At 38.7% G+C, this 144,179-nt stretch overlaps 4 protein-coding genes, 1 long non-coding RNA gene and 1 pseudogene across 9 annotated transcripts in view; 2 read left to right on the top strand and 4 right to left on the bottom strand.

Annotated features, from left to right (window-relative positions):
- SPC25 (SPC25 component of NDC80 kinetochore complex) overlaps positions 1-5,965 on the bottom strand; it is a 10,269-nt gene extending 4,304 nt beyond the window's left edge. Inside the window, exons 1-5 of the mRNA XM_082689248.1 lie at positions 5,853-5,965; positions 4,874-5,026; positions 4,720-4,785; positions 1,821-1,967; positions 1,266-1,370 (exon numbers count right to left, since the gene is read on the bottom strand). Of these exons, the coding sequence (XP_082545374.1) occupies positions 1,266-1,370; positions 1,821-1,967; positions 4,720-4,785; positions 4,874-5,012 (457 nt within the window). The 5' untranslated portion in view covers positions 5,013-5,026; positions 5,853-5,965. The remainder of the gene's footprint in view (positions 1-1,265; positions 1,371-1,820; positions 1,968-4,719; positions 4,786-4,873; positions 5,027-5,852) is intronic.
- A 12,847-nt stretch (positions 5,966-18,812) lies between these two features.
- Positions 18,813-26,626, top strand: G6PC2 (glucose-6-phosphatase catalytic subunit 2). 2 transcript variants are annotated; one of them, XM_082690100.1, is made up of 5 exons: positions 18,813-19,092; positions 19,656-19,765; positions 22,066-22,180; positions 24,179-24,294; positions 25,073-26,626. In XM_082690100.1, the coding sequence occupies exons 1-5, from the start codon at positions 18,875-18,877 to the stop codon at positions 25,582-25,584; spliced, it is 1,071 nt and encodes a 356-aa protein (XP_082546226.1). In that variant the 5' UTR covers positions 18,813-18,874; the 3' UTR covers positions 25,585-26,626. The 2 variants fall into 2 exon arrangements, with proteins under 2 accessions (XP_082546226.1, XP_082546227.1); XM_082690101.1 differs by having other exon boundaries at positions 18,833-19,092; positions 22,050-22,180.
- Positions 26,627-36,768: 10,142 nt separating this feature from the next.
- Positions 36,769-134,162, bottom strand: ABCB11 (ATP binding cassette subfamily B member 11). 3 transcript variants are annotated; one of them, XM_082689244.1, is made up of 28 exons: positions 133,667-134,162; positions 124,534-124,630; positions 115,406-115,427; positions 112,952-113,003; positions 111,506-111,744; positions 97,874-97,961; positions 96,606-96,739; positions 94,757-94,928; positions 91,847-91,971; positions 89,236-89,410; positions 83,538-83,651; positions 81,046-81,156; positions 78,751-78,876; positions 77,139-77,342; positions 75,052-75,222; positions 74,336-74,537; positions 73,184-73,259; positions 69,525-69,627; positions 62,771-62,935; positions 57,813-57,917; positions 57,564-57,725; positions 51,281-51,484; positions 49,645-49,886; positions 47,110-47,266; positions 45,789-45,986; positions 42,142-42,348; positions 40,044-40,190; positions 36,769-39,200 (listed from the first exon to the last, which is right to left on the bottom strand). In XM_082689244.1, the coding sequence occupies exons 2-28, from the start codon at positions 124,607-124,609 to the stop codon at positions 39,000-39,002; spliced, it is 3,978 nt and encodes a 1,325-aa protein (XP_082545370.1). In that variant the 5' UTR covers positions 124,610-124,630; positions 133,667-134,162; the 3' UTR covers positions 36,769-38,999. The 3 variants fall into 3 exon arrangements, with proteins under 3 accessions (XP_082545370.1, XP_082545372.1, XP_082545371.1); XM_082689246.1 differs by lacking the exon at positions 124,534-124,630 and having other exon boundaries at positions 111,506-111,772; positions 133,667-134,161; XM_082689245.1 differs by lacking the exon at positions 124,534-124,630 and having other exon boundaries at positions 133,667-134,161.
- On the bottom strand, positions 54,099-54,442 carry LOC309843644 (large ribosomal subunit protein eL43). Its single transcript, XM_082689247.1, has one exon. It carries the CDS (start codon positions 54,407-54,409, stop codon positions 54,131-54,133), a length of 279 nt encoding a protein of 92 aa, XP_082545373.1. The 5' UTR covers positions 54,410-54,442; the 3' UTR covers positions 54,099-54,130.
- Positions 90,656-91,213, top strand: LOC309843643 (U6 snRNA-associated Sm-like protein LSm3 pseudogene; annotated as a pseudogene). The gene has a single exon. The product of its transcript is annotated as a U6 snRNA-associated Sm-like protein LSm3 pseudogene (transcript).
- Positions 134,163-138,204: 4,042 nt separating the features above from the next.
- Positions 138,205-140,914, bottom strand: LOC309843751. Its single transcript, XR_014300325.1, has 3 exons — positions 140,730-140,914; positions 140,507-140,571; positions 138,205-138,684 (listed from the first exon to the last, which is right to left on the bottom strand). It is a non-coding gene; the product is annotated as an uncharacterized lncRNA (long non-coding RNA).
- Between the last annotated feature and the right edge of the window lie 3,265 nt (positions 140,915-144,179).

Genomic DNA, 144,179 nt, shown 5'->3' with positions numbered 1-144,179 from the left:
CCAAAGAAATGTATTTAAAAATAAATGCTCCAATATTTTCTAGTCAACTGCCAAAAAATCAAACACAAACAGACTTTAAAAACTACAACTCTGACAAGAAGACAATGAAGTGGGTACTCTATACATTGTAGAGAGTTGTGCACAAAAGAATTAATATGGCAGGCCTAATGCTGTTATCATTAAGACTCTTAAAAAGGCCTGCTTGCAAGATGGTCGTTGGCTAGTGTGTTGCCCACTGCCCCCCAACCACCCCAGGTTTGAAGAGTCACTAGGAAGACTCATAGGACTCTCCACAGGGTCATACTCAGGGCTATGATTTATTACAGTGAAAGGCTATGGCAAAATCAGCAAAGGGAAAAACATAATATGAGGTGAAGTCCAGGGAAAACCAGCACAAGCTACACGAGTCTCTGATGGGCTTCCCTGGTAGACAACGCTTTACAGGTATTGTCACATTCAGTGCTAAAGGAATTAAGCGCAGTGATTCTGTACTTGATCTTAACTCTGCTGGGTTAAGATTCTTAAAAAATTATGCCTGAAAAAGTGTTTCTTTTAGACTTTGCCCCAGTGCCTTTTTGGGGCTGTTTTTTTTTTTTTTTTTTTTTTTTTGTATCCTCTTGGCAATAAATCTGAGCCATGAATAGGACTATATGCAGAGCCCTATAAGTCCTTCTAGGGAATCACCAAACCAGACGGTGATCTTGGGGACTGCTAACACAATGAACAGTGCTATAAACTGGCATGTACACTACATACAACAGCTATTAAAATATTTACATGCTTTAACCCAATAATGCTTCTCTGGGAATTCCATGGAAATTATACAAAAGAAATGGAGAAGTCTATATTCATTGTAGTACTTCTAAAACTGAAACACAGGCAGAATCCAAATATTAAGTTAGAAACAAACCTGTATTAAATGAGATAAAAGACTGGCTAAATTAAGACACATTAGTGGAATGAATTATTATACCACAATTTTAAAATTACCATAGGAAGGCTATAGCAACTGGAAAAATGCTAATCATACAATACCAGTAAGAACAAGGAACAATCATGCCAAATATACATTTATTAAAATACCGGATGATAAATAACCAAGGCATCAGTAATGATGTTAAGATGATGAAAAATTTTTTAATTCTTTCCTATTTTCTAAAAAGTTAATAATGCTGTCATTATTTTCTTTGACAGCATTTTTAAAATTCTCTACTTAAGATATACCTTTCTAATCTCTTATGTTTTACTTACATTAATATACATACCATAAATTTTACGAATTTCTAGTCCAAGTCGATCTTTATATAAATCTGCAGATTTCTGTAGTCTTTTCAACCTCTCTTCATTAGCTTTGTTAGCAGCAGAAATAGCTAAGATTAAAAAAAAAAATACATATATTTGAATATGAAATTTTTTTAGACAAAGAGACTTTACAGCATAAAGAATGTGCCTAATGGTTCCTGGCAGAGAATGTGTGATCAATAACTCTGTTACATGAATTATACTATGCCTTCTCCAGACAAATCTTATTTAGTGAAACTGTCTCCCATTCTGCTTAATTAAGCTCCCATATCAATTGCATTATGGTTCTAGTTTTAAGAGAAATCAAAAGGACCTTTAAGTAAAACAAGAGAAAATAAAGCCCACTTAGCTAACTTCACACGGCTTCCTTGCCGAAATGAGTAGCTGGCTATGCCCGCAAGATATGTTACCCATTTTTAGTAACGAACTGGAGTGAAGGCAGACATACAGAATTGTGAACCATCATCACTCTGAAATTTAGGTTAATATTTTAAATATGCGTACAACTGGAAACTTACTTTCCTTCTTCTTAGCATATTCCTCCTTAAGATCCTGAATATTTGAGGTCAGTACTTCCAGTTCTTGCTTTTTGTCTTTTATTCTAGCAATCAACCTTAACAAGTTATCTTTTTTTTCTTGAATGACGCTATTCTGCCTGCAGATTTCTGTAAGAAGCACAAAATGTTAGTTAGAATATATATAGTTTGCTCTCCAACATCTATCACAGATAAGGAATACTGACTTTATCATAAGATCAATAATGTTTTAATTGATAAGTGCTTCCTAATGGTTCAAAAATTATAAAAACAGAAAGAAAAAAAATCCTATTCTTTTCTATTTGCATTTGAAAATAAAAGACCCTTGCAGCTTTGCTCTTCAAATAAGTATATAAAGTATAAGTATATAAAAACAACCAAAATCTGGACAATGCTTTTACACAGCACTTTGAAGAAACAGTTCATTCTAATGTTATATTAATGATTTTGGAAGATACCAGAAAAGCAGAAAGAAGTGTCAGAGGAGAGGGAGGGAGACAGAGAGGAAGGAAGGATGAAAACTCATTTACATTGATAATAAACAAAACATCCAGGAATAATCTAGATCAAGAAGTATGTAGGCCCCATAAGAAAAAAAGGGCAAAACCTGTCTGAGACATGTATTTGATTTGACCTGGATATATGGAAAGACATTTTATGCTTCTAATTATGCTTCTAAAGATGTCAATATTTCTCAAATTCATTTTTTTTTAAGATTTTTATTTATTTACTTGACAGACAGAGATCACAAGTAGGCAGAGAGGCAGGCAGAGAGAGCAAGGGAAGCAGGCTCCCCGCTGAGCAGAGAGCCCGATGTGGGGCTCGATCCCAGGACCCTGGAATCATGACCCAAGCCGAAGGCAGAGGCTTAACCCACTGAGTCACCCAGGCGCCCTCCAAATTCATTTCTATATTTAATGCAGTCCCAATGGAATTTGGAGGGAAGGGAAAGGGAAGATCTAGAAAAGTATTATAAAATTTATCTGACGAATACACAGGTGAGAATAGTTAAGGAAATATGGTAAGAAAAATAATGAGGATAGAGACCTGTCCTATTAAATTTAACATCTGTGATATCGGCACTTTTAATACAATAGTGGGGTACCAGCTGAAGAAATGACATACAGTTTAAACAAAAACAGCATTCCCAAACAAACACTGGTGGATTTAAGAAATTAATATGAAAAATGAAATATAAAATCAAGTGGTAGATGGTTCCCCAAACTGTGCTGAAATTCAAAATAAATTCCATATTTATTAAATATTTAAATATAAAATGAATTCTTGCAAAAAGACGGTATCCGAATAAAAGTTAGTTCTATGGGGAAAAAGATCTTTTGGGGGCACCTGGGTGGCTCAGCTGTTAAGCATCTGCCTTCGGCTCAGGTCATGATCCCAGGGTCTTGAGATCGAGCTCCACATTCAGCTCCCTTCTCAGTAGGAAGCCTATTCTCCCTCTCCCACTCCCCTACTTGTTTCCTCTCTCGCTGTAGATTTAGATTTTTAAAATCTAAAAAAAAAAAAAAAAGAGAGATAAAGAAAGATCTTTTTATTCAAAGGCAAAAAGAAATCAAAGAGAAAGACATACACTAGCTACATAAAAGTTAATAAATGGGCAAAAAAAACTTACATTTGATTCAAATAAGCATAAAACTCTACTATATGCTAGGAACTTTGTTCAACACCTTATATTTCTATAAATTTACTTCAATTTCACTATAATACATTTTGAAGGTCTAATTTAAAAGAGGAAAAAGCAGTTGGCTGACTTGCTTAAACCTTTATGTGCTAGGATACAATATATAGTAAGACAAAGATTCAAACTCAGGACTTGATTTCAAAGACCATGCTTTGAGCACTAAATATTCTCCCCCAATTGTTCTTAATCTAAAGAAGACGCAAATATAAATTCCTAAGACAAAAACAGACAAAGGAATAAATAGAAGAAATGTAGACTGCAGATGGTTAATAAATATGAAAGACAATTTAATCTAAATAGTAATCCCAGAAATGCAAATAAAGCAATGACATACCAATTTTCATTTATTACAATGTTTACAAAAATAATAGCTAGTGTTGAGAAGAATGCAAAATATTGGAGTTCTTGTGGCATATTTTTGACATTGCAAAACGAGTCTTTTTTTTTAAATTTTTTATTATTTTTTATTTTTTAATTTTTTTTTGCAAAACGAGTCTTAAGAATATTCATGTCCTTTGATTAGTTATTTCATTTTTACAAGTAACCTTAAGAAAACAAGATATGTGAAAGTATTTATACACAAAGAATTGTTTTCAGTATTATTTGTAATGGTGAAAAACTGAAAACATCCTAAATGGCTAATAGATAAGGCAGCTTAGAAAGTAAACACAGGTAAAAGGCCAGCATATAGCCTACCACGGCAAGAGCAACAGGAAAAATATGGAGAAAAACAGTCAAGAGTACTAACCCTACCTCCAAAGAACTGAGGAACTCCAGCTTTTCAAACCCTAGCCTATGATTTCCAATGGGAAAACAAATTCATTTTTCAAATAACTGGCATTTACACATCAGCACAGATAAATCTCAGAAGCATACTGTTGAATTAAAAAAAGGAACAAAATACACACAAAAATGCCATTTATATAACATTCAAAAACACAATATGTGTTTTGTGTCCTATAATACTATATAATGTTACCTTCTGGAAGGTGTGAGAAGAGAAAAGTAGATGTGCAAAGTTCTATTCCTTAAGCTGAGTTGTAGGTACACAAATGTTTATTAGTTTTATATATGTGTGTGTATAACACACACACACACACCCACAATACATTGTTTTACTGGTATGAGGGATTGCATAAAGAAGTTCAATCTAAAAAAAAATCTCTGTGAACTATAGCTTACGATTTTGATACTCCAAAAACATCTCAACCATTCGTTCTTCTTCCTTTAATTTCACAGACAGCTTTTCTGAAAGAGAAGTTGGAATTGAAGTTTTAATTCAGCTGAAAAAACTAAAAAGCAACAAAACAGCATGTTACAAGTTAACCTCCGTTACCTGCACATGCTTTGATGGAGTCTTTGTAGGTATCTCTCAGTCCCACCATCTGACAGGAAGTGTCACTGACACTGCTTTTGAATTTATTCCAAAACTCATTTATGCTTTTATCAAACAGTGCGAGTTCGTCCTCTATCATTTTGGGAGAAAATGCTACAAAACAAATAGAACATCGTATTTCTTATGAGTTACTGAAATCAAACCAGGCTCATCTTCTAATCCATCCTATTTTGGCAGTGTGACCTTTGCTAGAAAACAGTTAGCAGCTTACTTTTAACTCTAGATATTCCCGGGCAGATCAAGCCACCTGGGCTCAAGCACGGTTAAAACTCAAGATTCCAGGAAGGACATCTTCACCTCCTAGGGATCCGTCAGTAGTGTAACTGCACAAGACACTCGCACAGCTCTATGACCTTGGGGAAATGATTCTGACCCCGTTTTCTCACAAGGAACATTGGTAACTTCTACCCAACTCTGAGCATTTGAATTCCGGCCTGCATGGCCAGGTCCCACACGGACGGCCCCCTCTCCTAGGAGAAGACCCCACAGGAACCCGGCCTCTCCCTCCCACTAAGGTCAGGAAAAGGAGCGCTCAACAGGCGACGGGAGTGGGAGTTTAGTGGGCTTGGTCCAGGAAAGGTGCAAGTCAGCCGCACTCTCTGCGCCTGAGGGGCCCCTTTTGTAAAACAAGGTCCGGTAAGGCGGCAAGCTCCCCCCGTTTTCTGTATCGCTAAAACTCTCCCCCAAACCTAAAACCTTCCCGGACGGGCCACAAATCTCTCGTTGGCTGAAACCCGGAACCTTTCGGCCTCACCGCCGCCCACCCCGACGAGTCAACAAACCGAGCATTTCACAGACCTCCTTCCCGAAAATAAATCCCGCCCAGAAACCCACTTTCCCTTAGAGCGACAGGCGGATCCCGAAGCCCTAGATCCCACCTCCCTCATCTTCTCCAGGATGTCTGAGCCCCGCCACCTACCCACAAAAGACCCGAACCAATTCGAGAAAAACCGAGTTTCCAGAACCAAGTCCGGCAGCCGCGCTGACTTTAGTATTTCAAATCTTAGGGCGCCTTGCTCCTCCCGCCCCCGGGGCGTCCATTCGCCTTTGGATTGGCTGATAGCTACGCTTTTCATGAAGGGATTGGTTGATCTAGACCTCCGGTATTCTCGCGAAAGGATAGGGGAGAGTGCATTCTGGGATTTGTAGTTTTTTTCCTGAGACACAGCGGACTCTCTGCTCTGCTTGGTAAAATACTGATTAATAGCTCCCGGAGGGACTTCCCCCAGCACAAGGCATTCATCATTTTCAAATAAAGCCTTCTGCAACAAATATAAGTATTGAACTTTAATCGAAGTCTGTTGCCAAATACATTCCCCTTTCTTTAATATTCCCTGTAGCTCAGAGTTAATTTAAAATAAAATAAATAAATAAATAAAGCTAGGGGCGCCTGGGTGGCTCAGTGGGTTAAAGCCTCTGCCTTCCGCTCAGGTCATGATCCCAGGTGGGATGCAGCCCAGCATCTGGCTCTCCGCTCAGCGGGGAGCCTGCTTCCCTTCCTCTCTCTCTGCCTGCCTCTATGCCTACTTGTGATCTCTATCTGTCAAATAAATAAATAGTCTTTAAAAAAAAATAAAGCTAATAAAAATACCATTGCTTAATCTGTCTCATCATTTAATAACTTTTCATTGGGAAGTGATTGGAACATTACTGTTTGTTGGCTTCTAATATGAACATTTCTTTTTTTTTTTTTTAAGATTTTATTTATTTATTTGACAGACAGAGATCACAAGTAGGCAGAGAGGCAGGCAGAGAGAGAGGAGGAAGCAGGCTCCCCGCTGAGCAGAGAGCCTGATGGGAAGCTCGATCCTAGGACCCTGGGATCATGATCTGAAGGCAGAGGCTTAACCCACTGAGCCACCCAGGCGACCCTAACACACCCTAACATGAACATTTCTTAAGTCTCTGGTTTTGACCATGTGAAACAGAAACAAAGCGCAGTACCTAGTACTGGTATTACTTGCCCCGGCAGAAACTCAATGACACAAAACTCTTTATTGACAAGTTTCTTGGTATCTATACTCTCTGATAGTCTGTGTTGCAGATAAAAGTGAAAAGAAGCAGGGAAGCCAGAAGTAATTCAAGATTTTTAAACTGTGATATTTGTAAGATAGTGATGCTGTTGGCAGAATGGAAATCGTCTTCGTGATTGTTTTGGTGTGCTGGGGGAGGGGTGATGCAGGGAGGCAGAGGCAGGAGAGGATATTGTTGGGAGATCCAAGTGTTAATATCCCTTAGGCATGTTACTTCTTTAGTTAATTCAACAGTGGCCAACTGCTCCAACTCTGTAGTAAGACTGCCTGAGTTTGAAATCCAGGCTCCATCATTTACTAAGTTTGATGTTGAGTAAGTTGCTTGGCCTATAGGACCTTAGTTTCCTCATCTGTAAAGTGAAGGTAACAATAATAATACCTTCTTCCTCCATATACCAAATCTGAAGACTAAAAGACTTAATAAATGTAAATACCTTAGAAGAGGTCCCTCTAAGTACTCAAAATGGTTTCTTGTTTTTATGATTTTATATCCCACCTATTTCCTATGCAATAGACTGTCATATTAAAACACATATTCTTTCTTAGAACAAAATCCAAGTTGGTAAAGAAATAAGAGAAATTCTTGCAATTGAATGCTCACTTTAGCTAAGGCAATGCATATGGCTCCCATTTCAAGAAAATCACACTACTTGTTGAATTCTGACCTTAAGGAAAGATTCATTCTGCTATGTCTGGAAAAGTATAGAATATATTCCTTCCACTCAATCCAAGTTGAATTAGCTAGTTAGGTGTGGTTATTTAGCATTATCCATTTAATAATTTGCCAATATTGCCCAAATATAACAACTTCAGTTTCAATATAATGGATACTAAACTTCAAACAGTAGCCTGAAAACATTTTTAGTAATTTCTTTAAGCCATTACTAGTTCAAGATAATAAATTATTTCCCCAGCTTGGAATAATGTTTGGATCATCTCTTTAATGCATTCCTGATAGAATCTAGTAAAATACAACTGATCTATGAGCAAAATGGAAAAAAAGTTTATTAGCAAGACTGTGAGATATTCACCACTGACACAAGGCTACAACTATATCTCTTAGACAAAGATGAACATTTTCCAGCTGATTCATTTTTCTGCCTTCTTTAGCGGATTACTCCTGCTAAGTTGACTCCAATTATTACTGGGGGGAAACATCCAGATAGGCCTCAGAATAGATTCTTATGGTTTACAGAAGATCTCTTCTTTTCTACTCTTCCAGCTTCTCTAACAATATTTTGGAAGTCCTACTAGAATGATACATTGCCATCTTGCAGAACTTCAAACTGGAAGGAGCTAGAACTCTAAGAAAATCATCTACGATGTTCCTTGAAGACCAGAAAGAGGCACAAACTATTCAACTGGAATTTTCTAAAGAGGATGAACAAGATATAGGGAAGCTGTACTGGTCATGAACTCCAAGTAAATGAAATTGATTCACTATTTGCATCCTTCTTAATAAAGCTGAGGATGAAATAAAAAATAGGAAAAGAACACAGAAGAAATACACTTTAAAGAATGAAAATATAAATGGCTTGTATAATGGAATTAAAATTATGATTTTCATCTCTGACCATGGTGTGTTTGTGAAAATACAGAAATGATTATAGGCTGAAAGGTCTTTACTACTATTTTCTTTCATTATCATTAAGGATTCAAACACCAACAATAAAACATAGGTGTAAGTAACGTGCTCAGGGGTTCCTGATATTGGGTACTCTATCCCAAGCGCTAATTAAAACCAACAAAATCAGGACAAATCATTTTCAACATTTAACACATCACAACATAAGTCAGCTTCCATCCTAGGGACTATTATTAATAATCTAAAACATACAGTTTGCTGTAATAGCTCCTTTCATTTCACAGATATTTATCCAAGGACTTCTAATTTCTCATCATATTTATCTTAAACCAAAATTGTATCTATTGGCATCTCAGAACTTGAGCTGAATAAATAATTGTACTCATTTCTAGGGTTTTCACTGATCCAGATTAGTGAATATAGTACTTAACAAGATTCATGGAGAGGTGCCAACTGGACCTCCAGCTTGATGAATTATGTACGGGACCTTGGACTGGAGCAGTGGCTTTCCCACTGATGTGCAGACTTTAAGGCAGCCCCTGGGTGTCCATTGTCTTTTGTTCTTTCTCAGGGCTCATCCCCAACCAAGGAATGAAGGAGAAACTTCTGTGTCATTTGTCAAAATGTTCCTCTCTAGAAGAAAAGGTGAATGGTTTCTCTCTATTCCACCAATCATAGCTAGAAACAATCAATTTTTTCTTTCTGCTCTGCACAGCTTCCTTGGCTTTAAAAAGAGAAAAGCAGAAGCTCCCGCATCACAACTCCATACAACACCACCATCATCACTATCATCATACATACCTGCCTTTCATTTCAACCCAGCCAGGAGCTTTGGGATGTCTATATGTGCCCATGTATTGAGAGGGGCACTATAATCCCTGGGATATATGGTCTGTAACCCACGGCAAGGGGTCGGGGGGGTGGTTTAGGGAGTAAGAAGTAGGCACCTATTTCCTGTCTGGGTGTTTCTGAGCCATGGTTATAGGAGCCTTGGTCAGACTGACTGAAAACTCCATTGCTCCTTCCCTGAAAACTTGATTCTCTCTCCAATGGATGAAGGATCAAGGGGTACAAGAAGAAAGATAAGTGCCCTCTCTGGCACATATCTTTGCTGAGTAGATACTTTCCATCTTGGGGGCAAAACTTAGGAACTCCAAGTAAATGAAATTGATTTACTATTCACTATATTGATTCATTATTAAAATGATACCAAGCAATGTTATGGTTAAGATTAAAAATGTTCCACTTTCCTGGATATTAAGTATCCCTTTATGACATATACATTTATACTGAACTCCCCAAATCTAGCTAGTACTTGTACTTGCAATATCCATTCATTGAGAAAATTAAAAGTGATAAAAAGTTCCTATGAGTTCTTTGGGAGAGGAAAGTTCTTTGAGCAGATTCCAGGTTAAGAACAGGTAATAGAAAATGCTTGAATTCTAAAGACTCTTGAACAAAAACATTAAATTCTCTAGATCTCTAAATGGCCTATGTCAGGAGTGATGGGAAAAGATGATTCAAGAAAATGTCCCTTAGGGTAATTGCTATGATCAAAGCACAGTATATCCAAAGTGGAGTCAACCTTCAGTGTCAGATTTCACCTGGAGGCTTTCATTTCCTCCCTAAAATTTAAAAAAGGGCTAGGGCCTTCAGCATGATGGAGTAAAGAAGTCACCAAATCCTTTCCCCAAAAAGCAACTACAAAACTGGACAAAAATATCAAAAACAACCATTTCAATGTCCTGGAAATAACTCAAAAGCTTACAAGGAACCAAGAAGCATTTACTCCTGAAAAAATACTCAAAAACAATTATTTTGAGTATTAAAAATACTCAAGAACATTAAGTCAGAGACAAAAGGCTACATATTATATAACTCCCATTGCATAAAATATCCTTTGCGTAAAGTAGCCAAATAAGGCAAATCCACAGAGACAGTTCAGTCTTTTCTTTGAGCTGGGAGTGGAAGTAAATATTAACTGCATGAGGGCCTAAGGGAACATTCCACAGAGATGGAGACATTCTAAACTGGTTTGTGGTGATGGTTGCAAAACTCCATAAATTTACTAGAAATAACTGAATTATATATTTACAATGGTGAATTTTATGATATATAAATTATCCCTCACATTGTTCATTTATACCTCAAAATCATTAAATTAAAAAATATGGACATCAGCACTTCAAAGAAAAGAAAGTGTACACTTTCCAAATACACAAAGACATTCTATATAGTAATAAAGATTCTAATGTACAGTAAAATTTGGGAATACATACAGTAGGTATTCTTTGGGCCATCTATAAATAGGAACCCAGGTGAAAAGTGTCTTTCCCACAAAGATGTTATAAAATGGCTGGGTCAAGAATGCTTCTTTAAGATGGAGAAAATATAAGGTACCTGGGTGGCTCAGTGGGTTAAGATGGAGAAAATTATATATAATGTTTATCTAAGGAAAAAGTAATATGCTTATGTTTGAAGAGAATAGAAGAATAAATAATCAGGAAAAACCTAAACCCCAGGAAAAACCTAAATGAATCAGAGTGAGAAAGTTTTAGAAAGAACTGAAATTATTCAACTACTGGAATTAACTGAAAAGAGGGCAAACTGTATTATGAAGAAAATGAATAGTACGGCCCAATGGGCCATTCTGTTGGGTCCTTCGGTGATCCAAGGGAAAGTTCATGATCATTTCTAGAGAAGAATGAACAATGAGACAAGTGGAGGGGTACCTAGGAGATCAAAAACTGGGTCACTTAAAATACTGTCATCATGGAATGCTAGTATTCCTGGAATCCTAGCTGGAATGGAAGTAATTATTTTCTAAAAGTCACTAAGGTCTCCACTCAGTCTGAAGTAAATCCATTTTACATTACATTCAAATACAATGCAAGTTATTTTACACCAGGCGGATGAGTTTGTTGTGAAAGGATAATGACCATGCACAAAGACATAAAGGTCAATACCTCCAAAATATGGTTTTGTTTACTACAACTGCACCAGCAACACAAGCTAAAGTCATATACCTCTGAATGATGTTGAGTTGCAGAGAGCACTATACCTTAGAGATGAATGGTTCAGTTTATGATAAGAATATATCTTGTGGTTATATATTTGGCATGTAGAGCAAATTAAAAAAATTCTAGCTTCTGTCCTACAGGTTGCAATCTAAGTAAAATAGGCAGGATTTTCTGCCAATCAAAACCCCAGGAAAAACCTAAATGAATCAGAGTGAGAAAGTTTTGGAAAGAACTGAAATTATTCAACTACTGGAATTAGCTGAAAAGAGGGCAAGAGTCCAGAGTTTTGAGACTGGCTATAGTATGAAAAGATTTTTAAAAAGTCATTAAGAGGAAGGAAGTCATTCAGACAAGCAAATCATCGTAGGCAGATTGGAGTACTGAAGATAACTCTGAAGAAACAGGAAATGAAAAGATCCAGGGTGTAGGCACCATGGAAATTAGATGGGATTCCAGTGAACCTTATGCTGTACTTACCTCACTTGGGTCAGAGATTCTAGTAAGAATCTTGTGAAAGCTGTGGCCTTCTTCCAAGTAATGTGCACATGCACTAATATTTTGCATACCATTTCAGAAAGTTTGATGATGTCAAATTTGGGTCTTGGCCTCATGGTCAAAGAGATTCAGCTAATATTAGAACCAAATCACACACTCTTAAAATTTTCTTCCACTCAGAAGTGCTTTAACCTGGCACGGCAGAGCTCTAGTCCTTGAACAGAACATGGAAGAATTAAATGGAGAGTCCTACCACAGTGGGAAGAAAAGGTCTTGATCCTGAAAAGCTCGTATTTGTGCCATTTTCCTAAGACTCTCATTATGAGGTGGACTTCTGGCTTGATTCTAGGATGTAGCGGTGAAACATTCAGATTTGGTTCTGCTGTCTTGAAGTTATCTTTGCTCTCAGGGTACAGGGGAAGGTTGAAGTTTGTGACCAATTCAAAGACTGAACTCGAGTAAGTGTTTAGCATAAAAAAGAGAGAGGATGGATTTAGCAAGAGAAAGATGGATAGAGGGAAGGGGAGAGAAAGGAAGGAGAAAGAAAAGGAAGTAAGAGAGGAAGAGGCAGAGATGTCAGAGCTCAAAGGAGAAGTAAGAATATTGGAGTGTTAAGACTGAATGTTATCACTTTGCCCTACTTCTACTCTGTTCAAGAATCTCATGACAAGAGGTCAACTCCGCTTTTACAAACTATTTGGCAAAGTAAGAACGACGAATGTTAATTAGAGCTAATATTTTGAGTGTTTCCTTGGGCCTTAATAAAGGCGGGTAGGGAGAATGGAAAGGAGGTTCCAAAGAAGGGAAACAAAAACACACCAAATCTGCATCCACAGGGAAGAAGAGGAATAGTACAGACCTCAAATAAGGGAGCCAAGGAAAAATGCCCTGGAGTAGAAGTTGCGAAAGTAGTATAAGAGAGGGTCAGCTACACACAGGACACACAAGAGGGGTATGACACCCTGTATCATCACTCCTCATTCGTTCAGAGACAAATTAAGATGGAGTTTCTGTAATTTTATGTGTATAACAACCCCATAAGAAGCTTACTAAAATGTGCAGTTTTGGACCTCCATCCCGAAGAGTCTGTTTCCATAGTCTGGAAAGGGCCTGGGGATCTATATGCTGTGGCAGGAAACAGGTGGTCCACAGACCACACTTTGAGAAAGTCAACCTCAAAAGGTGAAGGATAGAGGTAGATAGATCTACCCTTTTTTGGATCTTGGGCTGCATAGCTTAAAGGTGGGTTTGTTCCATCATTTGGTGAACCAATTTGGGACAGACCTTAATCTTAACAACTTTAACTTTGAAATAACTCAGTATATGAGGCAGACTCTGTTAAAAACTCTATGTGAAGATTATTAGTAGCAAAAAAGAACCAATTCCCTGCCTTTCTTTCTTGCTGTGACCCACATGGGATAAGTAAGTATTGGAGAGTATCCTTAACCCAAGCCATACCAACTCTGATGGCAGCTGAGTTTTATATTATTTTTTATATTTTTATATTAAAATTTTATATTAACTGTTCTTTAAATTTAATTTAGTTTTATAATTATGTAAAATATTTGCATGGTTTCAAAGTCAAGTCTAGAAAATAAATGTATTTAAAGAAGTCTGGCTTTTCTCATTCTCTTCACTCTATCCCCTTCTTTTCTTTGTGGAGAACATTTTATGATTATTTATTCTTCTATTCTCTTCAAACATAAGCATATTACTTTTTCCTTAGATAAACATTATATATAATTTTCTCCATCTTAACCCACTGAGCCACCCAGGTACCCTCTATTTTCTCCATCTTAAAGAAGCATTCTTGACCCAGCCATTTTATAACATCTTTGTGGGAAAAATGCATTTGAGTTTCAACTGACTGAATAACAAACCTTTTTTAAGTCTCTCTATATAAGCTAGCACTCATATAAAGTTCTATTTGATAATTTATTCATTAATTCAAGAGATATTTATTGAATAATGAGAAAAGGCCCAGGTGCAGGTCCTGGTTTTGTGAGAGGTAAAGCTCTTTTAATATCAGGGCCTCTCTTTAATAAAAAAAGAATATAAAACTATTAATATGCTGTACAACTCCCAGCAGCTCCCAGCAATAACCTGCCATAGTAGGGGTGCATGTAAGCTTCCTGGGAAATCAACCCCAGCATGGGCTTATGCTGGGGGTCTATGCTGGTGGCTAGTACACAAAGCAAAACATGATCCCTTATTTTATGGAGCTTGTGCTATGGTGCTGGAAAGAGAGATTCAACACATAAGCTCAAATCAAATATACAATTACAAACTGTAAGTCAATCCCTGGTATGCGCTGAATTTCATCCCCCAACATTTGTATACTGAAGTCCTAACCCCTAGTACTTCATGATGCGACTATGGAGATAGTTAAAGAGTTAATGAAAGTAAAGTGAGGTCATTAGGATGGAACCTAACCCGGTATGACTGGTGGACATCCCAACAGAAGGATGACCATGTGAAGACGCAGAAAGAAAATGGCCACCTACAAGCCAAGGAGAGAGACTTCAGAAGAAGCTATTCCGGTGGACACCTGTTTAAGACTTGCCGCTTCCAGAACTGTGATAAAATAAATTTCTGTTGTTTAAACCATCCAGTTGTGTGCTTTCTGGGTCTGTCCCAATGGACTAATATAATCCCTTAAAAGGAAAGAGTGTTTGAGAGAAAGCACTGTCAAAGGAATGGCAAGGATACTAGTAAGAGATGGTATCTCTAAGGAAGTACATATAAGATGAGATATGAAAAGACTGAAAATGATGAACTCCAGGGAATAAAAAGACTTAACAGATCTTGTTAAAAGGCAAAAGAAATCAAGGTGCTTTTACTTCAGTTAATTATACCACAGTCTATAGAACTAGATAGTCCTCAGGAGATGATCGGTCTCTCTAAATTAACTATCCTAGATGAAAAATTAACATGCAGCTGAATTCATCATGGTCCACAGACTCTGAGGCACTGAATGAGCATGAAGTTGAATTTTTAATTGTAAGACAAAATGTATTTGAAATCATTCACACCTTGGTTTAGGGACAAGAAGAAAATGAATACGATGAAATATGTAACTTAAACACTTCTCAGAAAAAGAATAAAGAGGAGTTATGTCCTTCCTCATGGCTCATTAAAGAGATTATGGGAATTATAGAACCTGAATATGCAAAACAAAAAGAACAGAAGCATAGACTCTGATTAGTCAAGGCTAATGACTCACACAGAGTAGTGCATACCTGAAAAATTCATTTATCTTTGGTAAGTAAGTCTATGCTTTTTTTGACTCAATGAATAAAAAGAATTATAGAATTATAGGATACACAAGGGATTCCCTTATTTCGTGGGATGCCACAGAAACTACTTCTAATGCATATTTATTCAATTTGTTTTGTGACAGACTGAATTTTCGAATGGACAATGGCCAGACCAAATATGGCAAGAGAATTCTGACCCAAGACCTCTGAAGCAATCTTCCCAGAATGGTCAGGATTTGGTCAATGACTGCTACCTTCCCTGTTTTTTGCCCCAGCTTCTTATTCAGGACCAACCAGTGAAAGCTAAGTAGGCTCCCCAAACCAATCACATGAAGTACGCAGCTTCTAGTTAACTTATCTCCAGCTTGCCTGTGCCAACAACCTCTAATCAGAGCATACCTGAGGCCTTCTTTAGTCCCACTATCCAATAAAACTTTTCTACTCCCTGCCTGCTTCTGAATCTTTGTCATTTGCAAGTAATGGTAGCTGACTCTTGCAAACTCAGAATAAATAGCCTCTGTCTGTTCTCATTTGAGTGGCTTTCCTTATTTGCATACTTGTCTGTCCCAGAGAAGATGTCTGCTGGGTTGCCAGGCTGTCATCAGAGGATGGGAATAAGCTGTGAGGTGTGCATCTGAGTGCTACTTGATACTTCCTTCAGAGAAGATGTCAGAGACTGGGAAGCTAACAGTAGCCCCTGAATCCCCATAACAACAGTGTCTCTGCTGTCCAATGACAGGATAAGCCATCCGAGAGAAGTTCAAAGTGGTGATTGTATCTATGAAGTTCTCCTTGTGCTCTGGCAGCTGGCCAGATGTGCTTCTGTGTCAACCAATCTTCTCTCAGGACTACACAGAAAAGCTTCACAGAACGATGATACCAGTGAATTATGGGGTCTGGGTAGTTGAAAACATTTGAAACAAACTGGTCATAACATTAGTTTGTATTCATTTTACCATTGTTTAAAATCTCACCAATGTCGGCATTGAACCCCAAGACAGAGCCTAGACTAAGAAGAAGCATTGGTCTGGAAATAAAATTTAGTCTTTAAACAGAGCTCCTACACGAAAGAAATGACCCACGCCGGGTTGCTAACACATTTTTCCATCACTAAAATGAGGATTACTGAACTATTGTAAAGTTAAAAGTGGATAATAGGAGGGAGTATTTTTGAAAGCAAATAATTGGAAGAGCATGAATGCAAGGCTTCTAAACCAAAACAGAGTTTTCAGCACATTTGATTTTATCCCAACACATAAATCATTCAGATCAGATGAGTGGGAAGACCAAGGGTGTAATTCTGGGCCACCTGGGGGAAAAGCAAAACTCTGCCTGTGCAGAGAGCCAGGGCTGGCTGACTTCTTCCTGGTTCTCCTCCCACTGAAATGATCAGAATGATAAAGGAGACTGGTAAGTTTCTCACTGGGAATAGAGATCAATATTCATTTCCTGGTAGCCATTTAAAGTTACTTTCTGGGGGGCACCTGGGTGCTCAGTTGGTTAAGTGGCTGCCTCTGGCTCAGGTCATGATCTCAGGGTCCTGGGATGGAGTCTTACGTCAGGCTCCACACTCAACAGGGAGTCTGCCTCTCCCTTTCCTCTGCCTTTGTCCCTCCTCCCCCCTGCTCATGCTCCCTTGTCCTCTCTCTCTCATATAAATAAAATAAGATAACAAAATAAAATAAGAAAATAAATCTACTTTCTGAAAAATGACCTGGTGCCACTCGCCATCCCACTTTGACTGTCAAACCAGAGTTCTCACCCACAGAAACCATTTTATTTTAACTTCCTTCCAGATGAGTACCCCAAAAAACTAGGTGAGGGAGGCTGCCCTCAGTATGCCCTCCTTTATGAGGCATGCATTTCAGAAAGCTGTCACCATTGTTTTACCTCTTCTTGACCACAGTATCAAGATTGTATACAACTGTTACCAGCTTTATACATCTCTCAATAGATTAGGGTTTCTTTCATTCTAGATTCTCTGAAGTCTTTACATCAGCCGGTGTGAAAACTGAGTGGAACAGGAAGATCCTGTTACTTACAGTAATTTACACATTCAACGTCATTGAAGCTTCTTTCAGGTTGCCTTTGGACAGGGGGAGGAGCTTAAGGCTGAAAGGAGAACAGACAATGAATACATTTCTTTATAATAACGCTTCTCAACCCCAGCTGCACATTGGAATCACTTGGAAGGTATTTTTTAAATTACCAGTGCTTGGGTCCCATCACCAGAAACTTAATTTGTCTGGGGTAGGACAAAGATACACCATTAAAAAAAAAAAAAATCCAAAAAGATTTTAATGGGCAGTCAAAGCATTTTCTCCAGGGGTGGCAACAGAGACTAGGAAAGTGCTTATGGACATTGGATTCCCATGACGATGGTGCTGTTAAATGATAGGGCAGGACACGATGAGAAATCCACGGGGCTGTTCGCAACCTGTGAAGAAAGTTCCTCATAAAGAGACCATGATGAGAGAAGACAAGGATGTGAATGGGAGGAGAACAAACACTTGACCTACCTTCCCCCTCCGCCACTGCGTGGGACTTCATTGCTTTTCAGGGACCCTTGAAGCCTTGCACACTTGGTCCTCTAACTTCAACACCTCACTGCTGACTTGGACCCTGGGTCTCTCTGAGCTGCCCTTCTGTTTATTCTCAATCTACATGCTTGTTTGGGTGCTTCTCTCCTATTTCTGCTGAACGCTCTGTTTTCAACAAACTACTTTCCTGATCGGTGAAAAGCGTTTTAAAGCTGATTTTTGTCTTCCTGTCACGCGAGTGAGTCCCTGGTATTCTCAAGTGTATTCTCTTGTCCATAAAAATATGACTCATTCCTAACACAGTTCTATTACCCAAGTGACCTCTGTGTCTTCATTCCTGCCTTTCAGTCAAAAAAAAAAAATAGGTTTCCTGGCAGATTTCATATATTTCATGTATTTCCTTCTCTGTTCCATATATGTCATGTCATTCTCTCTGCTAATAAAGAAATATCAAAATATTTTTATTTGAAAGTCTGCATTCAGAAAATAACCTGTCATATCGCATACATTTTTCATGCCCAGATGTTTACTCATCCGTTTTCCTCAAAGACCCAATAAAATAGTCAAAAAGCCACAGTCTATTTTAAATTAAAATGCATGGCTTTAAGGGCTATTTGACATGCAGTAATTATTTGTGTAGTCTTCTAGCCAAGCATAGAAATTGCCAATGTCTCTGCCCTTGAAGGAAATGAAGTGTGCAAAAAATTTCAAGCAAACATGAGCCAACTGTGCACACAAAAGGAAGGCTGCATAAGAAATTCACTGTGTCTCTACCTAAATTTCCCCTCGACTTGCCACAGATCAGCATGTACTTCATCTTTTTTGGCACCAGTTAAAATCATCAACAGATGAGCTTTCCGGCAGAGGAGGGCTGACGTGCCCTCTCACAGATGGTCAGCATCACATGTTGTGGTAATGGCCAGACCGCCATGAGCATAGCATATAAAAACAGTGGCACTCAGGGCAGTTCAGCTCCAATTGCTCTGTGTTTAGAACGGATTCTCTTTCAAGATGGATTTCCTTCATAGGAATGGAGTGCTTGCTATTCAGCATTTGCAGAAAGACTATCGAGCTTACTACAATTTTCTAAATTTTATGTCCAATGTTGGCGATCCCCGGAATATCTTTTCTATTTATTTTCCACTTTGGTTTCAACTTAATCAGACAGTTGGAACTAAGATGGTATGGGTGGCAGTCATTGGGGATTGGTTCAATCTTATTTTTAAATGGTAAGCCTTCTATTTGTTTTATTTTGCGTAAAGCTTGTTCTTAAATTTGTAGCTTTGGCTTAATGATCACATTTCAGATGTGTGTGGTTTTACTTGGAAAATCTTTCAAACATGGCAGTTAATTTGAAACACCTATTCATAAATCGAACTTACAGAAAGCATAGAAATGTATACTTTATCTGACTTATCAGTAAATTCCAAACCCTGTAAAACATATGCTGTGATTAAATAAGAAGTTAATTAAATGAGCTTCTTAATCTTAATGAAAATCTTAATGAAAAGATTGATAATTCTAGGAACCACTTGGATATCCCCAGTCTAAGAATCCAAAGCATCCACAGAAGTTTCCCTACAAGGAAAAAAGTCCCTCTTTTTACTGGAGACTAGGATGCCAAAAACTCCCTCTATAATAAGAGACATACCAGAACCCAAAGTCTCTTAATCATGAGCTTTCCCTGTCAACCCTCTGTTTGACTCATTTTTATAGGAGAGATCACTATTCCCAGTTAAGCAATAGTTGTGTGTTTAAATGTGTATGCATATTTATATTTCTTTAAATACAGGATATTGTTTGGTCATCGGCCTTACTGGTGGGTCCAAGAAACTCAGATTTACCCAAATCACTCGAGTCCGTGCCTTGAACAGTTCCCCACTACATGTGAAACAGGTCCAGGTAAGCAATTACTGCAGCCTCGAGTTACTAAAGATATTCCAACAGAGAGTCATGATGTGTGGTTATCACCTACCTGCTATATGATATTATATAGGGTATTAAAGAAAATGTCATGAGTGAGGATGCTAAAAGTTCATAAGCATAAAAATTGCCAATGAAAAGGCAAGAAGTTTTATGAATGACCATTCTGTTATATGTAAAAGGGTAAATCAGGGACTACTTTTCAAATGATTTTATATTTTGCATTTATTTCTTGGAAGACTGTAATGGTTTGATTCTAAAACAAACAAAAACAGTTAGCTAGAAGAAATTCCCAAAGAACTGTATTAAAATCCTAGAAATGTTGATTTATCTGTGGCTGAGCAACTTTCAAAGTTATTATGGATCTTCTGAGAGTGTCATGAATGAGGTAAGAACTTCCTGTTTTACTATTGCCAGTAGACATTGTTCCTAATCTTAGAATTTTTTTCTTTCAAACGTCTTTTTCTTTTTTTCTTGCTTATATAACATATAAGTAGACTCCTCGGGCCACTTCCTTTTATAAGTTAAGATTCTGTATGAGTGTGAAATCTATACTATGAAAGTTGATAAGATTATGAAAATGTTTTAAAATACATATATATGTATGAAAATTTATTTTCATACTTTAATTTCTGAGACTTTAATTTATGAGAATGTGTGATATTCTCATAATTTATATATGTATATATTTATATAATTTCATACATATATACATATTTCATACACATATACATATAATTTCATACATATATACATATATATAATATATATGTATGAAAATTTATTTTATTTTTTTTTAAGATTTTATTTATTTATTTTATATAGAGAGATCACAAGTAGACAGAGAGGTAGGCAGAGAGAGAGAGAGAGAGGGAAGCAGGCTCCCTGCTGAGCAAAGAGCCCAATGCGGGACTCGATCCCAGGACCCTGAGATCATGACCTGAGCCGAAGGCAGTGGCTTAACCCACTGAGCCACCAGGCGCCCCTGAATATTTATTTTCATACTTTAATTTGTGAGACTTTAATTTATGAGAATATGTGATGATGTACCTTAGCACAGTTTGTTACATAGCAAAAAATTCTTGCCATTTGACATCTTGAAACAAATATTTAATATACTGAATATGTAAGTTCCTAATGAATTCTCTGAATTTATTTCTTTCTTGCTCCCATAAAACTATACACCCATCTGTTATATTATTTATCTCACCATACTATAATTAATTCTTCACATATATTTGGCTCCCCTAATAAGCTGTTCCATTAGGACAGGGGTGCTGTGTATTTTATCTTTGTGAAACCACTGTGGGATGGATGGATGTATAGATGGATGGATGGATGGATGGATAACATTTGAGACAACTGAAATGCTACTTTGGTTTATCCCAGCACTTCCCAGGATCTTCTACCTCATAAGACATTTTGTGGAGAAAAAAAAGAGAGAAAGAGATTGTATTCTATCTTCACTCCCTAAAGATTTACAACTCACGTAAGGATATAATAGGCTCTGAAAAATCCTGTATAAGATATAACTTTAAAAGAACTTGGTCTATAAGGAATAGGTTGTCCTTGTTTAATGTAATATTTTTCCAAAACAGAGTGGTGCTTAATATGAATAGATCTCCACTTGGTAATAACTCATGGCAAGCATCAAAGCAAATTATTATTATTATTTTTTTTAAATCAAGCAGCATAGGAAAGACATTCTGGAAATAGAAAGGCTGCCAGGCTTCTGGCAGGATTGATGCCCTTTACAGCTTCCCTCATCCATTTAACGACAAAGACACCTGTCTCAGTGGCCAGGCACAAGGTAGGCCCAGAGGTAGCCGCTAGAACATGGCAGTCCTTTGTAAGTCGGTTGGTAAAGCAGATCATAGTAATGATACCTTTCAGATGTCTGACTTTCCAGCCTGAGGAAAATGAACTGATTCAGGGTCCAATGCAAGTACTTTAATTTTCTCATCAATCAAAAATAGGCATGAAAGACATGGAGGGCTGGGGCAGATTTGGTGCAACAGCCCATGTTCTTAATTAGCCTTGAACATTTTGATTTCTGGCATTGTGATGAACTTGAAAAAATCTGAAAAAATGTTTCTTGAAAGTGTTTCGAGGCTCCATTTGACTCGATTTCTTTTATTTCTACCTATTTCTAAACATTACATGTAGCCTGTGGTTTTTTCCCCGAGTTCTGTGTCACTTTCATGGCTAATATTCTACTATTTCTGATACCAATACTCTATTAACCACCGTTCAAATGGATTAGCACTTTGTTGTTGCAGGAAGCCCATCTGGCCATGCAATGGGCTCATCGTGTGTCTGGTACGTCATGATAACAGCTGCCCTGGGCCACACTGTCGGTCGGATGGACAAGTCGTTGACCATGTACCTGTACAGGTCAGCCTTGCTCAAGTTTCTGCGCCACTGGAATGTGCAAACAGAAAGTCTTGAATACAGAAAGCCTTTTAAAAATTTACTTTGGCATATTTTTAGTTGTTGAAATGTGCTTATTCTCTTCAATCATAGCCAAAAAGCAAGATGGATAGAAAGTTAATAGTTTGCTTTAAGATAATGCCCTCGTTAGCTCAGAGCTATTGCCACATTATAAAGTTGGAAATGTTTAATTGATTAATGACTCGCCAGAAGTGCCTTTAGGTTTCCATAACACAATAATCATTTTGGTAGCTCATAAATAAGTCATCTAAAATTATATAAGGAAGTATTTTTGCATGCATATTCCCTCTTCTAAGATTAACGAGAAGTTTGGGACTCATAATTCCCCTTGAATGTATCGGCTTAGAAAAATTATGTTTCCTTCTTTGAATAGCCAATGTTTTTGACATCAATAACATATATTCTAGCTTTAAAGACTATACAGCCTTTTTAATTAAAAGCTTTCTAAAGGCAAACTTAAATGTGAATCTTAGTAGACTTAATGTTAGTAGAATCATAGTGTTTAGAGAGACCCGGAATTTTAATATTAGATTATTCATAATTCTTATAGGAATTGGGATATTTCCTTCTCTTTTCTCCTGAAGTACTTAACTATCATTAAAACAATTCTGAGCACCACTTTAATCATACATTATTAGGCTACCAAGATAAGATTTGTCAGTTAATTTCTTAAAAAATTCTATAACATATACCATTACATTAAAGTTCTTCTAAAATTTAAAAAAAAAAAACATTTCCAAGATCCATCACATATTCTACTTTTTAGAGTAGTATTGGACAATATAAGAAACCACCAAGAAATCTGGATATTTTCTAAGTTTATTCTAATGAGACCACAACCTATACACCTTAATATGTTTGTTATCCAACCCCAAACAGCAAGTCAGAAACTATAATTTAAAGAAATTAATATTTTCTATCTATGGACAGGTTTTCAAAAGAGAATCTAAATAAGCCTCACCTTTTCCCTGTAGTGCATTTCTTCCGCAATCTTCCAGACCTTGAGAAATGTTTGTTTCTTTTTTTTTTTTTTAATTCTATAATTCCCTTTTGGTTTTTATAACTGCAACATTTCATTTCTTCCATCAATATTTATTGAGTGCCTACTCCTTATCTTAATACAACCAAATCCCTGTTTGTCCTTCTCCCATAAGGATAACTTCTGTTTACTACCTCTTGGAAAGTCTCATTTCTTTCTATTTCTTAGTTTTTCAATAACCAGTTTGGTCCAGTTATCAGGAACAAACATTCAGCAGCAGACCTCCAAGCATTCTTATAACTGAATATTGCTAAATCTTTATTAAAATTATGAGCTTGGACTACAGTATTTTTGAAAATTTTTTGAAAATTGCTGCTTCTAATCAAAAGTATATAATGTCTAAGTCAACTTCCTAGTCTCATTTTCTATATGTCAAAAAAAAAAAAGAATTGGGACTTGAGCATCTGTAAAATAAAGCCCAATGAAAATTTGCCCTTGATGAAATGCTTGTATTATATTCATCAGAGTAGTAGCTGCCTCTCCAGTGAGTTTTCTTGAGACAGAAAAGAGGAAACACATACAACAGAGAGTAAAAATGTAAATGATCCACTCTAGGTCATTCTAGATATTAGTAATTCCCCCAAATTTGAATTGCCCATACTCCATTAAAATAATTATCAGGTTGTCAAATTAGCTTCCTTTTATTTCACTTATTAAAATCTCAGGATATTGCACTGGTTAAGCTTAATGCATTGGTATATGTAGAAACCTCTGTTAAAGCTTTTCAAATCCTACGGAGCACATGAAAACATTCTGGGGGAAAAAAACCGACTCTAGAATCATAACGTTATGTCACAGTTAGATGGATTCCTCTGAGAAAGATCATCTGGTGTCACCCCCTGCGTTTTACAAGTGATACAATTTCTTTGCTTTTTATGTTTTTATGTATTCTTTCATCGTAGACTGACCTGGTCGTTTCTTTGGAGTCTATTTTGGTTGATTCAAATCAGTGTCTGCATCTCCAGAGTATTCATAGCAACACATTTTCCTCATCAAGTTATTCTTGGAGTATTTGGTGGTAAATATAATTACTTACCTTGAGTTGCGTCATTGGAAAGCTTTAGTGTCATTTGTTTTATGTCATCAGATTCTCCCTGGTAGTCGGTACCCTGGTCTCAGGTAACTCTGTCAAACTACTGATACCAAATGCTGCCCTGGGAGCATAAGCCGTTCAGTACACCTCTCAAATCCTCCATGTACATGATGTGCATGGTCTCATTCGGTGAGATTGGGTTCTCTGAAGTGTGGCTAGCACCATGTCCAACTCCCAAGCTATCAGCCCAGACAGGGGGCTTGTGTCTTGGTTTGAGAGACTTCATAATGGCCCTCCAGGCTGTACGCCATGCCACTCTATTCGATACACCTGAAGTGATTATTACATGACCAGGGACTTCATTGAGCAGCTGCTTTGAATTCTTGAAGCAGCAACCTTCTCCATGATTGAGTTTCCACCATTCAACCCCACACACCTTTCAAAGGTTCTCTAGATAATTGGCTTTGGCAATTAAAATATTAATTGCAAGCACCTAAGATCAGTGCTCTGCCTATCAAGTGTTTGCCACCCAGTGCCGCAGACTCCTGAAAGATTCACTTGTGCTAACATGGATGGTGTAAAGAGCATGGGGCAGGTATTTTAGCTATTGCCTAGGGAAAGGGCTTTGGAAAATGAATAGGGTCTAGACGTCTAAAAGGCTTTGATCATGAACATGATGGCGAATTCTTTAATACAGAGAGGAATGATTCCCGAGGGGCTCAAGGGCACATGGTGGTCTTCAGTGTCTCTTTCTAATCCCCAGGCATGCTTGTGGCGGAGGCCTTTGAACACACCCCAGGCATCCAAACCGCCAGCCTGAGCACCTATCTGAAGACCAGCCTCTTCCTTTTTCTGTTTGCCCTTGGCTTTTACCTGCTTCTCAGACTGCTTGACATTGACCTGCTGTGGTCTCTGCCCATAGCCAAGAAATGGTGTGCCAACCCTGACTGGATCCACATTGACACCACGCCTTTCGCTGGACTCGTGAGGAATCTTGGGGTGCTCTTTGGCTTGGGCTTTGCGATCAACTCAGAGATGTTCCTTAGGAGCTGCCGAGGGGAAAACGGCTACAAGCTGAGCTTCCGGCTGCTCTGTGCCGTGGCCTCATTGATCACACTGCAGCTCTACCATTTCATCAAGATCCCCACTCATGCAGAGCATTTATTTTACATCCTGTCTTTCTGTAAAAGTGCATCAATCCCACTGACTGTGGTCGCTCTGATTCCCTACTGTATTCATGTGTTAATGAAACCGAGTGAAAAGAAGATTAATTAGAGCTGTGCAGGGGCTTAGTGCTCTGTGGTCCCAGCATGACGCTCCTCCACCATCTTACAGCAGAACCATAGAGCAGTGGCAGGCAGGAGGCTTCCAGAGATCACAAAATGGCGGACACAGGCCCCATGGCCCATCCCATCATACTTAAGCTTAGTTTGGTCTCAGTGTGGTCTCCCCCACACCCCCATTTTAAATTAGTTGCCCACCAGAATATTTGACATAAATATTATTGTCTGGTTTGAAAACCAGAATATTTGACACAAAATTCTGAATTTCTATATATTTTTTGACACATCAGACAATATGACACCTCAGGGTCTGCATTCCCACCTATAAACAATCTACCATTGTTGACCAATTGCCCCAGTAAGAAGCAGCATTCTCCATTTTCTCACAGTCCCAACAAGAGCCTCAGTGTCATTTACCTTCATCATAGGAAGGTCAGGCCACTTATGGCTCCTGTGGGCATTTTAGTGGGAGCCCCCATCAAATCCAATCCCCTTAGTTTTCAGATAAGGAGAGGGAGTTTCATCCTGTTGTGAAAACACTGGCTGTTGTCACACCATTTTCAGAACAGGAAGTAGAACCTCGAGTTTTCTCATGTGTATTTCCATCATGTGTTTTTGTTTCTTCATTTTTAAAAAGTAAAAATCTGTTAAGAGTGAATCCTTCTGTGATGATTGCCATGTAAATTAGTTGTTTTTCCAGAAATGTCATTAAAATTCCACATCCTGTTTGACTTACCCCATGCAGGGTGCTGATGGGGCCAGTCATGGCTCTAGATTTGGCTACATATCCAGGGGAAACAGGTCAAGTTACTATCTGGACTTGAGCTTCTGCTTAAGTTCTGGTATCTGTTTTACAGTAGCACTTTCTAGTATTTCAATAAACGTTGCTGAAGACCCTCTGCTTAGAACATTATTTACCAGTCTTTCAAAGCCAAGGAAATCAAGTGCTTTCCTCAAGGTCATGCTCCAACCCAAGAAAAACATTATTGGTTTAATCTTTATGATTATGGAACTGTGATGAAAATCTATAGCTTTACTTTAAAAAATTATTATTGAAAGAATATTAATATTATACTAGAATTTCTCAAAAAAGAGTTTTTCTTTGCTTCTTTCTTCTTATTGGATCTCATAATTCTGGGCTTTAAGTCAATAATTATGTTATTTCAATCAAGTACATTTTGAGTCAGATTTTGCTACAGATCCTAGTTACCTATAGTCCACCACAATGTTTTATGTAACTTTTCTCAAGAATATCAGTACATGAATTATTTTAGATGATGATATATTAAATCATCCATAAATATTGAAAACATAACAGCTGAAGCACGTATTATTTGGCAAAATATTCGTTGAGGATAACAAAACCTCTAAATATCAAAGTAATTATTGTTTCCTTTCTAAATGTATTTTTAAAGTATATGCTGTTGCTTTTATAAGATATACATAGCAGCTTTATCGTTAAAGGTAATCAAACTTGGTTTCAGTGGTCAGGTGATTCCTAAGCAAGAAGCTTAGGGATGACGAAAGATTATCTTAAGAATGAATTGTCTCATGTTGATGGGACATTTGGGGAAAGGAGAAAAGAACGTTCTTAAGGTGGTGACCCTTGGTCATTGGTTCAAGTCCGCCCCAATTGTCCTCAGAAATTCACTTCAATCCTTTAACACTTTACGATGCTTTTGTCTCATCTCATATTCTTCTGCGCTTGTCAGAGAGCTCATTCCTCTCTGGGATCCCTTTTCCAAAGCTTTATTTGAGATTAGTAATGTCAGTTTGGAGGAATCCTCCATCTCAACAGAGACTCAGACTGCTGTCACCAAGCATGAAAAAACTGTGGCATTAACAGTCGAGGGATTTGCTCCAATATTGACTCCACTGTGTAGCCCTCCTCGGTTCCCAGAGAGAAGTTCTCTTCAGCCACACATAGTGAGTGCTATCTGTTGGGTGACATGTGATCTTCGGAAGGGGAATACGATGAGATGTGGGTTTATTTTCTATAATTAATCCCCAACAATTCCACCCCATCTGCCATAAAGCCTGAAAGTCCCCCTGTGATTAGATTTCCCTTTTTACTCTAGTTCATGTCTCCCGGAGGGATCCATCTGGTGGCAAATTGCTTTTGCAGTAGAAACTGCTTAGGCAGCAAGAGGAACAGCTTCTCACAGCCTTACAGAAAATGCCTCCCTTTAATAATGATGGAAAAACTCTTGTGCTTCCAATTTATTTGCCAAACATAAGTGGAATTGAGCTTGTTTGACTCACTGTTAATATATCCATATACTCAAAACGTCTACACATCTACATATTCAGGAGAAAAATGTCAATATCATGAGCTTTCAGGATAAGAACATCAAGACAGGCGACTTGAGAAACTGTCCAAACATATATTTGAAAAGAAAAGCAAAGAAATTGATTATTGCCTATACAAGCTCTCACGATGAGTGTTGAATCCCTTTCCTCTGACAACCTATTGATTGGACATCTACCTTACAAGTTTAAACTGGTGACCTCTCTAGACCTATTTCAGTATAACAGAAAGAAGATTTTTAAAATTACATTATAAGATGCCCTTGAAAGTTATATGTCTGAATGCTTTACACGTATTTACAATCTATAAATAAATTCAAGATCAAATTGGTACATACGCATACCAAAAACCTTGACATAAGAGAAACTCAAAGACTTGCTCATCTCTTAAGTATTACGAAACTATATATTCTAGCTCTCTTTAACAAAATTTACAATGATGGAAATGTTCTATACCTGTGCTGTCTAACACGATGGCCACTAGCCACATTGGCTCTTGAGTTCCTGAAATGCAGCTAATGCAACTGAGGAACTGAATTTTAAAATTTTATTTACTTTAAATCACTTTGAATCTTTAAAGTCATGTGTGTCTCGTGGTTCCTGAATTGAATAGCACAGATCAAGTTGCATAGTGCTTCTTCCTGAGGGGGAAAAAAAAAAAGGTATTTTTAAATCTTTTTTTTTTTTTTTTTAAGATTTTATTTATTTATTTGACAGAGAGAGATCACAAGTAGATGGAGAGGCAGGCAGAGAGAGAGAGAGGAGGAAGCAGGCTCCCTGCTGAGCAGAGAGCCCGATGCGGGACTCGATCCCAGGACCCTGAGATCATGACCTGAGCCGAAGGCAGCAGCTTAACCCACTGAGCCACCCAGGCGCCCAAAAAAGGTATTTTTATATTGTCACCTGTCCACAATCCTGTGTGTGAGACAGCATGAATGGTACTAACTAACTCCTTATTTTATTGCTCATATAACATGGACAAGGTGTGTTCCCTCCAGCCCTGAGATCTTTAATTAACCCCTGGAAGTTTATTTTCCAGATGAAACTAATAATAGTTACTGTTAACAAGGTATGTATGGTGATAGAAAAATCCCATTGTGAACTTTACATATTAAAAAAAAAAAATTAGCCTGTGTGGTAACTGAACATTTCCGAGGCTGGAAGGACTAGAGTGTGCCTACAGAAAGTGAACGGTAGACTCTGCTGCATTTCCCCGGGAGACCCCTGCAGATCTAAGAGGCTCTCTGTGCACAGCCTCCTTCTCTCTCCCTCTGGCCTGCGAGCTCAGACCACCTGGTCTTTCTGGACCCTTAGCTCTCTGTTGCCTCAGATCCAGGGCTCTAGGCTCCCTCTCCCTGCACTGTGTCCTAGAACCCTCGAAAGGCCACAAAGTTGGGTACAGTTTTCCCTCATGACCACATTCTGGAAGTTAGGATGACCTTCTGACCAAGTTTTCCTGCTTGTCTGGGGCTCCTGCACCTGTACGCTGCACACCAGTACTTCCGTGCATATTCAGAAACTGGTCAAAAAAGGATCCCTAGTGTCCAATTGTCCCTGCAGATTTTGCCCTACTTACATGACTGTTCTGACCACACTGGGAATTGCAAATAGTCTCTGGATGAATATGTGGACCTAAGAGCTGTCAAGAAACCAAGATAGTGTTTTAAATTTTTCCTCCTTCCCTACCTTCAATGCTTTCGGATGGCGATTTCACACTGAAACTAGTGTGGTGCTACATGTTAATTAAAAAAAGAAAAAAAAAAGACTTCTTTTTTTCTTGAAAAGAATTGTTAGCAGCAGGAGAGGTGTACAAGAAGCAACAATTCCAGAAACTTCTGCCAAATGACAGCGACTTATGGGAAAACAAGAATTAGAAGTGCTTCATTTTAGCTGTGCAAAGGACGAGAGCAGTCTCCGTCAAATTTGGGGGTGGTTTGGGGTGGAGTACGAGTTACAGTTCTTGTTAGTCTTTGATGGAGATCACAGTAATGACTTGGGAGGAATTACATCTCGTTTCTTTGGCAGCACAGAAGTGATTGCTCTCCAGGAGGGAGAAAATTCAAAGATTGAGGTTATGAAGGCGAGCATAAAGCTGATTAATTATTTTCTGTTTTGAATTTTTAAATTTCTTAGGATTTTTTTTTTCTTCTAACATTTTGCCATGTGATACTGAAAAGGAATCTGTCTTCAGCTCAGAAACCGTGGTATTTCCCCAAAGAGATGCCAGGACGGGGAAAGGTAATGAGAGAAGAGCGGCAGCTGTCGTCCTCCAGGGTGGGGTTTGGGGCACAGATCAGGGCCCACCAAGAGGATCTTTCGCTCAAGGAGCAGCACCTGAGCCTGTGTCCAGGGCTGGCTCAGGTGAAGCAGAACCCACTTCCCTGGGACAATCTGTATATTCTGCAGGAGCAGCAGGCCATATGTGTGTCTGGAAAAGAAAGACAGAACTCATTAAGATGAAGAGCGTCCTTCCTCTGCTAGCTGTCACCTGCCTGTGCACATCATTGGGTCAATCACACTCTAACTTCTGTTCAAAGAACTGACTTTTTCCTCGTTCACTGTGTGTCTTATGAACAGCCGTGGCCAGATTGCCATCCTTGCTCACACATTCTGCCATTAATGGAGGGTTTTCTAAAGGTGGCCGCTGTATATACATGTCACTGCCTTTCCTAGACACCACCCTTGCCTTCAAGCTCAATAATTCCACGTTAAAACATCTGGTCCTTGAGATTTCTTTTTCTACAGAATGATTACAAACTCTACCTTTTTTTAGATTTTTTGAATGAAAGCAATGGTAGAGATGTTGCTATCTTTCTAATGAAGCTTGCATTGACTTAACAAAGGGAAAATAAGTATTCTTGTTTGACTTTGTGAGACTTTATTGTGCATCTTATTCTCTTAGCATTGAAATGTTGATGCCTTCCCTGCTCCTGCTGGCCAATCAAGAGGCAGTGTCACATATCCCCATGTGGATCCCAAAGGGGATCAGATCGTAGAGGGGGAGGTGCTAGAAAATTCTAGGACAGATAGATGTATGAAAGACTTTGAGGAGTTTGATAGCAAGCTCCCTGGACTGGAGCCTGCATTCTAGTCTAGTCTAGTGGGTTTCTAGATCTGACCACTGTGATGCTGGGTGGTCAGTTAATGTTGGAGGTCTCGGTTGAGTAATTTCTCAAGTGAGTAAAATGAGCTTAGAATGAAAGGTCCATGCATTCCACCTCTGACATTCGGCACCCCTGAGGGTCCCATTCAATCAAATTGGAAGAAGAGCCGGAGCATATTAAATTTTACTTTTATGCAATCAAACATACTGTAATTCTAGAAATTAGTCCATGTTTAATTCGCTACTTTAATAAACAATTTTAGATTTATATAATACATTTCAATCTTTAAAACATTCTATTCCAATTAGAATCTGATTTTTATAGCTATGAAAAGAGATGCATGGAATAATTTAATTGATGTTACTGGGCCAAATTAACATGAGAATATTCAGACTGCCCGCTCACCTATCTTACAAAAGAGAGACTGTAATTAAATTACCAGCTCCATTTCCCCTTCCTCACCATCCTAATGAGGACATATTTCTTGCAGGTAGAGATACTAAGGGGTTATATATAAGAACAGGCATACATAATAACATATATACATAATAACATTCTCCAGCTCAAACAGGACCCCTCCTGTCCATGTTTATATTTTCTCCTGAATCTCCCTGGGTGCCTTCCTGACAAATACTTTATGTGCTAGAGATGCAAGGATGAGCTCAAGATGGGCCTGAGGGGTTGGAAGAATTGGTTGAGACTACATCTAGATTAGATGGTAACATTATTCCCCATCTCTTTCAACCCACCCTGTTTCAAATTCATCCTCTTAGTGAATCACTTTCTTTTCAGCTCTGGCTATATTGTGCCAGTAGAATCTAGATCATTCCCAGACTAACAACAATTTCTTATGTGAGGGGACAAGAAAGCATGACCACAAAACACAAGTCTCTAAGTGAAAGCCTGCTTCACTAGAAGCATAATAAAGTGGGATACCTGGAATGTTCCTGGAAAATCACTAGAATGAGCCGCAAGGATTTCCATCCAGTGACACCTCCTTTTCATAGCATTGACATTTGAAAAAGACTGTGATGAGTTCTTTCTTTCAACTGATATTTTTGATCTACCTTTAGATATCGAGGTCATATTTTAAGGTTATTTGAGCAAGGTCATAGTTTAAGGTTATTTAAGCACACGTCAGTATCTCAACATGGCGTTATTTATACTTACATGTCAGTATGTTTATTAACAAAACTAAAAGTATTAAGATTGTGTTCATCCATAATTAATGGCAACATCCACAGCTACACTAAATACTTCAGTGGCCGAAACAAATGAGGGCTGTTTCCTTTCCATGCAGCAGGATGGCTCCCAGGTAGGCGGGAGTAACTGCTCAAGGATGTCCAGGAATCAGGCTCAGCCCATCTCCTTGCTCTGCCAGTCATGGTGTGTGGCTTCTGACCAGGTGACAACCGCATGCCTGCTGTGCCTCCAGGAGAGAAGAAATAAGGAAAACAGCCTTTCTTCAACCCAGGCTTTGTTCCAAAAGGAAGAGCCTCCAAAGAGACTTGAGTCTGTATTTTTTTCTTTTAATTCATGAACTACAGAGAAAGAGAGAGAGACAGAGACAGAGACAGAGAGAAAGAGAGAAGCAAACTCCCTAGGGAGCAGGGAGCCCCATGCGGGACTCAATCCCAGCTCCCAGGGATCATGACCAGAGCGGAAGGCAGATGCTTAAATGACTGAGCCACCCAGGCACCGGAGCCTGTATTTCACTAATCATAATAGTTTCATCCCGCCTCCCCTAGCCTTAGGGGAGGGAGTCTGGAAAGGTAAAGACTTTACTTCCCAACCTCTGTAACAGAGGCAAGCAAGGGAAAGGGATGCAGTATTGGGTGTAGACAAGCCAGTCTATGAGACCCATCATAGTGATTTCTCACATATTTAACAGTAAATGCAACTTATGGCTGCATTCCTTACCTACAGCCTGCTAACTGATTTCATAGTAACATGCAAAAATTATAAGGGCAAAAGACCTTCTAAATTATAAAATGCTTTGTGAATGTTATCATGGGGTAGATATAAACAATTAACTAAATTTTCATCTTCTGAGAAATTTTATTAAAACATCTCTCATCTCTTCGTTGATTCCATGCTTGGTGTATTAGGGATACATACTCCCGACACATAAATGCAGAGTAGCTTCTTTCTTTTCTGTAATCACTCATAATAACTTTAGGCACTTGTTCTGTGTCACCTTGAGTGAAGATTTCCCTTTCTACCTCCAGCCATTCTGCTGTTCTCAAATTTATCCTTTTGTATCTGAGAGTAGGAGCTGTACCTGAATCATACAAAGGAGGAAACTGCCAATTTACCAGCTGTGCATTCTTCCTTTTTCTCCTGCACATTCTGTCTTCTTACTGATTTATTGGATTGAGTTGTTGCACCCAGACAGCTACATGCCAATCACGTGTACCCTGATTACTCATTATGAGCCTTAGGATACCAGACAACTCACTAATGAGCACATTATAATGCTGGCCAGTGCTAATTAGATGATAATCATGTGCACTGCTTTATTTACAGTCTATCCATTTAAATTAATTGGGCATTTAATTGAACACAGTGTGAAAGAAATTGGAATTGGGTTTTCAAGTTTATTTAAGTTATTTTCACTTCCCATCTCTTATAGGCAGGTGAAATTATTCCCTTGATCTGGACATTTAGAGCAAATATGAATGGAATAAATGCTTATTTTATAATGATACACACATATATGTAAATTTATCTCAAGATGTGTTTGGAAACAGCAACCAAATTTGCAAAATTTTTTTTTAATCTCCAACATACTTACGTGACCTGATTACAGAAAGATTCTGCATGCATAAGAGATATTAATCAATCCAACACTTAGCTGGAAATACGAGGTGAGATCCTAAACCAACCTGATGGGAATGTTCTGGTATTTTTTTAGGATAGGACATTTACATTTAATTCATGAATAAATACGTGGCAAACTGTACCTAATTGTGATCCTATGTATTTTCCCTTTTTCATGACACAGTATCCAAATATCCCGGGGTATACATTTTTAAAAGAGTGTATAATTGTCCAAAACTGCATGAATGAATGTATTCCTGAATTCAAAGTGACCTTTCATTGAAATAATTTTCTAAGAGCATTTGTAGAGTATACCCAGAGTAACTATATGGAAAAGGTTTCTAGACAAAATAATCCAGAGGCCAATTCTACTTTTTCCCCTCAAATAATAGCATATCTGGTTTGTGGTCATCTGCTCTCATGCGGTTTGGAGAGGTATCAGATGACTCAGAATCTCTTCTCTAAATAAGCTAGGAAATGTGCTGCTCCAATTGTTTATAAGAACAGTTCATAGAAAAAAACGCATAAACGGTTTCTCTAAAATAATTGGAAGAAAACGTGTCTTGGGAAGAGAACTCAAGGGGATTAGATCAAATGGAATTTTTTGCAGTTATATTGTGTTTCATTAAACAATCTTATGTTTTCTTTGTTGACTCAAACAGGTGAATCAAGTAAAATAAATGATGTAAAGAATTTAAATCACTCTGATAAGGGCCAATATGATTCTGTTTGTAACAATCAAACAGAATGTTTGATTTTTCCAGGTCTTACCATGCTGCTTGTTAGTCCAAATGAGTCCAAATCTTTAGCTGAAACAAGTTTTACCAAGTTTCCAGGGACGGTATAAGAACATGTTCCAAGGGAGAAGCTGGGCTCCTGTTTTTATAAGACCCAAATTGTGTAGAAACAATGGAGGCCCAGACCAGGAAATTCATGGAAGTGGATATTCTAACCCTGTCTTTCCAATATGGTAACTTCTAGTCACATGTAGCTAGCAGGAACACGACAAGGGGCTAGTCAGAGTTGTGTGGTGTTTTAAGTATAAATACACATCCGATTTTGAATATTTAATATGATGAAGGAAATGGTCTTATTAATAATTTGTATATTGATTACATGTGACAATAATGTTTTGTATATATTGGGTTAAATGAAATATATTATTTAACATTCATTTCACCTGTTTCTTTTTTCCTTGCTGTGACTAGAAAATTTAAAATTAAAGAGGTAGTTTGCATTAGCAATTTATATTTTTATTGGAAGACACTGCTCTAACTTAATGGGTTAGTTATTTGGGGGCTGACAAATCACTGACTACTTGTATTACTTTAAAATGATTATTCAACCAAGATGCATTGAGCTATCACTTTATACCAAGTACTGAGTAAAGTACTGGGAATGTATTTCCTTTCATGTAGATACTGAAACTGGATTTGAAAGACAAATCACAGGAATAGGAGAGTCCAGAAATAGATTCACCAGGAATCCCACTTCTTATAGTGTATTCTAAATTTCTGATCACAGAAGTGAGCATGGTTGTCTCTTCCTGCATTATTCAGAATAGCTTGGAAACAATCTTAAAGTTCAAAAACAGGGGACAGGGAAAAGAAAATTTGTCGCTACCTAATGTTTATCATGAAGCCAATGAAATGATAATATAGACCCATGTTTATTCTTTTCGTGGAATGCTGTTCATTGTATGTTGTGTAGAAGTGAGTTTTTGATCATTATGGGTGGTATGATGCCATCTGTCCATCTCGTGTGTGTGTGTGTGTGTGTGTGTGTGTGTGTGCCTCCAGCAGATTGGTTTCCTGAGATTTTCTTTCCTAATCATCCTGGAGACTCCTATCATCGCATTAATTTTTTTTTTAAGATTTTATCTATTTATTCAAGAAAGAGAGAGAGTGAGCTAGGGGCAGAGGCAGAGGGAGAAGCATGCTCTCCAGTCAGCTGGGAGTCTGATGTGGGACTCAATCCCAGGACTCTGAGATCATGACCTGAGCCAAAGGCAAATGCTTAACCAACTGAGCCACCGAGGTGCCTCCCATCACCTAATTCTTGAGTTAGATCACCTGTTTCCTAGGTCCCATCTCTTCCTCTTTCTTCATTTACTTTGATTTTAGGGAAAGCCTCCTGTGGCTTCCTGTGAAAATATGTGTGGGGAGGGAAAGTTTTGAAACTTTACATGACTGAGAGTGTCTTTAGGCTTCTCTCATTCCTGAGAACAGTTTTCTGGATATGGAATTCTAGGATGGAAATAATTTCCCCTCAGAATTTTGAAAGCAAATCTTTACATCTTCTGACTTTTAGTGTTATTGTCAAGAGATTCTGTGTCATTATAATCCTTGAGTATATATAACATGTTTGCCCTCTCCTTGAAAATTTGAGTGTCTTCTTTCCCCAGTTTTCTAAGATTGCAATAATAGTGTGCCCACAGAGGATCTTTACTTATTTATTATATTTGACATTAGTTGAACCCTTTCAGGTTGTAAGTTTATATTCTCCAGTTACAGGAAATATCTTCAGACCACATAAAAATTTACTCTCCTCTAATCTTTCTTTCTAGAACTGCAATTAGCTAATTATTATACCTCCTGGGTTGTTCTTCTAAAATTTTTCTTTTTTTTCTTTCTACTTTTTGGCTCTATATTTTTGTCCCACTTTCAGGGAAATTTCCCCAATTTTATCTTCCAATCCTTTTACTTTTTTTTTTTTTTCTTCTCCTGTAAAAATTAAATACTTGGGGTTATGGGATGAGTTTGATCATAGCATGAACCCATCCGAAAACACTAGAAATCACAGAAAGACTTGAGATAAATGTCAGATAGAACAGAGAAAGCAAGTACCCCTATTATCTGAGAAACATTAATAATGTAAAATTGCAGAAACCAAATCCTTTCCAGTAATATAAGACATAAGATAGATATGGAAACACTGGCGCTCCCTGGTGTTGTAAAATAAATTTGCAACTTTATTTCTTTCTATATTTTTAAGGTTATAATCCTTTACCTTGTCACTGAACCTCAAAAACAATTGCTTTCCCACATTATTTCAAACCCTCTGCTATCAACCTTTTCCCACTCATCAATAACTTTCAAGTACCTTATTTGAAAAACGACTCTTCCTCATTCATTTTTCACACCCCACACATTCCACTCCAGGAAACTGGCAACCTCCCAGCACAGAGCTTATGTTCTTCTTTGAAATGCACACTTAAACAAATGGGTTTTGGTTTTCTTTCTTCAGTATTACAGGATGAGCACATGCATACTGAAAAATTTAATTCCTTCTTGCAGGCATCTTCATTCTGCGATGTTATTGTCCCTGACATTTTTCATGACTTAACTAGAGTGCTGATTTAACTAGACTGCTGTCCTCCACCCCCTCCCTCCCTGACTTGGCAACCATCAATTCTTCTGACCTAACTAATTAACTTACTAAACCACCTTTCTGGTTATTTACCAGGAAATATGGGACAGACACATAAATAATATACCTCAATATACAACAGCTCAGGCTTAATTTGTAGGCAAAATTTCACGTGTTGGGCATGGGAAGAAAAAAAGGTGTACATCGAGTACATCTGGAAAGAGCTAGGGTAGGAAGACATCTTGATGGCAGGACAACTTGATAGGAACTGCTACTGAATTTTTCACTTCTGTTGTCAAGAGCTCTTTTTTGTTTTTGTGGTTTTTATTTTTTATTTTTTTTTGGGTGTTCGTTTTAATGAACTCTTGCTTTTATTTAAATAGATGGGAATATCTTCTCATCTCATTATGTAAATTTATTGCCATTCTTAATGTTTTCCAAACCTTTTCTTTGGCTCTGTTACCTCTAATATCCATGTTCTGGGCATTCTATTGCTGTCATTTTGATTTTTGTGTTAAAATATTTCCTCAGTGTCTGGTGATTCTCAACAATCTATTCCCATGGAAGAGTGAGAACTGAAAAGCCAAGGGGTACGTGTTGCTGGCGGTGGGCTTCACCGTAGAGTAATCTGATTGGGGAGTTTCGTTGGAGGATCTCTGCCCCAATAGTCTCTTTTCTTGGATTAGCCAGTTTCCCCAGAGGGGACTCCTAAAAACTCCTGCCAGAAGAGGAGGGAGCTGGATTTTTTTTTTCCTGCTCATATATAGCTTCATATTCAATCCCTTTGTCTTCAGCTGTCCCTTCAAATGTGACTTGTGTTTCTAAGTGCAAATGAGCTTCCCCATCCATCCCCAATTCCTTTGCTAGAATTACAGAAGGGCAGCCATCCTGCTGCAGGAGGAGTGTGTACTTCTGCTTCCATACAGGGGCAACCAATGTGAAGGGTGGTGACAAGGATTAAAAACCCGGGTTAGAGTCTTTATCCCAGGCTGCTGTCCTTCGTCTCTTCAAAGTCTATTCATGAGATGAAAACAGTGCTTTTTACCTTGCTGCAGCTTCATATAGTGTTATACAAAACAAAACAAAAAAGCCACACTGGTAGATTCTAGTGCAGTAAATGTTGATGTCATCACCCACCTACTACACCCTGAATCTATAAATCCACACTCCTAACTGGTAAGTCCCTGCAAATACTCGCTCCTTTCTTCCTCTCCTAGCCTGAGAGTATCCAGAGTATCAAAGCCCTCCTTTACCTATCCTCATTCTTAGAGATGAATGAATCTGCTTTCACTTGCAAGAAAACTTAAGTGAGGAAATAGTTGGTTGTCGGTCCTCCTGTTATTTTCACACAGGATCCTGGTCCAGCTTGATAAACCCTCACTGACTGCCTATTATAAGTGTAGTGGGCTCTGTGTACACTGAAGTTTTAAAAATGCAAAGGATAGTGCTCTGGCCTTGAGGAATCCAAAGTCTGATTGGGGAGTTTCGTTGGAGGATCTCTGACTTCTTGTTAATTCCCATGTAGTTGGGACTGGCTTCTGCATGGAGAAAGCCACTGGGTAATGGCTGAGCACCTGCTTGACATTGGATTTTCACTCATGCTAACCCTAGTTTCTTTCATTTTCTATATACACATTTTAAAAACTAAGATATTATTGAAGGTCATTAGAAATTAACTTGGATCCCAACATATGACAATGTCTGTAAAAGTAAAATATAATCATTTCTCCTTAAAGAAAAAAAAAAAAAAAAACCCTGGCCCTCTTGTCATTGGTGCACGATCTGTACATGAAGTTCTTCGATCAGATCAGCTGATGGGGGCTCCTGTGGTGACGAGTTTATAATAGGCTCCTTTCTGGGCCATCAGTTCTTCATGGGTCCCCTTTTCAATCACTCTCCCCTGTGACATGACAGCAATGATATCTGAATTTTGGATGGTAGACAAGCGATGAGCGATGACAATGCAGGTCCGACCTTCTCTGGCTTTGTCCAGGGCGACCTGCACTGTCTGCAAAGAGAAGGTGGAAAGTGATGCAAAGACACATGTTTGTTGCCTGGCCCAACATCGCAAGAATTCTACTGAACATTATGTGAGTAACATTGCAGTTCTCCGGAGTTAAACCCAAAGGCTTGACAGGTGGGAAAAGATGGCACATGTATTTGCTGACTGCAAGGCATCAATGATTTCAATTGCATTTACAGGCTGAGATGTTTCAGTGAAGCAAGAATGAAGCAAACGAGAGGTCACTGGAGTTTTAAAACACTTGATGGTCTCGTTGGCAAAAATGAAACCAAGGAAACCATGTAAGGTAGCAGTTAAGTGGTTGCTCTGGATACTGATCGTCATTGAGGGCATTTTAGTTCTCTCCAAATGAACCCTGATTTTTTAAGGAGTTCACTATAAATGGTAAATTTCATAATTTTGCTTTGCCTAGTTTCATTTGCTTTCATGCACACTGCACTTTGGACACCATCTCTTACTTTGTGTTGTACACTGTCTACCTGCTCTGCCATGTAACTTAGAAATTATAAAATATGAAGTGCCCAACTGATGACCTAGATTATTGTATTTCACTTAAGAAAGCTAATTACTTACCCTTGGAAAAGTGTCACCTAGCCTAGGCAGTCTTAAAAACAATTCTTATTTTAAAATTCAAATGCCTTTTTTTTATTTGAAACAATCTCATTTTGCCTCACTTCCCCTCGACTACTGTCTTTTTGGTCCACCCGGTAGTGCCACTTATACCGTCAATGAATCAGAAAATTGAAAAGAGTGCCTTTTTATAAGGGCATATATTACAGCAAAAGACTCATTTATAATGATCTAAGACTTTAGAAAATCAATACATACCTTTTCGCTTTCTGTATCTAAGGCAGAAGTAGCTTCATCTAGCAGCAAGATTTTAGGATCTCGCACAATGGCCCGAGCAATAGCAATACGTTGTTTCTCTCCTCGAGATAGCTGAGACCCTTGGGCCCCAACATTAGTTTCGTATTTCTGGAAAAGGTATGGTAAGTTTGAGACCCAGAAGCAGTCATTGTTCCTATGCTGGATGGAGCCCACATCAATGACCTCACCTTGGATTTAAACAATTTTTTTTTTAATTGGGAATAATAAATGAGTCCTTTTCTAAAGGATGTCAAGTCCATTTAGGGATATAAGAAAAATATGGGGTTTGTTGGGAAACTAGGGGATTTTATATCCCTTTCTCTGCATTTATTTTAGGTTTGTATTATTTTTTTTTCTTTCTCCCTGTCTATGAGATCTCTGTGATTTAAGATTCCTGATTTCCAAACCCTTATCTGGAAGATCTTTCCAAGGTGGAATGATCCTACCAATGCAAGGGCCCTTTGAGAGATCTTTTGGTCCATCCTCTTACTGGGAAGGCATCATTCTGGATCTCAAGTTTATGTGCAAATCCCCACTCTGCTGCTTACTAACTCTGTGAGCATGAACACATTATTTCAATTTCTTTGAGCAGCCAACTTGTCTGTAAGTGCAGACATTAATAACTAGTTCATATATTTGTTGTTTTAGGTGAAGTTATGAAGGAAGATCCCGAGCTAGATGCCTGGCATGGCTACATAAAAAATAGTTAACATTCATGGAATATTTACCACACATTGGGTATTGTGTTAACTAGTCCAGGCAGATGATCCTTTAACATTCACAGAAATAATTTTCTCCCTACTTTACAGATTACAGTTTTAGGCACAGACAGCTAAGAAGATTGTGTAAAGACAAACAAATACAAAACAGTAAAGGTGAACTCTAAATTCAGGTGTATCTTATTTCTGAGACTTTACCCTTGACCAATACTCTCCCTTTCCTTCCATAACAAGCACGTTTCCTCCCTGTCTCCCTCGCCTCCTGAAAAATGCTAACCAGCCCAGAGAGATTCCTGACAACCTGCTTTGTCCTAGTAGAGAAACAGTGCTCAATGAAGGGTATGATGGGTAAGTCTGTATGAGAAAGAGGCCATAAACCGCCTCCAAGCCACTGTCTCCCACAAAATGAGAACATGTTCAGCAAAGATTCGTGGAATAAAGGGATCTCAAAGGAACACAGGAGCTTTGCTCTTCATTCAGAACACAACCACCAGTAATTTCCACATGCTTGTGGCTTAACGTTACCCAGGCTAGAGCCAGGCTAAGACTTAGGAGCCCTTGTGAAAAAGAACAAAGGAAAAAACCCACCATAAGAGCACAAATTTTACAAACATAATCACTTACAAAGAAAAGCAATTTTCCAGTGATATCTAAAAGAGGGGGAAAAGGTTAAAAGCTTGGTTCCTAAAATTTTGTTTCCATGTGTTAGTTTTCTTTGTGAGAAACCCCCACGAGGCTCTTGGTGGATGGAAGAATGCAGAGTCAGTATTGTACTAAGTTCAAACTTGGCTCTGGAAACGTGAGAAGCACGAAGGCAGGTGCAACTCCCCGCACCATGCGCAGAAGATGCTGCCAAGTAATGCCATCATGACCATGACCATGACCATAATAATAGCAGCAGCTTTCTTTGGATGGCTATTATGTGTATTCTCCCATTTTAATGTTGTTTTGCCAATGGCAGAGTCTCAGAAAAGATAAGAAATTGTGCCACAGTTACCCAGCTAGGGAGTGGCAGAGTTGGAGTTCAAACCTCTGCCTGCTCCAAATCTCAGGATTGTTTCCCACCTTGCTCCTCGAAGGCTCAGTGTAGTTGTGCTGTATTTACAGTAAGTTTCATGGCATCTTTTGCACTGGATAATATAATGCTAAACACTAAGCACTAAAAAGTAGGTTGATGAAGGACATTTTTTGCTTAAAAGACAGAGGCAATCCCAGGGCACCAGGAAATGACCCATGCTGCCTTTGACCCTCTCCTTGAGCCACAGTCATAACACTTTTTAGGCCCTCTACCTCTACCCATCCCCATCTCCCACAAGGAAAGACTCTGACCTAGTCCTCACCTCTGGGAGTGACATGACAAAGTCATGTAGCTGCGCCTGCTTTGCGGCTTCTATGACTTTTTCCATGGGGATTTCTTTGGTGGTGTCCCCATACTTGATATTGTCCATGATGCTACAGGCAAACAACACTGGCTCCTGGGAAACAATCCCAATGTTCGATCGGAGAAACTGGACATTGACCCTTTTGCTGTCATGCCCATCTATCATCTGCCAATAGAGGGGACAAGCAGAGCATTAAGTTTTAGAATCCCAACAGTGAGGAAGGCTCATATTCTAGAGGTAGTATTATACAAGACATTTGCTTTGCTTAAGAGAGAAAAAATCCCGGGAGTCTCATAAGTAAGTTATGTTTCCTTTGACGTCTGGAGGTAATATGTGTCAGGAGTGGTGGATTATATATAATATATATTATATATAATATATATTATATATTAATATAATATTATTAATAATAATATTATAAATATTATAAATATAAATATATAATATATATTATATATATTATAATATAATAGGATTATATTATGGTTTTGTTTGTTTGTTTTCCAAAGTCTAGCTTTATAGGTAGTGCAAATGAGAAAGTCACTCAGAACAGTTATTTTGTCAAGAAAAATTTCCCTTAGACTTTGATGCAGTACGTCCCCTACAAGTATGAAGAATTCTCCATTTTGAGACTCCACAGGTTATGAAAGAGGCTTTTCTATGTAAAGCTATTGGACTATATAAGAATTAAATCTGTTTCCTTTATTTTACTGATACTAACAGGAGATAACAGACCCAAGTAAGACAGGAGTACATTTATTCACTTAGTCCACAAACATACATTGAATTTCCTGTTGCAAGGACACCACTCTAGGCAGTCTTTTGGTTGTCATGTGAAGGAAAAATAATCTGTGTTCTAGCTATTCATGGGCAAGACACTCAAGTACAGGAATGCAAATATCTACCAGTTGAGCTGTTTCACTTAAAAGCTTTAAAACAGTAAAGGTATGCTTTAAAAAAGTAAAGGTATGGTATGTCTAAAACTACCATAAATTGTTTGCCCTTATGATTTCAGAAAAAGATCATGTTAAATGTGGTGGACATGCTATATTTTCATTAAATTCTCAGCAACGGAAAAAGCAAACATTTCTTGGGAAAAAATGTAGGGCATTCCTCAGCAATTAGCCCTTGTTCATCTTCCTCTACTTATTTTCCATAGTACTTATAGATTGTAAAGCACAATTTAATACCTAATTACATACGAGAGCTGTTTGCTAATTACTGTACATGAGCTAGTATTGTAAGCCCCCAAAAGGCAGAAGACATGCTTCATGCTCTTAGAATCTCCCAGAGGACCTAAGACAGTACCCTATATCAGAGGAATTTAATGTTGAACATGTTAAAAGCTGCATTTGATAGCTTTCTTAAGAGCAAAGACAATTTTTACAAATTGCATAAAAGGTGGTGTCTTTCTACTTGAAAAAGGTTCACAGAATTGTTTTACAATGATCCAACAAAATGGATTGTGTTTATGAGATGCAAGGAATCATGCTGATTTCATCATGGGCATGACCAGAACAGGCACTGAGCACATTGAGAGAAACACATTTAATGGATACGTTAATGTTGGAAAGCTCAAATATGAAGCGTCAGGGTCCCTGTATGTCTCATAGTTCACAGTCAGCCTGGGGTGATAGGATGATCTGACATTTTGGGAAATTAGACCCTCTCCTTTGCAGAGATCAGACCCCAGTGTGATATGCTTTCTAGGTTCATCGATCACTACTTACCTTTAAGCAAATTAAAATCTCTATGCTGAAAATTAATAATAATGTGATTATAAATTATATATAATCAACTCATTCTCCTTATTTGCATAATTTCTTCAACTCTACCAGTATCTGTTCACTTAGATTGTTTTAGATTGTTTCTTAGATTGCTTTATGCAGGGGACTCTTTAGTTGCCTCCTTTGAGTTTTAGCATTTATTTTCTTAATGTGACCTGTCCTCATGGCAATGAAGATTATACTACCCACAGAACTCAAAAAGGCTTTTTTGTTAAAATATTAGGATTAAGCAACCAATCAAGTGTGGAACAGAATAAAACATTTTCAGACCTATGCCTCTGAATCATTTTTAGAAAACTACTGGTGGATGCACTCCAACAAAGTGAAAGGGAAACCCAGGAAAGAAGACGATATGGAATTAGGAAATAATGGATCTAATCCAAGAAAACTTGGCAGGAACCTCAGAGGGTGACAACTGTTCGGCAGCCACAAGTTGTAATTAATCCAGACAGTGATAGACATGAGAGAAAAAAGTTCCGTCAGAAAAAGCAGCGGGATAGAGACATTGGAAGAATATAAAAATTTTATATAAAGGCAGAGGATGCAAGAAAAAAGAAAGCCTTTCAGAAAAGGATCAAGAAAGAAAATGTGCTGCTGACCTAACTCACCACTTGACTAGGGGATGAACAATATTTGCATAGTCATAATAAAAGTTGTTCGTAGATTTTTAACTTTTAGAGTCAGCCTAGAGTGAAAGCTGAAAGATAGTAAATGTTATAAACAGAATATTACTGTTTTGCATTTTGATAATATAAAAGTACAGTTATTAAGACTGGAGAAATAAAAGGAGGGAGGAAGAGGTGAAAATAAACAGAATTGCTACTAACCTCATATCAGAAAATGAGAATTCAAGAGTAACTATCTGTAGGTGGTAGAAAAGAAGCAGAATTATATTCATTAAATTTACAAACAGAGGAAATGTTTAAAGTGATATATCTATGTTGGGAGAATGTGCATAAAGGGAACGGGAGTGGGAAGGATAAGCTAAATTTCCATCTCTTGAGAATAAATCAACAGAGAATCTAAATTTGTTAAATCGTGAAATAGCAGCATAATCATATTATGTAGAGACACTGAGGTAATCATTGAAAGATCTAAAAACATCATGTAGTTAAAAATAGTCTTTGAGCAGAGAAATGGGGAGCGGTGGAAAAGGGTAGAATAACAGGATGCTTTTTATCACAAATCTTTTCTATTTTACTTTGTAGTCCTCTGTATATATCATTTGGAAAGAAAGAAAAGAAAAAGGGTAGAAAAGAGAAGAAATGCTCTGGAAAATGAGCAACAAAGCAGTTCACCAATTTTTCCAAATCTCCTTGCCAAAGTTTTATGGCACAGAACTACCAATTTGAGTTCTTCATGTCATTGAGACGTAAGTTTCTCAAACCAGGATTGTCAGATTTTTCGTATTACACCCCCCTCCCACCTTGCTTACTTATCATTCCGTTCCTTATCACCCCCGTCAGTTTTTCCCTTCGAGGTCATTAGTTTCCTAATTAGTTTGCACTTTCTGCTCCATTTACAGGTAAGTGAACACTTCTGTTAAACACACTCATCACTAGCTTTGCCGTGCGCCCAGTTTGCTTTGTGTAACTGGTCAGCAGGCCATCTGGAACTGGAGAGAATATGATGTTACAGAGTGTGAGGTAGAATCAGGTCACCCAGCAAATGACTGAAACTGGAAAATATCCATAGGGGTAAGTGTCCAAGGCAAGCATTTTAGAGTGAGTCTGGCAAGGTGTGATCTGGAAACCATGTTGAAGGGGTTGGAGATGCTCACCAGAAAGCAAAGTTCTCCAAGGCATTTGCATTGCTTACCAGCTTCCCTTGGTCAGGATCATAGAAACGTTCCAACAGCTGAATACTGGTGCTTTTGCCACAACCACTGCTTCCAACAAAGGCCAGTGTTTGACCTGGACGAACTGATACTGAGAGACCGTTCAGAACTTGAATATCAGGTCGAGAAGGGTATGTAAATTTACAGTCAACAAAGTCAATCTGGCCCTGGAAGTTGTCCTGTGGATGGGAAGATAGGACTTATATAGGTTCCTACTAGCACCTAGAGTACTGAAAATGCAGCTAACTCAGAGTTTTAAGTCCTTGTTTCAGATATTCCTTCAACAGCAGGCAACCACAGTGCAAAGTCTGAAGACAGCCACTTGATGAAACGGCATCCTGTTCCCTATTCTGGCAGGCAGAGGCTAAAGGGAGGTTTGAGTAGTAATATGAAAGATGTGAGACCTCTCATTCCCATTCTAACCTAAAGGGATTTCCTCGTTATCCATTCCTTGACATTCTTAATGGAAAAGAATGACTAGAAGATACGATTCCATTGCAGAGGCCAGGAACTGTCCAAACCCCTACAGTTGTGATCCCCCCTGAAGATTTCAAATAATAGCATTATGCTTCCAATGACTCAGAAAGTTACTTGCACCCATCCAAAGGTGGATGCCATTATTTGTATTATCTGAATCATGAATTATAGAAAGGGATAGACATTTACTAACAACAGGAGGAATGGGTCACTTGACCAATTTACAAAGATTTCTGAATTTCAGCTTTATTAGGGTTTGGTTTTGTTTTACTCTCTTGAACACACTGGAATATTAAAAAAAAAAAAAAAAGGCAGGAAGGATTAAAAACACCTGTGAGAACCATCCGAAGAAAAGATACTTTGTTGAGATCAACTTAGTGTTCTGGGGTTCCATATGAGCTAAAACTTGAACCTAGATAAACATTAAATCAATGTTACTGGACAGGAAGAACTGGTTTTTCTACATCCCGTGCCAGAACATTGGTAGAAAATACGGTGGCTGGGTAGGTTTCAAAAGACATCCAGCTTCATTCATTCTGGAACTAAGTGTGTTTTACATTACACAGAATTTAGCATTCACTGGATATCATTGCCTTATTCAAATGTCAGCTTTATGAATAATTTTAATGCTAATTTACTTCATTCCTTTACATTTATAAATCTACTGTCTGTGCACTCTGAGTGCAGATGAATGAATCCATAAACTGCAGGAACTGAAAAGCTAAGTGGTGTCATCTGACCAGCCCCCACGGCCCTTCTGCGCACATGTACACACTCATAAGCACGTCCTCCCCCATCTTCCCCTGTACCCCCCTCAGTACTCACCCACTTTTCACCTGCACTGCTGTACACCTTGATTGGGGGCTGTCGGTCCAGCAGTTGAAAAAAGCGTGCAGCTGCTATCTTAGCTTTGGCATAACTAGGGGTGTAAGAGGAGGCTCTTCCAAGGGCTGTCGCGCTGAGTACAACCGAAGAGATCACCCTGCAGTAGGGCAGATGCCGGGTGGAGAAAGAGTGTGGGGTGGTTGATAGGACAGCCTAAGAGGCAGACATGGGGGGGCAGAGGGGGGGAGGCAGCCCTGGTTCTGGTAGGAAAGAACGGAGCAGCCTTGAGCAGGTCTCCCTAGACTTGTCTGGGAATGGGGGCTTGGAGAGACTAGCAGTTTGCAAATGAGTTCTATGTAAAAACGGTAAGTTGAATTGAACAAGGGGTGTTCACACCTCCAAACCCTGCTTTAATGATGATAGCCTCTTTTTCAAAAACTTGTTTGGGGGAAAAAAAGACTTCTTAAAAAAAAAAAAAGAAGAAGAAGAGAGGGGGCTTGAAAGATCACCAGATTGGGTTGAATTCTTCCAAAGCCAACATTCTTTGAATCTCTGACCCATGTGTAAAAGACAAGGATTCGTGATATAAGCATCCTTTTGTACCAAGCATGCATGTCATTCATGCTTAGACACCATGGGGAAGATACAATTGTCTGCTTGCTTCTCCAGCCTTTAACTATATTCAAGGGGTGCATAATTAGTGAGCCAATGGGTGTGTGAATACAGGAGTGATTAATATGGTGAGAGATCTGATTGAAGGGATGCACAGAGGTCCTGCCTCAGTGGTGGTGGAGAGTGATGTGTAGAGTGTTTTACTGCAGAGTTCATAAACAGGAATTCTTTCAGGCTAGACTTGCAAACCCAAACATCTCTAGGAGCCCAGCCCAAAGCTTGAAGCAATGAAAAGCACCTGGAACAAAATGGGAAATGGTGGAAGGTGATGTTTCAGTTTTTAAAGAGAAGCCGGAAGTTGGGAATTTTCCACACTTTCCCAATTTTTACATATGTGCAATTAATTCTTCAAATATCTCACATAAACTAACAAGTCAACGATATGTGATTTCTGATTTGGGGGTTCACAGCTCTCAATAGGCCAAAATTTAGGAAAGAGGTTTTCCTGATCGGGGTGGGTCGAGCAGGAGAAAAACCTTCTTCCATATTTTTAGAAGAAATATAGAAGGCAAGAAGACAGAACTCATAGTTTGAGAAGGACCCCAAAAGAACAGATTTCTATTGGGACCACTTTTCCTAATGTCTTCCCAAGGCCTTCTCAGACCATTCCCCCTCATCCCTCTAACATACCTCCACCGCCCCCCAACACAACAGCCATATACACATGCCCCTAGTCCCTTTGTACCCTGACACCCTTTGGCTCTCACCTCCAGAAATGTGAGAAACTGGATTCAAAGCTAATCTTATCAGCAGAGCAGGCACAGATGATAAGAAAAGAACATAATTCTCCTGTCCCGCCTTTGCTATCTCCACCTGGCAGGATTCAGCTGGAAACATGCCCTTCTTGCAAGAAGCAGAGTTCAGGTAAGACAGTTCAAAGAACCCTCTGATCCAAGGCCTCTAGATTTTCTCAGTGTTCACCAGTATGGCTGACTGGAAATGGTTCATTCATCCTATTACTCTGTACACATTCCTTTGCAATATGACTTTTTTACTCCTCTGTGATAGTGTGAATTATAGTAAGAAACATCTATTTGGTCTTTGGCTCCCATTCCTGGCACAGAGCTCTTAAATCCTTGGAAGTTCCTAAATTTGGAGAGCGATCAAGGTGTCTTTGGTTACATTAATGAGGTGCCTTTGAAAGGCCCCTAGCAACCTAGAGCTGGGGGCTGGTTGCCAGGGGAAACAAGCACACAAGTAGGGGGTGGAAATTTCAGTCCTATACCTGCCTCCCAACCTCTGGGAAAGATAGGGTGTCTGAAGGGTCTAAGGAAAGCGATATGCCCAGTCTTGCAGGACAGAGCCCTTAACCTGTGAGATCCAACGCCATTTCCTGATAAATGGTGTCAGAATTAAGTTGAACTGTAGGACAGCCACTGGAGGTCAGAAGTGTCTGTGTGACAGCAGTGTGACAATAAAAGAGAAACACAATTGGCTCCTCTCATTGAAAGGTAGATTTTCATTCTCTTTTCGTAAGTCTGGGCTTGGTTGTATGACTTCACTCCGCTAAAGAGATATTTGAAAATGTGGTGCCTGCAGGGACTCGAAAAGTGGTTTCACAAAGCACAACAGGTCTTGCTTTCTTCTGTTGTGCTTGGAATGCTGAGAAGGTGATAGGAAGAAAAGCCTACCGGCTAGAGAGGCCATGCAGAGACAGACAGAAGACACGCAAAAGCCTGACTGAATCAGTCCAGTCCAGAAGAACCACCCTGACAACCCACAGAATCTTGAGAACTCGTAAATCCCAACTGTTGAAGACACCAAGGTTGGTATGGTTCATTAAAGCAGCAAAGGCTACCTTACAGTCAGGCTATTCTTCCCTAGCCTGCTGATCTTTTACGACCTTGGCCTGATAGTCCTCACCTGAACACATAGCTGAAATGGAGCCCCTCATTGGGGATTAAGTAACCCCCGTATCTGTAGGAAGCAGAATTAGCAACAAACACCATGCACTGGGAAAAACCAAAGCAGAATCCATAAACGTTCGCTTTTCGAAATGCAGTCTTGAACGGCTTCTCCAGCTCAGTCTCAAAGGCTTCAATAAACTGCCTCTCCTTTCCAATCCCAGCGACAGTGCGGATATTACCCAGAGCTTCATTTGTAATCTGAAATGTGGAAAAGAGTCTTGGGAATAAAAGAGCAGAAGTAACTACCCTCATGACGTTTCAGCGGCTACGTGGACTGGATCTGGTGTGAATGGCAGAAGGCGGAACGTGCCTATGGCAGAGGCATCATCTGGGAACACAAAGACCCTGAGTCGGTTAAACTCAAGTTCTACTTAACACTAACATGGACTTGTTGCCACTTCCCCTGGAAGACAGAAGGCGGAAAATGCACCCACGCTGATCCTTGAAAGCTTTTCAGCTCATGAATGTATTTGAAATGTCTAAAACGATATTTTTAGATGTCTTCCGACACAAAAGATACTTAACAATGTGAGTTCAAAATATGATTGTATTTTCTTAAAAAATTAATCTGTCCAAATATTATATAAGTATAAAGTTGATTTTTAGTTTCTACTATGAATCTGTATTTGTTTCAACCTGTACGTTGGGGTAGATCAGCACTGTTTTGGAGTTGGCATATTCTACCCTAAAAGAGCACAAAGGAGGGCTACTCTTCTTGGCTTGTCTACTTGGGCAATGTTCACATTCCCTCTCTTAAGAAACAAAACCTAGATAACTGTAAATTTGTTAAAAGAGTAAAGGTGTGTGCATGTGTATATATGATTCCTTATACCTGATAAATGTCTATGCTGCCATCTCCCTATTTACCTGATAACCAGATACTCATTAGAACACACTTTTAAAAGTGCATCCCTGAAAACTAAGAATACTCGAGACCTAAACTGTATGTCATAGTTCTATTTGGGAAAGACATTTGTTAGAAGTCTAGCAGACACTAAAGTGTGAAAATCCCAAAGTGTGTGCCATTCAAAAGATGGTAGCTCCTCCCTGTGGGGGCAGCGTGACCTGGGGAAACCACTTAGCTAAAAAAACCAAGCAAACAGAAAACTGAAGTTTCCACTCCTGCGAATATGAATATACAGAACTGTGGGGCGCCTGGGTGGCTCAGTGGGTTAAAGCCTCTGCCTTCAGCTCAGGTCATGATCTCAAGGTCCTGGGATTGAGTCCACAAGCCTGCTTCCTCCTCTCTCTCCACCTGCTTATGATCTCTGTCTGTCAAATAAATAAATAAAATCTTAAAAAAAAAAAAAAAGAATATACCGAATTGGGATGTGGAGAAAACAACCGTCAGAGAGGACGCTGAATATGGAGCCCTGTTTGCCCCGCTGTTTCTCTACACCTGTTCACACTCATCAGAGCTTCATTGTCACAGCCTTCGGGTCAAGGCACACACAAAAAAGTCTAGAGGGACGCTTCCGGGGATGAACATTTGTAGGCTAACGGCTTCCTTAAATCTCTCTGTACTGCTCACTCTTAACGGTTTGACAGCCACGGAGCTGTAAGCAGTTTGAAAATTGGGTCTGCTCGATTACCTGGCCGGCGATCTCCAGAGCCTCCTTGTCTTGAGAGGCAAAGCCTGTCAGCATTCGGGTCTGTATGGCTCCCGATAAAGCCAAGAAGGGGAAGAAGCACAGTATGACCAAGCTTAGCTTCCAGCTAAAGAAGAAGGCAATGATCATGGCCACAGTGATGTTAGTGAAGGAATTGACCATCATTCCGATTTGAGAGCCGGCTGCCTGCAAACCAAAAGCAATGAACCCATCTCAGACACACAGTCTCTCTTACCAAATTCCACTATGTGAAAAGGCAATCTTATACGAAAAAGAAAGTATTCTGATAAAATATGCGTAACACGATGTTTATACTTACACTTAGCCCTTCATAAGTATACAATTCCGTGGCATTAAATACATTCGGGCTTGTGTAACCATCACCACCATCAATGCCCAAAATCTTTTTATCATCTACAACAAGAACTCTGAACCCATTAAATAATAACCCCTCTTTCTTCCTCGCCGCAGCCTCCTGACAACCTCTATTCTACTTTCTGAATCTATAAATTTGCCTCTTCTGAGTACCTAAGTGGAATCACACAATAGCCTTCTGTGTCCAGCTAATTTTACTAAGCATATCATTTTCAAGGTCCATCCACGTTGTAGCACGTATGAGAATTCCTATTCCTTTAAAAGCTGAATAGTATTTCATTTTATGAATATACCACATTGTGTTTATCCATTCATCTGTTGATGGACACTCACGTTGCTTCAACTTTGGGCCATATGAATAATGTTGCTATGAACATTGATGTACAAATATCTATTTGTGTTTTTCTTCTTTTGGATATATGCCTAGGAGTGAAATTACTGGGTCATTTGGTAGTTCTATGCTTAAAAAGATGTTTTAAAATAATGAGCTCCCTAATGCATTTGAAGACTGGATTAATAAAAGTCCATTTTATTCATAGCTTTGTGGAAGCTCATCCAGTGACTGATTCCATTTTATGGGTGTCAGAGCTATAGCAGTCCATATGAGATTAATTCAGCCCTAAGCAAGGGCTGCTTATATGTCAGGTGACTATGCATTTGGTCTGCTTGAAACTAACCAGGACTTGGACTTATGGTAATCTTTTTGATTATTCAGTGAAGACTGATGCTTGTTCTAAAATCATAGTTTTGAAAACTGTACAAGACTATTCTAAGAGCTCACTTTGATTCTCATTGAAGTTAACCTGCTCATTGGTACAAAATCACATGCTGACTTAATAACTAGCTGTTCCATCAATACAAAATGGACAAAAAGGATTCAGTCTCAATATGGGTGGAGAAGGGACACTCGTGGTAATTACTATTTATAATAAAAATTATTTCATGGTTTCAAATCTCTCAGTTGCAACTATGCAGATGTGACCCAAGGTCGGTATCTTCTGTGTAGAAAAGACTTGCATGGGTACAATTGCAAGATTTTTGTCAGGATTTTAGAGACTTTAGCATTATTTAAAAGATAAAGAATTCAAAACAATCACAAGTAAGCTATTAGGTAACAATAGGTACTAAGGAAGTGGTAGACAAGAATAATTTACATCTTCATTCTGTATTAAAGACTCATATGGAATATGAGCTCTCTCTCCCAAGAATTCCTATATATTGCTTATAACTTCCTTGAAGATAGGAATGAAAAGCTAAATTAAACGTTTATATGTACACCTATATTAATAGCAGTGTTATCCATAACAACCAAAAGGTGGAAGCAGGCCAAGTGCTCGCTGACAAATGAATGAATAAACAAAATGTGGCCTACACAAACAATGGGTTATTATGTAAGCCTTTAAAAAGAAATGAAATTCTGACACATGCTACAACATGGATAAAATTTGAGGACATCAAGCCAGGTGAAATACACCAGTCACAAAAGGACAAGTATTATATGATTCTGCTTATGTGAGGTTCCTGGAATAGTCAAATTCATTAAGCCAGCATGGGATGGTGGTTATCAGGGATTGAAGGGGTTTGGGGGGAGAGGGGAAGTTAATATTTAGTGGGTACAGAGCTTTTATTTGGGATGATAGAAGTTCTAGATAAGGAGAGTGGTGGTGGTTGAGTAACAGTATGAATATACTTAATGTCACCGAATTGTACACTTTAAAATGGTTACAATGATCAATTTTATATTTTGTATATTTTACCACAGTTAAAAAGAACAAAAAAATTTCTGGTTGGCAAGGACAGTCAAGCATTATAGAGAATTTGGAAAATAGCTGCTAAGTTCTTTGGGATCTTATTATTTTGTTTTCTTTTACATTCTACTCAGTCAATATTTTTTTAAAAATTTAGAAAGTAATACAGCTCAAGACATGTAAAATAGATTACATATACAACAATAAACATTGTTGCAGGGGCACCTGGGTGGCTCAGTGGGTTAAAGCCTCTGCCTTTGGCTCAGGTCATGATCCCAGGGTCCTGAGATTGAGCCCCACATTGGGCTCTCTGCTCAGTGGGGAGCCTGCTTCCTTTTCTCTCTTTGCCTGCCTCTCTCTTTGCCTACTTGTGATCTCTCTCTCTGTCAAATAAATAAATAAATAATCTTAAAAAAAATTTTTTTTTTTTTTTCACAAAAAAGGGACCAGTCTTGATATTAATTTGTACTTCAATTTTTTTCACTTGGTATAACATAACCATCCCCCCAGATCATTACATTAATACCTTGAAAAATAGCTGCCTAATTTTCATATCGATGTATTCACTCAACAATTTTCTTATTGGTGGATATTCAGGTAGTTTCCAGGGGATTTTCGTAATTTTTTTTTTTTTTTTTTTTTTTTTTTTTTTTGTTACATAAATTAACCCATTTATTATAGGCTAGCAATGTTTCAAACGGCGGTGCTTCTACTGGTCTTTCAACTCCTTCAGTCTTCTGATGGCAGACTTTACTGTGACAGCAGAAGTGGTGTTGTAGGTCCAGGCACCACCGGCGACGGTTTTCATGCAGGAGCCACAATGCCAGATCCCCACAGCTCGTCTTTTCATCTTGGTTTTGCCACAGAAGGAGCAAGTGTACTTGGCGTGCTGGCTTATCTCAATCTTCTTCACCATCTTCCTGAGGGAGGCACCATAACGGGTCCCGTATTTGCCCACGATTCCGACCTTCTTGGTGCGTTTAGCCATGTCGACTCAAGCTAGGTCTGAGCCCCGAGAGCGATTTTCGTAATTTTTGATCAATATAAACATAGATTTGAATGCACATAGTCACAAAATAGGAGAGAATTTACTCATGAATTTTAGTCAGAGAATTTGCAGACCTGATTATTCTCTAAAAAATGTCAGAAAAATTCAAACTGTAACCAATATTTTATGACAGTGTCAGTTCCTCCTCATCTTCACAAATATAGGAAGTTGTCATTCATGATAGTTTTTATTGAGTTGATAGGTGGAAATGGTGTTTTATTGTTTAATTAGTATTTTTCTATTAATAAGGTTATACAATTCTTCATTTGTTCATTATCTCATTGCACTTCTTTTTTTTTTTTTTTTTGCTTGTCCATATACCTTTTTTTTTAAACCTTTATTACTACTTTTTAAAATTCTCTGACCAATTTTAGGAGCACTAAACTTACCAGGTATATTAATCCTTGTTACAAATATTTTCATAATCATTTGTTTATACAAAAGTTTTAAGTTTTTATGTAGTCTGACAAGTCTACTTTATGTATTTTTGTCTTGTTTATGAAAATCCCCTCTTCCTCCTCTTAGCACTCTACTCAAGTGTTTGAAAGCTCTAGTAATGAAATAAAATGGGAAAATTAAAATAGTTGGTATAAGTATTAAAAAAGAAAAAATAGAGAAATAATTATCTTTCTTTATATATAGTTTGATTATATGCCTAGAAATTCAAAAGACTATATTAAATATTTAAAAAATTAGTTACTAAGAAAACCTGAAAAAGTGGATGGCAATAAGATAAATATACAACTAAAATCTCAATCTATGATATTCATTCAGAATTGTGAAAAATACATAAGAGAAAATGAACAAGATAGTGACATATTAATGTATCTATGTATTATATATACTATACATAGCATATAGTATATTGTGTAGTTATATATCTTACTAAAAACTAAAGATTCTAGTTTATATGTTTCTCTTGGGAACTTTTAGTATCCTCACAACAACAATCTGTGTGTGTGGGAGTCAGGGAAGTGTTGTGGCTGCATGGATGTATTCAGTGGGAATCAAAATAAATTTTTTGAAGAAGCCAAGATGATTTTAAATACATTAGAACAGTTAATGCCCAGGAATTTAAAAAAAAAAAAGAATTTTGAGGAGGAAAAATTATTGTGCAAGGATCTACCTTACCAGATAATAAACACTTATCATAACATTACATAACTAAAATAGGAAGGTCCTGGCACAGAATAAATCAAACTGATCAATGAAAGAGAAGAGAGAATCCCCATAGCTCCAAGCATCCTTGGGAAGTTGACATTCACAATGGGCAGGAGGATTTCAAATAGCTGGAAAATGACATCTGCATTAAATTTTGGTGGAGGAATATTTTCTATCCAGGTTGGAGGGAAAAAAAGGCAAGATTTCTACTTTACACCAATATCAAAATATATTTGACCCTAGTTAGCAATCACATTTAAAAAAATGTTTAACTGGGGTCCCTGGGTGGCTCAATGGGTTAAGCCTCCGCCTTCAGCTCAGGTCATGATCTCAGGGTTCTGGGATTGAGCCCCACATTGGGCTCTCTGCTCAGCAGGGAGTCTACTTCCCCCTCTCTATCTTTGCCTGCCTCTCTGCCTACTTGTGATCTTTCTCTCTCTGTCAAATAAATAAATAAAATCTTTAAAAATAAATAAATAAAACTAAAAAATTAAAAAATGTTTAACAAAATTATTAAAGAAACTCTTAGAAACTTTTCATTTTATTAAAGAATAAGAAAATTTTTGTAAGATGATCAGATGCTACTCTCTGAATTCAAGTGAGAGTGAATAACCTTAAAAAGCCCCTTGCAGATTGAAGGATGCAAAAATAGAAGCGGTAAGGTGATTGCTTATTTATTTGATCTAAGCTTAAGAGTCTGGAAACTGGACACTAGAATACTCAGATGGTAAATGTGAGATTGCTACAGACTTTCTTCAAGCAGTAAGACAATGCATATTAAAACCCTTCAAAATGATTATATACTCTGAGCCAGTGATTATATTTTGAGAACCAAAAAATGATAAGGATATGGCAAGCTTGATGTAAAATGATGTAAGTTGCTTATAAAGAGGGAAAACAGAGATACATTTAGATAAGGAATTCTTAAATGATGACACCTTAAAATAATGGATTATACAACCATCAAAAATCTACTCTAGAAGAATATATAATTACTAAAATATGTTCACATCAGATTGTTGTAGGAGAAAAACAGAAAGCTAACAAAACAATATGTAGAGTGTGACCCAAAGTCTATGAGAAACACATTTATGCCCAGAAAAAAGCTCTGAGGAAGAGGATCCCAAGCTCCTCTGAAAGTCTCTCATACCATTGTCCATATTTTTGGTTGAGCTGGCTACGAGTCAAGACATACAGTACTCAGTTTTTCAATCCTGAGGGTTTTCCTTTCAAGAACCTCACAAATTGTGGTTTTCCTTTTTCGTCTTCCTTCCTTCCTTCCTTCCCTCCTTCTATCCTCCCTTCCTCTCCCTTTCTTTTATTTTTATGTCCACAGAAAGTGAGCAGAGGTGCTGGATGGCACATTTGACTCTCATCACTTTAATACAACCCACTGGTTTTCTAAAAGCATTGCCTCACCTTACACATGGATGAGTCACCTGAACAACGAAGGCTGCAGGTTTTGGGGTCCAGAAATCACAGCTTTGTCTCTATGAGTGCCTCTATGAGTTTCTTCAGTTTCCGGATTGGCATTTACAGAGGCAACTAAGATCTCTTTTCCTAAGATTACCTGTCCACTGGGCACCTGTGTGAAGAGGCTTTGCTTCCACCTCTGGGGGGCGCCATTAAGTCTCATGGAATCCGAACCTCTGGGCCTGAAAATGATCTGAGGAATGAGTCTTAGGAAATTTCTCAGTTGCTAGACTCCCAAAAAAATCTACCCTGACAGATTTGACTCATGGCACTGATTCTGCACATTGCCTGAGAGAGACTGCTGTCCGTCAGGCTGGTGGGAAATGTGGCTCTGGGACATCTCAATCTTGTGAGTTCTTATTTCATGGGAAACATATAGGTGATTATCAGAATGCTCAAAGGAAAAAATGTTTACTCCAGTTAATAACATGCCTTGTCTCCCCCACTTCCCAAAGCTTACCCCTTGAACTTGGGAGGCATCCGTAGCAAGCCTTGTTGTTAGTGCCCCAGGACTATTTCTGAGGTCATCAAACCAGCCAATGTCTTGCCCTAACATTGCTCTGAAACCATATTTCCGTAGCCTTTTTGTAAGGAGTTCTCCAGATTTAGCAAAAGCATATCCCTGAAACATAAAGGAGTCTTTAGTGATATTTTAACATGAGAAGGGAGGAAATAGCTAAATCGCTTACTAAAAAATAAAATTCCTTACCTGCAGAAACTGAGTGCAAAGGGATACACAGCCCACTACTACAAATAGCAGGCACACACCATTGATCTGTGACCTTTGTTCTTCTTTATCAGGAAGTGAAAAAGTCTTCATAAGATAGTAAGCAAAAATATTACTTTATTATTACAAACAAGAGCAAAAGAAATAAAATACGTTTAAAAGAAGTTTCTCTTAACCATTGAGTTAAGAGAACATACTAGTAATTAAACCAAAGTTATCTATGAACATGTCTACTTTAATTCCCGTGGGAAAGAAAACTTGGCAAATGAAAACCAACAGCAATAATTTTCAGAATTTTGGTCTGATTTCTTAGCCTGATGTAGGGGCACCTGGGTGGCTCAGTGGGTTAATCCTCTGCCTTCGGCTCAGGTCATGATCTCAGGGTCTTAGCCTGATGTAGGCAATTGTGTTGGCTTTTCCCTGATAGAGATGAAAAATATGATGCAATATCTCAAATCCTTTATGTAATAAGGCAAAGAAAAAAAGGAAGGAACGATGGGAGGAGGGAAGGAAGGAAGGAAGAGAAGAAAGGAAGGAAGATTAGAATGTTATCTGGAACGAAGAGTGTTATCATGATTTCTGCCCTTCTCAAATAGTAGAAGCAATAAAGATGATTTTCCCATTCAGGTACCATACATGTATGTATATGTATGTATATATATATAGACATATATATGTATATGTATGTATACCAATATATATATATATGTGAATCATAGCATCATTAAAGTAGCTATCAAGGCATTAACTGGAACTAGTTTTCTATCCATCTGAGGTTGTTCTTTCTAAATCAGGGGAGGTTGAAAACATCCTTCCACCCACACCCTCCCCCGCCAAAAAACACTCTGGAAGTTGTGAATGGGGTGTTTTGAGTGTATAATTAGGAGCAGACTATACTTTATGAGCATACTCTGAACTTGCAGACGTATGCTCGAGCAAATGACTGGGGACTCAGCTGTTGCAATAAGACAAGGGGAGAACAGCTGCATATTCTAATGACCTTGCTCTATATGGAAACGGATTTCAGGTACAACAAAACTTCCTAATTTGAGCTAAGTGAGGGAACTCTCAGTTCAGAAAAAGTATGCACTGGACAGCCTTATTTATTGTTCTAAGTTAATTTAAGTAACCAGAACAATCCCAACAAGCAGTTGCTCAAAAGAAACCATTTATTCAATAAATATGTATTGAGTGCCTGCCACATACCAGATAAATCTCTTGAAAACAATGTATACCACTTCATTAACAAATCCTTTTTTGTAAAGCAAAGTAACCTATTCAAATCATCACAAATTCCAAAGTGCAGGGAGGGGTTCTAGATTAAAGATTTACTGTTTCTAGGGTCTTCATGGTTCTTAATACTGGTGGAAGTGGGATCAGAAGATTACATGCTCATTCTTCCCAGCACAGAATAACTCATACGTTTACAGAGTTTACTAATTTAGGGATTTAAAGACCTGTTTTTTTGGTTTTAAAAATCACTATACAGGGGCGCCGGGTGGCTCAGTGGGTTAAAGCCTCTGCCTTCAGCTCAGGTCATGATCCCAGGGTCCTGGGATGGAGCCCTGCATCAGGCTCTCTGCTCAGCAGGGATCCTGCTTCCTTTCCTCTCTCTCTCTCTGCCTGACTCTCTGCCTACTTGTGATCTCTGAAATAAATAAATAAAATCTTTTTTTAAAAAATGACTATACAAATCCCCCAAACCCCAAGCTGTTTAAATGCAACCCAAAAGGCCACCTATCCATAGGTTTCCTTTTAATACATTTGCCATTTTTGTAATGATAAGTTTGTTTAAGGAGAAAAGAAACATTCACTAAACTCTTGATATTTACCAGAGGCCAAATGTGTTAGTTAGCCTACTTTAACTTAGATGAAGATTTCCTTAAGTTAGGCTTCTTAAAACAACCCAGTAAGGTAGATTTTCTTGCCCCTCATTCCAGATGAGGAAACCAAGACTCATCAAGGAAAAGCCACTTGTTCAAATGCTCGCAGAGATCCAGGGCTGGCTGGCTCCAAAGTTCATGTTTTCTCCCAGCAGGCTACATCCACATTGCTGTGCTTGGAATACTTGTACACTTTCCAAGTCAACTAGACCCATGGAAAGTGAATCAGATAAATTATGTTTTATGTGTGCATCGATGCCTCGCTCGATTAACAACCAGGCTCCTCAGTGTCCAATCATTCACTGGGTCTCCATTCCAAACTGTGGTCTCAATACACCAAATGTGAATATTGTGCCCTTTAGGTATGTCAGGATGAAAATAGCGTAATTACAAACAGACTATTATCTGACTCATGATTATACCCTGTGAGATGAAAGTATCATGAATCTGCTGATGAATATGTGGTAATTATGCTAAGAGACAAACAGAAATGATCTTCTTTATCAGAGAGGGAAAATAGTACTTCGTTTAGCATCATTCGCTTAGCAAATATAACCCTGTGAGAACATTAACCGTGAGCAGACTTTGGATTTCTCCAACTAGATCCTGTTACTCTGGTACTGCAGCCCTTAAGCTAAAGGCTTCAGCTGAGTTTTTCCTAGGATTCCTGGTTGTGACCCGAAGAATCACAGAGACTATTCTCACTACCAACAATGCGGGGGATGCTCTAGAAGAGCAGGGGTTAAAAATTTGAAAAATCAAATTTTTTCTAACTTGGCCACTTCATACACTAATAGGGCTGGAAGGTATCTTAGAAACCATTTTTGTCAATCCTTCCTTTTATTGTTGAGGAACCCAGGGCCCAAAGAAATGGCATGGTGCGACCCCAGGGCCTATGGTGCTTGAAAAGCATCTAGAAGACCTAGTTTCAGAAGAAAAGATCTCCTGGTTGGGAATCCAGCACTCTTTCCACAACAGCTCATATAAGAGTTTGGGTAAGGCTGAGTAAATGTATTCTTCGCCCTGTTTTTCTAAGAAAGTGGTGATCAGGAAGGAAGATAGTATCCCAGATTTTTTTTTTTTTAAGATTTTATTTATTTATTTGACAGAAAGAGAGATCACAAGTAGGCAGAGAAGCAGGCAAAGAGAAAGGGGGAAGCAGGCTCCCTGCCGAGCAGAGAACCCAATGCGGGTCTCGATCCCAGGACCCTAAGATCATGACCCCAGCCGAAGGCAGAGGCTCAACCCACTGAGCCACCCAGGGACCCCCCAGATTTATTTTTAAAAGCAAACATCTAGAATTTAGTTGGGTCTTTACAGAATTCAATCCTATCCACCACCCTTTCTACATCTATCTCATCACTGCTCAGTGAGATGCATTTCCAGAGCCTTTCCCTACTAGTATGTCAGCGTAATGAGAGCAAGGAGGGGCTTTGGTTTTCTTGTTCCTCCCTCTAGCCTCAATCCCAGCAACGATGTCTATCTGACAAACAATAAGTGACTCATAAATATTTGCTGAATTATGGGTAGATTTCTGTGTTTAATGTCTTTCTTCCTCATAGACTACAAACTCTATTAGAGAAGCCAGCATGATTGAATGCAATCCCAAGTTCCTTGCACAGTATCTATGGGAGACAACCCACAAACATCTGTTGAGTAAGTAAAAGAACATTTCCATTATATTTAGGATATTGTAATTACCAGAAAGTAAGCAATATAAGTTAATTATTTAAAAGATTGTCATCATAAAGGCTTTCACACAACCAGAAATTCAATTTACCAGGGTTGAAGGGCCCAGTTTCCAATTTCCTACCTCTCCGAAATTACCATGATTTCCTCACTTACCACAAGGGGGCAGTATGGAAATTAAAGCCCCGGCTGGGCCCTCCTGACACAATTGACTTGATTTTGTTTGTAGACTCTCCAAGTCTTTCTGTATGATTCGTGCCCGTGAGGACATTATTCGGGTCAGGACCTCTTCCAGAGAGGCCACCAAAGAAAGAGAAGTAGAAGGGAAACTAACGCTCAGGACTCTTGGCAAGCTCTGACAGTCCGGTGTGCCGGCAAATTCTTCAACCTAGGCTTCGGAAAAGCTCAGTTCTAGTCCTGGCCCTACCACCTAATGCCTGTTTCACTATGAACAAATCAATAAAGTTATCTAGATTCTAGGTTTTTCTCCTTATTAATATAATGGGATCTGTGTATGTGGGTAAATTTCAACTAAAAAACTTGGCAGCATTTCAATAACTAATTTTACAGTGAGTTTTATTAGAACCTGGCTCTCCAGTTACATTGGATTTGAATCCCTGATCCATTATTTGCTATCTGAAGTTCTGTATACCTTGGTTCGCTTTTTTGTAAAACAGGAACAATAAGAATATCTACCTGAGGTGGTTACTGGGAAAATTTAGTGACCTATTATATTTAAAGTGCTTAGATAGTGTCAATTCATGCTTATAGTTATTATTTTTTATTGTAGCAGTGAAGTCAGATGGAGACTATCAAAATGCCTGGGAAGTGAAAAATTGAAATAAGCTTATTCTTTATCCATGCCTCGTTTTACTTCTCTCTTCCTTTTCCTGTTTCCTCCCCCACCTGCCATTTCAATGGTGCAATCAGCAGAGCAGACAATTCTACAACGCGTACTCACACCTGCTTTTATAAGCCAACTTTGCACCTCAGCTATTTCTGCAAGATCAAAATGACCCTAAAATCCTTCTGTATTATTCCACGAACCTGCTTTGCATTCTGATTTTGTTTGCATCTAGGGAAATTGCCCTCTCCTAACACTACATTCGCAGCCACATTGCAGCTTTTTACAGACACGATGACTGGAAGAGTATCCTGCCCCCCCCAAATGAGAGTGCCTAGCTTCGTCTTCTTATCTTCTGTGGATGGAGACTCGAGGCACTTTGAATCCTTTAGAAATGAGGAAAAGAAAGCTCAATCCATTAAAATACAAAGCCAACCCATCAAAAATGACAATGTCCACTGATGGAAAAACAAAACAAAACAAAAAAAATCAGAAAACAAAAGTTAATCCATCTGTTCACTTACCCCAAGAATCTGGCTGAATAAAAAGGCATACAATGGTGTGACTGACCCATTGACTGCAGCCCCCACGGCCCCTACCAGCATGTAGGGCCACTCTGGAGCATTGAATTTTAGAATCCTCCTAACCGGGGCAGGTTCAATTTCTTCTTCCACAGGAATGTCCTTGTCCTTGAGGGGAAAAAAGGGTACATTAGTCACTCAAGGTACACACAGATATTTTTGCCTATGCTCTTTTCTTATACAGCAGACCCTCTGGTATTCACAGATTTAAAAGTCATGGTTTGACTGGTTATGAGTGACCTCTAAGTTCTATGAGATGCTGTGATTCATTGTTTTGTAAGAAATGGTTTTGAATTCCTTGAGACCACGCTGGGACTTGGAAGGGACACACTTAGTGGGTACTCAACTGAAGGCGAACTTGTGGTTTTCATTTTGCAATTAGATATTTATTATTTATTTATCTGTTTATTTGGATACATTATTTATCTATTTCACAATTAGATATTTACTTATCTATTATTTATTTTATTTCACAATTATTTATTTATTACCTCCAGGGGAGTAATAAATATGTTGAATCTTTGAAAAAAGTAACCCCTCCAATTTATAAAATTTTGGGGGGTATGGTGCTATTTACATAATTGAGGACTCATAAAAATTTCAAGGTGACTCCTTCATAAATGGTAAAGTTCTCCAATCTAGTAACTGACTAAAGTGCTAGGGCAGGGCAGTGTATCTGAAACAAGGCAAAATAATTGTTAAAATGTATTAAATGGTGTCAACAGTTACCATTGACATGCTTTCTGTAAGATTTCCCTTAATTAGTGCCCAGAAGTAAATGGTAATCCAAAAAAAAAAAAAAAAAAAAAGGAAAGAAAGAAAGAAAATGGTAATCCATTCAGGATTTCTAAATTCTACATATTCTTTGCAAGGCGTGAAAACTGTTTTAATATTTCCCTATTCTGATCTCTTTAGTTGTTGTCATTGAAGTGTCAGAGCTAACAAATTTTTGTCCTCTTTAAAGTAAATATTATAATCAGAATCCCATAATTTTTACTATCATTTTCCCTCGCTATAGATATTACTCAGTGCATGATTTGTAGTACTAATCAATCATTTGTTAAATTTATTACTGACTTCACTTAAAGGATTTTAGGTGGCTTGTATAGATTTGCATTGATTTTTTTTTTACTCTTTCTATTAAAATATACAAAAATACAACAAATTGACTACAAAACTATTAATTAGTGTTCTGTTTCATTAATACATGATAATTTACCCTTTCGGTAGTTGAATGTCAGGAACAGGCAACAGCAAGGAAATTCAAATACTCTCCTTTTGCTTCCAAAGTCAAAGACCACATTACCAATTTAGTTTAAATAATACTTTGTGTGATGTTATGTCATTATCACTGCAAGCCAACTAGGGTGGAAGACAGCTTGGCAGGTGATGGATTTCTTATTGCCTCCATTGCAAATTCTCTCCTGGCCTGCTCTCAACATCTGCATTCATGCAGCAAATCCTTCTGTTCAATAATTTCATCTCTGACAACCTATTAACTCTATAAATCAATTCCAGGGAGGAAGAAGAGGGACTAGAAAAGCATGGGTAGGGGGTGCCTTCAGCTCAGGTCATGATCCCAGAGTCCTGGGATCGAGTCCCACATCGGGCTCCTTGCTCAGAGGGGAGCCTGCTTCTCTCTGTCTCTTTCTGCCACTCTGTCTGCATGTGCTCCTTCCCTCTCTCTCTGACAAATAAATAAATAAAATCTTTAAATAAAAAGAAAGAAAGAAAGAAAGAAAAGCATGAGTAGAACAAGTATAGAAAGAACAAGGTTCTTGGATGAGCCCAGTGTAGCCACCTATATTTAGCTCTCTGGGGCTCCGTTACCTCATCCTCAAAATGAGAGAGGTGGATTAAGTTGTTTGGGGAAGACAACTTTCTATGGGTGTCTTGTGTTTCTTCACATCTTATGCAGACGCACTGACTACCTCTATCCAGACTATTTTTTCAAGGACATTTGCATATCAAATAGCCTTAGAGGACAGAGATGATATCTCCAACCCTAGAAAAGAACAGATGTGTTTACTGTCCATTATAAAACAATCAAGCTCCTCCAGCTCAGGATTCTCCCCCCACCCCAACACCTCCCCTTTGTTTGCTGGTTATCAATAGGCCTTGTTAAATCTGGGGGTTGGGCTGGGAAACCAGTGCAAATGATAAACTCTGGATACTATTCTTGCTGTGAATAATAACGTTTTTTTGTCTCTGGCTCAGGACGCTTGCATATTCTGCCAGCACCCATGAAATTGTGTCAGGCTAACTTGGAAGCTTGCAATTGAGCAAAATGTAGACCCTTTTACCGTTCTAGACGGTGGTTAGTGTCCAGATGAGGATGCTTGCTGGACTTACGGTGGATCAATGATTAAAAATACAGATTCCTGGGTCCCCATCACCAGAAAGTCGAATTTAGTAAGCCTGAGTATGAATCTGTGTTTTAAAAATACTCCTCGGGTAATTCTAACAATAAAGCCCAGTCTGCGAGATTCCCAGCAGTATGTAATCTCCAAGACTCCTTCTGGAGCAAAATGCCCAGGATCCCATGATTATAGACTTGGGAAGTATCAGCTGTGCTGTACATCCAGGCACATCAGACTCTGACATTTCCCGGAACCAGGGCCCTATGAGAGAGCCAACTCACAGCCCAACATGACAGAAGTTTCCTTGGCTTTCTGATTCTTGAAGGTATCCCTAACCCTAAGCAACAATACCTGAGACATTTAAAAATAATACAAAGTGATTTTTTTCCAGTAGTTATCATTCCAAGATAAACTAACAGGAGACAAATTTTAATTGATTTGAATAATGATCTTTTAATCCTCCTTCACTAGATATTGGACTTTATGGGAAACTGTCCCCTGACCCACCCCCAAAAAGATGCACCATCAAGCCTGAATGATGCAAAAACTAGAAAACCTGCCCCTGGGTAACTGACTTCTGATTGACTTATATGATAAAGCTTAAAAAAATAGTAAGAGAATAAAAAAAAAAAGAATAGTGGAAGAATAGAAGAACACAAAATATAAAGTCATTGTGTACAGATTTTTTCCTTTGATTTTTGCAAAGCTAAAGACAAATTTAGTCTTCTAAAAAAGCTAAAGATGATTTATTCATCTTCCCTGCATTTATGGCAAAGCAGTAACTCACAGAAAGAGATGAAATTATAAAAGTTGATAGGTTTCTTTTATTGTAGCAAGGTCAAGTTGCACCGTGCATATGTGTTTATCGTATGTAAAGAAGTATCCTGCTAGCAAGTCCAGTACAGGGAGATGGATGGTGGCTCTTGTTCATCTTTGCATCTGTAACACAATCCTTGGCACACAGCAGATGTACGATCAATATTTACTGGATGAAAGAATGAATGAAACTTCTATGCCCGTGGTGCATACATGCAATGAAACATTTATTAAAAAAAGAAAAAAAAACAACAAACCACTGAGCTCTCCTACTATGCAGATGGTTCAGTGGTGGATGTTCCTTCCTTCCATCTCCTCTTATAGGTCAGGTGAAAATATAACTTCCTACTTAAATCTTATGTCCTACTTTCTATACAGTGCTATGCTGGTTTCTGTGTGCCAATCCATCCGGACCTCCTGCCTCAATAATGACTTCAAGATTTGATGATAAGAAATGGTAACTATGCCAAAGGAGCAGAGGCTCTCCCAACGGACACATACTGAAAGTCATTTGTTAAGTGTCCTGTCTCTGTCCTCTTATAGAATACTTAAACTCTATCTTCTAAGTTGGCTGTGATGGGTTTCAAATGTGTGACCTTGGCTTGAATTCCTATAGATTCTACTTTATTAGTTTCCCTGAGAGACATGCCTCCATATCAAAGACTGGCACCTCTGGTCTGTAGGTTCCCCTTAATCCTCCATTTAATTTTTTCAGCATCCTAGCTAAGATCTGACTCCAGTTATAGGAGCCCAAAGCACAGCTTGGAGAGTGGGAAGAAACAGGCTGCACTCTTAGCTCTGTTACCAGCTAACTAGAAGAACTTGGTCTCATGTAACCCCACTTTGTGTCTGGAAATACAATCTTCTCATGCAACCATCTCTTCTAAATGCCCAGAATCAAAACTCTAAGAGACCACAAGGTGGAGATAATTCCTTTATGTAAGTAAACTTTTTGCATTGCAACATAAGATAGAACACTTCCCAGTCAACAGATAAGGTTAGAACTCCTCCATAAAATGAGAAAAAGAAAGGATTTTGCCAGTATTGGTCTTTCTGGAATTCAGTTAACTTTTAAAATGCTTTAAAATCTACTTGGAATTAGAATATCCCACATATTTAAAGTACTTTAAAGTATTACTTGGGACTAAAAATTCCATAAATTAAATGGTATTTATTCCACTGTTTCTTTTTTAAAAATTGGTGGGAGCACCTGGGTGGCTCTGTTGGTTAAACGTCCAACTCTTGATTTTGGCTCAGGTCATGATATCAGGGTCCTGGGACCGAGCCCTGCATGGGTCTTTGCATTCAACATGGAGTCTACTTGAGGATTCTCTTTCCCCCTCTCTCTACCCCTCTCTGCCCCAAATAAATAAGTAAAATCTTTTTAAAAATGTGTTAATTTAAATCTAAAAAACTAAAATTTAAATCTAAAAAACTCTAATATCATTACCATACAAATGAGTACATTAATATAAGCATAAGATCTTATTTTCTCAGAGAAAAGATCACAGTGGCTTCCCTTTTTCCCCCTTCTTCCTTCTCTCCTCACTGGAGAGAGAATATGAAGTGACATCTTTTAAACATGACATTGATTTACATTCACATGAGTTGTTTATTCCATTCTAATTTACAACACCGAGAAGTAAACTATTCTATAGAGCATTTTTACTTCTCTAAAACTGGTCTGTATATTTGATTTAGGTTTCCTCTTATTTAAATGGTTCCTTTCTAGGTTTCCTCCATATCATGAAAACCCTGCGGCAATCTGATCTCCAGATCTCCAGGAATCTGTCTCTGTAGCTGTGCGGGGCCACCTACCAGTTTCAACAGCAAGAGCAGAATTAGATTTTCTTCTTCTCCTTCCTCCCTTCCTTCCATTTTTCCTTTCTTTCTCCCCTGTTCCCGTCTCTTCTTCCCTCCTCCCTCCTTCCTTCCTTTCTGTCTTGCTTTTGTTGTCAAATAGTTACAGAAGCTAGAAAAACAAACCATAATGCAGAATTCAAGTATGATTGGTACCCTTACATTTGAAATCTCAATGTAGCGTTTGTTTCTTTGTCCCGTGGAGCTTGACTTGACTACTTATATAAGGCATCTTATTGTTGTTAAAGGCAGCACCATGCAAATAAATGAAATACCTATCTCTAGATCTAGAAAAAGAGCTGAGTCCTTAATGGCAAGATGCAGTAAACAACCATGTTTGCTAAATGTGTTTTCTCTCTCTGCTGCTCCTGAGAAAAAAGTGTTTCTCTATGAAATTTGTTTAAACCAACTCTACTGGATATTGAGACATCCATGTATTCATTCCTAATGATTAGAACCAAGAAAGCCTTCATAATCCTTCTGTCATAATCATAACATCATAAGGAAGACTGTACTTTATTCCACATTTGTCACTGTGAACAAAGGTTTATAATTATTTCCAAAACAGATTCTCATTTTAAATTTTTTAAAGACAGTTTGAGATGACATCATGCATAATGGATGTGCTTGTAATTGAAATATTCCTTGACTTGCTTGCTTCGATAAATCTTACGGTTTCAGCTTTACTGAACTGTAGAAATTCAATTTTTCATCCTAGTTTTAGAATCTCCTGATAGCCTAATGAGGCATTGGCCTAAGTGCCCAAGGGGATACAAACACAAATAATATATAGTCACTACTTTTAAGAAGCTGTAATTAAGTAAAGGAATAAGACCCCAAATGAGACTCAATAAGAAAACTGTCATGAAAGGGTTCAAATGAAGAGTTAGTGGGGGGTTGAAAGTAAGACTCTCTGCGGGAGAATGAAGTGCAGACATTAGGAAAGGCTTTGAGGAAGGGAAATGATGGGCGCCTGCTGTGAAGGTAAGATGCCCAAGACAGCTTTGAGGACCTGCATCCTTAGGAGAAATATTGCTGTGTCTGTTGATTCCTCTCCTGTTTCTTTCAATTTTTGGTGTTGTTTTGAACTATATTAACATTAATAGTGTTAATTTTAGAAGTATCCTAAAAAAGTTATGGTAAAACTATGAGAGGTAAACAACTGTCCATAAAACGTATTTAACCTCTGTTCATTCAAAAATTGCGATACCTTGTATAAGGGCTAATGTTCTCAAATACCTCCGGGGAATATGCACGTCTGCCAAGGTTGTTATAATTTAAGAAGATTTAAAAATTTGAGAAAAATTGTTTTTCAGGTATTCTTAAAAACTCTTAAAATTGTACATATATGATCAAATAATCTAAACACATGTAATTTGTCTGTGTCTGTTTCGATGGTTCATCTGAAAACTATCAATTAACTGTTATAGTCCAGTTTCAGTTACCAGATGTCCTTACAGTAATTAATTTCTCTGCATTTCTTTTAATACATTGTGTAGAATTTAGAGTTTTCATCACATCCTCATGGGCTCTCCCATTTAGTCTGACTTAGTGAACATTACTGGATCTGTGCCTTGGAAACTCATATTCTCAAGTTTAAAGGTCATGCAGTAGTCCCCAGGAAAGACTGCCTCCGCTCCCCAGAGCGACTGGTGCCTGACCTTTCTGTCTTCTTCATAAGTAGACTTGTGATCTACAACAGCTAACGGAGGTTCGTGCACCAGGTAAGAAAGCTGAGACTTGGAGCGTTCTCGGATGGAAGCTCTGAAAATAAACAGAAATATGAAAGAGTCCGTAGGTTATGGGCAAGTTGGAACAGGACTGACTTACGTCACAGAAGTCAAATAAACAGAAAAGTTTGCAGGTAACATTGCAACCAGGCTTGTTAGATTTCGCAGAACTCTTCCTGCAGTATAGCTGTTTAAATTTGACCCTGACCTAGACTCTGATTCAGAGGGTGCTCAAGGAGGGAGGGAGAGAAGGAGAGGAAAGCTGCCCCACCCGTCTACCAACAAAAAGTCCAAGATTCAAATCCATTTGGAATCCACGTGGTTGGCTGATTGCTACCATGGCAACAGACCAGCCCCTTTACCTTCTTTTGGTTGTAGGTTGTAGTTTCGGAAACCTTTCTCTCTCTAGTTACACCTGATGTTTACTCTAGTGTAAGGCGACCTGGATACAAATGAGCTAATAGGAGGAAAATGGGGCCCCTACTAAGATTTTCTTCTTCTTCTTCTTCTTTTTAAAGATTTTATTTGCTTATTTGGCAGGGGGTGGGGGATGCGGAGAGCGCACAAGCAGGGGGAGCAGCAAAGGGAGAGGGAGAAAGTCATAGAGGCAAGCTGAAGATGAGTGGAGGTTGTTACATTACCAAAACACCTCATCTGAAGTAAGAAGGCGTAAAGAGAGAGCCAGAGCCGAGGAGCTAGGTGGACCCACCCACAAATCCCTCTCCCTCGTTTGTATCCAAGTGAAGTTAGACAAAGACCAATAGGCACTTGCCTATTATACCTGCTCAACTAGGCCCCTGAGGAAGCACCAACACATCCGTTCATTCCTCTGCTTTGTTCCCACATCCTGTTAGTGGCACCGCCACCCTCTTAGTCACCCAGGTGCAGCGGGTGTGTGTGTCTTGAGTCCTTCCTCTTCCTTGCTCTTGCACATTCCCACTCTTGCCAAACCTCATAATGATTGGGCCTGAACCCACTCCTCATCCCACCTCCCTGCTATCAAAATGCCATCTGGGACACCTCAACCTCCTCCCGCCTGGCCTGAGACTCTCCAGCGGTAGAGTCGCTTCTTTGAGTTAGTTCCCTAAGGTCAAGAAGTCTTCAGCATGCACGAGGAATGGGCATGTGTCAACTGGACAGAGCAGAGTGCATGGTGGGGCTGAGATGTAAGGTCATGGGCCTAGAGAGACGCTAAGAGCATTGGAAGCCATGGTAGAGTGTATGGAAAAGGAAACATGGCCGATGTCTTCCCAATTATGAGCATGGCAAAACATATCCTTGTCCCTTCCGATTTCTACTACCTGACTCTTATATTTCTTAAGTCTCTCTTTCTTTCCCTATTTGGCAGACCTTTCCACCTCTCTAGCATAGGCTGTCCCACGGAAACCCTGGGCCCACCTGCCAGCTCCCTCTGGTCCACCATAAGCACCAGAGTTAGAATTCTATCACGCGCCTGGGTGGCTCCGTCAGCTCAGTGTCTGCCTTCAGCTCAGATTATGATCCCAGGGTCCTGGAATGGAGTCCCACATTGGGCTCCCTGCTCGGCGGGGAGCCTGCTTCTCCCTCTTCCTCTGCTGCTCTCCCTGCTTGTGCTCTCTCTCTTTTTCTCTCTCTCTCTTTCAGTGTCAAATAAATAAATAATGTCTTTTAAAAAAAAAAAGAAACTGACCACGTGGGCCAGTCCCCTTCTCAGAAGCTGTGTACCACTTCTCTCCTCAAATAAAAACAGCTAATTTGGGGACTAAATAACTCTCCCACGTTCTCTCTCTCTTTCATCATTATTATTTCAGGAAATTAGTTACTCTTATCCATTAAATTGTTCTTGAACCTAAAATATATTACTAAAGAGAGACTGAGCTGTCAGAAAGACCAAAGCCAAGGAAATAAGATATAAATTAACATTTAATTTAGTCATTTTTTAGCAAAAAAAAATCTGTCAGCATATACAATGAGATATTTTTAACAGACCTTCTTATTCAAACTTATAAATCTTTCTCTGCAGGAGGTTAATAACTACTTTCTGGGTGTAGATTGTATTTCTGGATTTCTCATCCTAGTCACCAAAATGTATAATTTGTGAGAATTAATAGCCATATAGGAAATATTTATATTAAAAATGGTTATTTGATCCTAATAATAAACTGTAAGTAAACTATTTAGAACAAATAGAATTTTATTCATCTGAAAAGTTAAGAAAATATTTATTTTCCGGGTGCCTGGGTGGCTCAGGGTGTTAAAGCCTCTGCCTTAGGCTCAGGACATGATCTCAGGATCCTGGGATCGGATAGAGGCCTGCATCAGGCTCTCTGCTCAGCAGGGGGCCTGCTTCCCTTCCTCTTTCTACCTGCCTCTCTGCCTACTTGTGATCTCTGTCTGTCAAATGAATAAAAAATATATATATATTTATTTTCTTGTTGAAAATTTTGGCAAATTTTTAAATTTTTACCTTCCAAAGTAACTTGAAACTATTGCTTTATTGTTTTCCAAATTCAATAAATTTGATAAAACCAGCATTTCTTGAAATTTTTATGAATAGACTTATTCTCAAAAGGAAAAATAAAAACCCTAGGCATATGCTCCATGAACTGTTCTTTTTTTTTTTTTTTTTAGTATAGTTGATACATAATGTTACATTAGATTCAGGTGTGCACCATAGTGATTCAACAACACTATACATTATTCTTTGAGTATTAAAAATAAATCTGTGTTTGAATTACTTGGAGTTGTTACCTAAATGTTTTATTTTAAGCCTCTTTAAACCAGTTTTCAATAAGCAATATATTACCTTGAAAGGGCAAGTCTTATAACTGAGCCTTTACCCGAAGTACAGCCTTGAATTAAATATCATAGAAATTGTAAATGCAAGAGTAAGGAAATCAGCTGTCACCCATTATTTACAACCTCCTAACTTAGGGGAAAAAAATAATAAGTAATGTTTTCATGAGGAGAGACAGATACTCTTGAGCAGAATCCTTCTTAATATGCACACTTTCAACATTAAAGAACTATTTTACTGAAATTCTTAAGTCAGGATGAAAGTCAATACTTTTATATTCAGCCATAAGAAAATAAATAGCTGGGGTCTAAAGAAATTCTTCTCAAATGCTAAAAAAATATATTTCTTATTTCATCTAGTTAAGGAATGATTTGAATTCAGACTGGTCGCTCTGGAAGCAGGAACATTTGTAATTCAATTGCAGCTCAGCAGGCGAAAGAATGGACCTAAGGCTGCAACTTCACCTCCATGTAAAACAGGGCTCTATACCACGGTTAGATCGAGGGGCCAAGACCCAACAGATTTTTTAAATACGCTTTCTAAGCTCAATTAACAACATTTTAATTATAAAGCAGCTCTATCATGACCCTACGCATAATAAGTAGCCAAAGTTAAAAAAAAATTCCCCTTAAACTGGGAATGGAAATGTCAATATAGCATTCAAGGGTTCATTTGCATGTTCATAGTACATGAAACCTGGGGCTAAGCTCAAGGATCTCCAGGTTGTACCTGAGATATTGCCTGAGAACCATAGGTGCGGAGGGCTCCTAAGAATATTTTAAAATCTTAAAATGTGACAATGGCTTCAGCTTACCTTAAACTAGCTTGGTAGCTCCCTCTGCAAAATGTCTGTTTGCTGTCAAGTGAGGCCCCATCAGTTTCATCTTCCCCTATTCAACACAACAGGAACCATTCCTTAGTGTATGCAATAAGGAGAACCATATCAAAAGAAAACTTACTATGCTTGCTTAGCCTATCTTTATTATGTCTGATGCTAAAACATTCTATTAACTTTGTTGTAGCAAAAAAAAAAAAACCAAACAAACAAACAAAAAAAACAAACCTTAGCACTTATCCAGCACATTCTAACAAAAATAAAATGTCAAGATACTCAGCAGGGGGTGCCTGGCTGACTCAGTTCAAAGAGCATGCAACTCTTGAACATGGGGTCTTGAGTTCCAGCCCCACACTGGGCGTAGAGATTACTTAAATAAATAAATAAACAAACAAACAAACTTAAGAAAATACTCAGCAGGATTAAATCATTGGAACAGTGTGATACCCCATGTATTATCTCCAACAAATAGATATCTGATAGCATGGCTAATTAAAAAAAAAAAAAAATGAAGGGGAAACCCTTCATTCACCCTTTGGTGAATTTAGATTCAACAAATTTAAAATAAAAATCTTTTCAGAAGAAATCATATGTGTGAAATATATGCAACAGTTTTACCCAGTGGAGTTCATGAATTGATAGGTGATGTGGTGGAGAACGTCGTTTGGAGTGGTTGGTTGATGTAGGCTGGGATAAGTTATCAAATCTGAAAATTCAGACTGAAAAAGAAAGATGCGCTAGGGCCTGATGTATCTATCTGCTTTCATGAAAATAGGCATTCCAGTGTTTAGTCATTGGTTAATTTACTCAATCAGTAAGAATAGAGGTCCTACTGGGCACAGGGTGCTCTAAGAAAGCTTTCTTATTTGCAAAGTGGGGAGGGGGGCACAAGAGGGATGGAATCAAGATCGTCTTCCCACAAAACCTGGGTTTTAGCTCTCTGACTTGATCAAGTAACTGAACCTCCTGAGCTTTTGTTTTTTTCTCTTATCATCTCTATAATATGCCTCGAGGGCTTTAGGGAGAACAAATAAGACAGTGTATATAAAAATATACAGAAATCCATGAAACCATGAGAGCTAACAAACATAATGCTTTCAAGACTACATGTGTAATGGAAAAGACACTTGCCCTTTGTGCCTTCGAAATCGACAGCCTGATCGCCTTGACTCTGCAAAGTCACTAGAGTGAAGTAGACTCCTTTTCTTTCCAACAGCTCCTCATGGGTGCCTCTTTCCACTGCTGTACCATGTTCAAAACCAATAATGACATCTGCAGCTCTGACTGTGGACAGGCGATGAGCCACCGAAATAATCGTATGTCCCTGCTGGATCTGCAGGAATGTACAGTGCACTGTTAACCCTAACAATAAGAGCTGACATTGACATTTGGATGGTCTCAGAATCCACAAGTGATCAGATCCTGGGTCCTTGGGAAAATCCTCAAACAGGTCCTCTGCAGATATTAGAAAAGGCCACTGCACTTTATCAAAGCCGTGAACACCCCACATGTTGGTCCAGTTGCTGCTATTAATCAACAGCTAAAATCAAAATGGAAATTTTTTGAAATCACGTAAGTTAGATTTAATAAGATTTAAAATTTATATTTGTAGCTTTCGCAAGTAAGCCAAACTGACTTCTATTCAGCTGTGAGGAACATTCTAGTCAGTCAGTAGTTTCTACATAGACTGGAGACACTGACCCAGATAGTCCTTCTCTTTCCCTCCCCATCTCCATTCTGTTCTTCCCAGCCCACCACCCCACCCCCAAGCCTCCTCTCAGCAAGCTGCCTTTCCTACAGCACATTTTCACATGGTCTTGAAAAATGAATTCAGACTTTCAACAAACCTTACTGAGCGCCTCTTGCACCATGGCTTCACTCTCGTTGTCCAGTGCTGAGGTGGCCATGTCCAAAAGCAGGATCTTGGGGTTCCGGACAAGGGCTCTGGCAATGGCTACTCTTTGCTTCTGGCCACCACTCATCTGGCCTCCTCCTTCTCCAACAAGAGTGTCAAATTGCTAGGAAGAAGGTAACAACAGTAATGAAGAGGAACAACTTGATGGCTCTTGGCAGGGATTATTACAAGATCCTTTCTAGCTTCCTTCTCAAGCATGACTTTTCACAGGACCAAATTTCACTGAAAGAAATACTGTTTCCTGAAACAGGTTACTATCTAATCAATATTTGTGTGTAAGAAAAAGAAATTGATCCATTTGGGGGGCACCTGGGTGCCTCAGTCAGTTAAGTATATGCCTTCAGCTCAGGTCAGGATCCCAGGGTCTTGGGTTGGAGTCTTGCTCAGACTCTCTGCTCATCAGGGCTCCTGCTTCTCCCTCTCCCTCTACTGCTCCCTCTGCTTGTGTTCTCTCTCTCTGCCAAATCAACAAATAAAGTATTTGAAAGAAAAAAAAAAAGAAATTAATTCATTCTTTTATTTCCAGCTTCACTGGATTGTATAAATGCTTCTCTCTAGCTCAACTTGAAATAAAATGTTTTCACCAATGAAGGGGAGCCTGGTTGGCTCAGCTAGTTAAGCATCTGGCTCTTGATCTCAGCTCAGGTCTTGATCTCAGGGTCTTGAGTTCAAGCTCTATATTGGGTACCACACTGGGTACAGAGCCTACTTAAAAAAAATAAAAAGTTTCCACCAAAGCAAAAGTTGATCAGGGTCCTGAAAACCCATTTTAAAGGGTTAAAGCACTTACCAAATTCTTCCTTCTTTTTTCTAGCTAAGCAACACAGAAAATCACAACATTAACTCTATCTTTGTATTGCAAATGAAAGATCAAACTAGCTGTATAGTCATTACCACTGACAGCAAAAAGTTACTGAGTATCTTTCATGTCTAGCATTATATTGGAATGTCACAATGATGTCAGGCTCTTGTCTTGTTTATTATTAGCCAACATGAGTTGGGCACTTACCATGTACAATGCATGAAGTTAAGCTCTTCACACATATTACCTCGTTAGTCCTCCCAGATGCCCCACGAGGCAGGTAATGCTGTTCCCTTCAATCAATGGGTAAGGAAATGCTGGGGTGTAAGGGGTTAGAGTAACTAGCCCGAGTTTATAGAGCTTGCAAATGGAGGAGCTGGGAGTTTCATGGAGGCAGTCTGATTTCAAAGCTTTATACTCTTTACCAGTGGACTCTATCATACTCAGAGCTGTAATCCTATTCGCACAGGTAATCCAAAAGACCAAATAGGCAATGATCTAGAACGCAGACTCTGGAGCCAGACCACATGGGTGTGAACTTTGACTCTCCTGCCTTGATTAAGTTATTTGGCCTCTTGGAAACTTGGTTTTCTCTTTACAGATGAAAATTTTTAGTAATAGTAGCTGCCAACAGGATGGTTGTGAGTGTTAAATGAGATGTAAAGTGCTCAGAACAGTTTCTGGTAGGTAGTAAGCACTACATATATGTTAACTGGTTATAAGAGCTCTTCTTTGACTTAGCAGACCATTGGCCACAAAATACGTATAATAATACAGAGTTGGTTTTTGTTATCATTGTTTAAAATGAAGACAAATGAGGAGTTTTTGAATATGCGAGATACAATACTGAGGCCACAGTATTAGCTGTTCAAGCACAAGGCAATGAAAGAACAATGACATTGGTAGGCATCCACGAGCATTGTGTAAGTCATTGCCACATAACAAATTTATCAGTTGCATGGACAAATGCTTAACAGATGGAGTAAGAAGACTGTGCCCTTGTCAAAGGGAGCGTTTAAAAGAAAGTTCCCTGTTTGGTAGATTTTTAATATATCGACAACAATATGCTTTTAGGCAAAGGGGAAAACTCATGATACATTTCCAGGAATGCAACCTAACATGGCATTAAGAATTTAATAATTTGGGATTTGGGACTTTTTCTTTCCTTTTACAACTTCTGGGTTCCCCCGCTAGAACGAGGGTCTGGGGGGGGGTACCTGTGGCAGGTCCATGATGAAGTTGTAGGCATTGGCTGCCTTGGCAGCTCGAACGATATCTTCCATCGTTGCATCCTCTCTGCCATAGCGAATGTTCTCTGCGATGGTGGTAGAGAACAGAACAGGCTCTTGCTCCACTATCCCAATCTGAGCTCTAAGCCATTGAACATTAAGAGAGCGAATATCATGGCCATCCAAAGTCACCTAGAGAACATGAGCACAACATCACATCTCTTGGAATCTTTCAGGGTTCTGAATGAAAATGTTATGTTTACTTGTCCTATGAGGAAAAATAATAGAGACCCGCAAGATTTTAACAGATGATTCCTCCTATAATGAGGTTATTTACATCGGAATGACGATGTAGAGTTGAAATCAAGTCTAGCTGTAGAACAATTAGTTGTAAAAACACAAATGATGTAAAGGTCATTTAATGTAACATGATTGGCCCAGGAATGGGAAGATTTTAAATTTTTCAATGGAGTCAGGTCAGTTATTCACTGTATTTTGTATGTTTTTATTATCTTTTGACTTATCACCAAAAATGGACTTCAAAAGCTACCAAGAAAATAAGAAATGGTCCCTATCTTGCAGGCATACTTTACAGTAACTCTTACTTTCTGGAAAGATTCATCAAATAACACTTTGGTGTTCAAATGTAATTGAAACCGTAAGTGGGATAAGCAAAAACCACTATTAGCAAAAAAGTAAAAATCTTACACCAAGAGACCATGATTTCTATGTATTCAGAGTATAGTTGTGCTGGTATGTACAAAGAATACCTGTAGGATGAATGGTCCATCGAAAGGAATTCCATCATGTTAGTCATGTCAGTGTAACAGAGCACCCATGTCGGGGAACACCTGACGTTGAAGCCGCTTGATATAGACTCAAATGAGTCTATCTCAAGGCATCAAGGAAATGTTGACAAGGACAACTTTGAGAGTGTAGAAAGAGCAAAGCCTTTGACATTTAAGGGACCTGGGTTTAAATCAGGGGCAAGTGTCCATCTCTCTTGACTCTGCTTTCTTTATTTACAAAATGAGCATATATACCTTGGGGCTCATTTTGAAAATAAGCAATCATTTTCATAAAGTATTTGACATATGTAATCAACAAATGACAATGATGGATATTTATTTTCTTAGTTTGGGTCTATGTCTACAGGCAAATAAACACAAGGAGAAAAGAAACGAAGTAGTTTGTGAAATTATATGATTTTTCTTTAACACCTAAATTCTCAAAGCAGTCAACAATCAATTTGTTCATTCTAGCCATGCAACCTCTCCTATACTTAGGGTTTAGAAAACTTGAAGGCACAATAATGATTTTGTTACAATACAGAGAAAGAAATGGAAATGTGAGTTCACTGGCGAGGCAGCAACACCATTTTGAACGTGTGTGCAGATCACTGAGCGAACGGGCTAGTTGTTCATGGAACGTGACCACCATGCAGGGAATTAGTCCATTCCATTCAGTCGAGAACTCAGTAAGTCAACTCTGCGTGCATCCAGATGGTCTCAGTGTACGCGAGGCCTTTGCGTTTGACCAATGTATCTCCATTTGCACTCTCCCATTCCCCTGTATTGAGAGATTGCTGCAAGACACACACCATGCCTTCACTGGGGTCATAGAAACGCTGAATAAGCTGCAGGGCTGTGCTTTTCCCGGATCCGCTGGGTCCTACCACAGCAGTCACTTCCCCTGATTTAACGACCATGCTGAGGTTGTTTAAAATCTGTAAAGAAAAGAAAAGAACAACGGTCAGATTGTCAGCAATTAGACTTGTAAGTTAGGAAGCTTTGTGAGGATACTCTGTACGTGTTTACTTATGCCCTCAAAACAGTAACTATCAATATCCATCAATAGCCAGAAAATCAGTAAAGAGTGCCTACGATGAGGTTTTAGCATTTAGCACATTGCTCATTAATAAACTGAGAGTGGCACCCAAGGAAGCAAATGATGTGTGGTAACACTGGTGTAGTAAATAAACTACACCAACTTTTAAAAGTATGCTCCAGAACCCACATTTAAAACACTTCTGATAGGTCACCTGGGTGGCTCGGTCAGTTAAGTGTTTGCCTTTAGCCCAGATCACTATCCTAGGGTCCTGGGATCAAGCCCTGCATCAGCCTCATTCTCCCTCCACCTGCTGTACCTCCTGCATGTGCTCTTTCTGACAAATAAGTAAGTAAAATCTTTAAAAACAAACAAACAAACAAACAAACAAAAACAAACAAACAAACAAACAAACACTTCTGATATGCTAGGATGCCTCAAAGAGACTGTCCCAATTAGTTAAGGAAAGAAAACCATTAAGTTCGAAATATAGTACTAATTTACTGATCATAGATTAACAACAAATTAATTCACAAATTTTAAGCTGTCCTACACTTGTATTGTGTGTGAACGTAGTATCTGGAAAACTTTCCCTAACAAATGTTCGTGGTACATTTGTTAAGTTTAAAGCACTGTTAAATATCGAGACTGAATGTTGTTAAGTCTAGAAAGGGAAGAATAGGAAGCTTTCATAAGCATCTGTTGGATATTTTCACCAAGTCAGCGGTGATTTTTATACTTATTAGGTAAAGGGGTTTTAGGGTCCTTTGTGTGACAAAAATCCCACACGTATTTCATTTCACACCGGACAGTCAGGCTTGCAAATAGACTTTCACTTACTAGACTGTAATCTCCCCCAGGGAAGGCAGGCACTGTTTTCCCTCATTATAGCCCAGTGTGGTCCGTCCTCCAGCAGGGCTAAGTACATATAGGTGTAAGTTAAGAAGATTTTATTAAAACAAACTACTGGTGTGGGGAATAGAGGATAAAAGAGAAATGAAACAAATGTGTTTTAATTCAACTGGTATTTATGAAACAGCTATTATGAGCTGGTTCTGAACAGATATTATAAAGCAAGCTTTTAGCCATCCATTAGAAAATCTTTACTGGGTACTGCCTTGCGGCTTCTCTTTCACAAGGTACTTTGACATATGTTGTGACATTGAATGTTTTCATATGTTACTGATATGTAACAGTAATATGATATATGTAACAGTAATAAAAAATATACTTCGGCAATTTAATCAGAATATATAGGTACCTATGTTTTATATAGGTATGTCTAATGTATGTGTGTATGTTTGTATGTCTGTGTTTACCTATGTTTTAGGTATAGAGTATCAGAATTAAGTTGCATGGGATTTAGTTCCTATAACAGAAATATTAAGAAAGTGTGGCTAAAGGTATTCTGTTAAAAATTAGGAAAAAGTCTCATTTCAAAGTCAACCTATGCAAGGAGAGTAGATGCTAATTTTCCTATAAAGCAAATTGCCTTTAAACATACTCGCTCTGTAGGTGCAGTAAAACTAAATATTTTTCCTCATGTGCCCTGGGCAATCATCCAGCCCAAGACACAGCCCAAGAGCAGGGAGCCCCAAGATTACCTTTCCTCCAAAGACTGATCCAGTGACCCTTGTGAACTTACCGATAGGAAGTGAAAAACTGCAAAGGCAGCAGCTTCTCTTTGCCAGAAATGCCCTACCCACGCAGTGTCCCGCCTTGCGCATCTGTACTTCTGGATTGTTCTGATTGCCTGGCAGTTTATTCAGCTCATGCTTACAATGACGGGCCCTGCCATTCATTTCAACAGAGGCTCATACCTAACCTGACCTAACCGGAACGGGCTGCCAGACTGTGTCCTCCCTGGAGGGACTGGCACGTTTTCGTTATTACAAAGAAATGGGACTTGTGCCTGAGAAATGACGTGATGCCTAAGGGAACTTCTAGAGAAATGTGCTTCTGCTCTTCTTCCTGAGAACAGCTATCCTTCAGAAAAACAAGTAATTTGTGGCCCTGGGTATGAATCATCGAAGAAGAAAAGTGCTGTTGTTCCCGGAGAAACACATACCTTCACCTCCGGTCTGGAAGGATAGTGGAAGGTCACGTTATGGAATTCAATTTCACCTTTAATTCGATCCAACTTGTAACCATCCTCTGACATGCAGTCAATGATGGGTTTCTGGAGTAGAGTATAAAGGAATATAGCAGCAACAAATATATATACATTTATTGTCCAATTTGGTTTGAATTTACTGATAAAACAGAACAATCACCAGGTAAAACACTGCAACAAAGTTGCTTCCACATTAAATATTTATTAATAATAGTAATAATTCTAACAATTACTGAGATATTAATATGAGATATTATATTACTAGATATGAATAGTATTAGTATGTTCTATTACATATATAATATATTAATAGAGAACATACACAAAGAATTAATATATAATTAATTATGATCAATATGAAATACAATGCCTATAATTGATACATAACTTCACATTAAATAATTATAATTAGTTTAATTACTACCATTTGTTGATATGTTACTATGACATTATATTATGTAACAAATAATGTAATATGCAGTATTGATCTATAATTATATTAGCATATAATATGTCAACATTATTATATATTATTATATTATTGAGATACCATTGAAGACAATTTACAAAGTATTTAATATGTTTTTTCACTTATATAATTGTCACTATAACCTAACTAGATAGGCACTATGCTGAGTTGTTTGCTTAAGGAAGTAGAGAACTCTCAGAGAGGTTAAGTATCTTTCCTAAGGCCACACAACTAGTCAGTTAAGCCGAGGTCCAATTGTACTCTACATCTGAGTACTATGGTAGATGATGATTAAAACTAACTGTATGTTCTTAAGTGGTATCCTCAGATACTACCAAGTTTCAGTGGCTGAATTTAACCTCTGTTGTTGTTAGTAGTGAGCCTAATCTAGAATTTAACCATTCTAGTTAACCAGACAAGAATGAGGGCCATCTCCAGGGCCAGCTTGTGAGAGAAACTCATCATCATATCTCTATCTAGGGCAATGGTGTAATCTACTTTCTTCCTCTTGGGTCTGTAGTAAAGATAATGAAGGAATTTTTAAATGCCTTAGTTTTTTGTAATAGTTTCAAAGGTCTTTTAGACTCATCATCTTACCTGAGCATATAACAACCCTAAGAATGAGGTAGAATTTGGATATCTTAATGTGCCTATTTGGTTTTCAACAATATGTTTTATACTGCAATATGTGAAGCCTCCAAATATAAAACAGATAAAGTGACGAAGTTTCCTCAGGCAGGTTTTATGCTTCATAAATATAGAATATTTAAGGGACCAAAGAAATATCTCTGGCTTTCCAGGGCTGCCACAGAGGAAGAACAACATCTTTCTGTCTTCCCCCTTCTATTCTTGGATTTTGACTTTCTAGCTGACGTCCAATGTGCTTCAGTAGATAACCAGGGAAATCCTAGCTAGGCTACCAGAATCCTTTACAAGCTTGTAGAAGCTTTCTGTCACAGTTAGAAGATAATCCAGACTTACGAAGTTGGCCTTAAAGCTTTGCATGATCTGGCCCCTTCCTCTCCCTCTCCAGCCTCCGTGCTCTTGCTCACTCTGCTCTGACACACTGACCTTGTTTTTGGTCCCTGCACTCACCAATTTTTGACCAACCAGAAGGCCTCTCTTCCAGAATCACCGCCCTGCTCTCACTTCCCACGTACTGCTCCTCCCCTAAGCCTTGCTTTGCATGGCTGACTCTCCTGGGGTTCTCAGCGCAAATACTACCCCCTCAGAGATGAGGTTCCCCTCACTTAATGACTCCTCCCCTCACCCCAACCGTTACCATGCTATTTTATTTCCTTTATTGCACTGATATTATCTTATCTTTGAATGTACTTACTTCTTTTTCCAACTTTTATCTTTCACTGAAGTAAGATTGGTTTCAGGTGTACAACAAAGTGATTCAATAATTACACTACCAAATGCTCACCAAGATATGTGTAGCTACCTTCTGTCATCATACAAAGTTATTAGGTTATCACTGGCTATTATTAGGGTATCATTGGCCTTTCATCCCGGTGACTTATTTATTTCACAACTGGCAGTTTATCCCCTTCACCCCATCCCCCTCTCTGGCAACCACCAGTTTGTTGTTTGTATTTATGAGTCTGTTTCTGTTTTTTCGTTTTCCATTTGCTTTGCAAATAGGGATTCTCCATATAAATGAAATCATATGGTGTTTGTCTTTGTCTGACTTACTTCACTCAGCATAATATCCTCTCGATCCATAAATGTGCTTACTTCTTTATTGTCTGTTTTCCAATATGATAGGAGAGCAAGAGCCTTATTTGTTCTATTTTACTCTTGCAGTCCCAACCAAGTATGGGGTCTGGCTCATGAAGTCCTAATTAAGTACTGCTGAATTAAGGGCATTGTAATAGTCCCTCATTTTTCTTAACATTGAGTGTAAATTCCTCAGAACTACATTTTTCTCCCCACCCTCAACCAGCTCATGGCCTTTACTTCGGCTTTCACATACCCGGTCTATTGTCTGAAAAATGCTGGTGGCCGCTGCACGCCCAGTTGCAAAGGCTTCCAGACAAGAAGAAGCATTGCCAAGATTTAAAGCTCCTAGTAGAATACTGAGGAAAATCTGAAATGAAAAGAGATAAACATGGTTTTCACGTGTTTTTTCCAGCAAAGTATCTCTAATTTTTCTATTGTTATGGTTTAAAAGACTACATTATATTTAACTGAACATCTATGTATAGAACATTACACTACAAGACTGTAGAACACTATTCTACAGAGAAGAACATATTTTGAAATGAGCAAGAGGTCTAAGCAAGGCAGCATATAGACACAAAGTGAGTTAGAATAGTGATAGGATAATTCAGTTTGTAATATAAGCAGGCTTATATGATCTTCTGGTTAAAGGGCCATTGAAGCAATGAAGACAGTATGATCATCTTGATTGTCCTAGCGATAGGTGCATGCAATACAGGTTTGCTATTACTGCTCTATTGTTGCTACTAATAGAACATTACTAGGATAACTATTGCTATTACTACTACTACTACTACCACTACTACTACTACTACTACTTTTACTCATGTATATTTCTAAGTGCTTTACCTGTACTACTTTGCTTAATCCATACAACAGAAGAGAAAACCAAGGTGTATGGATGTTCCCTAACTTATCCTACATTAAAACTTGTATTAAGTGGTAGAGCAGCATTTGAACCCAGGCTCTTGACTGACATTCTGTCTTGTAAACAGGCCCAGCTTCTACTGGTGGTATGCAGTTGGTATGGACAGGTTCCTGCACAATACTGAGGAAGCTGTCCTTTAACTCACTAAGCCCTTTCATTGGGTTAGGGGAAGGCGACTTGAGGAGCATATAATCCTACCAAATAGTGCTTTGTGTTTATCAGTGCTGTTCATAAAGGAAGAAGCAATGAGGCAATTTGTCACATGCCCCTAGGAGGAGCACAAGACTTCTCTTGACCAAATGGGTGCTAGTCATATGATTCTCATGGAGGATGGTCCATTGGCCACCATCCATCAGGGACAGGAGTTACTTGCTGAGCTGAAGGTTGGCTTCTGCCTGACTGTCGTCTTCTTTGGGCAGTCAAATGAACTTAGTCTGTGATGGTTTCCCTGCTTTCTTTTGGTCTTCTGTCTGGACCATGAGACTCCTCAGAGCCTCCCAGTTACCTCCCTCCCTCCAGTAACCTCCATTCCACAAATCACGATGATGTGCCCAGTTCTCTCTTGCCTTCTCTCTGAATTCCCCACTTGGTGTGTGGGACAAACATTCTCTCTTCATCTTTTTTGTTCCTTTTCCTTACAGAAAGTAGTTCCTCCTATGGGCAGATTACTTCATCTTTCAAGCTCCAATTCCTTTATCTGTAACACAGGAATACTAATAGCCTACACCTCATGGGACTTGTATGAACGGTAAATGAAATAATTAGTCTAAGAGTGATTAATCCAGTGTTAGCCACATAAATAGTGGTAATGATGTTGAAAGAAGCAAGATTCCACACATAGAAAGTGATACAGTGAATAGACAGAATAGTACTTTTCTAAATTGAGTTAAGACCACCTTTATCAGAGGTCTTCCCAACTGAGCAAAGGAAGCCTTCCACATGTCCTAGATCAGGGGTCAGCAAACATTTTCTTTAACGTGCCAGACTGTATATATTTTAGGCTTTAGGCCATATGGGCTCTGATGCAATTATCCAATTCTGCTATGTCCTACAAAGGCAGCAATAGACAAGAGTGAACAAATAATTATGGTTGTGTTCCAATAAAACTTTATTTACAAAAAACAGGCATCAGGCTGGATTTGTCTGGTGGATCATAGTTTGAGGACTCCTGCTCTAGATTCTAGATTGAATCACTAGGGGCCTAAACTGAGGTTTGCAATCAAACCCTGCTTAGCCTGACTTTGCAAACGCCTTTCTCAGGCTACTTAGGGAAAGAGTGGGTGGGGACAGGGCAGAGGCCTGTACCTCGTATCATCACAATGGCTAGCACCTACCCCAACAGACCATCAATTCCCATCCCAGACATTTCACTCTAGACCCAAGGATGGCAGTGTGGGAGGAGGAAATGCGAGGGAGACCACCGGGGAACAATCTATCTGTGGGAGTGCTGTGCTAGGGAAAAGGGGATCACTGACTCCTTGGAAGCCAGACCCAGACTCCATGCCCCTCAACACATATTTTTCAATCTCGTGGCTCCATTTCATTTTTAAGTGGTCATAGAATGGCATCAATATAGAATGAAGTTTTGATATGACATATGGTATTTATATGAAATATGTCACTTAGTGCTTGATACCTTATACACACTGAATAATGTTACTCTCTATTCCTGCTGTTATTTTTTATTACTGAGTCCCAAAACCTGGGAAGCACAAAGAGCAGCCTTCTGCATCCTTCAATTCCTTCTCATCTTCTCTCCTAATAGCTCACAGAGTTTGTTTTTTGTCTGTGTACAAGAGATACCAATCAGTCATTTATGTCAACAACTTACCATGTATGCTCAATTACCATGCAGCCAATAATGATTTTGTTCATCAAAAAATTTATTCAGTTAGCCTAATTGTTAATTACTTTAGTGGATTAAGAACACTCAACCCAGCTCATACATACTCAGACTTCATAGTTTGCTACTCAGAAGTGTGGCCAAAAATGTGCCTGCACACATGAGTGAGAGAAAGAGAGAATTGGAGGGACAGAGGAAGGAAGGAGCGAAGGAAGGCAGAGAAAGAGAAAGATCAATGATTATACTGTTAATGGAGGTCTCTTGTTTTCCCAAAGAGATATTTCTTAAGGTGCAAGCAGCAGCTTGCAGGAAGGCATTTAGGAGTAAGAGGTAAGGTTAATAATTAATGATGAAAATGTTAGAGACACATAGTATGTCACATCTGCACAAAGTAAGTACTCTCTCAGCCCAAAAGGTATACAAAGGTATACAAAAGGTACACAGCCCAAAAGGTATACAAAAGGTATACACAAGAGTGGACGCTGGAAGTGAGGAGCGTCAAATTAGTTAAACAAGGAGGCCATTAGACTGAGGTTGATTTGATGCCTTAGTAGCCTACATGAGCAACCTAAAACCTAAGCACAAATGCCTCAAGTTCAAGACATCAAAAGCCCAAGGACAACCAATCACAAATGGTCAATTCAGATTCCCCAGGCAAGGCAGCTGCTTAAGCCAGAGCCCATCAAATAATTGTTTTGCTTTGTTTCTGCCTCTTCTTTGTAAGAGTCTCTCCCCCAGTGCTGTGGGTAGAGAGTGGCTTCTCATCACTTCTGATTTGGTGCTGCCCAACTGGAATTATTTTTGCTTAAAGAATCTCTTAAAGATTTTAGTATGCCTCAATTTCTCTTTAAGCAGAAACATCACATTGGATTCCTGCTAAAGAGTAAGCAAGGGGTTTTTAAAATTCAGTGTTTCCAGCTGGAATTGTGTATTATTTAATTTTCAATTTACCAATTCATTCCTCCCTCTTGAACTACTATTTGGGCACACTTCTGTCCTCTCCTTGCTGGCATGGAATGAAAGGAAGGATGTCTTTTCTCAGTGCATGTTTTTCTGCAGAATGAGCAGATCTAAGCATCTGGGATGGAAGTCAACTGGTAAATGTTGAAAGTTCTTAAAGGCCATTAGACCAATAAAGATGAGGGACTTCATAGTCAGGTTTCCGACCTGCAGTACTTTCACTGGATTTTCAAATGTGCAAAGCTATATTAGAGTTGTTAAGAAAGTGCTTAAATTACAATGAAAGCAACATTTTCCTTCTTTCTATCCCTTTAAGATCCCAAAGACACTTTAATATGTCTTATCATGTTTAATTTTTTAAAACAAAGTTCAAGTGATGCCAGTTGTTCATCTTGCAAAGAAGGAATGAATTTTAAAAAGTTGTTCTTAGTGTATCATCAAGCCATTAATGAAATAAAGTAGTAACTTAGATGGACTATGGCTTGACCTCTGATAATCATTCCTATTTGTAAAATTCCATCCGACTTTCCCTAGAAAGTTGAATAAAATAAAATTCTATTCAACTTTCCCTAGATATGTATTTATACTAAAGCAGTAGACCTCAAATTATAAAGTATCAGCTAGGAAATTTCTAGTATATAAGATTTTTAGCATTTTTCATTGTTTAATTGGTGCCCAAGAATTTTAGGCTCAAGATTCACCCAGAATATTATAGGCTTACCCAGCCTAAGTATTTTTATTTAAGAATCTTATATGAAACTGCTTCTCATCTCCAGGCCTTTCAAATTAATTATTAATTAATTAATTAATTATGGGGCACCTGGGTGGCTCAGTCAGCTAAGCATCTGACTCCTGATTTCAGCTCAGGTCATGCATGACCTCAGGGCTGTGAGACGGAGCCCTACATCTGGCTCCGAATTGGAGGGACAGAGGAAGGAAGGAACGAAGGAAGGGAGAGAAAGGCTCTGCCCTCAGTGGAGAGTCTGCTTGAGATTCTCTCTCTCTCCCTCTGCCCCTCCCACCCCTCGTGCGTGCATGTTTTCTCTCCTCTCAAATAAATAAATAAATAAAATCTAAAATAAAAAAGATTACTCTATTTAATTAAATAATTAATAGGCCAAATGAGACAGGTATCTCATGTTTTATCTCCCTGGCCTAACTGTGTGAGGGCAGGAAGGGGTGGGAACAAATGTAAACAAATCCAAATGTTCCGTTTCACTCAAGGGCTCTGAGGGGAAAGTTCAGCAAGGCATATAAGAGAATACAAGATTGGATGAGCATGGAAGGCCTTGCTGGGGAGGTGCCATTCAGCTGAGAATCAGAACGATGACAAGAGTCCAGCTGTAACGAGAGGAGCTATAAGCTAAGGAGGAAAGATGTGGGTTCATGAGCAGGAGGAAGAGCTTTCTCTGACCCTAGCCACACCTGATCACCCTGCTCTTTGCTGCTAATGTCCTTGTCTTTCATAGCACGTGTTTTCCTCTGTCATTAGACACTGATGGGGTTGTTTAATTATTGCTTCTCTTCCCCACTAATCTATATGTTACATCAGGAAGAGATTACATTTCTTCTTTTTTTTTCATTTTATTTTATTTTATTTTATTTCTTTTCAGTGAAGATCACATTTCTTCGGTTCACTATTGACTCTTCTGGGCTTTCTATGAGTCTGACATAGTTTCTCAATAATTCTTGAAAGAACAACGGAAAAAAATACTGAAAATTAGAGTAGCCATGGCATTCGTGATAGCATGACTATAGCACAAATGAGCAATAAAATATGGCTGTATTACCTGTTCAGTTGAGGATATTATTGGCTTGATATCTAGTAACTCATTATGTTCCACAAATATGCCCATTAGCACATATCTTGTACTATTATTAAGCTTAACTACATGAGCTGTTAATTTTTAGCTGAGAGACCACTGACTTCCCATTTTCATGGCATATTATCTTTGGACTCAGTCAGAAAATCATTGTTTTACAGCTATAAAATCTTCAGTTAAGTGGAAATCATTAAATCGCTGGTCTCATCAATTCCAATGCTTAGTGTTCCTTTACTATAAAAGGTGTAGGTATTGCTTGTTTCTGCAGATGGACTCCATCAAATTCTTGCTGCTCTCCTCTCTCAGACACTAAAGAAGCACACAAAATGCCTTAACTCTAGGCTTTTCTGAAATTCCAACAGGAAATGTGATGTCTAGGTCATTAAGACCAAAGTACCTGGACGAGGGTTCCTGCTGAGTATTCTCCATCATCTAGGACAAGTTTGGAGCCGTACCAGAAGGCCAGTGCATAACAGAAGAAGATGAGACACCACATGAATCCAGTAAAGAATCCCATCACGATCCCTTTTCTAATTCCCCAACGCTGGGCAAACACAAGATTTTTCTCATACCTATGAAGAGAAAGCATTTGTGTCTATGTCAGCAGCAGCAGCAGCTCACGTTAGAATGTCTAAAACAGCCACAGCACTGTGCTATTACTCAATGGTCATCAAATTACCCCAGACACACAGCAGCTTTCAGAAAAGAAAATTGCAAACTTCCATGGAGTTATTTAGCTTATTTCCACCAGGCAATGAAATATGTTGAAAGAACGATGCCTAACCAGATTTCATGGTTGATTACTTCTTGGATAAGAACAGTATAAAAAAAGTGAGAACTTTACCCCAAGAGAAAAGAATTTTCACCACAAATGTTTGGATCTAGTACTATTTGTGCTTGAATTGTTTTTTACCAAGTCACATGGCCTGCTTTCCATCGAAAAATGATGCAACTCTTTCCCCCCAGGTTCAAAACCAGTGTTTGCACCAACTCATGTCCATACACTCACCTATCTGCCCTGTGACCAAGAATGCTATGTTGTAACATGACCGGTCAGGTTCACAGCCATTGGATATGGATAACTATCCAGAAATTCAATCCAAGCACTAGGCTGCTGTGATTCTGTGATCTAGACATTAATAACTGGCATTGTCTTAAAGATCAGACATTCTGTAACTGTCTTCCTTCTTCTCAAAAAAAATAAAATCATGGAGAATATTTAATATTTCTCAGGACAAAGTGAAGGTCTATCCTGTGTTTGTTACCATTTTCGTAACATTTATAGAACTGCTATTAATAGCAATAATGAATATCTTTTATGGTGAAGGAAGTATGCTACTGAAATTTTTTATAAGAAACTAGGTAACTTCACACTATAAACCAAAAGGAGCCAAATGAGGGGAAAAAAGGAAAAGAGAATAATTAGAGATTTTAAATTCTCTTCTCTTGGGCCACCTGGGTGGCTCAGTGGATTAAGCCTCTGCCTTCAGCTCAGGTCATGGTCTCAGGGTCCTGGGATCAAGCCCCGCATTGGGCTCTCTGCTCAGCAGGGAGCCTGCTTCCCTTTCTCTCTTTCTGCCTGCCTCTCTGCTTACTTGTGATCTCTCTGTCAAATAAATAAACAAAATATTTTAAATAAATAAATAAATAAATAAATTCTCTTCTCTTTTTTACTTGGTAACAATTGAGAATGACATCATCATACTAGATCTACAACTCATGCAATAAGTGAATTCATTTAGTGACTATTTTATAAAATCAGTACTTGGCACGTGGTAAGCACTTAATAAATACTAGATAAAAGGAAAAATAGGGGAAAGGGGGCAGGGTTTGAAACATGGCGGACGACGTGGACCAGCAACAAACCACCAACACCATAGAAGAGCCCCTGGATCTCATCAGGCTCAGCCTGGATGAGCGAATTTATGTGAAAATGAGAAATGACAGAGAGCTTCGAGGCAAATTACATGCTTATGATCAGCATTTAAATATGATATTAGGAGATGTGGAAGAAACTGTGACTACTATAGAAATTGATGAGGAAACATACGAAGAGATAGATAAATCAACAAAACAGAATATTCCCATGCTTTTTGTCCGGGGAGATGGTGTTGTACTAGTTGCCCCTCCATTAAGAGTTGGCTGAAACAAAGAATTTATCGTGTCTGGAATATAGGAGTTTTTGTATGATTGCCTCTTTAAATGTAGAAGACATTCAAAAGAGAAACCTGCGTAAATTTCGATATTAAGAAGTGACCAAGGATTCTTCCACTCCTGAAATGAGTTGATTTACAGATAACTCAAAAATTCTGCACGCTAATGGGCATTTTAATTTTTTTTCCAGTGCTTTCAATAAATGTGATCGCCAAGATGCAGAACTCTTTTCAGGAATTAATTTGTTCTGTTGTTTTCTCAGACAATTTCTGGGTTTGCTTTTCTTTTAAATTAAACTTGTTGTTTCCTTTTTTGAAAAAAATGAAAAAAAAGGAAAAATAAAATCAAATTCTCGACAACAGTGTTATTTGGGTAGTTTAAGTTTTTTATTTTCATTAAGAATTAATCTCCTAGAATGATGGTCCGTAATAAACCCAATGCTAAATTTTGTTTGATTAAGTGGAAATTTCATCAGACTTTATAAAGAGCATGTAGTACAGTAGCTGAGTAAAAGATGATGAATAAAAAATGTGCCGAGCAGCATTTTAGATCATGCAGCAGTGTTACAGACTTCCAGGAGGTAATATATGTATACATATACACCACCAGTGTTGAAATAAATACCTAACCTAAGATAATGTTCTAAAAATCTCCACCTACATTTTCAAAAACACACAGCTAAAGGCTTGGGGTCCTTATAACGCTTTGCCCAACTGATTACTGTCAGCTACCTCTTGAAGAAAAGCTCTCATTTACCAAGGTAAATCTGCCACTTTATACAAAATAGGGAAGATTCAGGGTAGTATGCCAAATGATGAAATTCAGGAAAGTGGCAGACATTTCAATAAACCAACCTTTCAACCTCTTTTTTCTCACCACCAAAAGCAGCCACTGTTCGCATAGATGAAATGACTTCATCAGCCACTGACCCAGCTTTGGCATAAGCCTTCAATTCATAGTCAGTAAATTTGGACACACTCTAAAATCCAAAAGAAGAAAACAAAACATGAAGACCAGAGAATTAGGTACGTCAGCCTGTCATTCAGTGATTCATTTAGCTGAGTTAAGTATGTGGTTGGTTTCATACTAGACTAGCTCCTTGCTGTAACAGTGTTCACTAGGGAAAGAATCTAGTCCAAGTTTGAGCCGTGTTAAGCCCCATCCACGAATATTTGGTTGTTAGCATACCAAAATGACTTCTTTAGAAGTCAGCCTCTAAAACCATCTCACAGAGTAAGCCCCAAATAGGGCATTCTGTGAGACCACAGTGTTTCACTCATTATACTAATAAATACCATACCACACTTCTTTGCTATTGACCACAGGCCTTTTACACAATTTCTGGACAAACACCAGAGAAAGAGACGGGAGGTTAGTCAGAGTATATAATTGGGAGAGAGGTCCTGACCACACAGAGGCTCATGATGCTGCAATGGAGAAAGCTCCAGATAAATATTACCCATTTTGACTCAACTGTAGGGGCTCAACTAACTAGTTTTGCTCTTTACAAAAAGAACTAAAATGATATTGCATTTGATACATAAACAGTTACTTTTTCTAAAATTGGACTTGGATTAAGTTGTAATTAGAATTAATCACCAAAGAAATCCCTGGCACATATGAAGATACCAGAATGAACACAAGCAAATATTGTGGAAGTTTGACTAGCTCAGAAATCTAAAATATATATAGTACCCAGGCTGAAGGAATTTATCTTCCAAGTTTTTCCAAACTTTTAGCAGCAGAACTCTTCTCAAACTAAATCTTAAATGGAATTTAATACAAATTAAGTAAATGTAGCATTTTGTTACAACATATTTATGTCACAAGAACACACTTTACAAAAGTTGTGACTTGAAAGGGCAACCATAGGGAAATTAGGGCTATTTTCATCAACATGAAAATCTGAATTTAGGTGTTACGAATGACATTGTAGTTTTTACCACAATCCTCTTCTAATTTATTTCTAAATTATGTATGAGGAAATGAAGTAGTTGTGAATATTAATAGTCTTATTATAATTTAATGCACATTAAATAATCTCATTTTACTTCTGTAAAAATGATACAGGAATTTAAAGATGTAAACTGGAAAATATTTAATGATTGCACATGTTTCTCGTGGTAAATATAAAAGTCAGGCAAAGGCATATAACATGTAACATGTCATATATTGCCTGCCTTCTACTTTTCGTCCTGCTTTTGAATTGGGCTTAGTGAGGTTGCTTGTATCATTTTATACAAACATGCATAGACTTGAGTTCAAGAAGAAACCAGTGCAGAACTACAACATTCCAAATCAGTGACACATTTACAAGAACTTGAAATATGGGCACTTGAGAGAGCAAGAGAAACCATGCCTTAAACCGGTCATTGATTTAAATCAAGTTACCCAGGCTACATCTCCCCAATGTTGAAATGTGACATCTGACCCATCTGAGTATGAATATTAATCACAGGTTTGAGGAAAGAGATTAAGTATATTTAGGGGGGAAAAGCTGAATCAAATATTTACAGAATTCCCAAAGTTTCCCCGTGGGTAGTGAGGCTTCCCTGGAATGAAGCTAAGAGGTGTTTGGTAGGAAAGACTGTCATAGCGGATTGGAAAAAATAAAAGCTAATATCTCTTGAACAATTAATTCTGTGCCAGATGCCATCCTAAGTGCATAACATGGATGATGCCTTAAGTCATCACAGTGACCTTTGGGAAATATTATCCTTATCTTCAAGATGAGGAAGCTCAAGTTTTGACATGCTAAATGTATCTTTCTTGAGCGAGATGGTAGAGTCTGCATGGAAGGGGGGACCAGTTGAGAGGAATGAGCTCTTTGCCATTGTCACTCTGTACTACCTGGGAAATGTTTGAGTAATATAGCCAGCAGATTGTCAAGAATATTTTGCTAGAAAATATTATGGAGATTGGTTTCCTGTTGCTCAGTGATATGAGTGTATGCAGCTTTTCACATAAATTCTATTCTCATTTACAGCAAATTTTTAGTGTGCCTGATCCCATGACCTGCTATCTGATGTGACTGCTCTAAAAGTATGATATAAGCATTTATTAATCTTTGGGAGTGTTTTCTAACTGGGACGACCCAAAATTCCTACTCCTACACTTTTTCTTGGCCTGCATGCCTGGGGAATGGAGATACTGCTCAGAATGGGTCAGGTGACCTCTTTCTGAAACTGATCAGACTGCATGGAGAACAAAGCTGTGAATGCAGAAATCTCCTTTATGTTTTTGTTACTGAGCTGGGTACATTTGTTGGGACTTTTTGGAGAAAACATCTGATTGGGAGACCATGGGAAGCAACAGGCATATGAGACAGTGGATGGGGATCTGGACTCAGACTCCCTTGTACTTGAATCCAGTTTTGTCACTCTCTAGCTGTACAGTCTCAGACAAGTCTCTTTACTCTCCGAGCCTCTGTTTCTTATGGCTAAAATGGCATTAATACCTTTGAAGATCGTTGAGAAGATTAGAGATAATATATATGAAGTTCTTTATAGTGCCTGGCAAAATAGTAAATGCTCAACAAATGTAGCTGTTACTGTTGTTAATACAATAATATTTATGTTATTAAAACAGCATCAACCCCTGGACTGATGGAATGTTATTTGATACTGAGGATAACCAAACAAAATAAATTGAAACAGTGACAAATAATGTTAACTAAACATACATAGGAAAAAGGAATCAAGTTTCACATTTCTGGCTGTTTCTTAGTGCAGATGTCTTGGGGAGAAGTGAGAAGACATTCTTACCAGACCAATGATGGCTGCTCCAATCCCGATAAGAGGGCTCACAGAGATAATGACCAAGGTCAGTTTCCAACCCTGGTAAAATCCCAACAGGAACCCACAGATGCTCGTGGTCATGCGCTGAATGAAAATGCCCATTTGGTCGGCAATGGCATCATTGACTTTGTTAATATCACTAGAAACGAGAGGCTCCGATCACTAAAACTGATTTTGGCCAATTCAAATTCTTGTTGAGAAATCCCAGGCTTTCCCTTCTACTGCCTTCTCTGTATCCCATTCCCTGTGGAAAACAGCCTTTCACATTTGAAAAAACTTGCTATAGCCTGTGAGGTCATCAAGCCTCTCCCTCCCTTACAGCCCAGTACGTTTGTCCTCAACCCAGTTTTCCCAACTGGTGTCCATTCAATGTTGACAAAGACTTTCAGAAATAATCTTATTTGTTTCTTTCTTTCTTATAACTCATACTCTTGGTCTGTCCTGAATAGCCCTTCTTTCCTTCTTTATAACTGCTAAACCCTTTTAGCCTCAAGGTGCAACCCACACACCACCTAATTCATAAAAACCCCCAAGGAAAAACTAATATCTTCTCCCTGTGCTTGCACAGCAATGTAATGAATCTGTGTATGTATGTGTACACATATATAATTATTGCATTCTGTTTATAGACAATATAGAAGAGTGGTTAAGATCACAGACTCTGTGGTTAAGAACACAAACTTTCCCTAGGCTAATTACTTAACCTTTCTGTGCCTTAGTTTCCTCATCTGTGAAATGGGGATAATGACAGAACCTACCTCAATAGGTTGTAATAAGGATTAGTTAGTATATGTTAAGTATATAGAACAGTGCTTAGAGTACAGTAAGCCATCAATGTGTCAACTTTATTTGTTTGCTTGCACCTTTATCCCTCCCACTAAGCTGTAAGTTCACTGAGAACAGGACTTGTGTGGCTTATCTCTATGGCTTGCATACAGTTAAGTCATCCAGAGTATTGGTTGAATATAATTACATTAAATTCATATTCCTAGGAACATTCTCATAATCTCTTGTTCAGATGGAACAAACAGGGTTTAGGACTTAACAGCAAAAAAATGTCTCAAGATATTACCCAGAGATTTGACAATTGTATTCTAGCAAGATTAAGTATCTGTTCAATGTCACAGTAAATGAGGGGCAGAAAGAGTGCTAGAATCTAAGTATCCCAACATTCAGTCTTTGATCTTCACTGTAATACACACTCTCTCATGAGACCTCATGGGACCCCAAAGTTCAATTCAATAGGGTTCAATTGTTTCTAATTACTCAGAGCTAATTCAGAGTACCTAGAAGAAGAGGGGAAGGGGGCTATCAATGACCCCAACTGGTCTTTGGGTATTAACCAGATTTAAATCCAGTTGTTTAGTTTGAATCTTTCTCAAACTAATTTGGACTTTTTTTTTTTTTTCTTTTTTGGTCTTTGTTTTTATGTGCAGAAATGACCTCAACAACCAAGGCAAGATAATTCCTTTTAAGTGCATTGTTTTTCCCTATAGATAAGTGGATTGTGACATCCCTCGGTCTTTCTTTTAGAGGCCACACAGCCCTATTTCTTTTAACTCCATTCTGTAATCCTTCATTTCTAGTATTTTGATCAAGGACCTACAAACAAAACTGTAGTATCCTGGCTTTCAGTTGCTAATGATCATAAAGCATGACCTATGAAAAAATGATGCTACTCATAAAAGCTCAATTTAAGAGACAAAATGTATCCAAAATGACTGAAAATGTGTTTCTAATTGTTATTTAATTTAGAAACAAGGGTTCTATGATCAAAAATGCACACGTACATTAAAACCTCCTACCAGCTACTTACTCAGAGAATCTTGTATTCAGCTCTCCCACGGAATTGCAGTCAAACCATCCGATTTCCATTCGCATTACTTTCCTAAAGGAAATTTTTCTCATTTTCTGTATCTGACGAGCTGCAGCAATCACCCAAAAGCATATCTGAAAATGGAGCAAGGAGTGTTGGATATTATGATGTTAAAAATATTCCTTCGTTCCTTCACTTTTCAGAAGAAAATACTTTTAGGATAAGCCCTGAGAAAGAGAGGAAAGTGAGTCACAGAATGCCGAGTCCTGGGAAGTGCAGTGAGCTCAGCATCTGCTGCGGAGAGAAGGATGAGCGGAACAGCTGTGGCCAGGGAAGCAGGAAGGGTTGGGTGCAAATTTGGCTTTGCCACTTGTCAATCTAACCTTACCAAACTTCACTTTCCGCATGTGAAAAGAAGGCTCACAGTGCCAAAAGGAAATTCTTGGTCTTATATCCCTATTTTTGCATGGCACTTCTGAGTGTAGTTTTTCCCCCGAGAGGCCTGCCAACAAGCGTGTATGCATAGGTTTCAGACTGTGGGACAATGATTTCCAGAGAAAGGAAGACAAAAATTATGACATAAGCAGGGAATCTTCTGATAGCTATCCCCAACCAAGCAAAGTCGGGCTGTCATTAAAACTCTCAGTTTTAAACTCTCAGTACCAGAATGGGGAAAATGGATTCATTTCTCTTTATAATGAACATGAACTTCCTGAAATTCTTGAATGAATGGAGGTTGAGGAGAGTCATTATTTTTTTCTGCAGAAGAAGGTAAAAGATGAAATATTTTTCTTCTTTAATAAGGGTTAAGTAACTCCATGCCCTTCCATGGCTTAAATATGGACTACGTTAAGATTCAGTTTATAGATTTGGGGTTGGAACACAGGTTGGTGAGATTTTGGCAGGGAAAGAAAAAAAGAAAGTAAAGTTTGCTTTTCTCCAACTCCTCATGTCTGACTTTCCCTGGAGGACCCACACTCGCTCTACAAACACACCCACAACCACCTATTTTTGAGTTTAGAAGATGAAATAGAGGAGACATCGAAATTCAGTCTATTCTCTGTCTCTCTAGACAATTGTCTGTATTTTCTCCCAGTCTGAGAAGATGAATTCTTCCTCTCACCGCCCCACCCCTGCCGCCACCTCCAAATAAAATTGTAGTCCTTAGGGCTTCTGAACAACTTAAAAGTTAGAGTGCACTTTGCATTTCATTTTAATGTCTCTGAGCCCAGATGTTGACCTAAAAATAAAATGTTGGCACCACTCACTTGAATATATCCTGTGATAAGTACTACCAAAGCGATTCCAGCATAGTAACTGGCAAATTTGATCATTTCACTTTCAATGTCCAGCAACCTTCAAAAGAGGGGGAAAAATGTTAAGATTCGGAAGTAGGGTCAAGTTTACCAAAGATTACATATGTGGATAATGTAATAATATATTACAGAGGAAAATGATATATGAAATATGGGTAAGACATCTTATCTATGTAGGATTATCATCAATCCAACAAATCTCTCCCTAGACCTCATGGTACCAACCCCAGCAAAGATGCCTACGCCTTTTGTTTTCATTTAATTTTACTTTTTTAAAAACTTTATTTATTTTTTGACAGACAGAGATCACAAATAGGCAGAGAGGCAGGCAGAGAGAGAAGGGGAAGCAGGCTCCCCACTGAGCAGAGAGCCCGACGCAGGGCCCGATCCCAGGACCCTGAGACCACAACCTGAGCCCAAGGCAGAGGCTTCAACCTACTTAGCCACACAGGCGCCCCTTATTTTTACTTTTTTAAAAATCTTACTTATTTATTTGAGAGAGAGAGAGAGTGCATGGCGGGGAAGGGCAGAAAGAGGGAGAAGCAGACTCCCTGCTGAGCAGGGAACCTGATGTGGGGCTCCATCCCAGGATCCCTGGCTGAAGGTAGATGCTTAACCCATCAAGCCACCCAGGCGTCCCTACCCCCTTCATGTTTATGGGCAGAAATAACTCACTGGCAGTTGTTAGAAGCCAGGGGCAGTAGATGGCAGCTCAGTGCTCTACCAGGACCCTTCCCTCATGTTCATTATGCAGTGATGGAGGAATCACTGCGAGGGTGAGGCTTTTTTTTTTTAATTAACATAAACTGTATTATTTGTTTCAAGGGTACAGGTCTGTGATCATCAGTCTTACACAATTCACAACGCTTGCTGTAGCACATATCCTCTTATGAAACTCAACATCCAAAGAACAAACTAATCCAATCAAGAAATGGGCAGAACATCACTCAGCATCAGGGAAATACAAATCCAGACCACAGAGAGATACCACCTCACATAAGTCAGAATGGCTAAAATTAACAAGTCAGGAAATGACAGATGTTGGCAAGGATTTGGAGAAAGGGGAACCCTCCTACACTGTTGGTGGGAATGCAAGCTGGTGCAGCCACTCCAGAAAATAATATGGAGATTCTTCAAAAAGTTGAAAATAGACCTACCCTATGACCCAGGAATTGCTACTGGGTATTTATCCCAAAGATACAAATGTAGTGATCCAAAGGGGCACATGCACCCCATGTTTATAGCAGCAATGTCCACAATAGCCACACTATGGAAGGAGTCTAGATGTCCATTGACAGATGAATGGATGAAGAAGATGTTGTGTGTATATATACAATGGAATACTATGCAGCCATCAAAAACTGAAGTCTTGACATTTGCAATGACATGGATGGAACTAGAGGGTATCATACTAAGCAAAATAAGTCCATCAGAGAAAGACAATTATCATATGATCTCCCTGATATAAGGAATAGAGAAACAAGACAGAAGATCATAGGGGAAGGAAGGGAAAAATGAAACAATATGAAACTAGAGAGGGAGACAAACCATAAGATACTCTTAATCTCAGGAAACAAACTGAGGGTTGCTAGGGAAAGGTTTAAAAAGCTAGACTGTTGTCTGCAAAGACACTGGTAGAGAGGTGTGGGCTGTAAGTTAGGAGATTTACTGCTACCTCTTCCAGGAGTCCAAATGAGCTTTTCAACTCTTTTATCTCAAAGTAACACTAAAAAATGTGTGTGTCATCATCCCAGAGAAGGAGAAAATACTTTATCAGCCTAATTTTTCTGTCCACTGCAGCCCAGGTGCCCCTCTGTGAAAATTTCTAAGGTGAGAATTTGTGGGGAACAGCAAGAAAGCTCTACAGTGTTTTTTCAGTGCAATTACCACGCTTTGGCACAGGGTTTGGAGATTGGTAGGGGCAAGGAGGGGAGTCACAAATTAGTATGAAATTGTTTTCAGAAAATAAAGAATTGTGTGCTTAGAAAATTAACATATTGGTTACTAACAGTTCTAACCCTTGAAGATGTTCTAAATGATAGCGAGTCCATTTCTTTTTTTTTTTTTTTAAGATTTTATTTATTTATTTGACAGAGAGAGAGAGAGACCACAAGTAGGCAGAGAGGCAGGCAGAGAGAGCGGGAAAGCAGGCTCCCTGCTGAGGCTGGATCCCAGGACCCTGGGATCATGTGGAGCTCGATCCCAGGACTCTGGGATCATGACCTGAGCTGAAGGCAGAGACTTTAACCCACTGAGCCACCCAGATGCCCCGCAAGTCCGTTTCTTTTTTTTTTTTTTTTTTAAAGATTATATTTATTTATTTGACAGAGAGAAATCACAAGTAGGCAGAGAGGCAGGCAGAGAGAGAGAGAGGAGGAAGCAGGCTCCCCGCTGAGCAGAGAGCCCGATGCGGGACTCGATCCCAGGACCCTGAGATCATGACCTGAGCCGAAGGCAGCGGCCCAACCACTGAGCCACCCAGGCGCCCCGCAAGTCCGTTTCTTTAGAAAACTGGAAACCCACATCTTGGGCACAGATGTTCCCATCTGATGTGCTTTCTGCTTCCTGTCAGGGCTTCTTCTGTGACTCAAGCTTGAATTGTTCTCTTCCTCTACTGAACTAGACCAAGTGTTTAAGTATAATTTCTTTAATTCAGAACAAACTGTTATTCCATGCCAGATTTTATTGACATCTTGCACTATTATTTGATATCTTCATTGATTATATCTATACTGAATAGATTTATGCTTGTTTTCCAGATTGTAGGCCACTTGAGGACAAGGACTTTGTTTTAGCTGCTTGCTCACACTGCCGGAAGCCTTGTACAATACCTTATACATAGCAGACACAATGCCTCCATAAATGCTTCTTGATTTTGCTTTGACTTTCAAAATACTTATAATGAAGGGAAATAATTGCCTTGATCAATCCCTCTTTGGAGGGATCATCTCCAAAATAGCTAAAATGTCTGTTCAGCACATTTTTGGTCTTTTATTATGGTTTAAGGGAACCCAAGAATGAACAAGACCTAGAAAACTTATATATATAAGTATCCACAATCAGAGGTTCTCACAAAACTTAAGTATCTCTGTATAAGATGCATAATGGAGAACAAGACTTCTAATGTGTAAATGAGGCTATACTCTGTTTTCTGTGAAATTTTTCTTTGTGAAATGAAATTTGGGTGTCCCAAAACAGAGAACTAGGAGTATTTGTCAGTAAGTTTTACTTAGATATCCTGTGGTGCGTTCCTCCTACAAGCACTGAGGCAATAAAATGGCTGCGATGAAAGAAGCAGCTGCCAGGAATAAACAGACCTACTCAGATTAAAAGTACTGAGCACTGACCCAGCTCCAGAATTTATTAGGGCAAACTTCAGGAGAATTATATTATTGCTGGATGGTGTGGATAAGGACATGTGTAATTTATGATTCTGTTCGCTCCTGAGGCACCCCAGAGATGAATGGCTAACTTATTTTTATTTTATTCTTGGAGATAAGAAGTTATTAGGGTTTTAGAAACTACTTGAGAATATTTCTGGAACAACAGGACAAACCTATCAGAAAAACTGATAGGAAGTAAAGGAGCAGGCTGGCTTGGCTTGTTTGACTGCACATCAATTTTTTTTATCATCGGGTGGAAAGTTTTCTTGTGGTTATAAAATCCTGGAAAGGAGTTTTTAAAATGTGTAGGTGATTTGGCTCACCAAAAGGGTGCCTTTCTTTTTTAACAGCAAAATTGACATACATCTATTTGCATTAAGGTTCATTTGTTGAAGAGAGAAGAGGGCAGAAAGATGACAATTAGGGGGGAAATAAGATATATTTTACAAATTATTAAGATATGTGGAGTCTTACCTTGCTTTTAATGAAAAATAAATGCACCATAAAATCAAAGTACTCAATCTATACCTCAAGATTTCAGATTTACTAAAGCCATAGGGCTTTCATTTTAAATACCTAGGAGGTCTTTACAACAAGGTGCATTGCTTAACACTAAGTTTTCCTTTCAATGGTTTCCATGCACTGTAGACCCAGTAGCATTAACACTTTAGAATGAAATCAGTGTCAACTCCAAAACAAGCATCACAGATTGGCAGAATCTTGCCCATGTCCTATTCTCAGAATGTTGGAAGTTCTGTATTCTTAATGCACAGGACATCAACCTGTGGACAAAGGGCAGATCACTGGGTGAAACTGTTTGACAGAACATCCGTACACTATGGTAGCTTACTGCCAGAACGGCTCGAATTTCCTTTCAGAGAATCTATGACAATTATTCTCACCAATGAAGCTATTTTTTTGTTCGTTTGTTTTTCACACCACTTTTTTTTTGAGGTAAGTTTGGATTCTCATGCAATTGTGAGAAATACTACAGAAACACATCCTCCCTTTGGTAATACTATGCAAAACGACGGGACAATATCCCAACCAGGATGATGATATTGATATAATCAAGATCAGAATGTTCTCCTCACCCCAGCGGTTCTTCATGTCGCCCTTTTACATCTACACATGCTTCCATCCAGCCTCCACTCCCCTCTTAATCCCTAGTTACCTCTTGTCTGCTCTCTATTGCCACAGTTCTGTCATTTGAAGAATATTTTATAAATGGAATCACACATGTAACCTTTTGGTGTTCATTGGCTTTTTTTTTTTCTTCCCTCAGCATAATGCTTTAAAGTTTCAGAAATTATTCGTTCCTGTTTATTGTTAAGTCATAGTCCCTGGTATAGATGTATCACAGTTTGCTTAACCACTCGCCCACTGAAGGATATCTGGGCTGTTTTCAGGTTCTGTCTGTTACAAATGAAGTGTCTGTAACCTTTATGTACAGGTTTTTATGTAAAGATAGGTTTTCACTTCTCTGGGATAAATCCCCAACAGTAGAATTTCTGGGTTATAATATTTGTATGTTTAACTCTTTTTTAATGGCCAAACTATTTTCCAGAGTGGCTGCACCATTTTACATTCCCACCAGCAAGGTGTAAGTGATCCGTTTCCTCCACAACCCCACCAGCTCTGGTGTTACTATTATTTTTATTTTACCCATTCTAAGAGATCTGTGCTGATACCTCATTTTGATTTTAATTTGCATTCCCTAACCACTAATGTGGCTAAATATCTTCTCGTGTGCTCATTTACTGTCTTTATATCCCTAGTGAAATGCTTGATCATGTGTTTTTCCCATATTCAAATTGGAGTTTTCCAAACCATTGAATTTGGAGAGTTCTTTAAATTTTCTAGATCCTAGTCCTTTTTTAGATATGTAATTTACAAATATGCTCTCCCAGTCTGTAGCTTTTCTTTTCATCTCTTCCCTGGGTCTTCCAGAGCACAAGTTCTCCATTTTGATGAAATCCAATTCACCAATTTTTCTTTTTATGGATTATTAGTGTCAAGTCTAAAAGCTCTTTGTCTGGCCCTAGACACAAAAATGGTCACCCATATATTTTTCTAAAAGTTTACAGTTTATTTTTTACATTTAAGTCCAAAATCCATTTTGAGCTATTTTTTGTATGGGTTCATTTTTTGCCTATGGATGTCCAACTAGTCATGCACATTTGATAAAAAGTTTATATTTTCTCCATTGAATTTCTTTTCTACCTTTGCCAACAACCAATTGGACATGTTTGCATGGGTCTATGTTTGAGTTCTCTGTTCTGTTCTTCTGTCAATACCACACAACCTTGATTGCTGTAGCTATATAATATGTCTTGAAATCAGGTAGATTGTTTCCTCACATTTTATTCTTCTTTTTCAAAGTTGTTTTAGATATTCTAGTTCTTTTGCCTTTTAATATAAATTTTAGAGTTAATTTGACTATATCTATAAAATATCTTGCTGAGATTTTGATAGAAATTTTATTAAAGCTATATGTCAGCTTGAGGGAATTAACATCTTTATTATATTGAATTTTCCAATTCATGAGCAAGTATGTCTCCCCATCTATTTAGGTCTTTGATTTCTTTTATCAGCATTTTGCATTTTTCAGCATAAAAGTCCTATACATGTTTTGCTGGATTTGTGCCTAAATAAATTTTTTGAGCAATTGTAAATGGCATTATGTTTATTTTCTTTTCTTTTATTTAATTTTTTGGTGCTATATTTTGAATTTTGGTGTCCATGTGTTCATTGTTAGTATGTAGAAATACCACTAAATTTTGTACATTTATTTGGTACTTGGTATTTTATGACTTTGCCAAACTCATTTATTGGTTCTAGGATATTTTTGTATATCATTTCAGCTTTTCTATGTTGACAATATCATCTCCAAAATAAACAGTTATATTTCTTACTTTTAGATCTGTATTTTTTTCATTACAAATGTTTTGATTGTAATAAAGAACACATAACATAAAATTTACCAACTTAACCATTTTTAAGTGCACAGTTCAGTTTTAATCAGTATTCCTTTCCTTCCTTGTTGTATAAGCTAGAACTTTGAGTAATGTGTTGAATAATAGCAGCGAAAGCCTCTATCCTTGCCTTTTTTCCAGTCTTAGGGAGAAAATATTCAGTCTTCCACTTTTAACCCACTGAGCCACCCAGGCGCCCCTTCCACTTTTGAGTATAATGTTAGCCATAGGACTTTTTTTTAGATGTCCTTTCTTAAGTTAAAGAAGTTCCTTTCTGTTCCTAGTTTTCTGAGAGTTTTTATTATGGATGGATATTGAAATTTTAAATGCTTTTTCTATGTTGATGGAGATCATTGTGTGGTTTTTCTATATTAGCCCATTAATGTGGTGGATTACATTGACTTTTTCTAATACTGAACAATGTATGCTTCTCTAGAATACACTCTACTTGGTCATGGTGTATTTCATTGATTTTGTATATTTGTTTGTTTTGTCTTTATTATTTCTTCTCATACATTTTCAGTGGACTTATTTTGCCGTTTTTCTAGGTTTTTGAGTTGGAAGCTTAGATGTTTAATTTGCAATGTTTCCTCTTTTGTAATGTATGCATTTAGTGATATAATTTTTCCTCTCAGCCCTGTATAAGCTGTGTCCTCCAGATTTTCACATTTTCTATTTTCCCTTTCACTCAGTTTAATTTTTAAAACGTTTCGCTTGAGACTTCATCTTTGATCTAAGGATTATTTAGATGGCTGTAGTCTGATTCCATAAGAATCTGGGGGGATTTCCATTATCTCTAGTTTTGATTTCTACTTTGATTCCATTGTAGCCAGAGAATGCACTCTATAATTTCAAGTATTTTGCATTTGTTGAGGTTTGTCTCATGGCTCAGGGTATGGTCCGTCTTGGCATATGCCCCGTAGGCTCTTGAAAAGAATGTGTATTATGTGGTTGTTGAGTGGAATGTTCTACAGATATCAATGAGATCCTGTTGGTTGCTGGTGTTGAGTTCATCTATATCTGTCATAATTTAATGTCTACCTGTTCTACAAATTGGTGAGAGATGGATATTTAAGGGGTCTACTATAATTTTGATTTGTCTCTTTTTCCTTTCCATTCTGTCAGTTGTTGCTTCACATGTTTTGCAATTCTCTTGTTTGGTGAGTACACATTTAAGATTGCTGTGTCTTCATGGCAGATTGACCCATTTATCATCGTACAATTTCTCTCCTTGTCTCTGTAATTTTCTTTGTTCCAAAGTCTATTTTATCTCATACCAGTATAGCCATTTCTTCTTTCTTTTGATTAATGTTTGCATGATAAATCTTTTTCCATCCTTTAGAGAGAGAAACTGAGCAGGAGGAGGGGCAGAGGGAGAGAAAGAAGAATCTCAAGTAGACTCTCAGCTGAACACAGAGCCGAACATGGGACTCCATCTCATAACCCTGGGATCACAACCTGAGCCAAAACCAAGAGTCAGATGCTTAACCAACTGAGCAACCCAGGCACCCCTCGACTTGCCTCTATTTTTTAGTTAAAGTGATTTCCTCATAAATAGCATGTAGTTGGGTTATTTTAAAATCCAGGGCGCCTGGGTGGCTCAGTGGGTTAAAGCCTCTGTTTTCGGCTCAGGTCATGATCTCAGGGTCCTGGGATCAAATCCCGAATCGGGCTCTCTGCTCAGCAGGGAGCCTGCTTCCTCCTCTCTCTGCCTGTCTCTCTGCCTACTTCTGATCTGTCTCTGTCAAAGAAATAAATAAAATATTTAAAAAAAAATCCATTCTGCCAATCCCTGTCTTATTTAGTAGATTTAAATCACTTAAATTTGGGGCACCTGGGTGACTCAGAGGGTTAAGCCTCTGCCTTCGACTCAGGTCATGACCTCAGGGTCCTGGGATCAAGCCCCACATTGGGCTCTCTGCTCAGCAGAGATCCTGCTTCCCCCTCTCTCTCTGCCTACCTCTCTGCCTACTTGTGATCTCTCTCTCTGTGTCAAATACATAAATAAAATCTTTAAAAAAAATAAAATAAATCACAAATTTAATATAATAATTGATATGTTAGGGCTCAAATGTAACATTTTTTTTCTTTTCTGTTTGTTCTCTCTGTTTCATATTTTTCTGTTTTCTTCCCCCTGATTTCTTATAGGCTAATCAAACCTTTTTTATTTTAATTTAATTTTATTTAATTCTCTTATTTTATTTTAAGTAGGCTCCACACCTAGCATGGAGGCCAATGTTGGGCTTGAACTCACAACCCTGAGATCAAGACATGAGCTGAGATTAAGAGTCAAATACTTAACAGACTGCTCCAGCCAGGTGCCCTCAAACATTTTTTAGAATTCAGTTTTAATTTATCTGTAGTGGTTTTGACTGTATCTCTTTGAATAGCTTTTTTAGTGGTTGCTCTAGGAATTCCATTATAGATATATCACTTATTATAGTCAGCTAGTGTTGTCATTTTACCAGTTTGCACAGGGTATAAAAACACTGCCTCCCATTATATACATTTATTCTCCCCTGTTAATGATTTGTCTTTAATATTTCCAAATCACACTCACCTCAGACAGTATTAAATAGAGCTATATCAAATAGTGTTAGCATTTTTGCTTCCACCCTCAAACATAATTTAGAAAACTCTGGAAAAGAAGGGAAGTTTTGCTTACCATGTTCTTTCTACTAAATACCCAAGGTTTCTTTTATTGTTTCCTTTCTGTTCAAAGAACTTACTTTAGTCATTCTTTTAAGTAAGTCAGCTGACAATAAATTCTCTTCATTTCCCTCATCGAAAATGTCTTGACTTTCTCTTCCATGGGGGTGGTGATGAATGTCCTGACTCTCTGATACTACCCGAGCAGGTAGGGGAGAGGTTTCTCATTACCATGGGGATAGTTTAGGCCTCCACATATTCTTCACTGACACCACAGGAGTTGGGTAGGGGAGAGACAGGGCAGTGGCTCATTGATACCTGGCAAATACAGAAGTCTAGGTCCCCAATCTTGCTGCCATGGATAAGAGGGGGGTTATGGGGGCGCCTGGGTGGCTTAGAGGGTTAAGCCTCTGCCTTCGGCTCAGGTCATGATCTCAAGGTCTTGGGATCAAGCCCCGCATCAGGCTCTCTGCTCAGCAGGGACCCTGCTTCCTCCTCTCTCTCTGCCTGCCTCTCTGCCTACTTGTGATCTCTGTCAAATAAATAAATAAAATTTAAAAAAAAAAAAAAGGGGGGGGGGTTATGTGTGTTTTGTTTTGTTCTGTGGTGTTGGCTTGAGTAGAATAGTAACTGCCTGAAATTCTTCTGTCAGGCTGCCTCTTTGTGGTCTATTATCTAGAGAAAGCAGAATTTTATTGAGTCCTTTGTCGTCTGCACATACTGGGTATTTCTAGGCTACAGCTTCCCAACACCCAATCTAGTACAAATGAAGCCTAAAGAAAATCCATGAAATACACAACCATGTCATTATTTGGGTCCTGAGATCTCTAACCTTCTCCTATCCACTTTTTTAGACTCTTAGGTAGGTGGTTTTATGTGTAATGGATTAAATAATCCAATCAAATGGCAGAGATTGTGAGATGGGTAAATTATAAAAAAACAAAATACAAGCTACAACTGTAGGCTGTCTGGAGGAGACATATTTAAATTCAAAGATATGAGCAAGTTGAAAGTAGTATGAAAAAAAGAAATGTCATGGTAAAAAGCAGCCATAACAAACCAAGAGTGGCTATACTAATATAAGACAAATTATAAAAAATTGTTACTATAAATAAAAACCATTTTTGTAATTATGAAGAGTCAATTTATAGAAAGATTATAGAAATTTTAAATATATATGCATCTAAAAACGGAGCCCCCAAATACATGAAACAAAGGGTGACAGATTCAAGGGTAGAAATAGATCATTGATAATAGTCAGAGATTACAACTCCATATTTTCAGTTTTGGATAGAACTAGGAATAGAAGACTTGAGTAACACCATAAACCAATTAGTCCTGACAGACATCTTTGGAACGTTCCATTCAATAACAGCAAAATACATATTCCCCACAAGTGCATGTGGAACACTCTCCAGGATAGGCACATGCTAGGCTGTGCTAATTCATGCTATGATATGATGAACCTTGAAAACATTATGTTCAGATGAAGAAGCCAATCACAAAGGACCCCATACTGTGGGATTCCATTTGTATGAAATGGCCAGAATAGGTAAGTAAGTCTACAGAGCCAGAAGGTAGATTAGTGGTTGTCTAGGACTGAGCGGGGGAATGAGGGAATCGGAGAATGATAGCTAAGGGGTATGGGGTTTCTTTTCGTAGTAATAAAAGTGTTCTAAAATTGATTATAGTGGTGGAGGCACAACTCTGCAAAAGACTAAAAACCATTGAGTTGTACACCTTAAGTTGGTAAATTTCATGGCATGTAAATTATGTCTCAATAAAACTATTTTAAAAAGTGCATGGTTTCACAGTGTCTAACTTCAATATAGTGCTTGAATGCATACACTAACTGTACGTTGCTGAAAAAGCAGACTGAAATCCAAGAGAAAATACAGGCTGATTTCTACTTTAATGCATTCACATGTGGGGGAAATGAGGAATCGGACTTCTCAATGCTGCAGAGAATGGCAGAAATTATGGTATGTTACTTCCACAATTAAGTCACAAGACTTTGTGGCTTCCATTTGAATTTTTATACTTCGGTTGGTTAAAAGAAAATAGAAAGTAGCTGCACTGTGGTATTTGGACTCTTTGAACTTCCCTTTCAGTCATTTTTCATTCTTTTGTCTTACTATTTGATTATTCTGAGCAAATAAATTATAATAAACTAATCAGGAGGCCTGATGTTCTATAATACTTTCAGCATTATGCACTGAGAATCATTTGGAAGGTTTTGCCTAAAAATTCCATCCAATGGATTATAACTGAAATGTAGAAACCAACCAGTGAAATGAAAGAGCAAAACCAGTTCCTACTATTACACATGCCTGCTTATGTTGATAAAATAATGGAGTAACCTTCCAAGACTAATATACTTATTATAATAGGTGGAGAAATTACACTTTTAATGATATACTTTTTCCAAGGAAAAAAATGCAAAAGAGCTGAGTAATTCTGGAGGCACGTTAACCACTTACAGGTAGGAAAATGTCCACTCCCTTCTCTTCTGTTCCACCCAACTCTATTTTCACAGTGATCTTAACTACATAAAAGCTAAACAAATATTTACCCAGAAGTAAAGCAGGAGTCATGTCAAGGACCATAGTAATTCACAATTAAAGTATTTAACTCATCAAAAAATTAAAAAAAAAAAAAAAGAATGAAACCATTACCAAATAAGGAAATGGCTCATTAAAACTATAACACAAAAACAAAACAAAACAAAAGTATTTAACTCATCAAAGGAGATCCTCATAAAGAAAAAGCCTGAGAAAGACAAGGTCTACACAATTCCAGAAACTCATACGAAATTTTTTAAAAAGGACAAATATCCTTTTACATGTTCTATATCCTATAAATTCAGCAAAAGCCAATGAGCTTCTGAAAGCCTCCATTTGCTTTGCACTATTTGCTCACCTTCAAGTATTTCACCTAGTAAAAATTACTAAAATGTGAGTGATGGGTAGCCACGGAAAATTCCTTTAACTGGATGTTAGTGATATAGATGTTAATGATAGATTCACTCTTTACATTGTCTAATAAATATTTATGAATACTTGTTATCATGGACATGTCTCAAATTTTAGCCTAACATTTATTACCAAACTTGAAGGCGTAACAGGCTATACTTTCAGGAATTTTCCCTAGAAAATTTTACCTTCATAAATGTTATTAATGATTTGGGTCAATTTACATCATACATAAATCTGAATGCACTTTTTTCAAAGGGGGAAATAATGAATCTTACGTTTTTGTAGTTGAACTACTCTGTAAAATACAATTTCTTTTTGTCTTCCAACATAAAAGACTTAAAATTAAAAGACTGTCATTGACAACAGTAACTCATTTATACAAACTGTTCTGAATCTTACTTCCAAATTTAGACAAGAAACATATATATTTAGATATTAGGAAATTTATTTCTAATGAGTAAGCTTATAATTTTTTAAAAGCTAATTCTGCACATTGTATATTGTCTTGTATTTTTCTGTCAAATACTAACCAGCTGTAACTACATATCTATTTGAATGGTCTCTGATTTAATGATGATTTTACTGACTAGACCTAAACACCATGAAGATAAGGACCATGACTCAAAATAATCACTATATCCTTGAGGCTTACACAATTTCCTGGTATGAAGTTGGTGTTCAAAAATTTTGGTTGAATGAGTAAATGAATGAAAGACCCTAACAGTAGATAATATTATGGAACAGTATCAGTGGTTTAACAGGATTTGCTCATAATCTAAATGAAATATGTGGAAATATTTTTTAAATGAAGGTGAAAAATATAAATTTGCCTAAGGGAGCTATTCCAAGTGTCTTTCTAGTCAGGATGTGCTGGGCCCTTGGCTCTTGAACCTGAGCGTGTTGGTTCATACATGCCAATGAGCATGTTCTGGCCCTGAGGCAGTGTGAGGCAGGCTGCAAAGTTCATTCTGTGACAGTGAGTCAACATCATGAAACACTATAGACTCACTGTTGGGCTTATCACAAAATGAATAGTAGCACGGTGGGTTCTGGCTAATACTGCATGGCCCCCTTCTGTTTATAGCACCACACCACTCTTCCGTAGAGACTCAACTACTGAGACAAAGCAGCCCCTACTCCAAGTGCTGTAGCACACTAATGAGTTTCCCATTAAAGAAAGAAGACTGAAGATCATGTGGGCCATTTGCCACAGTCACAGAAGCTAAGAAACAGAAAGCAGTTAAGGCACTAAAAGAAGTCTTGCATATAAGACATAAGACATGACAAAGACTCAAGTAAAATTCATGGCTTACCTTCCCACTGTACTGGTAGTGTTCATCCTCAAGCCTATAGTCTACCAAGTGCTTAAATTGGGTGACCCACTTAATGGATAATTTCTAATTCTGTTTTTTTTGTTAGGATTTTAAAACCCGGTAAAATAGGAAGAAGCTCAGGGCAGAGTAATTTTCAGAAATATGGGTTAAATTTTTGTTTCTGTTCGCTCTCTGTTGGATATCACTCCAGTTCAGCTAATAAAATCCCATTTACACATTTTGAATTATAATTTAATGGATGAGGAAAAAATAAAAAATAGCAGCCTACCCACACCGCGTTCCATTGGTCATACTCTGGTTAAGGGAGCTGTTGATCCATACGATAGTGTTGTTTACACATGCTCTTCCAGGGATCTTGAGTTCTTGTAATTCAGTGTCGTAGTCAATAAAAACATCTGTCATTGTGCCAAAAATGAGCAGCACTCCTGGATGGGATAGTCCATGGAGAAATGCACATAAACTTCCCACAAACATCAGCCAAATGTCAGTCGTTGAAGAAAATCGAAACTTGAAAAACAAAGGATTCAGAGATCATCTATGGGTGAAAAGCAGGAGAAGTAGGAGGACTATTTAATTTTAGTTACTAGATTGTGATAAATATCATTTAGCACCAAATTTTATGGGAATCATCGTAATTGAACAATAGAGTGATCACTAATTATATCAAAATAAATGGTATATTGGGGCACCTGGGTGGCCCAGTCGGTTGAGCATCTGCCTTCAGCTCAGTTCATGATCCCAGAGTCTGGGGTCAAACCCCGCATCAGTCCTCTGCTCAGTGGGGAATCTGTTCCTCCCTCTGCCTCTCCCTCTGTGATTTCTCTCGCTTTCACTCTCTCTCAAATAAATAAATAAAATCTTAAGAAAAAATAAGTAGTATATTAATTATCTAAAACACTGGACTCTTACACAGTTAGTTTATATTATTTCTTTTCTAGTCTCTGAATTCATTCTCTTTACCTCAAGAACTGACTTCGTTTCTTAGCCATTGATTCACAACTTCAGTGGGACATGGTCACGGCATTGATGTCATTGCCATGTAGAAATGCTTGTGAAGGATTCAACAATAGCATAAATTGTATCTCAGAACTAATATTGGCAAACAAGAGTGCCTATTAGTGTCTAGAAATGCCTCAGCCTTGTGAAAATTAGGGGAAAATACCACACTATGGAATTTCCAAAGATATGTTGTAAGGATAAATATACATCATATGATTACTGTGATGATTTCCTTTACTAAAATAATTATGGACTTAGTGATTATCTTCCAGGACACTTTTCTGATCTACCAGATAGGATAATGTGTTTAATATTACCAGATAGGATTTACTTATATATTTATTTATAACTGGAGAGGAGAGAGAGAGAGACAGTGAGATGGGACAGAGGGAGAGAGAGAATTTTAAGCAGACTCCACCTCTAGCATGGAGCCCAACACAGGGCTTGAACTCACAACTCTGAATCACAACCTGACATGCTTAACTGACTGAGATGCTTAACTGACTGAGACACCCAGGAACTCAGGATTTAAGTTTAATTACCAATATATTTCTAACTGCCATTTAGCATGTCATTACATACACAAAGTTTATGACTGAAAAAGTGAACACTGTTCTTAAAAACCTGCCAGTGATTTAAGATTTAACACTCCCTCCATAATCTGAACAATTTGTGGTTGCAAAATTTATGTCAAAAATCAGCACAGTTTTATTACCAATTGAAAGAAGCCAACTTGACTGCTGTCACCTTTCCTCTCATCTTGTAACCTGAGGAGAAAAAAGGAATGGATTTATAGACCATCCTTTCCAAAACAAAGAGAAATTCTCCCTAGATAATGACTTCATGACTCATCCATCCTTTAGTAAGGAATAAAGTCCCCATTGACTGAGAAATTCTTGCCAAACCTGGCATCTTGAAAACAAGCTCTTATTTTTCAGATTTACCTCTTTCAGAGATTTCAGTATAGCTATATCTCATGTTTAGCAGAGATCCAGTGAAGTTTTTCTGAGAGGTATTGAAAGGAAATAAAAGGTTCTCTGTATTCCCAGTTATACTAATGTAAAACTATTGGACCCCAACCTTGACCCTCAACCCATTTCTATGTATAGTCCCTTGTAATGTAAGTTCAGGTGGTTGGATTAGCTGATTTAAAGCTTCCTTCCAGCACTTAAAAATTTAACAACTACATTAAACAGTATTGATATGATGGAAAAGTTTTTAAAAACTCTCATACTTCCCATAATATTGTATTTCCTCACTATTTCTTACTCATTTCATTTCTCATAAAGTTGTATGTAACCATGTAGCCCATCTTTGACCTTCTCAACTCCAGGGATCTCTACTTCACCTGAGTCATCCTTTCATGGATACACCCTGGACCTTTCTTCCACCAGAAACTACTCTACTCCAATGGCATTCTGGGACTGTCTGTGCATCCTGTTTTGTCACTTCCTTTCTCCTTCTCCACCTATTTGTCATCTCAGTTGAGTCCTGCAGTCCCTTAAACCCTCCTTAATTTATAATTCTTAAAACCCCATCAAGATTGTGCTTCCTTCCCCATGTGTCCCAGATCCCACACCAGCCATTTGAACTACATTCTTACCATCAACCTTAATCCTTTTCCCCACCTCCATCTTTGGAAACTCCATCTCTACATCCATGTATGTTTGCCCCCCTTCTCCTGAAGCCAGGCTGTGGGACCTGCTAGAGACACATGTGAACTGGTGCCAACATATGCCACTCCTGGCAGTCAGCTGCCCTAAACTTCCCCTCCAGCTCGGAGTAGAAGCCCAAGTCCTTGCTGAGATATGCAAGGCCCTCCATGGTCTGGCCAATTGGCTCTCTGACCTTGTCTCCTCCTACTGCACTCCAGTTCTCAGCACCCAAGCCACTTGGCCTCTTTGCTGACTTTGTTCATGTCAAATTTGTTCTCACTTTAGACCATTTGCACTTTTTATTTCCTCTCACTAGAATGCTCTTTCTTCAGATACCTGCATGGTCAACCCCGTCATCTCCTTCAGATTTTCCTTCATAAGTCACCTTCTCAGTGAGACCTTCCCTGGCCAAAACGTTTAGAAATTTCAACTTTCTCCCCCCATCACTCCATACCTCCATTCCATGTTTGCTTTTTTCTTTTTCTTAGAAAAAAAGTGATAGATTATTACTAGCTACATGCTATATATACTTCTCAAGGACAGATATTTTGACCCATTTTGTTCTTTTATTTATACTAAGCATTTATAATAGTGCCTGATACCTGGTAGGCACTTAATTAATATTTGTGAAATGAATGGATGAATGAATGCATGAATGAATAAATGATTAGGGGCTCTAATCATAGCTCAATCTATAGCACTGTACTTCATCTGTCTACAGATTGCCCCATTTTCCTCCACAGCTTTCTCAAACTGTCACCATGATCTTCTCATTCTACATTACCTCATATATCAGAAGATAGATTCATCTCCTCTAAAAACTGAATTCACTTAACCTTCCTATTCATTCTCGCATTGCCATTCACCTACATCCACACCCATTTTCATCTTTTTTCTACCCAGTGAGAAAAGCGTGGTTCTTCTTGGTCCAGGCTGACCCTAGCACTCCCAGTCTAAAACCTGTGTTACCACATCCAACACCCCTCTCTACTGTGACTTATTAGAATTTCCTATACAACTTGAATCTTGGCCTTTCCACCACCTCTCTCTAGGAAATTGCCTGATGCCTACCTTCTGTCTTCTCAGATTCGACTCTGTCTAGTCCTACCTTTTTACTAATGTATGAGTAACTGACATTTTTATATGAGTATTCAAATTCTCAAGCTAAAGAGAAATATCTAATATTTAAATTTTAGGGTTCTACTTTGCCTGTGGGAAGAATTTGAGGTTTAGCGGTCCCCCCTATGCTCATAAAATCGTACTTGTTCACCTTTTACTCTGCCCATTTAGGTTAGAAATTCTGTAGTGTTGCTGAATATATCCAATCCAGAAAGGATATGTCAAAAGATTTTTTATATCAAATTACAGCAATGTTTTAAAGAGAAAAGGAATACCTATCTCATTTTATGGAAAATACAAGATGCATGAAAATATTATCTCTGCTTTGTGCCTTTAAAAGGAATATTAAGGAGTTATTCTAGAAAAGATTATGTATTGTTGAAATAGTCACTTACCTTGAATTCTTATCATTGTTATCTGTCAGGATAAAAACAATGCACAACGCAGTTAATAATAATGACACAAGAACACAGTCATTAAAAAGTTTGCTCTGGGAAAACATTCCCATAAGTTAGCTTTACTCATGGAACACAGCAAAACGACTATTTGCTTTTCTCTCTCTCTCTCTCTCTCTCTTTTTCATTCTCTCTCTCTGTCTGTCTCTCATATTACACAAGAAGACACCCTGTCAGGTTCAGGACTGCTGGCTTGACTACATATTTTTGATATTTCTACAGGATAAGAGGTATTTGTATTTCCTGAACGTCAACTAGATACCAACATTTTAAATTAGCATAAGAAAATTTAGTTCTTTGAACTACCAAGTAAAATGAATATTTATTGTTTTGTTCCCTGGAAACAAATTTATCTATCTATCTCAGAATTTATCTATTTAAAATTGAAACTACAAATTAATTAGACAATAAGATGATGTTGATACTCATATGCCAGGAGAAACCACCAAATTAATCTGAATAGAATTTTCCCCAGCCTAGGTGAGAGAAAATGGAGCATAGGAAGTGAAAGTGGGATTGCTGGGACATGGGTGTAGGGAAGCAACAGGGAAAGGAATTTCAGGGTGCTAATGTCAACCCCACCATGGTACAGCAAATTCTGAATCTCTGGCATTTTAATTAATTTAATTTAAGTAAGAGTAAAGAGGCATTGTAGTATAGATAGAGATTATACATCTTGGCTTTAGAAATCAGAACTGGAGCAGGCTGAGGTGACATCATGTCATAGGAGTTCAATTAGTTAGTTATCAAACCATTCCAAACACCTACAAATCCAACAGGAGATTGAAGAGAAGAAGAACAGCAATTCTAGAAACAGAAAATCAACCACTTTCTGAAAGGTAGGACCTGCAGAGAAGTAAATCCAAAGTGAAGGAAAGATAGACCATGGAGGGAGGGGCCGGCTCCCGGCAAGCGTCGGAGCACAAAATCAGAACTTTTAAAAGTCTGCTCCACTGAGGGACATCCCTCCAGAAGCTAAGCGGGGGTGGAACTCTTGTGGGGACAGTGTGGTCTCAGGTCCCGTGAGGTCATGGAAGGATTGGGGTGTCTGAAATGGCAGAGCTCATGGGTTTTAGAGCAGGAAGCTACCTATAGAGACGGAGCCAAGGAGTGAGCTCTCAGCTCGGAGTTACCTTAAACTGTGATCCATGACACAGTGAAGCCACTGCTCTTTGAGCAGGGATACCACAAGTGACAGATCCAGGAAGAAAACCCCCCACCCCGGAAGAGCAGAGTGACAGGAATCTGTTGGGTTTGGAGACTCCAAATAGGGCTATGTGCCAGAGACAGAAATGCTCAGTCACATGCCGGGTGAGCTCGGATCACAACTAGAGACCAGGGAGACAGGAGTAATTGAGCGCTTTTCTCCCAGGGTGTACTGAGGAGTGTGACCCTGAGCTCTCGACCTCCCACCTTGGCCGGAGATTGGGAGGCCGCCATTTTCATTCCCATCTTCCAGAGCTCTACAGAAAGGAAAACATTCAGGGAACAAAAGCTCCTGAGAGTGAACTGAGGAGATTACTTAGCCCGGCCCATGGCAAGGGTAATGCAATTTCTCCTCAGGCAAAGATACTTGAGGATTAGTACAATAGGTCCCTCCTCCAGAAGATCAGCAAGAACATCCAGCCAAGACCAAGCTCATTGATCAAGGAGAATAGTGGAATTCCAGAGAAGGGGAAAGCAAAACATGGAATTCATGGCTTCTGCCCTATGATTCTTTTTTTTTTTTTTTAAGATTTTGTTTATTTATTTGACAGAGATCACAAGAAGGCAGAGAGGCAGGCACAGAGTGGGGGGAAGCAGGCTCCCTGCTGAGCAGAGAGTCCGATGCAGGGCTTGATCCCAGGACCCTGAGATCATGACCTGAGCAGAAGGTAGAGGCTTAACCCACTGAGCCACCCAGGTGCCCCACGCCCTATGATTCTTTAGTCTTGCAAAGTTAAATAAATGGTTTTAATTTTATTTTTTTCTTATTCTAATTTTTTTTTAACTTTTATTCTTTCCTCTTTTAACATTTTTTAACTAGTTTATCTTAATAATACCTTTTTTTAAAAAAAGATCTTTTTGAACTTTATTATTATAGTCATATTTTATCCTTTATTGTAACTAACTTTATTTTTTTATATACATATAGAGTTTTTTCTTCTGAAAAAATTTGGATATAACTTATTCTAATAGATTAAAATATACTCTAAATCTAGCACAGGGCTTTGTTCTAGTCTCCACCCTAAGCAAATTCTCTCCACTTTCTTTTTCTTTCTTTTCCCAACTAACTTATCTTATCAACTCCTTTCTTAAGATTTTTTAAAAATTTTCATCTTTAGAGTCACATTCCATCCCTTCATCATGTTTACCCTTATTTATGTGTATGTGTATATGTATGTATGTATATATATATTTTTTTCTTTCTTTAAAATTTTGGGAGGTAGTTTCTTCTAAAAGGCCAAAATATACCCACAATCAAGTGGGTGTCTCTATTCTATTCACCAGTCTAATATATATGTATAAATATCTTTTTTCAAAAATTTTTAAACTTCTTTTTACAGCCTTTCTTCTCCCCATGATTTGGGGTCTCTTCTGATTTGTTTAATGCTCATTTTTCTGGGGGTATTTACCACCCTTTTAGTATTTTATTCTCTCATTCATATATTTTTATCTGGATAAAATGACAAGGCAGAAAGACTCACAAAAAAATAAATAAATAAACCCACCAAAAACAAAACAAACAAACAAGAGGCAGTACCAAAGGCTAGGGACCTAATCAATATAGACATGGGTAATATGTCAGATCTTGAGTTCAGTATGATGATTCTCAGGGTGCTAGCTGGGCTTTAAATAGGTATGGAAGATATTAAAGAAACCCTGTCTGGAGAAATAAAAGCCCTTTCTGGAGAAATTAAAGAACTAAAATCTAACCAAGCTGAAATCAAAAAAAAAAAAAAAACTATTAATGGGGTGCAATAAAAAAATAGGGGCTCTTACTGCTAGGGTAAATGAGGTAGAAGAGAGAAATAGAGAGATATAACCCCAAATGACAGAGAATAATGAAGCTGGACAAAAGAGAGACAAGCAACTACTGGACCATGAGGGGAGAATTCGAGAGATAAGTGATACCATAAGATGAAACAATATTAGAATAATTGGGATTCTGGAAGAAGAAGAAAGAGAGAGGGGGGCAGAAGGTATATTGGAGTGAATTATTGTAGAGAATTTCCCTAATATGGCAAAGGGAATAAACATCAAAATTCAGGATGCACAGAGAATCCTCCTCAAATTAAAAAAAAAAAAAAAAAATAGGTCCATACCCCATCATCTAATAGTAAAACTTACAAGTCTTAGTGACAAAGAGAAAATTCTGAACGCAAGCTGGTTGCTGCTTTCAATGGTAACATACAATGGTAAAAATATTAGATTGGCAGCAGACTCATCCACAGAGACCTGGCAGACCAGAAAGAACTGGTATGATATATTCAGAGCACTAAGTGAGAAAAACATGCAGCCAAGAGTACTATATCTAGCTAGGCTATCATTGAAAATAGAAGAAAAGATAAAAAGCCTTCAGGACAAACAAAAACTAAAAGAATTTGTAAACACCAAACCAGCTCTACAGGAAATATTGAAAGGAGTCTGCTAAACAAAGAGAGAGCCTAAAAATAGTAGACCAGAGAAGAACAGAGACAACATAGAGTAACAGTCACCTTACAAGCAATACAATGGCACTAAATTCATATCTCTCAATAGTTACCTTGAATGTAAATGGGCTAAATGCCCCAATCAAAAGACATACGGTATCAGAATGGATTAAAAAAACAAAACCAATCAATATGCTGTCTATAAGAAACTCATTTTAGACCCAAAGACACCTCCAGATTTAAAGTGAAGGGGTGGAAAACAATTTACCATGCTAATGGACATCCAAAAAAAGCTGGGGTGGTAATCCTTATATCAGATAAATTATATTTTAAGCCAAAGACTATAATAAGAGATGAGGAAGGACTCTATATCATACTCAAAGGGTCTGTCCAACAAGAAGATCTAACAATTTTAAATATCTATGCCCCTAACATGGGAGCAGCCAACTATATAAACCAATTAATAACAAAATCAAAGAAACACATTGACAATAATACAATAATAGTGGGGACTTTAACACTTCCTTCACTGAAATGGACATATCATTCAAGCAAAAGATCAACAAGGAAATAAAGGCCTTAAATGACACACTGGACCAGATGGACATCACAGATATATTCAGAATATTCCACCCCAAAGCAAAAGAATACACATTCTTCTCTAGTGCACATGGAACATTCTCCAGAATAGATCACATCCCAGGTCACAAATCAGGTTTCAACTAGTACCAAAAGATTGGGATCATTCCCTGCATATTTTCAGCCGACAATGCTCTGAAGCTAGAACTCAATCACAAGAGGAAATTTGGAAAGAACCCAAATACATGGAGGCTAAAGAGCAGAATGGGTCAACCAGAAAATTAAAGAAGAATTGAAAAAAATTCATGGAAACAGATGATAATGAAAACACAATTGTCCAAAATTGTCTGTGGGACACAGCAAAGGCAGTCCTGAGAGGAAAATATATAGCAAAGAAGACTTTCTCAAGAAACAAGAAATGTCTCAAATACACAACCTAACCCTACACCTATAGGAGCTAGAGAAAGAACAACAAAGAAAGCTTAAACCCAGCAGGAGAAGAGAAATAATAAAGATCAGAGCAGAAATCAATGAAATAGAAACCAAAAAAACAGTAGAACAAATCAACTAAGCTAGCACATGGTTCTTTGAAAGAATTAATAAGATTGATAAACCCCTGGCCAGATTTATCAAAAAGAAAAGAGAAAGGAACCAAATAAATGAAATCATGAATGAAAGAGGAGAGATCACAACCAACACCAAAGAAATACAAGAAATTATAAGAATATATTATGAGCAACTATATGCTAGCAAATTTGATAATCTGAAAGAAATTGATGCATTCTTATTGATGTATAAACCACCAAAACTGAACCAGCATGAAGTAGAAAACCCGAACAGACCCATAACCAGTAAGGAGATTGAAGCAGGCACCAAAAGTCTCCCAATGAACAAGAGCTCAGGGCCAGACAGCTTCCTAGGGGAATTCTATGAAACATTTAAAGAATAATTAATTCCTATTCTTCTGAAACTGTTCCAAAAAATAGAAATGGAAGGAAAATTTACAAACTAATTTTATGAAGCCAGTCTTCCCTTGATCCCAAAACCAAAGGCCCCAGCAAAAAAGAGAATTATATACCAATATCCTTGATGAATATGGATGCAAAAATTCTCACCAAAATACTAGCCAATAGGATTCAATAATACATTATAAGGATTATTCACCACAACCAAGTGGGATTTATTCCTGGGCTGCAGGTTTGGTTCAACATCCACAAATCAATCAATGTGATACAATACATTAATAAAAGAAAAAACAAGAACCGTATGATACTCTCAATAGATGCTGAAAAAGCATTTGACAAAGTACAGCATCCTTTCTTGTTCAAAACTCTGCAAAGTGTAGGCATAGAGGGTACATACCTCAGTATCATCAAAGTCATCTATGAAAAACCCACAGCGAATATCATTCTTAATGGAGAAAAACTGAGAGCTTTTCTGCTAAGGTCAGGAACATGGCAGGGATGTCCATTATCACCACTGCTATTCAACATAGTACTAGAAGTCCTTGCCTTAGCAATCAGTCAACAAAAAGAAATTACATGCATCCAAATTGGCAAAGAAGAAGTCAAACTATCATTCTTGACAGATGATATGATAGTTTATGTGGAAAACCCAAACAACTCCACTCCAAATCTGAGTTCATACAGGAATTTAGTAAAGTTTTAGGATATAAAATCAATGCACAGAAATCAGTTGCATTTCTATGCACCAACAACAAGACAGAAGAAAGAGAAATTAAGGAGTCAATCCCGTATACAATTGCACCCCAAACCATAAGATACCTAGGAATAAACCTAACCAATGAGGAAAAGAATCTGTACTCAGAAAACTATAAAGTACTCATGAAAGAAATTGAGGAAGACACAAAGAAAATGGAAAAACATCTCATGCTCATGGATTGGAAGAACAAATATTGTGAAAATGTCTATGCTACCTAAAGCAATTTACACGTTTAATGCAATCTTTATCAAAATACCATCCCTTCTTTTCAAAGAAATGGAACAAATAATCCTAAAATTTATATGGAACCAGAAAAGACCTCAAATAGCCAGAGGAATGTTGAAAAAGAAAACCAAAGTTGGTGGCATCACAATTCCATACTTCAAGCTCTATTACAAAGCTGCCATCATCAAGACAGTATGATACTAGCACAAAAACAGACACATGGATCAATGGAACAGAATAGAGAGCCCAAAAATAGACCCTCAACTCTGTGGTCAACTAATCTTCGACAAAGCAGGACAGAATGTCCAATGGGGCTTGGGGGTGGGGTGAGGAATCTCTTCAAAAAATGGTGTTGGGAAAATTGGACAGCCACATGCAAAAAAATAAAATGAATCTGAACCATTTCCTTACACCACACACAAAAACAGACTCAAAATAGATGAAGGACCTCAATGTGAGAAAGGAATCTGTCAAAATCCTTGAGGAGAACACAGGCAGCAACCTCTTCTACCTCAGTCGCAGCAACTTCTTCCTAGGAACATCGCCAAAGGCAAGGGAAGCAAGGGCAAAAATAAACTATTGGGACTTCATCAAGATCAAAAGCTTTTTCACAGCAAAGGAAACAGTCAACAAAACCAAAGACACCTGACAGAATGGGAGAAGATATTTGCAAACGACATATCAGATAAAGGGCTAGTATCCAAAGTCTATAAAGAACTTATCAAACTCAACACCCAAAGGACAAATAATCCAAGCAAGAAATGGGCAGAGGACATGAACAAACATTTATGCAAAGAAGACATCCAGGTGGCCAACAGACACATGAAGAAGTGCTCTGCATCACTTGGCATCAGGGAAATAAAGTCAAAACCACAATGAGATACCACCTCACACCAGTCAGAATGGCTAAAATTACCAAGTCAGGGAATGACAGATGCTGATGGGGATGAGGAGAAAAGGGAACCCTCCTACACTATTGGTGGGAATGCAAGCTGGTGCAACCACTCTGGAAAAAAACATGGAGGTTCCTCAAAAAGTTGAAAATAAAGCTACCCTATGACCTAGCAATCACACTACTGGGTATTTACCCTAACGATACAAATGTAGTGATCTGAAGGGGCATATGCACCCAAATGTTTATAACAGCAATGTCCACAATAGCCAAACTATGGAAAGAACCTAGATGTCTGTCAACTGATGGGTGGATGAAGAAGATGTGGTATATATACACAATGGAATACTATGCAGCCATCACAAGAAATAAAATCTTGCCTTTTGCAACAACATGGATGGAACTAGAAGGTGTTATGCTGAGTGAAATAAGTCAATCAGAGAAAGACAATTATCATATAATCTCCCTGATATGAAGAATTTGATAGGCAACGGGGGGAGGTTTGGGGGGTAGGGAAGGAAAAAATGAAACAAGACGGGATCTGGAGGGAGATGAACCATAAGAGACTCTTAATCTCACAAAACAAACTGAGGGTTGCTGAGGGGAGGTGGGTAGGGAGAGGGTGGTTGGGTTATGGACATTGGGGAGGGTATTTACTATGGTGACTGCTGTGAAGTGTGTAAAGCTGGCGATTCACAGACCTGTACCCTGGGGCTAATAATACATTATATGTTAATAAAAAATTTAAAAAATCAGAACTGGATGCGGATGATGGCTCCATAATCACTGGTCATGACATCTTTGCAACAGTTTAAACAAATTATTCAAGTCTCATTTTCTTCCTCTGTAAGTTGTAAAATAATATAATTTGTTTAAAAACTATGGGGCACCTGGGTGGCTCAGTGGGTTAAAGCCTCTGCCTTTGGCTCAGGTCATGATCCCAGGGTCCTGGGATTGAGCCCCGCATCGGGCTCTCTGCTCAGCGGGAAGCCTGCTTCCTCCTCTCTCTCTGCTTGCCTTTCTGCGTACTTGTGATCTCTGTCTGTCAAATAAATAAATAAAATCTTAAAAAAAAAAAAAAAAAAAGCAAAACTAATAAATGTGGGGTACCTGGGTTGTTCAAGGGTCCGGTCAGTTCAGGTCATGATCTCAGGGTCCTGAGATGGAGCCCCCTCAGTTAGGCTCCCCTCAACACTCAGTGGGGAGTCTGCTTCCCCTACACTTTCCCTCTGCCTCTCCCTCTACCCCTCCCCCTCTTTGGACACTCTCTCTCTCTCCCTCAAATAAGTAAATAAATAGCTTTAAAAATAACAATGATAATTGCTTGGAATCACTTGTGCTCACTACATGTTAGTGGAGGGCCCTACATGGGCCCTCTTTCCCATTATCTCACTCTGGCCAGTATAGTCTTTGTTGTTTCTCACTAAATAATTACTACTATAATCAATTTTAACAATAGATGGATCAAGGCAATAATAATAACCAGTGCTGGATTTTGTAGATGAGATACTTTCATTCACCTACGCTTTGAGCAGTTTTTTCCCCCCGAGTTCTTAATTTGTGGTACAGGTTGAATATTACATGATGAGTTGACATTAGCTTCCCTAGGCATGGGAAAAATGTATAGAGGAGGTACAGTTTAAAATCCATTTATGCTGCTTTCACAACTGGTGCTTTTGAAAAATGTTTTGATATCAGTGAAATGGAATTGGGCATCAATTTCTGGACCTGCCATGATTTCAGTCTTGGAAAATGTACCAATTCCACTGGTTGTGTCCTTCAATGTACACAACCACCGCACATTCTCCCACACTTCATATGTTTTTACCCAGCATTTTCAAGCATTCCATTACATGGATTCTGGATAGAACCACCCGTTTGTCAGTAAGAAATACATTCAGTAATGGTTCTTTATATTATTGTTGGTCTTCCTCTGACCCTTGGAAGTTCACTAGCTTGTCCACTTTTGCTCTCACCTCTTTTTGTTGAAGAGACAGTAAAAGAAAAAGACCACTTACAGAATCTGTCTGACTCAAACCCATAATTGTCCTCTCCAAATTTCTTCACACTGCGAAGAATTACTGACTCAGACATTGCAATCTGCAGCCAATAGCCCTATAAAATAAAATAAGCATTGCAATTATTTCTTTTCTCTTCTTTAAACAAAGTAATCAAATGAAAGAACAGTTTCTTACAATCACTAACAATTTCAATCTTCACTAAAAAGATTTTTTTTAGTTGGTCAATAACTCCATGAAAGAGTCTAATTATTAGGACAGATAAAGTCAAACCATTGATTATGGCTTTCTCTAGTTGATGAGTGGATAGTTATTTTTTATTTATTTGTCCTTTCTGATTGTCCATCTTTCCATCTTTTCTCCTTCCTTCCCTCCTTCCATGAATAAAAATAAAAACCACTAGAGCTGCACAACCAACTGGTGACATTATTGGGTCAATGTCTGGAAGGACAACACCTATCACTGGTGGGTAGCCTGCAATGCTCCTTTGTAAATGCAACGCCTATATCGAGAATATGGTGAGTCCAGGGGACTTTAGAAAACCAGTATTACCTTGACATCAAAACAAGCAAGAATGCTATAAGAAAAAATAGAATTATAATGACTTTTTGAAAATAGATCCAAAATTGCTATATACGTTAAGTATAATTCAGCAGTTTATGAACAAAATAAAATGAACAAAAGGAATGCAATCATCATTCAATGAAAAACTTTGGTTATTTTGATAGATGCAGAAAAGGTATCAATAAGAAGCAACATCCATTACTGATTTCTAAAACCTAATAAATTTAGAGAAATCATTATCTGGCACTCTAATGAATAGATTTTGGGTAACGATCAGCAATGAATACTAAAACCATTAACTGAAATATTGGCAAAGGTTCAATATCTAGTATTACAAAGTACTGCAAAGATGTAGAGGGAAAACATTATATAAAGTCATTCTATCTCCTTAAGTTCTTCTTGGCTCTCACCATTTCTCACACTTTCCTTGTTTTCGATGACCTTGACAGTTTTGAGGAGTGCAATTATTTTGTAGAATGTCCCCTAAAATGGAACTTATCTGATACTTTTCTCTAGATTTTTCTCAGGATTAGACAGGGACTGTGTATTTTAGGAGGGAAAACCACAGAGATAAAGTACCCTTCTCATTACATTTTATCAAATGTTATTATCAACATAATAGTGCCAATCAACATGATTTATAAAAAATAAATTTTACAAAATAAACTCATTATGAAGAATTAGAGTGAGAAGCATTATTTCATTACGCAATTTAGGAGGTCAGTAAAATTTTTTAAAAAATACATCAACTAGATTCAAAATTCTTATTTAACAACAAATTTTTTTCACTATAGCAGTATTACATTCAGAGAATGCAACATTCATAGGTTATATCACTTTTGAAATTTTAGCCCAAAATTTGTTTTTCAAAAGGAAAAGAAAGAAATACTTTCATAATGAGAAAATAAAATTTTAACAATAGTTGTAATATTACATCTGTTAATTTTTAGATAAGACTTTAAAAAAAAAATTCAGTATTCAATGGTTTTTTTCCTGGCTTAGTTCTTCATTTAAAAATGTTTCTTTCTGGGATGCCTGGGTGACTCAGTGGGTTAAAACCTCTGCCTTCAGCTCAGGTCCTGGTCCCAGGGTCCTGGGATTGAGCCCTACATCAGGCTCTCTGCTCAGCGGGGAGCCTGCTTCCTCCTCTCCGCCTGCCTCTCTGCCTACTTGTGATCTCTCTGTGTGTCAAATAAATAAATAAAATCTTTTTAAAAAATGTTTCTTTCCACTGGTGTGCAAATATTTGGCAGCACTTAGAGGCCAGTTGTGTAGTGTCTTGTCCATGAACTTCAGAGTTTCACAGATCCTGTGACTTTACTCCATGTTGTTGTATATGTTTTTTAACCTCTCTCCAGGCCCTGAATTCTCCATCATTCTAGTCAATGATGGTGATAAAATCTTCCTTGGAGGACTAGTGTGAAAATGACATGAAACTGTGTTTGCACATCAGCTGACACAAAAGGAGAAGACGGCTAACATTCCTTTTGGTCTTCAAGCCTAGTCCCCCTACCACTCCCATGGGGGTCACTTGCAGTAAGCCACTCTCTATTAGAAAGGAGAGTGATGATCAACCAACATACATACTCTCTTCATTTTCCCTCTCTGTGCCCTCAACAATTCTGTACAGTTGTTTTCACATTGGGTTTGCTTACATTTCACTTCTTTATAAATGCAATGATTGTTGGGATATCTATTTTACTATTTAAGAGTAATATTCTCAAACACCAAAATTCATGCATAGCATGGATTTCCACCCTTGTGGCATTGACAGTGCCCTTCAGCCAAAGACCACTGGGAACACAACTGTAGTGGAACAACCTGGATTTATTACTTAATTGCAGTAGAGGAGAACACCCAGTGGGGACTATGGGGGTCTCAGTTAGAAGGTGTTAGGAAGAAACTATTACAGAACTTGGGTTTCAGTTGTGTGTTTTGTGAGAGGATCCAAGAAAGCCAGGGTTTGCTCCAGATTGGATGCTGTCGGAAAGTCAGAGCAATTTCATGATTGGGTGCAGAAATAGTCACTCATAGCAAGAGAAAGGGATGTTTGATATTTTTGAAGGTTGCACAATGACCTTCTTTTTGCCTGTGTTTGGGAAAAATTATGGACTTGTCTTTGTTTCATTTTTATCCTGGTTTCAGACTGAGTTTGTCTGAGGTTGATGGGATGGTTAATTTCATGTATCATTTTGAGTGAACTAAGGGATGCCCAGATAGCTGGTAAAGCATTATTTCTGGGAATGTCCGTGATGGTGTTTACAGAAAAGATTAGCATTTGAATCTGTAGACTGCCCTGACCAGTGCAGATGGGCATTATTGATTCAGTCCTTTGAAGGCCTGAATGGGGCAAAGAGGCAGAGAAACTAAAGAGACATTTTTTCTAAAGAAGACATCCAAATGGCCAACAGGTACATGAAAAGATGCTCAACATCACTAATCATCAGGAAAACGCATATCCAAACCATAATGACATATCACCTCACATCTGTTAGAAGGGCTATCACTAAAAAGACACAAAATAACCAGTACCGATAACCATTTGGAGAGAAGGGAACCCTCGTGCCCTGTTGATGGGAATATAAACTGGTTTAGCCACTATGGAAACCACTATGCAGGTTCCTTAAGAAATAAAATACAAGGGTGCCGGGGTGGCTCAGTCAATTAAGCGCTGGCCCAGGTCATGATCTTGGGATCCTGGGATTGAGTCCACATCAGGCTACCTGCTTGGCGGGGAGTCAGTCGGCTTCTTCCTCTCTTTGTGCTCTGCCCCTGCTTGTGCATTCTCTCTTTCTTTCCTTCTCTTTCTCTCTCAAAGAAATAAATAAAATCTTAAAAAAAAAAATACAGCTATCATATGATCCAGCAATCCCACTTCTGAGTATATACCCAAAGGAAATTAAAATAGGATTTTGAAGAGATACCTGTACTCCTGTGTTTATTGCAGCATTATTCACCATAGCCAAGATAGAGAAACAACGTAAGTGCCCATCAATGGATGAATGGATAAAAAAGATGTGGCATAGTGTGTTTGGGTGGCTCAGTTGGCTGAGTGACTGCCTTTATTCAGCTCAGGTCATGATCCTGGGGTCCCAGGATGAAGTCTCACATCGGGCTCCCTGCTCAAGGGGAGTCTCCTTCTCTCTCTGACTCTCCCCGCTCTTATGTTCTCTCTCTCACTCTTTCTCTCAAATAACTAAAATCTTAAAAAAAAAAAAAAAAAGATGTGGCATATATATATATATACACACACATATATAGAATAAATAAAAAACTACATATGTGTATGTGTATGTACACACAATGGAATATTATTCAGCCATAAGAAAGAAGGAAATCCTGCCACTTGTGACAACATAGATGGACCTTGAGGACATTATTTTTAATAAGATAAGCCAGACAGAGAAAGACAAACATGATATGATGTTGCCTATATGTGGAATCTTAAAAAGCTGAACTCATAGAAATAGTAGAATGGAGGTTACCAGAGGCTGAGGGGTGGAGGGACTGGGGAGACATTAAAGGATACAGACTTGCAACTAGAAGATGAGTATGTTCTGGAGATCTAAAGCACAACAGAGTGATTATAGTCAACAGTACCATATTGCATACTCCAAAATTGCTAAGAGGTTGTATCTTAAATGGTCTTACCACAAAAAAGAAATGATAATTGTGTGACATGATAGAGGTGTTAGCTAAAGCTCTGGTGGTGACCATACTGCCATATATGAGCGTATCAGAGCAGCAAGTTGTACACCTTCAACTTCCACAATGTCATATGTCAAACACATCTGGGTAAAAAATTAATTTTTTTGAAGTCAGGAAAGGATGAATTTGCTTTTTTACTTTAGGAAGGTAATGCATCCTTTCCTGCCCTTGGACATCAGAACTACTGGTTCCCACCCCTTCAGTTGGTTGCTCAGTCAGAAACTGAAGCTAGTTCCCTTATCTCTGCCCAGCTCAGAAATGGCAGTGACGACTTTTGAGGGCCATGGTGTTGGAAAAGTTCATGACTTGCATGTATCCACAAAGACAGTGGCAGTTTTATAATGTTGAGTCTGGGAAAGGACAACGAGATACCAAAATCACTAGAATGAATAAGCAAAAGCCTTGCCTATGATATTTTCCAGGAAAGGCGATATTTCCAGAATTGGATGTTAGATGGATTACCTCATATCATTTAAGCATAGAATGAAATTCTGGTATATCACTAGACCATGCTTTCTTCCCCAGTTTAGTTCCCTTTTTATTAGATGAGATTCTGGGAAACATAGCAGATGCTAGAGAGTACCTCTGATAGTTTCTGAAACCCTGGGAACATAGTGGGAATCTAGTTTTCGGTGGTCAACAGGTTTGTTTCACAGGGTCACAAGAGTGTGTCTCCTCTTCACCTGGTACATTCCACGATTTAAGCGTACTCTGGTGTGTTGTCACATTTTTTCCCCATCAATATTAGCAGATGTAATGTCATCTAATTCTACTCTCTCAGCTGTTATCTATAGTACCGAAGCTAACAATTTTGCTCTTGAGCTTCCTAAAGTGTGTGAAGGTTTCTTGGATATCACACATTGCAGGAAGCTTTAATTAAGGTTTCCTAACAATTTACAATAACACAATTTTACTTTAACCACACAAAAGAACTCAGAATTGAAAATGAGGTACCATGCTATTTCCTTTTCACTCTGCCTTTTCATAAAGTAAATGATTTTAATCTCCTAAAAGTCTCTTTGGACACAAACTGAGAATTTTAAAATCTTCCAGGAAGATGGTCTTCCAATAAATTTAGAAAATCTAGGGAGTCAAAAGTCACAAATCAAGATTCCTAAGCACTGGCTGGCAGACTTTGGCCACCTAATTGTGGAACCCCCAAGAATTTTTAATTGTCCATGCTGGATCTACTGTCCCTCTCTGCTAAATGACGTGTGGTCTGTGTGCAGACTATATGTACTTCTGTTTAACTATCCAGGGTTGAAGTTTTCTTTTCTTTGATAAGATGTGTAATCTTATCAACACAGAGGAGAGTCTCCTGACCTTTACTGGTAGACACATCACAGACAATTCTACTTTAGAACACTAGCAACAATATTCTGGATGACCACTGCTGGGGAGGAGAGAGAGAAGACAGAAAGTAACACCTGGATGGGTTGCCTGACAGAACCTAGGACACTGACAAACCTCAGAAAGGAAATAAATAAGCACTGCCCTAGGGGGTTAAGGCTGTCAAAACTAGATGAGATAAAGTTCTATAAGCTATGTCAGGGACAACCCAAAAATCCAAAGAATACAAAATGTCAGTGCCCACCACGGATCATTGCATCAAGGTTGCTAAGTGTGACGTCAAGATTCCAGTCTGACTATTGATCCTGCAGGAGAACTGAAAAAGAGAAAGGGAAAGAATGACAGAAAGGCATGCAGGCAGGCAGGCAGGCAGGAAGGAAGGAGGGAAGGGGAAGGGAGGGGGGGAGAGTGGGAGGGAGGGCAGAAGGGAGGAAGGGAGGGGAGAGAAAGAAAGAAGAGAGAAAAGCAACAGGTCAGGGGTGAAAATAGTTCTCCTAGAAGCTGGAATTCTTCCAGGGTGAAGATATAACTATAATAGAAGCATTCGGCCCACTGCATTTTTTATAAATAAAGCTTTATTGGAACACAATTATGGCCATTAGTTTTAATGTTGTCTTTGGCTGTTCTTGTGCTACACTCAAAGAGTTAAGGAATTGTGACAGACTATACTTACAACCCCCCATCCACCCACCAACTCTTAAACCATTTACTTTCTAGCCTTCTGCAGAAAATATTTGCTGACTCCTGTATTACGAGGTCAGTTCAGGAGAGCCTGGTGCCTGGGTAGAAATATTGCCTGATTTACCCAACCTAAAAATCGTACAGAGCCCCAGCCCTCCTACCTGCCCTATCCTCATGGAACTTACATTGTGGCAGGGAAGGCAGGTGCCACATAAGAGATGACAAGCATGTGACTGTGAGTGAAGAGGAAGCATGGGCATCTCCTAGACCCTCCAGCAGAGGTCCTGTCCTGGTCTAGAGAGTACAGAGAGACCCTGGAGCCAGAGCATTTTCAGGGTGGGACATAGGAGATGAGAGTGACTTAGCCAAGGAAACAGGAGACAAAAAAGCATCCCTGGCAGGGAAGAGCACATGAAAAGGCCCAGATCCAAGAGAGAGCACATAGGCTCAAGGACAGAAGAATGTCCAGTGAGTGTGAAGGAAAGTGGATGGACATCTCGGAAGGACATGGCTGCTGGATTCTTCTGGGCCTCATCTTTAAAACTGAGGACTTGGGACCTTACCCCAATGGCAAGGGAACTAAGAAAGAATTTTAGGCAAGATAAAGATACGGCCATTTTATACTTGTTTAAAAATGGCAACACTCTTCAGGCATGGAATTTGAGAGCCCCCACCCAGAGGGACTAGGAAATCAGTTGGGAAGGACAAACATTTTGCCAGGCCAGGCAACGGGCACCCTTGTTCAACAGGGCACAGACCACACAGTTCATCCCCAGACAGATAGGCCATTGGTGCCGAGGCTCCTGTCGCTTTTGGCTCTTGTCCCTTCTCTACTCATCAGGTTTTCAATTGTCTCTGTGGAGATTTGTTCTGCTTTCCAATTCATTTTCTCCCGAATACTACCTTTAAAACATGTTGGACCTTGCTTCATCTGAATTTAGAAGGAAGAGCCTGGGGTTTTCCTACCTCCAGGCCAAGGTAATAAGGAGGATCTAAATGCCCTAACGGTCAGTGAGGAGCTGGAGGGACAGGGAGGGGTACAAGGCCAGGCTCACGGAGTGCAATGTTCTTCATTCCACTGCACAGCCCACTGTGAATATTCTCCTTGGCATTTCTCTTATGAGGCCTTTCCCTTCGTAGAAGCTCTCCAGGCCTCCAGGACCACACATTCCCCTTCCCTGAGCTGCTCAGGGAGAAATGCAGAATGGCTCCTGGTCCTCTGGAATTTGAAAGTTGTCTTTTCAGCCACAAATTCTGATTTATTTTTTTTTTTAAGCCCTGAAAATGCCTTTCAACTGCTGACATGCAGAAATGTAGATAGTGCACTTTTGATATTATTAAACGCAGCAAATGATTGGCTTTTCCCAAGGATCATGAAAAGAAAGATTAGTTTACACTAAGAAGCAAGAAAAATAGAAAAATACTGCCTTGTAGATAAGCAGGTTGTGGCGTGATGGTGTGAGTCAACAATGTGGAAGATAGGCTAGGATAGAAATGAGGCCCCTTTAGCCTGAGGGCTGCAGCTGATGACAAGGGAATGAAATGAAATGGAGGACTAAAGAATTGCTCTCAAACAAGAGTTTAAGGTCAACATTACCCCCAGCCTATCTTGGTCTCTACATGCATAGCTCTCCCATCTGCTCAAAGCAACACACAAACCCTAACACTTGATTCTTGCAATGGAACTTGGGCATTTTTTGTTTTTTTCTTTTTTTTTTTAGCAATTTCAGTGTCCTTTAAAACTATGGAATGAGCAGGGTTGTTGTTGTTGTTGTTGTTGTTGTTGTTTTCCCTACATTACTTCTTAATCTATTTCCAGCAACCTTCAGCAAATATTTGACACCTTTACTGTTAGTGGGAGGACACATAAATTATTCAAGGGGCTTACGACCAAGTAGGGGGCAGGGCATGTAAACAGTAACTCCCAGGCAGGGAAATGGAATCTCAGAGAAAATAACAGAAGGTTACAGAGCAGAGGAAAGAGGGGCTGAGGTGGGGGGTGTTGCTGCATAGAGAAAGAACTTGTATTAAACAAGACCCTGTAAATAAGTTAATGCTTTACAAGTTTAATGATAACCGCCATTAGATCCCAATATTAAGAGTTTGGGATGCAGTCATTATAATTTGTCTCTAATATGTCTAGTAAGCTAGCCTTCCCTCAAAACACTTGGAAATACCACACTTTATTCCCAGGCATCATTCGATATTTGACCAATGTGTTCAAATTATCAGCAACATGCGATTTCTACTAGCTAGGGAAACCTAAAAAGGGAAATTAGATTCTAGAAACCAACCTTTCTCCCTCTAGCCATGCATCCGAAGCTCATATTTTTTAGTATCTTAATTACTGAAAACTGGGAGAATGACGAAATGAGCATGGTGTTGGAGAAAAGAGAAAGCTGGTAGAGTTCTCTAATAAATCAGCACCAGCTTTCTGGGATGCGATTTGTGGTGATCTGTGCAAACAGCATTGTGCTTTCATAAAACCAAGATTTAAAAGTTCACTAGCATTTTTACTTTGGGCAGATTATTCAATCCATTCACCCATTTGCACCACACACCCCGTACACCACACTCACATTCTCAAGAGAGTTGATGCATAAAGTTATAAATGAAACAGTGACCAAGAGCCATCTCTGTTGTACATCCTGTTATGAAATTATCAATGTATTCTGCAAGTTCCTATCCAAGCATTACAGTATTGCTTATAGCATGACAAGAGGACAGCCTTTAGTAAATCAGAAACACAACACCCCCCAGAGTAGAAGCCAGAAGCCATGGACTTGAAGAACGTAGTCCTCAAATATTCTAGACAGTAGAAGTCACTTACCTATGAGCGTCAACTTGAGAAAGCCAGAGAACAAGAGACTCTACTGTGGAGAGTCAAAGAGTTTTACCACTCTTTCCAACTTCAGTTTTCATCATTATAAAACACTGAACAGAATTCAGGCTTTTTTGAAAACATTATCTATTTGCTGACGGGTCAATGCCCTGAAGGCCAGGCGAAGCACAGTTCAGTGACATCTGTGGAAAGGTTGAGCACACTGGAAACAATAACCTCAGATCCAGAGTATGCTTGAGAAGCCATCTGAGGGTGCCACCAGGCATCAGAAAGTGAGGATTCCCTTGAAAGGAGACTGTGGCACCACCCCCGCCCCACAAGAGCACTGTGATTGTGGCTTGGTCCTCCTCTTCCGTTCATAGGTCTTGGTCCGAAGAAGTTACTTGAAAACCTAACAAGCCAATACCAAAAAACCTTGAAACTTTTCCCCTCAATCTGAAAGATTACTCTTGGAAATTCCTTACGTGGCAGGCCCCTGATATTCCTGCCCTAGCCCCAGAGCTATGTGAAGATAGATAACCTGGAAGAACTCCTGAACCAGCCTTTTGCTCAAAACTCTGTGCGCTCACATGACCCTTGCACCCTGGCCTCCACAGTCAACGACCTCAGGCTCTACCCACCAGAGGAAGCCTTGTGTAAGGAGAGAGAAATGATTTTTTAAAAGGTATTTAAACCTTTTCGTTTAACCTGTTCATTTAAGAACAGAAATCCAAGTCAAATAAATTCATAGAGCTTCTCCCATGCCTTTGTGCGGTTTGGATCTGTTCCTATCCCTTCTTGCAAATTCTTCCCATTTTCTCAAATGCTTTTATTTTTTCTTTCTCTGCCTGAGTTAATCCTTTGCTAAGTGTGTCTCACTCTGGCCTTCAGCAATGAATAATGATAGCCAATGGTGGTCAAGCCCTTGTTGGCTCAGTTGAAGAGTTTCATTTGTACCCCCTTATTTGGATTTCTCAATATGCATAGGGGTTAGATGCTCTCATCATCATCCCCATTGTATCCTGGAGGGGACAGAAGCACGGAGAGGTCTTACAACTAAGGGGTAGAGCCTATGCTCCTAACCACTCTCTGCTAACCTTTCACCCACACTCTAAAATGCAGGTGGGCCAGTGCTTCTCCATTTACAGAAAGGAAGCTCAAATAATAAGATCAAGTTTTCTCAACTTCAAGTTTTCCAGTCATGACCTTTTTTAAAATTCAGCATCCACAGGGTGCTCAGTTGGTTAAGTGCCTGCCTTCAGCTCAGGTCATGGTCCCAGGATCCTGGGATCCAACCAGGCATCGGGCTCCCTGCTCAGTTTGGAGTCTGCTTCTACCTCTTCCTCTGCCCCTCCTTCCTGCTTGTGCTCTCTCTCATTCTCTCACTTTCTTTCAAATAAAGTAATTAAAAATCTTAAAAAAAAAAATTCAGCAGGGGCACCTGGGTGACTCAGTGGTTGAGCAGCTGCCTTTAGCTCAGGTCATGATCCCAGGCTCCTGGTATCAAGCCCCATATCAGGCTCCCTCTCCTACTTTCCCTGCATGTTCTATCTCTCACTGCCTCTCTCTGTCAAATAAATAAATAAAATCTTTAAAAAAAAATTCAGCATCCACTACTGTTTATCTCTACTGGAATCCATATATATGATGATTTATAATTTAGCCCCAAATTTTGTATGTTATTATATGTATATGTTAAATTTTCCATATGTTGAGGTCAGCAAACATAAGCAAGATTTATAAATGTTCCCCTCTCCGAGCTGGTTTGCGAAGCCCTGGGACAGGTTGACTTCTGAGGCAACACAAATGTAGTAATACTGGGTTTGGCACTGGTTAGGACCCAGGAAAAAGAAATTTGCTCTACACAAAACCAAAATGACAGCACATCTGTGGGATTATAGCCTTGATAGGGAGAAGAGCCTCTGTAGAATTTTATGACCTTCGTTCTGGTGAAATTGTTGATAACAGTCACAGGATGGAAAGGAGTTGCTCACTCGTCCCAGCGTCCTAAGTTTTCCCCTTGTGTGACATGTAGATGTATGGGAAGATTAAAAAAAGAAAGAGAGGGGGCGCCTGGGTCACTCAGTGGGTTAAAGCCTCTGCCTTTGGCTCAGGTCATGATCCCAGGGTCCTGGGATCGAGCCCCGCATCGGGCTCTCTGCTCAGCGGGAAGCCTGCTTCCTCCTCTCTCTCTCTGCCTGACTCTCAGTCTACTTGTAATCTCTGCCTGTCAAATAAATAAATAAAATCTTTAAAAAGAGAGAGAGAGAGAGAGTTCTAGAGCTAGAAACGATATTGCAGATACCACCTCATCTTGTAGATGCAAAAACTGAGGGCAGAGCAATGACCTGTCCTGAGCCCCATGCAAGTTTAATAACATCTTCCTCTGCTACTTCAACTCTGGCCCCTTGAGCAGCCAGGACAGGATGAATACCAAGTTAACCATTCCTATTGTGTTTCAGCCATAGGTGAGCTTTCTTTATGATCTAGAGTCTAAAAGCAGGTAGAGCTGTGGTGCCTGCTGTCCTCCAGTTAAAACATCAACTGAAACATTTTTGAGGGCTTCTTGTGTGCCAAATACTGCTCTAACCTGGGATACAGTATGAGCAATACTGATGAGAATCCCTGCCCTCAGGAATCCTATATTCTGGTGAGAGTAAGGGCAGACAGATAGTAAACAACAAGCACAACATATGTGCAGATGGTGAGAGATGCTACGGAGAGAAACATTAGAGGAAAGGAATATGATAGGGAGTAAGTGTATGTGTGAATGTGTGTTTGTGAGGCGAGCAGGAGTGCCGCCATTTTAAGTCAGGTGGTTGGAGAAGGTGACGTAGGAGGAATGATCTGAGGTGAGGGAGCAGGCACATGAGGATTTGGAAGAACAGTAAGTGTGAAAGCTCTGGGCAGGGGAGCACCTGTTGTGTTTAAGGAATCACAAGGAAGTCTGTAGAGCTGGAGGAGAGTAAGAGAGAGAACAGTAGTAAATGGTATCATTGTAATGACAGTAGAGCAGTGGTTCCCAAAATGTGATTACTAGACCAGCAGCATCAGCATTAGCTGTTAGAAATATAAATTCTGGGGTCTACCCTAGATGTCCTGAATAAAAACTCTTGGGGTGGTACTCAGCATGCTGAAGTTTGAGAACCACTATCATAAAATCTTAAGAGGACACTTTAGACCAATTTGGACCATGGTTCAAACTCATATTGAAAAATGCCTCAAGGAAGGCCCAAATGAGGAAGATAGAATTCAGCCAACAATAAACTGTTCCCAACATTGTACTAGGGGGAAAAAAACAAAACTATTGAGGATCATTCTGGGCACTGTGGAAGAAACAAAATAAATCAGTATTATTTTCAATACGTGAATCATTCAAACATAAATCATTGAGCATCTTCTATTTGCAAGATGTCATGTCAGATCCTATGCTGCCTGCCCACTTGTACACTTAAGAGTTAGTGTCCTCGAGAATGTATAAATCTTAAAGGGAAGATAAAGCCCCACACAAAAAGCAATTAAGAGGGGCCCCTGGGTGACTCAGTGGGTTAAACCTCTGCCTTCGGCTCAGGTCATGATCTCAGGGTCCTGGGATCCAGCCCCACATTGGGCTCTCTGCTCAGAAGGGAGCCTGCTCCCCAGCCCCTGCTGCCCGCCTGCCTCTCTGCCTACTTGTGATCTCTGTCTGTCAAATAAATAAATAAAATCTTTTAAAATTTTTTAAAAATAAAATAAAAATTTAAAAAAGCAATTAAGAATAAAATAAGGCAGAACAAAATCAAATGTCAAAGCATTCAATGCATCTCTTACATATTTTTTAAAAAATGACACATCAGTGGGGACAAGAATCATTAGGGAAAGAGTCTCTGAGGAGAGGGAATTGGAGTTTCGTCTCGGAGTGTGAGGAACACCCAGTCAGGAATACAGCATGAACAAGGTCATAGAACACACACAGGCAACATTAGGAAGAACCAGATGAGAGAAGAGGCTCAAAAATAGTGAGGGGTTTTGTGTTTGTTTGTTGGCCAACAGTGGCATCTAGGTTTGCTGGGGTAGGTGAAGATAGGCAAAGAAAGGTTTTCAATGCCGGTAAGATGAGTTATAGATAGTGTAAAACCGAAGCTTCAGTCCGGAAGAAGTCTTACCATGTACACCAATGACGGGCTCTTTTGCTTCATTATCACCACCCCAAAGAATCAATATAAATTGTGAAAATCCAGCTTGACACAATATAATTAGCTGTGTTTTGTGACATAAAGATGAGTAGAGAGAAAAATGTCGGCATTAGAGCTTCCTTGGGTAGCTTTCTGTTTCTAAAGCAAGCCATGTGGAAGGATACAGTCTCCATAGTTTAGTTCACTACAAAGGGAGGCAGAATAGACAGTCCAGTGAAAAGAGCATCGGTTTATGGAGTCATGAGAACTGGGCTCATGTCCTGCCTCTGTCACTTACTTGTGATGTGATTTTAGTTAAGGTAATGATACTTACTAATTATTCCCACCTCACATAAAGTTCAACAGTTTTTAATTAAAGAGAAGTTGCTGGCCAGAGAAGGTGCTTGATTTCACAAGTCACTCAGGGACTGGAGGTGACAGAGCCTCTGCTATCCTCAACATGTGACTTTCTAGGTCTTGGACATTGGCATCTAGTCATCCAACAGCAGAAGAGAAAATATGAAGTACTGATTACAGACAGTGTCCACAAGCCAAACCCGGAAGCAGCAGGCATATGCCATTGGCCAGGACTCTTGTTTCTTGGCCCCACCTAACTGCTAAAGAGACTAGGACATGAGGTTTAGCTATGCACCCAGGAGGTGTGGTCAAAAACAAGCCAATCTCAAGAGATGGGCTTTGGAATCACAGTGATTTGAATTCACTTCCCAAACATGTGACATTGGACAGGTTGCTTATTCTCCACCAGCCTCAGCTTCTTCATCAGTAAAATGGAAGTACTAGTAGCATCGTTACATGGTGAGGAAGTCGGCCTGAACTCTCCTGTGCCATAGAGCCTGGGCAAACATGCTGCACCTGGAAAAGAAAGTATTTTGAATGCAGGGGCATCCTTTCACCTAATCCTCAAAGGAATCCTCCAGAAGGAGTGCCTACCACTAGTTGATCTGAAACACCCCCCAACCAAGGATTATGCCCTAAAATGGATAAGTTTCAATTTTGAGTCTGAGATGTCAGTCTATCTGGATGGCACGTGGATATTCACTCCAGACCCAACATGCCTCAAGCTAATAATTAGGTCCCCTCCTTAATTGTACAGCACTGTGAGTCTGGCTGGCTCTGCCCTGAAAAATTCAAGCTTAAGACTTTTTAAATGAACTTTCTCAGTCTCATTCCTTCTAGTCAAAGGTGTCCACAATTGATATTCACAATAAGATATTAATAGCACATATTTTCCCAGAACCCTTCCAAAGAAGTCAATGATATCCAAAAAGAGATGGGCCCTCTGGTTGTGCCCATCAAGAAGTGATTCAGTGTTAGTGTATAGTAGGAACACTGTCAACCAATGACCTGTGCATTTTTCTCTTCCCCTTTCCTTACCCTGTAATTCTTCTCTAGGCAGGTAGTTAGGTGAATTTTGTACAGTTTTTGCCTACCAAAATCTGTATATTCCTACTTTTGTTTTGTAGACATGTAAAAAGGGCTAGAAGAAAAATATAAATGTGATTATCTCTAAGTTATAACAATGTGTGGATGAGTTTTATGTTCTTCATGCTTTCTTGCAGCTTCTACACTGTATACAATGAAAGCAAACTATTTTTAATGTATGATTTATTAAATGAAAAGAATAAAGTATATGACAAAAGTAATGCCTATAAGGATGCTTAATAACATTTATGCTACTAATACTTTTTTAAAGTATATCTGGAGGTTTTGAATGCTCTCCAAATATTAGCTGCGGTTCAGTTGATGCTTTTCTTCCTGAAGGCTCTAGCGTCTGCCAAAAACATGGACCCCCTCATTTGGATATCACAGGCAAAATTTCCGTGGATTTGAAGCCTCTGTGTGCACTGCAGTCCTGGTTTATCCCAACACAGACAAGTCCCATGTGGGGGTATGTGAGGCTCGTACTCATGTGTATGACCCAGTGGTCTTAAATCTAGAAGCAGCCCCATCCTACTCCAGATCTGTGCCCTGGGCCCACTTCTCCCCAAGGCTGACTCTAATCTGAACAGCCTTTGGGTCCCTTTTGGCTCCTCGTACAGTCTGTCCCAACCCCGTGTCGTGGCTGGCTCTGGCTCCTGGGACTCCTCCAGACACCCACTTGTTTGGCCGTTTAGAGTACAGTATTTGGCACATAAAACACTTCATGATGGTCTTCACATCATGCTTCCTTCAATATGGTTATGGAGATAAAAGTTAAACGTAGTGAATTGGGGGGCGCCTGGGTGGCTCAGTGGGTTAATCTGCTGCCTTTGGCTCAGGTCATGATCCCAGGGTCCTGGGATCGAGCCCCGCATCGGGCTCTCTGCTCAGCCGGGAGCCTGCTTCCTTCTCTCTCTCTCTCTGCCTGCCTCTGCCTGCTTGTGATCTCTCTCTGTCAAATAAATAAATAAATCTTAAAAAAAAAAATAGTGAATTGGGCCACCTCAGTATATTTTTAGATGTTTTATGCTGCCCCTATAGAACTAACACCACCAAATGAGACTTTCTCATCACACTCTCAGCAAGTTGTAGCTTACAATTATCTGATGAATTACATTGAAATACACAGCTATTTATCTTCTTTAGCTCTCAGTACTTGGCCAGAATTTCTATATTTGATTCTCTCCCTAATGATGAAAACTGATAAAAAAAAAAAAAAAAAGTAAACTTTATTCATGAGCAGATCTTTCCATACCTTCAAGTGGGCTAATTCTCATCTTCCCCTGAAGACTCATAAAAATTACGAGGGAACATTCGTACCTGGAGAAGGGAGAAGAATAGGTGAAAAAAAAAAAAAAAAAAAAAAACTAAAGAGGAAGAAAATTAGAGACAATCCTGCTATGGAACTTTTGTTACCCAGTGATTGTGCCTATGTCATCAAGTAGTCATTTAAACTGTAAAATGAATTCATTTCTTACTGGAAAGGGACAAGCCTGCTGAGACTCTGGGCAGATTGGGTTTCATGTCTCAGCTTCACCCGGAACACCTCCCTTCTTAAAGTCATGTATCAGTCTTGGAAACTATAGTCAAACATAGGTCATAATGATCTATGCCAAGTGGTTACAAATAATGCGTGTGTGGGAGGGTGTATCTACTACTCCCTAGCTTAATGCAAGGCAATTCATTCTTAAATGCAACATGCCTTGGCAACAAGGAACCAGTTTTACCAAATCAGCCAATCATATCTTTGGACAGCAATCTAATAGCCTCATAAAACCAAAATCCACTTCTTTTTTCAGTACATTTTTCAATCCAGTTAGATGTGGGTAAACTAATATTGTCAGCTTTGAGGAGAAAAATTGAAGATACTTTATTTTTATTGCTCTCTTGCCAGTGGCCGTTCAGAGCTCCCCAGTTCTACTCTTACTAACTCCAGGTGACTCCTGACTACACCTGGAAACTTAGTTTGTGAAATGCTGCTTTAAAGCAGGGAGCTTTCGAGACCTGATTCATTGATTCATTACTTCTCACTGATACTTGTCTAGGCACACATTTGAAAATGTCAAATTTTAAATAATAATGATTAAAAGTGATGAATTAAGGGACCCTGGTCATAAGCATCAAATCTCAAACTAAAGTAGGATAAGATTAAGGACATGAAGCCCAATTACACCTGCGTCTGCCTTTCCTGGAAATGTGGAGGTTGCTGGCATAGTACTAGGGGATCTTCCAGTTCAGGCCAGACCTTCCAGCAGCCCTCATGTCAGAGTCCAGACTTAATCTCTCCCAGGATGTAGACAGTCATGTTTACCTTCAGACCACAGTCCATCCCACATTCGCTGATTTGGCACATCTTCACTTCCTTATTGAGTATGGAAGGGTGGCTGCCTAAGTTCTCAGAAATTTATTTTGGGATTTCCCCTGTCATTTATGGGCATGTACAAATGATAGTCGCTAGTTCCTTTCTCTTCTGGACTGTTACATATGTCTTGATTTTTAGTATAAATGAGTGTGTACGGAATGGTGTGTGTGTGTGTGTGTGTGTGTGCATAAGTGTGCCAAGCAGAGCACAACTCATAACACCTCATAGTATTTCTCTCCAAGTCAGACCTCGAGGAATTATAACTGGTGACCGTGAGGTGGCATATCAAAAAATGAAGAGCTACATGCTGAGAATATTGGGACAAAGAGAAAGAAAGAAGCTGGGCCTTAATGATAGGATTGGGCCACTGAACAAATCCTGAAATCCAATGCCTCCAGATTTCACATCATGTGAAATAATGGTTTTTATGACTAATATCACCATTACTAAGATGTGCAGCTAGACACATGCTAACTGATACTCCTTACATTCTTAGGTAGCTCCAGAAACTACATCGCATCATTACTTCACTTCTCAAGGATGTATAGGCATGTGCATACACACACACACACACACACACACACACACACACACACACTCACACGCACATACTCTCACACGCACACAATTCTATACATTCTGCAGATTTTATCAAGAAAAATTCAGAAAATGCCACAAGAAATTAAGTAAAAAGAGTAAATAAGGGAAAAAACAGTCTAACTAAATGGCTCCTTGATGATTGATCTCAAATCTTCATTCCAATCACTATCATGGCTTCTCCCCGTGATTCCCCCACCCAAGTGATTATTGACTTTCTCTTCATCCCTCACCTTTATTCCTGATGTGTCACTGGAAATTCAAGTTTACGGCTGAAGCATTAAGCTTTTCTCTCCTCCACACCTCTGCTTCCTACAGCCCTTTCTTACTATCAGTCTTGTAAAAGATCTAATCTTGAAAATATCTAGACCTAACTCAGCCAGCCACTCAGGGTAACAAACTTTTCTTCCTAGCACCGTGGTGCTATTTGTCCATAACCTCACTGAAAAGGCTCCGGTCCTGATAGATGCTACTGTGACTCACTCAAAGCCTGGATTAGCCACCTTTGGGCACAACTTCGAAGTTGAGCTGGGTCCTCCAACCCCTGCTGAGGTGCCTGTAAGTACTTAGAACCTAAAAATAATCATCGGTAGTGCTCAGCCTGGTAGCTACAAAGAGCTCACAGGTACAGAAGCTTGGCTGAGTGGTTTGGTGGCCATTGATATATGGGAGAGGTTTCATATCAGTGAGACCACGGGCAAGCATGGCACCATTGGTGATGATGTCTGTGGACCAATCTTTACATCTGATCATATGTCATGTACTATTTGAGTGTTCTTGGACCATGTGTGATCACACTGGTATCTGAATGAAACACCTTCTTCAGGCATAAAACCCCATTTTTAACTTCTAATACTCCTACTATATCCTAAATTCCAAAATATTCCCGTTTAAATGTAATAGGGATAAAAAAAAAAAAAAAGTCACATAACCTTCCTTATGACTTCCAGTGTTGCTTCTCAATTGTGGCATTTAAATCTCTAAGCCCCAAAACTCTTGATAACGTCAACTCTAAGAAACCACTTTTTTTCTTCACATTCCCATTGGATTAATATAGTTTTTGTTCTTTCCCGTTGTAAGGATCTGAAACTGTGCTTTTGGACACAGTTATTAAAGTTTATCTTAACCCCAGAGTCCTTTTCTCTCACTCTATTTTATTTATATTAGTAAAACATTTCTGATAAATCATTTGTATAAATGCATGGTTTTGTGAACTTCCTGAGCCATCCAATGGCTTTTCTCCTTCTTCATTGGCACTTACCAGTTCATCGTGAGCAACTCGAGCCTGCTCTCACCCTTGGATCATCTTGGTGTTCAGTTCCCCCATCCCAGGGCAAAGTCTCTGAACAAAGCAAACCACATTCCTGACACCTATAAGAGGAGAGAGAAACAAGGGAAATTAGGGGTTTACTCTCATTACTGGAAGGTAGGCAGGTACACAGGAATACTTAATGCTTGTTACTCCTTGGGAACAACCAGAATAGGGCAGCTTCCGACCCATGATCCACCCATTCTTTCATTTATTTATGCAATAAATATTTCTCAGAGACTACTAACTTGGCACTATGGATAGAGATGATGAGAAAACATGAAGCTTATAGTCCTATAATAAGTAATAACCAATACTAAGTAATAATCATACAAGTAACCATAGACAAGGTCATAAGATCTCTTAGGGCAGAGTTCGAGAGGCTGTGCAAGAGTCAGGCAGAGCATTTTAACTTAGATTGAGAATTTGGAGAAGGCCGGCCTGAGGAAGAGAGGCCAGGGGGATTGGCCAGTGGAAGGGTCGGAAGAAGAGGACTAGAGCTGAGGAAAAACAGCTCATATAAAATCCTAAGGCAGGAGAGAATTTGTAGATTAAAGTAACTAAAAGAAGGCCACTACAGGGGCGCCTGGGTGGCTCAGTGGGTTAAGCCGCTGCCTTCGGCTCAGGTCATGATCTCGGGGTCCTGGGATCGAGCCCCAC

The sequence above is a fragment of the Mustela nivalis genome, assembly GCF_964662115.1.
Source record: "Mustela nivalis genome assembly, chromosome: 11".
NCBI classification, from domain to species: Eukaryota; Metazoa; Chordata; class Mammalia; order Carnivora; family Mustelidae; genus Mustela; species Mustela nivalis.
The sequence above is the reverse complement of the archived record's forward strand: the minus strand, read 5'-3'. Positions and strand labels throughout refer to the sequence as shown.

What these genes read in the sequence shown, in the direction of transcription:
- G6PC2 (XM_082690100.1), top strand. Translation starts at nt 18,875, where the DNA reads ATGGATTTCCTTCATAGGAATGGAGTGCTTGCTATTCAGCATTTGCAG. An exon ending in TTCAATCTTATTTTTAAATG is followed by an intron (nt 19,093 to 19,655) that starts GTAAGCCTTCTA and finishes CTTTAAATACAG; the next exon opens with GATATTGTTTGGTCATCGGC. An exon ending in TATTCTTGGAGTATTTGGTG is followed by an intron (nt 24,295 to 25,072) that starts GTAAATATAATT and finishes TCTAATCCCCAG; the next exon opens with GCATGCTTGTGGCGGAGGCC.
- LOC309843644 (XM_082689247.1), bottom strand. Translation starts at nt 54,409, where the DNA reads ATGGCTAAACGCACCAAGAAGGTCGGAATCGTGGGCAAATACGGGACC.
- ABCB11 (XM_082689244.1), bottom strand. Translation starts at nt 124,609, where the DNA reads ATGTCTGAGTCAGTAATTCTTCGCAGTGTGAAGAAATTTGGAGAGGAC. An exon ending in AGCTACCAAGCTAGTTTAAG is followed by an intron (nt 69,628 to 73,183) that starts GTAAGCTGAAGC and finishes GTTTATTTTCAG; the next exon opens with AGCTTCCATCCGAGAACGCT. An exon ending in TTGTCATGTCACTCCCAGAG is followed by an intron (nt 40,191 to 42,141) that starts GTGAGGACTAGG and finishes TACCTTTTCCAG; the next exon opens with AAATACGAAACTAATGTTGG.